The sequence below is a fragment of the Curcuma longa genome, chromosome 13, assembly GCF_044706935.1.
Source record: "Curcuma longa cultivar G26 ecotype Majalengka, Jawa Barat chromosome 13, ITB_CL_G26_1.1, whole genome shotgun sequence".
Classification (NCBI taxonomy): domain Eukaryota; kingdom Viridiplantae; phylum Streptophyta; class Magnoliopsida; order Zingiberales; family Zingiberaceae; genus Curcuma; species Curcuma longa.
In genome coordinates this window covers 6,106,760-6,235,671 of record NC_133873.1, presented here as the reverse complement: position 1 = coordinate 6,235,671, position 128,912 = coordinate 6,106,760, and the positions used below count along the sequence as shown (strand labels likewise).

The 128,912-nt window shown below is 34.9% G+C and overlaps 13 protein-coding genes across 18 annotated transcripts in view; 8 read left to right on the top strand and 5 right to left on the bottom strand.

Annotated features, from left to right (window-relative positions):
- The first annotated feature begins 10,636 nt into the window (after window positions 1-10,636).
- On the top strand, window positions 10,637-14,094 carry LOC141843951 (pentatricopeptide repeat-containing protein At4g39952, mitochondrial). The gene has a single exon (XM_074731961.1). It carries the CDS (start codon window positions 10,637-10,639, stop codon window positions 13,097-13,099), a length of 2,463 nt encoding a protein of 820 aa, XP_074588062.1. The 3' UTR covers window positions 13,100-14,094.
- A 1,171-nt stretch (window positions 14,095-15,265) lies between these two features.
- Window positions 15,266-33,324, bottom strand: LOC141844544 (uncharacterized). Its single transcript, XM_074732580.1, has 15 exons — window positions 33,112-33,324; window positions 32,017-32,105; window positions 28,384-28,450; window positions 28,172-28,287; window positions 26,131-26,197; window positions 25,999-26,047; window positions 24,199-24,284; window positions 23,805-24,064; window positions 23,664-23,719; window positions 20,265-20,350; window positions 19,811-19,903; window positions 18,659-19,100; window positions 18,030-18,583; window positions 15,781-16,015; window positions 15,266-15,694 (listed from the first exon to the last, which is right to left on the bottom strand). Exons 1-15 carry the CDS (start codon window positions 33,289-33,291, stop codon window positions 15,420-15,422), a joined length of 2,655 nt encoding a protein of 884 aa, XP_074588681.1. The 5' UTR covers window positions 33,292-33,324; the 3' UTR covers window positions 15,266-15,419.
- A 1,472-nt stretch (window positions 33,325-34,796) lies between these two features.
- On the bottom strand, window positions 34,797-35,211 carry LOC141843857 (uncharacterized). Its single transcript, XM_074731873.1, has one exon. The coding sequence runs from the start codon at window positions 35,209-35,211 to the stop codon at window positions 34,813-34,815; it is 399 nt and encodes a 132-aa protein (XP_074587974.1). The 3' UTR covers window positions 34,797-34,812.
- Window positions 35,212-40,080: 4,869 nt separating this feature from the next.
- On the top strand, window positions 40,081-46,833 carry LOC141843950 (uncharacterized). Its single transcript, XM_074731960.1, has 6 exons — window positions 40,081-40,142; window positions 40,937-41,069; window positions 43,755-43,841; window positions 46,104-46,238; window positions 46,320-46,409; window positions 46,789-46,833. The coding sequence occupies exons 2-6, from the start codon at window positions 40,983-40,985 to the stop codon at window positions 46,831-46,833; spliced, it is 444 nt and encodes a 147-aa protein (XP_074588061.1). The 5' UTR covers window positions 40,081-40,142; window positions 40,937-40,982.
- A 488-nt stretch (window positions 46,834-47,321) lies between these two features.
- On the top strand, window positions 47,322-60,247 carry LOC141844304 (G-patch domain-containing protein 1). Its single transcript, XM_074732341.1, has 11 exons — window positions 47,322-47,456; window positions 49,692-49,776; window positions 49,878-49,957; window positions 50,052-50,076; window positions 50,169-50,259; window positions 50,344-50,410; window positions 52,554-52,638; window positions 56,412-56,596; window positions 58,275-58,505; window positions 58,577-58,693; window positions 59,977-60,247. Exons 1-11 carry the CDS (start codon window positions 47,379-47,381, stop codon window positions 60,031-60,033), a joined length of 1,101 nt encoding a protein of 366 aa, XP_074588442.1. The 5' UTR covers window positions 47,322-47,378; the 3' UTR covers window positions 60,034-60,247.
- Window positions 60,248-62,252: 2,005 nt separating this feature from the next.
- Window positions 62,253-67,720, bottom strand: LOC141844341 (replication factor C subunit 4). 2 transcript variants are annotated; one of them, XM_074732381.1, is made up of 7 exons: window positions 67,481-67,720; window positions 67,270-67,376; window positions 67,088-67,189; window positions 66,816-67,011; window positions 63,149-63,277; window positions 62,872-63,066; window positions 62,253-62,791 (listed from the first exon to the last, which is right to left on the bottom strand). In XM_074732381.1, exons 1-7 carry the CDS (start codon window positions 67,658-67,660, stop codon window positions 62,681-62,683), a joined length of 1,020 nt encoding a protein of 339 aa, XP_074588482.1. In that variant the 5' UTR covers window positions 67,661-67,720; the 3' UTR covers window positions 62,253-62,680. The 2 variants fall into 2 exon arrangements, with proteins under 2 accessions (XP_074588482.1, XP_074588481.1); XM_074732380.1 differs by having other exon boundaries at window positions 62,253-62,751.
- Window positions 67,721-72,749: 5,029 nt separating this feature from the next.
- On the top strand, window positions 72,750-75,239 carry LOC141844261 (11-beta-hydroxysteroid dehydrogenase A-like). The gene is made up of 6 exons (XM_074732297.1): window positions 72,750-72,970; window positions 73,741-73,933; window positions 74,009-74,094; window positions 74,277-74,408; window positions 74,517-74,681; window positions 74,775-75,239. The coding sequence occupies exons 1-6, from the start codon at window positions 72,785-72,787 to the stop codon at window positions 75,066-75,068; spliced, it is 1,056 nt and encodes a 351-aa protein (XP_074588398.1). The 5' UTR covers window positions 72,750-72,784; the 3' UTR covers window positions 75,069-75,239.
- Window positions 75,240-77,704: 2,465 nt separating this feature from the next.
- On the bottom strand, window positions 77,705-79,561 carry LOC141844050 (amino acid permease 3-like). The gene is made up of 6 exons (XM_074732041.1): window positions 79,474-79,561; window positions 79,169-79,402; window positions 79,002-79,095; window positions 78,700-78,914; window positions 78,433-78,572; window positions 77,705-78,346 (listed from the first exon to the last, which is right to left on the bottom strand). The coding sequence occupies exons 1-6, from the start codon at window positions 79,559-79,561 to the stop codon at window positions 77,705-77,707; spliced, it is 1,413 nt and encodes a 470-aa protein (XP_074588142.1).
- Window positions 79,562-79,841: 280 nt separating this feature from the next.
- LOC141844049 (putative serine protease EDA2) lies at window positions 79,842-92,198 on the top strand. 4 transcript variants are annotated; one of them, XM_074732040.1, is made up of 15 exons: window positions 79,842-80,137; window positions 80,312-80,437; window positions 82,656-82,811; window positions 82,990-83,169; window positions 83,804-83,920; window positions 84,479-84,532; window positions 84,604-84,675; window positions 85,948-86,056; window positions 86,142-86,238; window positions 87,557-87,651; window positions 88,288-88,362; window positions 88,743-88,826; window positions 88,898-88,996; window positions 90,612-90,672; window positions 91,853-92,198. In XM_074732040.1, the coding sequence occupies exons 1-14, from the start codon at window positions 79,964-79,966 to the stop codon at window positions 90,632-90,634; spliced, it is 1,461 nt and encodes a 486-aa protein (XP_074588141.1). In that variant the 5' UTR covers window positions 79,842-79,963; the 3' UTR covers window positions 90,635-90,672; window positions 91,853-92,198. The 4 variants fall into 4 exon arrangements, with proteins under 4 accessions (XP_074588141.1, XP_074588140.1, XP_074588139.1 ...); XM_074732039.1 differs by having other exon boundaries at window positions 91,850-92,198; XM_074732038.1 differs by lacking the exon at window positions 90,612-90,672.
- A 1,088-nt stretch (window positions 92,199-93,286) lies between these two features.
- On the top strand, window positions 93,287-95,260 carry LOC141844302 (chlorophyll a-b binding protein CP26, chloroplastic-like). Its single transcript, XM_074732339.1, has 6 exons — window positions 93,287-93,523; window positions 93,636-93,720; window positions 93,809-93,859; window positions 94,203-94,323; window positions 94,557-94,691; window positions 94,771-95,260. The coding sequence occupies exons 1-6, from the start codon at window positions 93,307-93,309 to the stop codon at window positions 95,029-95,031; spliced, it is 870 nt and encodes a 289-aa protein (XP_074588440.1). The 5' UTR covers window positions 93,287-93,306; the 3' UTR covers window positions 95,032-95,260.
- Window positions 95,261-98,412: 3,152 nt separating this feature from the next.
- Window positions 98,413-109,092, bottom strand: LOC141844377 (diacylglycerol kinase 2). Of its 2 annotated transcripts, none has more exons than XM_074732434.1 (8): window positions 108,892-109,092; window positions 103,037-104,245; window positions 101,822-102,197; window positions 101,644-101,720; window positions 100,520-100,639; window positions 100,249-100,413; window positions 99,924-100,061; window positions 98,413-99,053 (listed from the first exon to the last, which is right to left on the bottom strand). In XM_074732434.1, exons 2-8 carry the CDS (start codon window positions 104,162-104,164, stop codon window positions 98,901-98,903), a joined length of 2,157 nt encoding a protein of 718 aa, XP_074588535.1. In that variant the 5' UTR covers window positions 104,165-104,245; window positions 108,892-109,092; the 3' UTR covers window positions 98,413-98,900. The 2 variants fall into 2 exon arrangements, with proteins under 2 accessions (XP_074588535.1, XP_074588534.1); XM_074732433.1 differs by having other exon boundaries at window positions 103,037-104,232.
- Window positions 109,093-111,073: 1,981 nt separating this feature from the next.
- Window positions 111,074-114,046, top strand: LOC141844228 (transcription termination factor MTERF5, chloroplastic). Its single transcript, XM_074732259.1, has 4 exons — window positions 111,074-111,318; window positions 112,325-112,374; window positions 112,521-112,736; window positions 112,832-114,046. The coding sequence occupies exons 1-4, from the start codon at window positions 111,185-111,187 to the stop codon at window positions 113,914-113,916; spliced, it is 1,485 nt and encodes a 494-aa protein (XP_074588360.1). The 5' UTR covers window positions 111,074-111,184; the 3' UTR covers window positions 113,917-114,046.
- Window positions 114,047-115,238: 1,192 nt separating this feature from the next.
- LOC141844531 (putative pre-mRNA-splicing factor ATP-dependent RNA helicase DEAH4) overlaps window positions 115,239-128,912 on the top strand; it is an 18,859-nt gene continuing 5,185 nt past the window's right edge. Inside the window, 11 exon segments of the mRNA XM_074732563.1 lie at window positions 115,239-115,513; window positions 115,716-115,808; window positions 115,911-116,015; window positions 118,878-119,095; window positions 121,626-121,678; window positions 121,895-122,011; window positions 122,855-122,946; window positions 124,976-125,062; window positions 125,955-126,169; window positions 126,339-126,431; window positions 128,504-128,627. Of these exon segments, the coding sequence (XP_074588664.1) occupies window positions 115,314-115,513; window positions 115,716-115,808; window positions 115,911-116,015; window positions 118,878-119,095; window positions 121,626-121,678; window positions 121,895-122,011; window positions 122,855-122,946; window positions 124,976-125,062; window positions 125,955-126,169; window positions 126,339-126,431; window positions 128,504-128,627 (1,397 nt within the window). The 5' untranslated portion in view covers window positions 115,239-115,313.

Below are 128,912 nucleotides of genomic sequence, written 5' to 3'. Positions count from 1 at the left end.
ATGATCATGAATTCAAATAATGAAAACAACCTCTTATAATGTAAGATAAGACAATGCACAATTGATCAAACGTGGTTGGATTTTTCTCTGAGATCTTACATTGATCAAAAGCCTGAATAAAAAAAAGATTAATTATATTAGATTGTCAGTCAATATCAAATAAATGCGAATGTTATGTATAATTCAATTGTACTTAATAGAACAAAGACTTAATAGTTGTTGATGTTTTACAAAGGATTAAGAAGTTTGAAGTGTGAACTTGCAAGCATGATCAATGGCAAGCACATGTGATCCTTCTGTTCTGTTTGATTGACTTTGAAGAGAGAGAGTCAATTGTAAAGTTTGACATTTTAAAATGGATGACCAAATAAAATTGACTTGGTTGACTTAATTAGAGATATTTTTCTTTGAGGAATACTGAAAAAAAGAGTCATTTTTTCCATTGGCTACGTTTGCACTAAAAGAAAAATGAACTTAGAAGAGGAAAAAAAGAACGTTTTCTTTGAAGAAAGTTGAGAAGAAAAAAAAAAAGAAAGTATGTCTTTCTTTTTTTCATCTATTATTTTATAATATATGAATGTAGAATTGTAAATAAATTAAATATTTATAAATAAATTTGATATTCAATTTAAATAAGAGTCCAAGTTTTTATAATATATATATATATATATTTATTTATTTATTTAATTTATTAATATTCATGAAAAATATTTATTAATCAATAAAACTCTTATCAATATATTAAATAAAAAATTTTAAATAAATAAATAAATTTATATTATTAAAGTTAATAACCAATCAAATAAGTTTAAAATATAAATATTTTAAATAAATTATAAAAAAGTAACGAAACTAAACTTAAACCATCATTTTAAAAGTTTGATTCATTTTAGACTCAGTTTAACTTGACTTAGTTAGGAATTCAGCAAGTTTTAACAAGTTAGAACTGTTTGTTCCTTTGAATTGAGTATTTTCAAATAAAAATCAAAAAACTGAATCGATAAAATATCAGTTAATTCAATTTTTATCAAATTAATCGAAATAATTGAATTTTTTAAATATTATAAAATTTTTTAATTAATTAAGGATTTATAAGTTTACTTACTTAAAAATTTATAAATTATTTTTTAATTTAATTAATTCAGTTTATTTGATTTAACTGAATAAAAAATTTTAAAATCAAAATCAAACCGAATTAACTTATAAATTAATCAAATTTTTAAAAAAATAACCGAAATTATGAAATAATTAAATCAAATTTTTAAATTCGATCAATTTATTCGATTTAATCAAATTTTCGCTCACTCCTAAACTTAGTTATCTTATCAAATAAATTTAAACATCATACAATTTTGATTATTATTAAATTATCAAAATTTATTTTGATAATTATGTTGTCACCATAACGAGACTTTAATTTATTATTTTGATAATTATGCTGTCACCATAACGAGCTTTAATTTATTCTTCAAGGATTAAATTATAAATGGAGTGATATTTTGATAATTTTTAAAGAGAGGTCTTCTTTTGACTTTTAATAAAAAATCTAAGGATGCAATGTACTTCTCCTTAGTACGGTGAGGGACAAGTCAAAGGTGAAGTAGTACTCAATTTGTTTTCCTAAGTGATAAGATTTTTGTTGCTCGTTTATTCTCACAAATGTGTGTAATTAAACTATAACGTCACAAGAGAAGAACTTTTGTTTTGTTTTTGTTTTTGTTTTTGTTTTTGTTGTTTTTTGTTTTGTATCCTAAATAATTGAGGGATGGATGATAAGAACAAAAGTTGGTGGAATACAAAGTCAATGATTGCAACAAGGTAGGACAATGAGGAGCCAACCTTGAAGTAGAGGTGGCTGGCCGCGATTCATATGACGCATGTGATTTGGTCGGATTTGGATGAAATTTCATATTAAGAGGTGAAAGATGTGTATTTATATTGAGAGGGACGGTCGTGTCGTTGTTTCTTATTCTCTTTTCGTTCCTATATTCCTATATCGGTTACACTAAAAAATTATGAGGGGAGGAGTCGTCCCCGCTGCCCTCCCTTAGCTCCGTCCTTGTATAAGGGGCTTATTCATGTCGAACTTAATTTGATCTGGTCTATTGGTTGGAGTGAATAGAAGTGGTTTAGCCTATTAGCCAGGTGCAAAAAAGACAAGATCTAGGGATGAGCTGACATATAAATTAAAAAATTATAAAAAATTTAAAAATTAATAAAAAATAAAAATATATAATAATTTTTAATATATATATATATATATATACATATATTTTTATTTTCTACATTTCTTTTATTTTTTCCCTATTTTATATTTTATATTATTTTAATTAAATAAGAATGTAATCTTGGGCCAAGCATGAGTCAACTAAGCTCGAGCCTGAGTTACAAGGCCTAATGTGATGTCATGAGTTGTATTCGATATGAGTATACATAATGGACATGCCCACAAGTCCGCTCCGAATCAAACCTAGTTAGACCCGTTGACCTGATTAAATAGACCATAATTGGAATTGACTCGTATGGGATCGAACCGTTGGTTCAATTTTTTTAAAAAATATTACCATCAAAAGACGGGAAGGTTCAATCCTCACGCAACCCTGCATCAGCGACACTACACCACCTCGCCCGACCCTATGTGACTACTCATGGATGGGAGCATTGTGCCGCCACTCGCGTAGGGTGGCACTATCAAGCCGTCTCGCTTGGCTAGGAGGCACTGTGCTGGCTGCTTGCATAGGACAGCCTTGCGCGGGTTGCACTACGCGGTCGCCCACCTTGCACGGCCACTGACCGACTTGACTATTTTTTTCGTCCATGTCTCTTCCTTTTTGCAAACATTTCATATTTTTAAATAATAATTTTGAACCATCTTGAATCATGAATAAAACGATAACTAACGATTTCGAACCGTAACCATCTTGGACAATTAAGGTAAATAATCGACATTCTTGGAACCATCAAACTGTTGATTCCGAACCGTTGGTTCCAAATCGTCGCTGGATCTAAATCATAATGGACACAAATGAGTTGATTGAACTTGAGTCAGTGCATACTTAAATCTATGAAATTAAAATAAATTTATGTACGTTAATTGCCTGATCAGGCAAATTTAGCGACCGAATTCAAATTCGATCACTAATTAGCGACACAATTTGAATTCAGTTGCTAAATTGAATTACGATAAATTTTTTTACGATTTTTTTTATCAATCGTTAATCAAATTTAACGATCGATTAGCGATCAAAAATTCAATCGCTAATCATTATTATTTTTGTAGGGTGAATAAGTGATCCAAATCACATTATTGATTCATTAAATTATCAAAGTTCGATAGCATGGACTCGCTTGGTTCAATGCTTCGACTTCAATGTTTGACAATGAAAATTATATTCTCCTTTAAGATATAATGATATGAACTAAATCTGAACCCGAGTCGAATCAAAATCGGATCTGATGCGAACTCATCGATCCGACGATCAACCGGCGGTCAACCATCAGTTTAATTGACGTCAACTGATGGTTAACTGTCGATTTATTTTTAATAAAATTATTTTTAAAATTTTATTTATAATTACATTTTTTATTTAATATATTTGTAATATTTTAGTAATATTAATGGTGTGGTTCATTATTAACTATTTTATTCTTTTCTATTTAAATTATTTTTTTAATCTATTTATCTTGAATTTTTTAATATGAGACTATTCTATCCTTCTACTTAATCTATTTATTTTAAATTTTTTTATGTGAAATTATTCTATATATCTTTTTATTAAAATTAATTTTAAAATTTATTTATCTTGAATTATTTAATACGAGATTATTTTATCTTTAATTTATTAAATTTATTAATCTTATTTAACTCTCTTAATTATATAATGTTTTATTTTATTCATTTAATATTAAATTTATAAAAATTATTAATAATTTATATGATAAAATTCGGTTAAAATCGAATTCGAACCGAACCGAATTAATCGAAAATTGAATAAACCAATTTTTTTGAACCAACCGAACCGACCAAATTTTTCAATAAAAATCGAATAAACTGAACCGATATTTTATCGGTTAATTCAGTTTTCGACCGAATTAACTGATTTTTTTAAATATTATGAATATTTTACTAATGAATTAAGGATTTATAAATTTATTTACTTAAAATTTATAAATTATTTTTCTTAATTCGATTTATTCGGTTTAACCGAATAAGGAATTTTAAAACTGAAACTCGAACCGAATTAACCGATTTTTTTAGAAACAATAACCGAAATTCTGAAATAACCGAACCGAATTAAAAATTCGGTTCGGTTTGATCGGTTTATTCGGTTTAACCAATTTTTTGCTCACCCCTAGGATATTTAGTCAAAGAAACATTAGTAGATGAAACAACAATCAAGAAGGCTATGACATATCGTGAGTCAGTATGAGTCTGTGCTGGGTTAACAGTCCAGAATGCCAAGATTACTAGTAATGGTTGAGGTATAACACCTCAGAAAAAAGTAGGGTCTTAAACAAGTTGAAATCCAGAGGATATTTAGCCAAAGAAACATTAATAGATGAAACAACAATCAAGAAGGCTAAAGGAGTTGTTCTAAAGAAGGGAAGAGGATGCCCATAGTATTCGGTTAAAACCGAACCGAACCGAACCGAATTAATCGAAAACCGAATAAACCAATTTTTTTTAACCAACCGAACCGACCGAATTTTTCAATAAAAATCGAATAAATCGAACCGATATTTTATCGGTTAATTCGGTTTTCGACCGAATTAACCAATTTTTTTAAATATTATGAATATTTTACTAATGAATTAAGGATTTATAAATTTATTTACTTAAAATTTATAAATTATTTTTCTAATTCAGTTAATTCGGTTTATTCCGAATAAGGAATTTTAAAAACGAAATCGAACCGAATTAATCGATTTTTTTAGAAAAAATAATCAAAATTCTGAAATAACCGAACCGAATTAAAAATTCGGTTCGGTTTGATCGGTTTATTCGGTTTAACCGATTTTTTGCTCACCCCTAGCTGGGGGGGGGGCGGTCGCTCCTACCTGCCCCCCTCGTGAAAAGTTATCATATATAACCTTGGTGATGTGTAATTACATAACCAAAGTTTTAAAATTTAATAACCAAAGTTATGGAGAATTATATATTTTTAATAAATATAATTTATGGGAATAAAACATAATTATTTTAATAAAATAATTAATTCAAATAAATTAAATTAATAAAATAATTCATTAAATTAATAATATATAATTCATTAATTTATTTATTTTTCAAAATTTAAAATAAATTTATATATATTTTAAAAAATAATTCATTAAAAATTTATTTTAATAAAATAATTTATTAAATTAATAAATATAATTTATTACTTTTATTTTAATAAAATAATTCATTAAAATAATTATTTTAATAAAATAATTTATTAAATTAATAAATATCATTTATTAATTTAATTTAATTTAACATAAATATTATATATATATATATAATTAATAAAATAATTTATTAAATAATTATTTTTTTAATAAAATAATTTATTAAATTAATAAATATAATTCATTAATTTTATTTTTTTAATTTAAAATAAAGTTATATATATTTAAAAAAATAATTCATTAAAATAATTATTTTAATAAAATAATTTATTAAAATAATATATATAATTCATTAATTTTATTTTTTTAAAAATTTATTAAAATAATTATTTTAATAAAACAATTTATTAAATTAATAAACATCACTTATTAATTTTATTTTTAAAAATTTAATATAAATTTATATATTTTAATAAAATAATACATTAAAATAATTAGTCTAATAAAATAATTAATTAAACTAATACATATAATTTATTAATTTTATTTTTAAAATTTAAAATAAATTATCTTTTTTAAAATCATAAATTTTTAAATTAATTAACTTGATTTCAATTAGATTTTACAATATATTTCAATTAATTAAATTTTAAAATAGAAGAGTAATTATGAAAAAAAATTTTAATCTCAAGAATGGTAGAAAATCTAATCATATTACCGGGTTATAACTCATTTGCTGATGTGGCGGTAATATTGTATTACTTAGGATCGATCAAACTTAACCAAATAATATTATGGTTAATAACTTTGGTTAACCAAGATTATTAATGATAACCCCAACCAAACACTCTCTAATTCTTTTTTCTAGAACATTCTGGAACATTCTAGTTCTTGCCCATATTTTAAGTGGTAATTAAACTAACATTTAGATTTTATTTTATGTGCCAAAATTAATCACAAGACTTTTTCTTTATTGCACTTTTTGTTGAATTGCATCGTACGATGGAGATCTAACACACGATGGTAGATTCTATCCAGTTGCCGGATATGTCACAACCCCCAAGAACTCTTTCGATATATATCTATAAATAGTAAAAAGGCTAACGGATAACCGTCTCATTATAACTGCCATTCCTCGCATTATGCTACGAACAATTAGAGCCGCCGTCAAGATGCAACAGCCTAGTGATCCTAACAAGATGACCCTCAAGGTTTTCTCCGCCGAGACGAGCACCATCAATTGCGAGATGCGCGAGGAGGCCTTCTGGCTATCGGAACTGTACTCGCGCCCGCCTTGCCATGAGAGGGTGAGGGAGCTCTTGCGCGGCCTGCTCCCACCCGACTCGCCGAGCATTGCCTTCTTTGCCAATCTCCTCGCGAGCATAGTCGTAGGCATAGCTTGCGCCGAGGCTCAGTGTTCAGGGTTCCGCATTGGGTCATTGGAGGCCCGGTTTGTTGTCGACAGTTACACGCCGCCGAGGGCAAAAACATGCATGCTTTGCCTGACGGAGTACGCACCGGAAGACGTGGTGGTGCACGACCGACGTTGCGAGCATCACTCCCACCGACGATGCTCGAAGTATTACGATAAGAACAATAATGGCAATTGTGTCGTGTGCTCCCACAACATCAAGGTCATCGAGAAGATCCGTGTGTCGGTCGACGGTGAAGAATTTCAAGCGGAGATCATTAAATTTTCATTCATGTAGGGGATTGTTCATACAATTAAGTTAGATACTTAGTCTTAGCTCTATTTATGCATCCATTTTTTAACGGATCATTTTTTGATATTCTTTTATCCGTCCAAATTGGACGGAAAGTAACTTCCTTTCTTCCCTTCTTGTAAGAGTATAGTATAATAAATCTCCTAACCTGCTTGTGATACAATTCACAACCACAAACTCAATCCATCATGTAGATGTGTATTGTGCTGATGTGCCCCCGGAGCTAGCATGATTGAATTGGTTATATGGAGCAGACTTACTAAAGTAGGTAAGGATTAAATCTCGAAGAAGCCAAGGTAATACCCTCCCTATAATGGCTGACTCCATCTTTTTGATATAATCTCCTCATTGATGGTTGTGTGAGGCCACTGGGATAGCAGATTCTACCTTTTGTTGAAGTAAAGTATTGTACTGATTTGGTTACAGGTTTTATTTGAGTTGAGTTCATTTTGGACCAAACTGTTGGAAATGTGAATGGAAATAAGGAAATGGAAGGATGGAGAAAACCCTCATGTGGAGGAGTTTAATCTCACATTGGTAGTTGAGGGGCAACTTGGTTGGTTTATAATATATCACAAGTATGGATATTGTGAACAAATGCATGGGGCCCAAACCAAACACCCTCTAATTCTTTTTTCTAGAACATTCTGGAACATTCTAGTTCTTGCCAAGATTTTAAGTGGTAATTAAACTAACATTTAGATTTTATTTAATGTGCCAAAATTAATCACAAGACTTTTTCTTTATTGCACTTTTTGTCGAATTGCATCGTATGATGGAGATCTAACACACGATGGTAGATTCTATCCAGTTGCCGGATATGTCACAACCCCCAAGAACTCTTTCGATATATATCTATAAATAGTAAAAAAAGGATAACCGATAACCGTCTCATTATAACTGCCATTCCTAGCATTATGATACGAACAATTAGAGCCGCCGTCAAGATGCAACAGCCTAGTGATCCTAACAAGATGACCCTCAAGGTTTTCTCCGCCGAGACGAGCACCAATGCTCTAGAATCTAGTACGATCAATTGCGAGATGCGCGAGGAGGCCTTCTGGTTATCGGAACTGTACTCGCGCCCGCCTTGCCATGAGAGGGTGAGGGAGCTCTTGCGCGGCCTGCTCCCGCCCGACTCGCCGAGCATTGCCTTCTTTGCCAATCTCCTCGCGAGCATAGTCGTAGGCATAGCTTGCGCCAAGGCTCAGTGTTCAGGGTTCCGCATTGGGTCATTGGAGGCCCGGTTTGTTGTCGACAGTTACACGCCACCGAGGGCAAAAACGTGCATGCTCTGCCTGACGGAGTATGCACAGGAAGACGTGGTGCTGCACGACCGACGTTGCGAGCATCACTCCCACCGACGATGCTCGAAGTATTACGATAAGAACAAGAATGGCAATTGTGTCGTGTGCTCCCACAACATCAAGGTCATCGAGAAGATCCGTGTGTCGGTTGACGATGAAGAATTTCAAGCGGAGATCATTAAATTTTCATCCATGTAGGGGATTGTTCATACAATCAAGTTAGATACTTTTTAAGCATCCATTTTTTAACGGATCATTTTTTAATATTTTTTTATCCGTCGAAATTGGACGGAAAGTAACTTCCTTTCTTCCCTTCTTGTAAGAGTATAGTCTAATAAATCTCCTAACCTGCTCGTGATACAATTCACAACCACAAACACACCTCGCTCAATCCATCATGTAGATGTGTATTGTGCTGATGTGCCCCCGGAGCGAGCATGAATGAATTGGTTATATGGAGCAGACAGAGACTTACTAAAGTAGGCAAGGATTAAATCTCGAAGAAGCCAAGGTAATACCCTCCCCGTAATGGCTGATTCCATCTTCTTGATATATCTCCTCATTGATGGTCGTGTGAGGCCACTGGATAGCGGATTCTACCTTTTGTTGAAGTAAAGTATTGTACTAATCCGGTTACGAGTTTTATTTGAGTTGAGTTCAGTTTGGACCAAACTGTTGGAAATGTGAATGGAAATAAGGAAATGGAAGGATGGAGAAGACTCTCATGTGGAGGAGTTTAGTCCTACATTGGTAGTTGAGGGGCAACTTGGTTGGTTTATAATGTATCACAAGCATGGATGTTATGAACAATTGCATGGGGAGAGGCTCTCTCTCACGCGTGAGTACGTAGGGGTGCAAATCTAGAGCCCGGATTGCACTAACTGCAAGACGACTCGTGTCCGAGTGCAACCTATGCGCGCGCGTCGAATGTACGACCGACCAAGGCATAATTTGCCCAAGCAGATCAACCAATATTTTGCCATTCCGTTCCATTTTTTGTAACGTATAAATTAATGGACTGTGCCTCTCCAGTGATAGATAGCCTTTGGGTGTAATCGGTTCGCGAGTAGCGATCTGTGCTTGATCGTTTAGGGTTAGAGTTTAGGGTTTAAGCAAGCCTCGACATGATCCTTTTTCGGCCACTCGGCTCTCTGCAGTCAGGCACTTGACTCGCGACAGCCAGCCACTCAGCACTCAATTCTCGGCACTTGGCTCTTCACAGTTGGCCACTCGGCTCTCGGCAGTCGACCATTTGGCACTCAGCTACTCGGCTCGGCAATTCGGCAGTCGGCGACTCGGCCACTCGGCTCTCTCGACAGTCAGCAACTCAGCCACTTAGCTCTCTCCGACAAAGATTGTCGAACACAGACCTAGTTCACGTATAATTGAGTCCCTCAAAATTTTAACTCTTAGATTCATCCCTATCGACAACGACCCAACGTTGATGTCGCCTCACACGGTCGCAGGACACGCCTCGCACACGAGGTCACCTCACAATGCCCTTGCATAGCCACAGGCGGTGACCTCATAAGCAAGGTCACCTCACACGACCTAGGCAACGGACCTTGCATAGCTGCAGGCGGTGGCCTTGTGCAACGTTGCTTCACCGACAACGAGCAACGGTTTTGCATACTACCTTGTCCGATCGGAGATGGATCCATCCTTTATAATTTTTTCCAGAGTTGAGTATTCGGTTAAAATCGAATTGAACTCAATTAATCAAAACAAACTGAACCGAATTTATTTAAACTAACCACGCCGATCGAATTTTCAAATAAAAACCAAACAAACCGAACGAATAAAATCAATTAATTCAGTTTTCAATTGAATTAACTGAAATAATTAAAAAAATTTTAATATTATAAAAAATTTACCAATTAGTTAGAGATTTATAAATTTATACTAATTTATAAATTATTTTTTATTTAAATTAATTTAATTTATTTGTTTTAATTGAATAAGAAATTTTAAAATCGAAACTGAACTAAATTAATCAATTTTTTTAAAAAATAATTAAAATTTTAAAATAATCAAATCAAATTTTTAATTAAATTTAATCAGATCAATTTATTCTATTTAATCCTATTTTTACTCCTCCTTATTCCCTCTCCTATTTTATGTCTGTCTTTTTTTAAATTTCTTAATATTTCAATAATTTTAAAATTTTAATATAAAATGACTTGATCCAATTAGCCTAATCCGTAACGGGCACGACCGGCCCACCCATGACCCGGAAGTAATACTTCCTGCTAAGCTCAATTTAGCACGTGACACATGAATAGACCGATCTGGCTCAACGTGACTCGGACCCGGTCGGGCCGCTATGACAACCCTATAAATAGGGCACCGTCGCATACTTGTGCCAAGCGGCACGGCAGCACAGCACAAATCATGCGGGAGTTGGAGTCTCGATTCGTGCGCCCGATGCCCTTCGTTTCCAGGGTGCCCTCGCCCTCCGCCGCCGCCCTCCGCCGCTTCTGCGGCGACCTCGATCTTCACCTCCTCCTCTCCGGCCACACCCCCGACCTCCTCTCCCTCCGCCGCCACCACGCCCTCCTCGTCGCCTCCGGCCACTCCTCCAACCCCTTCTTCGCCGCCAAGATTGTCGCCCTCTACGCTTCCTTCCGCCGCCCCGACCTCGCCGACCGCGTCTTTGCCGCAGCCGCGCCTTCCAACCCCCGCGACACCTTCCTTTGGAACTCCGCCATCAAGGCCCATTTCGCGGCCGGCGACTTCCGCCTCGCGCTCTCCCTGTTCTGCGGCATGCGCTCTTCCGGTGCTCCCCCCAACGAGTTCACCATCCCCATGGTAGTCTCCGCTGCCGCTGAGCTCGCATGGCTCCGACTCGGGTCTTGCATCCACGGGACCGCCACAAAGTTCGGACTTTTGCCGGAGAATTCAGTAGGCGTGGGATCCTCTTTGGTCTACATGTACACCAAGTGCGGAGAGGTTGCTCCAGCCTTCCGGGTGTTCGACGAAATGACCGTGACGGATGTGGTTGCTTGGACGTCACTAATTGTTGGTTGCTTAAGGAACGGGGAGGCTGAGATGGCTTTGTTGTGCCTAAAGGAAATGCACCGAGTCAGTAGACTGCCCAATTCTCGAACTATGGAAGCAGGTTTGCAAGCTTGCGGAAGCTTGGCGGCCCTGAAGGAAGGGAAGTGCCTCCATGGATTGCTTCTGAAATTTGGAATGGAGCATTTGCATTCTGTGAACTCATCACTTCTCTCATTGTACTCCAAATGTGAATGTTTGGATGGGACTGCTCGTGTTTTTCAAGCAATGCCAGACAGGGATGTAATCTCATGGACTGCAATGATAGCCGTTCATATGCGAAAAGGTCAAATTCTTCAGTGCATGCACATGCTTTGTGAGATGCGAGATTCGGGAGTAGATGCTGATGGGGTTTTAATTAGCTGTATATTCTTGGGATTTGGCGATGCAGGTAAAATTTGTCAAGGCAAGGGATTTCATGGCATGGTGTTGAGGAGAAATTATGAACTGAGCATGTTAGTTATGAATGCTTTACTATCAATGTACTGCAAGTTAGGACTGTTCTATCTTGCAAGAAAGGTTTTTGATGCAATGGACAGGAGAGATGCAGAATCATGGAATTTAATGGTTATTGGTTATGGTAAGGCAGGACTGGACATTGAGTGCTTAGATCTTTTCAGACAGATGCAGTTTCAAGGATTCATTTCTCATCTAAACAGCTTTGTCTCAGTAATCTCCTCCTGTTCTCATTTAATGGCATTGCGGTTAGGCCGGTCCATCCATTGCCACACCATGAAAGTATCACTTGATGAATGCAAATCTATTTGTAACACATTGGTGGGAATGTATGGACAATGTCGAGCATTTCATCTTGCTCAGAGGATCTTTGAGAAGGCCAGTAAAGATGCTGTCACCTGGAATGCTTTAATAGCTTCGTATGCACATCATGGTTATTCGCATAATGCTTTGTCGCTCTTCTATCAGATGCTTCTAAGTGATGTGAAACCCAGTTTGACTACCTTGATCATTGTGGTATCTGCTTGCTCGTGTGTGGGGGCTCTGAACCTCGGAAAGTGGATACACAATTATGCAAAAGAAATGGAATTAGAGCATGATGTTTCTCTTAATACAGCACTGGTCGATATGTATGCTAAATGTGGGCAGCTTGAAATCTCAAGACGTCTCTTTGATTCTATGCCTGAAAGAGACATTGTTGCTTGGAATGCCATGCTTTCAGGATATGGGATCCATGGGCATGCAAAGGAAGCGATAATGTTGTTCGGAGAAATGGAGAAGATAGGTATCAGGCCTAACGAAACCACATTTCTTGCAATTCTGTCTGCTTGCAGTCATGCAGGATTTGTCAATGCGGGAAAAGAATTCTTTGATAAAATGAACATTTATTCTATTTCGCCTACGCTGAAGCACTATGCTTGTATGGTGGATCTGCTAGGTAGATCAGGTTATCTGTATGATGCTGAAGATATGGTACTTAAGATGCCAATTAAGCCAGATGGTGCAATTTGGGGAACCCTGCTAGGTGCTTGCAAAATTCATAACAACATAGCATTGGGAGAGCGGGTTGCAAAGAAAGCTTTGGATGCAGAACCCGAAAATGATGGTTATTACATTCTCATGTCCAATATGTATAGCGGCGATGGTAAATGGAAGGAGGTTGAAAGCTTGAGAGGTATGATGAACGATAACAGGATGAAGAAAACTGTGGGCTGGAGTGCTGTATAGCATGGGAATAGGAGTCAACATGAGAAAAGGATTCCTATTTACAGGATGATGGGCATAGCATTCCTTCCACTATTGACATAGGATTCAAAAGGTTCTTCGTCAAGTTGATAGGTTTGGCTATGCTGAAGAATCATAGTAGAGCTCTGATATGATTCTGATGTAGTTTTGCAAAGTAGTAAATCTGACAAGTTTGTCATGCTAAAGACACAGTGAGTCTCTCATTTTGGCCTTTTTTTGTGCTGAAACAAAAAGGCAAAAGCACCAGGAGATTTGCACATACTGATTCTACCATGACCTACCCCATTAGTTGATAGTTTTGAAACTATATGCTCGTCCTTATCAAGCAAGTGGGTGAAACCTACTCATTAGTTGATAGTTTCTCTATTTCTGCACACTTTGTGGGTTTAGAAACTCAGATTCTTACAAACAAATTTCCATTTCTTACTCAGTTTCTGCATTTCTGCTCATTCTGATCTTTTCTCTGTTTAGCAGCAGTATGAAATCTATACAAGCAGTGTTTCTGAACCAGCTGTTATTGCTAGATCTGATCTGAACAAGAAGTGATTATTGGCGTGCCGCGAAAGGACTTGCTGGCTGTTCAGGAACACCATTAAAAGCACCTGAAAGTTTCAGATTCCTCATACACAGAATAATATGTTGAGGAGTGTTGAATATGGTTATCATACTCTCTCTTGGAAGTGATAGTTTCAGTCAAAGGGTAATTGCTATCAGTTTCTATGAATACAATGAGTTGGTTTCATTATTCGAGTTTTGTTTCAGTATTGACAACATGATAGGCTACTGCTGTCGAAATGGAATTCATCTCAAGAATCACTGAATTGAATCGCTGAACAACTGCCAAATAGTCAATTTTGGTTTGTATCACCTCTCCTTCCACCATAATATTGTTAACATATGAAGTTATTTTCCCTCCTTTCCATCCCTGAATGTTAGGGATGGTGAAAAGAAAGCAAATTTTCCCCTTGGTTCTCTTCTGCTGAAGGTTCACATTAGAAATTCTTTTCAATTCCTTTGTTGTCTAACTACATATTCATATCATAAATGAAATATTTATTAGTCATCTAAGTACATATTTATATTATTTTAAATGTATCATTTTTTTAAATATGAAAATTTTCAATATATATATATATATACTAGCTAACTAGTAGTAAACATTGAGAATCCAACAAAGTGTAGACCATCTATCTCAAGATCAGAAGCAAGAGTTCCTTTGCCATATTTTGAAGTATCCCCACCTATTAGGAGTTCTTTTGCTTACCGTTAATTTGAGTTAGGCTAGTAGATTGATCTGTCCTATCAAACAATTTAAACAAATAGAATTGAAATTTTATCATTTGGATTCAAATGGATCGATCCACCTAAGTCTACAATCTGCATGAATCAACTAGTGATGAATTTGGATTAATCTGCGGATTAAAAAAAATTAATTTAAAATTAAAATAAAAAATTTAATAGACTAGTGAATTTGATCCATCTAAATTACAATTTAAATTTAAAAAATTTAATTTGATCAATTTAAATTTAAAATTTTAAAATTTTTTAATTTTTTAATAGATTTTTAGATTGATTCATCTAATCCATAATCTGTCTTGAAGCAATGGTGCAACGGTAGAACATCCGAGTTGTAACTCAGGGAAATTCGATTCCCAACTACGGCGTATTTGTAGAAATTTTCCTTCAAATGGGGAACGCAATCAAAGGATGCTGGGCATCTGGATTGGCCGTCGTATGCGCTTCCCGATTTACCCTGATGATCGGTGGGAAACTTCCGTGGGACCGAGCCGACCACTCTCAGAGATGTGGCTACTGAGATTATCATTTTTTTTTTGGATTGAAAATTTTTCAACTCATCAAATTAATAAGTTGGTCCATCTCATTTCTCGTCATATAATGAATTTATGATAGATTAACCTACTCCTATCATAGATTAATTCCTTTGACAGCTCTAGTAGATCATCAAAATGTAACAAAAGCATTATATGTTCTTTCGCGGATGGCTGTCCCTTTGGCAAAAGCCATCATTGCAATAGTAATGTTTTGAAAGCGGGCGAAAAGTGTTAGTAACTCAATTTCCCTTTTCCAAACGAGGGAATGGGAAGTGGATAGTTGGATGCGTATAGAACAGTAGGACAACCGCAAATGGACAAGAATAAATTGATAATCATAATGAAGTTGCTAGAACACAGTTCCTCATCCAACAAACAATGAAGATATCAGCAGAGGCTAAGAACATCTTACCTTCAGAATTCTGTCAAAGAACATCCACTGATATCGGTACATATGTTTTTGTAAGCCCCTACATCTCCATCAAAGCTACTTCCTCGCCGGCCGCCTCAGAACCGTTCATACTACCTGTGCTCGAGTTCTCTAACTCGTCGATTTCATCTTTACCATCCTCCTTTGCTCGAGAAGAAATGCCACTCTGAATGCCGAAACGCAGGGCAACCCTTTCAAGCAGCTCCTGACCATCTGAAGGAGATAGCAAGATGCTAAGATTTGTCTTGCCTTTCCAGCAAATTATAGCAATCGTTGTGGAATCTACCACTACTTCGTCACCTCTAGCTTCGTCACCTGGTTGCGATGATCGGATAAAATCGTATGATGCATAGCCGATCAGGTCAAAAAAATGCAAAACTGCAAGTAGATGATTGGTTTACCTTCGTCGAGACACAAGACACAGCAACCTGGCATCATCAAACTTGAAGCCTTCTCAGAAAAACTAGCATCCACGAAATCTGTAAATTTTACTGTCCTATTCTTTAGAAGAAGCTGGAAGTCAGCTAAAGGCGCATATAAGATCTGTCTTTTTATATATGGAAGAAGCAGAGGTAGTCCTTCTGACGATAACCGGAAAGAACAAGGATACGATTTGTCACTCGACTTTTGTCGTTCCTGTATTCAGGACAAGTCGGAAACTGATAAATTAGGTGTGACTACTACACAAACAACAAAATGACACTAGCATTTCTGATTAGCCAAATAGATGTAGTAAGTCCACTCCAAAAAATAGATATAGAATACGATACCGATGTCCATAATTTACATGAAACAACTATTTTATCTTTACTGTTGGCCTCTTTTTCAGGCTTTGCCATTTAGTAACCAAAATTATATTAGTAACCAAAAATAAATAACATAAAATGATAAGTATTACCAATTGGAATAATTTGAGTCATCCAGGAAATTTCATTAGGACCATATAAATGCATAAAGGATGAAAAAGAAATAGAAATCCAAGGTGAAATTGGTATGTTATAGGACAAGGAGTAATAAACATAATTATAAAATTCTTGAACATGGTAAACTGTTTGATATTTATATTTGCTTGTGAATGTATAATTTAGTATTTATGTTAATTATAATTTGAAGTTCGGTATATGTCTTATTAATCTTATACTTTCATATGAGAAATATTTTTTTTCTGGTTTAGGACATATTACATACATAATATCCCTTTTTGTGCTATATTTACTATTATTTAGGTTTCTTCCTCACTTTATGAATATAGGATATTAACCATAGGAGCAAAAGATCAACAACCTAGAATTTGTATCATAATCTGGTAAATATGATTAAGAAAGTGAGTCAAAAAATATTTCCTTTTGCTGCCCAATTATAATTTGAACTATGGCACAATGTGAGAATCCAAGCAAGAAATACTTAAGATTATTTTTGAAATCTACAAAAATAGAAGAAAATAAAATACAGCCTGTGTTTTTTCAGTAGCAAAGTATGCATCTTGCCTATTTAACTGCCATAATCCAACCTATAGTTAAGGTACTAATCATCTATTCCACAAATAATAAACATAAGAAATTATAAAGTCCCTTACTAATGAATTTCTATTTCACCACATAGCTTCCCTTTTTTCGCTACAAGAAACCTTTTCTTTAATGCTTGGAAAGATATGAAGAGTTACAGCAGTTGCCCCTCTTAGAATCAGGATTTTCATAGAGATAACACAAGGCTTCTGAACATGCAAATGATCACACAAAGTGAGGACAAGAATTGCTAGGAGAATGTAGTCTTGACCTGAGTAATTATCTCAAACCCAAAAAAGATAGAAGTGCAACAAAAATGGCAAACTACTCCTGAATGACATCCACGTGTATTATATAAAGCCTAAGGCCCTATATGGTTGGACTCTTTTAACCCAGTTTTAATTTTTCATTTTGTTGAAAATAAAAAATAGAAGTTTCTGAAAACCTATTTGGTAAGTTGATTTCAAATGAAATTCTAAACTATGAGAAGATAAAACAGCGAACCTTAGAAAACAGGAAACAGTTAGAAGTAGTTTCCTAAAATCCTAAAATCCCATATATATTTTTTAAGAAGTCAAATTAAGAATACTACAAACTTATGCAAATAGAACTACTACTACTACTGTTACTATTATTAGACAATATAATAATATTCCCATATCACATAATATAATATATTTTGTTATACATTAATATGTTAAATATAATATCATTAATAATCAACCAAATAATTCTGTTTATTCCTATGTCAATGGATAATTTAGTTTTACTAAACCAAACAAGTTTTCACAGTTTCAAATTCTTGAAAAGTGAAAGTTATTTTCTCTTTTCACATTCTTCATTCCACAGAAATGAAAAATCGATGAACTTTTGAGAATCCATCAGGTCCTAAGCAAGAAGCAGCATTCAAACGGCATTTGGTATGAGTTTGGAATTCATGAGTATAAGTTCATAGATCCACAAGTAAAATGCATAATGCAAGCATGTCAATAAATCATTTGCAATATTCTAACATTTACCATCTTAAATCTAAACAAAATAGGAAAAAAAAAAACAAAGAAACAATTTAAACCATAGTTTCAGTGTAAACTTTAACATGACATGAATCTTACTGTATAAAAGCATATGAAAAGATGAGCACTTACAAAAACTTTAAGACCGAGAGAAGTTATCTTGAGCCTTTCTCCAGATTGGATATTTAGCTGTAGAATATTATTAACTGACTTCGATATATAGTAAATTCTCTTGATATGATTAGGATCAGTATTCCGAGTCACAAGGTGACCATCTAGTGGAAATGAATCTGAGATACCATAGTATGATCGTATACTACTTATAATTGCATGATTTTGGAAGAATACAACAGGATCAACTCCTCTCCATTTGCCTTCAGTTTTCAACTTGCCCTTTACTGCCTTAGTTTCAGGTGGAAGACTCTCCTCTTCATTAGTTACTCTTGCCTCATTTAAGTTTGTGCCCGTGGTATGAATTGATACTGCATCATTGTCCAATACTGCTGATGATTTCTCAACTTTTGTATCCACATCAATAGTTGCTAAAGAAGCACTAATAATTAGCCCATCTTGAGAACTACTAGATAAGTCTATTTTGTCATTACATTCATCCACAAGATTTTCACCATCATCTGGTGAGGCATCTCCACTTACAGCTAATTGTCTTGCAGGCTTCGTTGGAGCCACTGAAATAAGAAACATCACTTTAGTAGGCATTCTTGATCAGTCTAAGCAATAACAAAAGACAGATCCGTAGTTACCCATTAATGGAGAAAGCTTCTCAAAAACAGCAATGAAAAAAGCTCCAGTATTTTGGTCATGAGGAAGTATTCTCATACAGTTTTCAAGGGGAAATTCAGAAACTTCTCTAAAATAGCTATGATATTTTTCTATGGATACACTTTCACCAGAAACTTCCTCTAGTTTATTTTCAATAGTGCAAGATCCAGTCAGCGGTGCATTGTCTAACAAATTCTCACACAATGTTTGGTGCTGTACACATACATTTTCTGAATGATTTACTCCCTTGTTAACATTTTCTGCAAATGAGTTACTTCCAAGAATCTCAGCATTCTCTTGACCATCATATTTAAGGATCTCATCGTGACTTTTTCCAGAAGGAAACATACTTGGTACAATCACACCCCTCCTGTACTGGGGTACATCTTTATGAGAAGCCAACCAAAGGCCTCTATCTTTTAACTGTAAATATAGATGATCATGGAAAAATGTTAGAAAACCAGTGCCAAATAGAAAACAACAAGGCATTGATGGATCACTTTAGCTTAGCGGAAAGAAACATAATAGTTCAATGAAGACTAAAAGAGATGTTTGGATCATGAATTATGAATAAAATAAAAGAAAGTTGAAAGAAAAACAAAACAAAACAAAATGCAATGACTGGATTAGAAGAAATGGTCATTTGATACAGATAGAAAAACTAGACCACATAATTTGCTAGGGAAAAAAGATTTTAAATAACTTCTTAATAAGCAGGAAATCCAGTTTGTACATTCAAATGTAGTGGTTCTGAATTTAATGCTAACATGAAATCTCCCTACTCAATTTGGCAAACTCTCTAATAAATAAAAAAAATCTCTATAATTTAGTTTCTTACTTTTGGTGTGTTCTGGTCAAACTTCACCATTGTTCAACTGACTCGAATTAAATTGAATTATCCAAGAAACATCTTAATTGCTACAATGTGATACTAACATAAATTGTTTGCTCCAAACTTTCAACAATTTTAGCGCCTTCACTCTTCAGTGCCTCTAAGGTTTTACTAGAAACTCAGCAAGTTAAATTTTTCCGGATCTTTTAAATTATCCTTTGTATAAAATTCCCTTATTGCTGAGAACAGTAAATTTAAAAACTGTCAAAACCTGTGTTGGATAAGAAAGTTCAAGGCTAACCTTCCATGTTTTAAAGCCAGGACGGCGGACCAACTCAGATAGTTCACCAGAGACATCAAGAAGCTTAATTGAATCACCACTTCTTCGAAGAACCTACAAGAATATGAGAAACACAATTCCACAGTGAGCAATTTTACTCAACGAAAGTAAAGCAAAATCAACATCAATAACTCATTCTGAAAGGTTTACCGAAAGCAAACAAATGAAGTATGAAAGAGTGAGACTGAATTATAAATACCCTAGATTGGATGTAATTCTAAATATTGATACTGAATTTTTAATGTTTGGCAATGAGTGACTTCCATAGTAACTACTAGATTGAAGAAATAATCATCTCACTATTGTAGATAAATATACATCAACAAGCATACACATCAAAGGCTACATGTACAAGTGTGGAAGGGTTAGAAAAAATAAAAGACAAGCATATAACTTAAATCTTATAGCAAATAACCTCTGCTACAACAGCCTCATTTTCAACTGGATTCATTGAGCAGGTAGAATAAACCATCCTTCCACCCACTTTAAGCAATGCTACACCTGCAATTGTAAAATAATAGAAATATAACTCAAAAGATTAAGATGACTAATCAACGGAAATCTGTAAAATAACATCCAGAAAAGAAACCCTTTAATACAAACAGCATAGTGAACAGATAACAAATCTCTTCATTAGAAGTTGCTGTTGAGCGTACAAAGTACATTCTCAATGGAAACAAAGTGGTTTAGCTTAAGGTATTGTCAATGAAAGCAATATTTGAGATATGCTAACAAAGAAATTAAAGAATACAAAAGCATATACACATGATTGCCATTTAGAGTATAGCTTACTCAAGAAAATCTTTCACTCGTTGCCACACCTCCCTTGTCACATTGCAATAATGTCAGATGTTGTGTTTGGCCCCTTCATTTACAATAACCCTTTTATGGATGGCAGTGGCATTCTTTAAGGTTTAAGTTCTTCTGTGTTGGTTCTTTAGTGGTCCTAATAATTGATTATTGTTGTATGGGTAAATGAGACCTCAGAATGATCGTTAGAATGTCGAGGAATGATCTATAGCACAGTGAAATACCACTGAGGTAGATTTTTTTCCCACGTTTCTTTGTAGTGGGTCGCTTGATGATGATTGGGTATCATAAATCATGATATTCTATCCTTGTAGTAGCTGTAACGGAATTTTAGCAGTCACATTAGACAATTGATCTGACCTAGGGATAGGATTAGAATTTGAGTAATGCTATTGTGTGTTGATTGGATTAAGTTTGTTGTTCCTGGGTGAAGGCTAGGTTGATGAAGTTGAGAGGGACAATTGGTTGTGGTGACATTAAATTAAGTTTGATGATATTATGACATTATATTAGTTAACTATTTTATTAGGAAGAGGCTGTGGTGGAAGTCAAACAATATTGGGATGATTTGTTAGACAGAGATGAATTGTTGATTATGGGACGTTATCCAAGATTGTAGAATCATAATAGTGTGTTGAAAATAATTTTTGAGGATAATTGTATTGACCATTTACACAATGGATAATAACAAAGTTGAATTGTGAGGACATTCAGAGAACCATAGATTGGAGTTAACTACGATAGTTGGTTGACTGATTGGATGGTATTATATTGATTGAGGATAGATCCTTTGAATTCAAAATTCATATCAATGATTGACGTTGAAATTGTCTCAATTGAGTATAAATTACGTGGTAATTATGAAGTTTGAGGTGACCTATGGATGCAGACTTATGTGACAACAACAGAGAGTGATCACTAATAGTTGTACAAGAAAGTTATCTTGGGATTGATCTCATCAAACTGGATCTAATGTAGAGCCCAGATTTACATTGTTCTATTTGTACGACTTATTATGTTGTCTTTGTACTCATACCTTCTTGTTTATAATATTAGAATTTTCAACCATTTGCATATCTGTGGAATCTTATGATATATGTTCATGCACTCATATAGCAGTAACATGTTATGTGTTTATTATGCTAGATTATTATGTGTAGTTATTTATATGGGTTATCATGCAGTACATATATGAAGTTTTACATGATTTGTGCTATATGTTGATGTTTTGTTCCACTTGGATGCAGTAATGTAGGCTTAATTGTTTCAATGTATAGGATGTGTAGCATAATGTATTCTTTTATTGTTGTTCATAATGGTATACATCTATATGCATATAGTTATAACTCATTTATTGCAAGAACATGATAACCAAAGGACATGACCTAACACTATAACATTGAATGATTTACTTGTGGACGATGACTCTATTGCATATGAAACCCTTAGTGAGTGATCACTCTATCACAAATAAGGCCTTTGGACTATAGGCTATTAGATCACTATACTTTTTAGTGATTATATTAATCATATTACATTGTTTATACTTTGGCCATGTTAGCAAATGTGACGCGTCGGATATGGTAGCTCAGCCTACCTCTAGTAGCGGTCCACATGTAGGAGCATACACAAGCACCAGTCTCTATTCTAAAATTAGAGAGAGAAGGGAGAACACATAGAGGAGATCCGACCCTGGAGTGCATAGCATAGTATCCTTCTTGCTGGCGCAACTACCTCTAAATGGTCATGTCGTGGCAAGCTCATGGGCACATGTTAAATGTGAGTTTCTTGTCCCACAGTCATGCTCTACATTGACATTGGGCCTTGTTAGGAATAGCATAAGGTCAGAGTCACACATGGCATGTGAACCAAAAAAACCTACAAAGTATTTTGTAATTTTTTATACAAAAATACTCTTTCATTTCCTAAATAATTCTAAAACATTTCAAAATCCTACTAAATTTATTTTAAAATTCTTGAAAGAAATTTAAAATATTACTTTAAAATGTCAAATTTAATTGCTTTTCATTTTAAAAAAAACATTTATTATTAGATTCGGGCCCACTTACAAATTAATTTTTACAATGACTAAATAAAAAATGAAATCTATAAAGTCGAACAATTTTTAGAAATCAAAATATTAACTTTACCATCAATGAATATATACATACAAATAGAGAATTACTTTATTTTTTCTATTTTTTAATAATGACAATTAAATACTAAAGAAACTAGAGTATTATGTCCATTATTTATTAACATATAAATGTTTCTAGTTTATTTATTTTCATTTTGTTGATAACAACTCAATAGTTAATATTTTATATTAGATTTTATCTAATCCTCCTATATCATTATTAAATAAGCGCTAGAAGCTGCTTTGTGAAACTATCTTTTCTAATGGACTATTCACCCTGTTAAAATAGCTTTGGCATGACATTGCATTGGGAAGATACTTTTTGGGAATGCACATACCAAGCATCTAATTTGCATTGGAAATGCACACTTAAACCAATCCTTAGTTGCATAAAAACAGTCAATTTTGCACCAACTTAGCATCAACAGTAAGTAATTGCTACTAATAAGGCTTTGCTTTACAGCAGCAGTACAAAAACATGCAACTATGCTTAACCACTTGGACACCATGAATCTCCTCACAGAAAACCAGAAAGTTATACAAACAATTGGCAGACAACTGATAATAAAATTAATCTAAATATTTTCTTCTTCAGTCAAATAATCATCTATCCTGATAGAAGGTTAAATACCGGTTTGTGCAAAATGTATATACTGAAATTCGCATGTAAATTGACATCAAAACAGAATCAGGAAGTTCTAGGCAACATACCAACAGCATGCTAAGAATTAAACAAGTATTATATCGATATGAAAGCTAAGAATTGAAATCTATGACAAGTTATCCAATAACAGTGCATTACTTAGTAGTACAACAAAGATAACGTATTTGAGAATCCAGTATGAAACAAGGTCATAATATTATTACCACGCATCGCAATCTCAACTTGAAGACGATGAAGGCCATTACCCATGCCTGCATTCCTGTATGTTATCATGTCTATGTAATCATGTCTGATAGGTCAACTGGAGAAAATTGAACACACTGAAGAACAAAATAATATCTGACCATTTCCTCCAGATGTCAGGAGCTTTCCTGAGAGTGCCATCACCACTACAAGGAACATCACACAAAATCCGATCAAACTGCAAACTACTTTTCACAAGTTCTTTTTCACCTTTTAAAGTTTCCTTGTAATCCTTCACACAAGGAAAAGTAGGGAAGTATTGTGCTTCATGGTTAGTTACTACTAAGTTGGCAGTACTCATCCGTTTTGTCTGATGGATAAGAAGATTGCATCTTTGAACATCAACATCATTTGCTATTACCTATATCATCATGCAAGAAGAATCATTAGAGAAGACTGTATCCTTAGATGTTACTGCATGCTTCCTGAGAATTATAGAAAAGAATGACAAATAATATAAAAATATTAAGAAAGGGCAAACAGATTGGAAACAACCAGCCCATTTGGTAGTAGTCCAGGTTCAATTGAGTGGTGTATCATTTCAAGCAACTGGAAAGTTTTAGATCCTGGTGCTGCACACACTGCCAAAAAAAAAAAAAAGGTTACCAAGAAAGCAACATAAAGCCAAATGAGAACTGCCATGTATTTTCAACATAAACTATGGTGCCACCATCAGCCAAATGACCTTATTTGATTGTCTCAAAAAATGATGAACCCTAATGTCTCCAAGATGACTATCGCTTCAGATACTAACAACAAACTGAAGGAAAATAGTCAACATAGTATGATGAAAATGTGGACTTAGTTTGAGATAAAATTAAATGATCATCACTGATGCTATAACTGGAAACAACCAGAATGTGAGCTTCACATTGGTATTAAAGATAATAGAATGGACTAACAACCTAGGTTCGTGATACCGAGCCATGCTAGTCGGCACGAGCGGAATTTACTATTTCACCCGCCAACCGACACTGGATGGAGCACGAGACTGCTGCGAGGTTACAGAGGCCTCGCCTAGACGCTAGTTATTTTGGTTTATTTGATGTTATGTTATTTTTCTTTTCTTCTTTGCCCTTTATTTTCATCTTTTTAGGTTTAGAGTTTAGGACTATTTTCATCTTTTTTAGGTTTAGGGTTTCCTCTTTCATATTTTTTTATTTTTTTACAATTAATTCCTTTCCCTCCAGTAATTTCTTTCCCTCTTTCATTTATTTCTTTTCCTTCTTCCGTTTACAAAATAAACAACATAGACTAAGGATTGTTATAGAAATGAGGGGGGAAAACCTAAATGAAGATGAATTATTAGGAAAAGTATCAATAACAAATAAATATTAATAAAAATATTTTTAATTACTATAATTTATATTTTTAAAAAGTACCAAAACCGTATCGGCACAGCACGATATGGTATCAAAACTATATTGTTTTGGTCATAATCTGAAATTTTGATATGACTCGAAATTTTAAACCTTGCTAAGAGATATAGGCACTTTGGGCTAAGGAAAACCAAACATTTGGAAAAGAGGAAAGCACTGTGGTGTTACCATCATCCTAATGTGCAATTTTGGATTTCACAGAACTGAGAAAACCTTAGACCTGCTGAAGGAAAAAAAATTGACTCCTTCATAGTAAGATGTCTAGAGACTTACTATGAGAATAAAATGAATCATCAATAATGCTATAAATTGAAAACAACGAGAACATTGAGCCTCGCATGGTGCAAAAGATGATAAAACGCACTAATGGAATTAAACACTATGCTGCAGCAAATCAAGTATTTGGAGTTCTAAGTAAGCCTTAAAGGGAGGAAGCATTATAGTTCTATCATTAACCAAATAAACATATTTGATGTTCACAGAAAATAAGAAAACCTTACAACACCATGACTACCTCTTTAGATACCAACTGTAGAAAAAAAGAAATGACTTCATAGTATGACGAAAATGTGGACATAGTTTAACCATATAATTGTCCCAACAATTTGGAGTCATATATGTGGGCTTAGTTTGAGAGAAAATAAAATTAATCATCAATCATGTTGTAAACTGAAAACAATTGAGAGCATTGTGCTTCGAAATTGGTATGAAATGAAATAAAATGGAGCAATGCAGTTAAACACTTTGTGCTGAGACAAATCAACTATTTGGAGTTCTCAGTGAACCTTAAACATAGTAAAATACAATAAAGGTAATATTATAAAATCCTAGAACTGTTCATCTAAGAATGCTGCTGAATTTACAAAATAAACTTCATATGTTCACAAGTATATAAATAAAAGAGAAAGTAACATACTGTCAAGTACATAGTGATCTGGATGAACATCTAAGAATAATGGAGGCACCTGTATAGATATTGTACTTTAAATTGTAGAGAGTAAAACATAGAAAATTTACTATAAGTAAACAAAGAAAAACAATTAACCACCATGCTAACAGCTTCCTGCCTTGTTATATTTCCAACTTCATTCTCCTGCTTTAAAAACTCATGGAATCTGGAAGAAATGAACAGGGTATATAATAATCAAGCATAAAGACATTGTAAAGGTACACTGATTATCATGTTTACTTATATATCTTCTCTTACCTATTAAGCAATAAATATTTTTAAGAAAAATATACTAAGTGATATTGTTGAATTAAAAATATCAGAGCAGTGTCATGCAAGGAGCATCTAACAATCACTCAAGGTATGCCAGGAATTATGTATAAACAACCTTACAAATGTCACCCAGTAATTGCTAATAAAAAAATCCACTAGCTAAAAGGTAGCATTGGTATAATGTTTTCCTTCAATCTTCATTGAGAAAGGGAATCAGTCAATACCAGATTTCTTTTCTAATAGAGGGCCTACAACTTTATCAAGGGAAAAAAGTATAATATATAAGAAATTTGCATTTACCATTTCTGGTTTAATGATACCTATATGACCTTCAGTGCTAACTGTGTTACTTCTTGGACCTTCTATTGCTACCGACTAATAAGTGATGCAAACAAGGAATAGACATTGACTAGAATTCTTTTTGAATTTTAATTAACATTATTAATTATTCTATTTAAGGATTGGGTTTTTTTATTTGGTGGTAGGATGTTTTAATTTGGTATTAGTTTTTATGTGTATCCATTGATTTGGTAAAAGTTATTAGGATTATTCTATTTCCCAATTAATGTTATGTGTATCTTCTGCAGACGACTTTCATGACATTATTATGCAGGGGTAGCCCTACAACACATGTTTTTTCATTAGTTGTAAAGACCAACCAAAAAGGATGGACACAAAATCAAAGCGCAAAATGAGATAAATAAGGTGCATGAATTTCTTACTCATTGGTCAGAGCATCCAAAGAAGAAATATAAAAAACAAAACAAAGATGCATTGCTAAGCAGAGTTGATGAAACAATTGTTTGTTAAGCTTAGAAATGACAACCTGATGATGACAACTTTCCTGGAGTTGATTTTCCTAGCAAAGAGTGATGCAAACTAACAACAGAAAGAGAATAGAATTTTAACATTTTAATTAATTTTAGTAATTGTTTTATATTATTATTGGTATCTTTTGATTTAGTAGCCTAGTCTTTGAATTTGGTAATAGTTTAATAGGTGTCTTTTGATTCAGTAAGATTTTGAGGGGATTATTATGTTTCTATTTCTTTTCTAGTTTATTATTTAAGTTTATGAAAGTATCATGTCTTTTTTTGGTTTTCAATTAATAAAATTCTCCTTTGATTAATATATGTGTGGGTTCTTTTTCTCTAAGAGAGATAGTTATCCCTTTAGTTAATCAATCATCTCAATTATTTTATCAATTTTGTCTCAATCTTCTTTATAACTTGAAGGTTTGTTTCATCATTGCCTCTCTAAGCATATAGAAATTGTTTGGCAATCAAGAGTCAAGACACTGTTATAATCGGACCCATACAGTAACCTTAGTTCATCTGGAATTTGTATTAATGCTTTAAGGTTAGGATAACCATTCATATGGCTAGATTCGTGACCAAAGAAAGTTTAGTAATCCAACTGAAGAGCCCAGTAACTCACTTTCAAGGCCACACCATAGAAAAATAACTATGGGTTTGTAAGTTAAATATTAAAACAATTCACCATCACATATAAGTGAACAAGAATAATTATCAGAGCTTCAGGGCACATACTCATAAAATTGGCTTTTGTCTGCTGGCCTATAACAGCATGTCATTAGCATGTGTGGTTGTATTTACCAAAAGAAACTCTTCTCTAATCTATTTTGTGCATTATATCCAACAGTTCTCATTGAGGAAAAAAATTTGAAACTTAGTGTGCATGTCCAAGCAATAAACAAAATTATACATAAAACTATCTATCATTAAGATAAAGATAAAATGTGCAAATAAATTTATAATATTTTTTATTCTTTTTTTCCAAAAAAGAGAGGAAAAAACTTTTGTCAGTGTAATGAGTATCAATTCACAAAATAACTTTAGGCTAGTACCTCTCAAGAGTTTGGCTTTTCCTAAGTTGCATTCTTGAAAAATTCAGATGCCAAGCAAGGTTGTCTGGATACCAAGGCAAAGATCTAATAGCTTCAACTTCACATTCATCATTGACCTATCAATCAAAGTTCATTATTAGTCAAAATGAAATAACAAAAGTGAAAATGATATACAACTCAAGCATTGAACTTTTAGAAAACATGGTGGGTACCTCATGTTTCAGAGATTTTATGAAGTCATTTTCCAGTTGCAACAGAATGTCCTTACAAAACTGGCCACTGCATCAAAATTCTAGTTTGCATCGTCTCAGAAGGTCATAACCTTAAAGCAATGAAGCTTAAAAAGGAACAAGAGAGACCAAGAACAAAAAAGGCACAGTTGCAGATAAACTATGAGGACATGCAAATTTATTTTAAAAACTACAGCATTTCTTTGAAATTAAATGATCATAAACAGAATTTTCGATAATTCAAATCAGAAACAAAGAAAGTATGTGAAATATGAATTGAATGAGCATCCTCAGACAATGGGGTGCAACATAAAATTAGCCATGTGGACAAAATACTTACGAATGATAAAGATGTGTGAATAAATGAATGAAGAAGTCTGAATCTGAAACTGAAGGAACCTTGAGTAGTTCTCTGCTAGAACAGCAATAGTGGGACTAAAACTAAATGTGCAATGCGAGATGGACGACGGGAGAGGAAGATATGACAGAGCAGCCTTAACATGCCCAAAAGTACACAGAGCATTTAGGTCAACCTCATCCACCAAAGCAGCCGCTCGACGTCGCTATTGACCTCTTTGAGAATCCAACATCCTAAAAAATAAGATGAATCGTCCACAAAAATAAGCTGCCATGGATCACCAAATTAGGTCAGCTACGTAAGCTGAGAAAAGGGCTGACAGGTTTTAGGCTGGGCTGAGTTAAAGTTGCTGCTATAGACGAGATTTTGGGAATCCAGAAGCGAGGAGGAAGATCAGGAGGAAGCTGTTGATCTAAAAGAAGACGTTGGTGATATTGTCCATGAATACATTCAAAGGTGTCACTGACTAGCGGGGATTTGTTCACCCTAAGCTTCTGTAAGGAATTAGCACAGTGACTCAGTGAAGTACTGCTGGAATTCAAGGAGTCGGCTCACCGCTGTTGTCGGCTAAACTGCCACTGTTGATGGAACCAATGTTCAAAATCTTGAGTCATGTCAGAATCTTGGTGTTTAACTGGAATAATATTGTTTCGGTAACGTACAGATGTTTTGATGCATGGTATTGGTGATGGATTTGAGATTGGAGGAGATGAAGTAAAGAAAGAAGACATTTTCTATGACGAGTGCCATCAAGTTTCAATAATTTATTAGAATGACACATTTTGACTGTTTCGCTCAACACTGTGCTAGATTTCAAACCATGAAAGGAACCAAAAAGTTGATGGCTTTTTTATCAAGATAATAGTTTAAATATTTTTTAATCCAAAATGCCCTGATAAATTGCATATGTTGCATGGAAATACCTTCTAAAACCTTCAAGACTAGCTAAGCCAAAAAAATCTGGTTGAAAAGTGATTCACAAATTAACCCAGCACCCCATATACATGAAGTCCTGAACACAGATAAGAAATAGATGTATATTGGTTTCAAGTTGAGTTTCATTTCATAGAAATAACTATTAGCATGGTTGGCAAAATCATCCAATTTCGATATGGATCAACTGATCAGAATCTGCCAAATCCAATATGATTTTTGCTGAAAAATTAGACGCCCGTATGTTATTCAGAAGTTTGTCAAAACAATAGTAGCCACATGAAAACATTGATCCATAATTGACTACCAATACAAGAAATTCAGATGAATCCATTGATTGGTCTCAAAACTATACTTGAGCCTTAGCATGTGATGTTGGCAACACAAAAGAGCTTGAAGTTAGACTTGGAGGCTCAACAGCAGCAACCAAAGGAGATGGAGATGATCAACTTCGATTTTGATAGAGTTCACGTGCTGTAAAGATTGACTAGCAACAAAGACGAACACAATTGGAAAGACATTATAAAGAAATACTTTTATCAGATTTAGTATTATCTATTATAAATAATATTGACAACAGTCTACTCTAGTTATTACTATATGTTAATTGTCTAATCTTATTTTAATAATAAAATATTATTAATTATAATTAGTCATTAGATATTGTTTATTAGTAATTGTTAACAATATAATATCACTTGTATAATATAAATATTATTAAATAATTTTCTATTAGATATTTGTTAAGGGTATACTCATTAGATAGTAAAATAATTAATTATCATTATGATAAAAATATAATATTAACAATCATGTAGCAAATATTAACAATATAATATTAATAAATATTATTAATAATTTTCTATTAGATAATATTTATGGGTATACAAATTAGATAGCATAAATACTTAATTAGTGTTATGATATATCATAGTTACATATTGTTATGCAATAACTACATGCCAAAAATTATCAGATTTATTAAGTACTATTATTATTCATTAACTATATACCTACACTATGACATAATAATGACTGTAATGTTTAGACAGCTTATTTTGTTGTTTTCATTTTTTTCCTGATTTCAAACCCTTAGGATAATCTCATTGATTGGGATTTCAGGGGCAATGGTGGATCTAATATGGCAGATACCAAATTTTTGGAAAGTAATACTGATTCAACAATGCCTATATTGACAACCATGGTTATTGGGAAATAAAAAATGGAAGACATCCAAATAAGATAAATCTACGATCGAGAGTGCCATTCTTCACTTTTTCAATATGACTAGTGAGAATATGGCTAGTGAGACGCAAAAAATCAACATTTCCAAAGTAGAGGTGACAAGTTGGAAAGATTAAGATGGAAATAGTTAATTTGAAATCAGCCATATCTAACATCACAGAAAAATAAAAACTAAGATGACATGTGATTAAAATAAAAGTTGAAAGTTGATGAAGTGTACTAGTCCTTCCATGAAAAATAAGAAGGCAAAGGAAGTCTTGCTCGTAGTTATTAAAGGCGCTCGCTTGGCTGCGCCTAGGCATAAGGCACAGCTAGGCGAGCCCCTTTCACATGTGCTACTTAAGCGTGCGTCATGTGAGAGGAGGAAGAAATCGGTCTTAAGGAAACTAATGAAGATTCGTTATACAAATTTGAAATATCTAGCAATCATGATGATGATATGATTGAGGAAGATGATGAAGATTTTGATGATTTAGATATTTGAAGTTTTTTTTAATTTGAATTATGTGCATAATGTATTTATTTGCTAGTGAATTTTATATTTACATTATTATTTAATAGTTTATGGATTATAATTTTGTTAGTGAAATATTTTAGCAGAAATTCTCTATATATGTTTGAATTGTAAAAATTTATATTCAAAACACCTTACTTCGGTAAGGCATGTGCCTCACCTTGCGCCATGCGCCTAAGGTCTCATAGCACCTATGCGCTTTTGGGTGTCTCACGCCTTAAATAACTATGGCCTTGTTTGGTTGGTACATAGATACAAAACCGACAAGCCAAACATGATAAGAACAAATATAACATGAGATATGAAAGTAATAGATAATAATGATCTTGATTGACAATCATTTTAAAACAACTTCAAAATGCAAGGAGTTTTTTGTTTTATTTGAGGAAGTAATTGTAGTCTGATATAAATGAAAAAAAAAAATAACATATTGAAGAACAAGCAACTGGTAGAAAGGGTTGAGGATTCATTGGTTTACCAAGTTTAGGATACCAATTCTGATAATACAAGTTTCTTGGAAATGCCACATGTAAACATATTGAAAATAGTAACAACAAGTAATCACCTTGAATTTATTCTAAATGCAGCTGGAAGTGGCTTTCTGAGCATAGAAATGAATTCTTCCCACTCATCCTCAGGCACAATATGTTGCTCCTATCAAAGGTTGAAACCATGACAATTTAGGAAGCATGGGATATAGGTAACACCAAGTTCTACTTAAACTTTACCATCTTTGTTCTAAAGAATAAACACCCAACATAAAAATTTAAAAAAAAAGGATACAAAGTTTCATTGTTTCATATTCACCCAGTTCATGATAACACCCATGGAGATAGGATTATCTTATACCACTAGCACACAGCAAATATCAATGATGTACCAGGTACTTGTGACATGCAATGCCTTTTTTATCCTTTTGAATGTTAAGAACTATACAATTGTCCTGTCATCAACATGATGAAACTAAGTCAAGTATGCACAGTTGAGATTTGATGAACATGAGGTGAGGGAAATTGTGCATATTTACAGAATGAACTTTGTCCTCTACTGTGAGATTCTATACTTTGGCCGGGTAATATAGTTGGAGCAAGCAGAGAGCCAAGCAACAATAAGAAATACAAACTCTTTCATATTCACTCAGTTCATAATAGCACTCATGGAGACAGGATTATCGCATACCACTGGCACACAGCAAATATAAGTGATGTACCAGCTACTAAGTATAGCCACTTAAATTCTCACAGGATCACGACGTGCAAAACCCTTTTAATCCTTTCTGAATGGTAAGCGCTACACAATTACCTTGTCATCAAGATGATGAAACTAAGTCAAATATACACGAGATTTGATGAACATGAAGCTGAGAGAAATCGTGCGTTTACAGAATGAGTTTGTCCAATACTATGAAATAGTTGGAGCAAGCAGAGAGAAAGGAAAAGGTTCAAACACCATATTGGAAGTGACATAAAGCAGAGATACACATTTATGAAAAGTCTGTTTTTTTCAATTTGTCAAATACAAAACATTCTTTTCCGACAGTGCACGGATCCATTAGAAATCGCCCGTGGGTACAGCAAGCAGTAAAACTTCTTCATCAAGCAAGATGAAAACACACGAGATCGGAAGGATCTCGGCATACGAGTGTGTGTTGAGAGTAGACCTTGTAGTACTCGTCGAAGTTGGCGTTCTGGGTAGCGAAAGGCTGCCACGTGGGGTTGGGCTGGTCGGCGGCCGAGGGGTCATCGGGGCGGGCCTCCTTGTTGCCGTACTTCCAGACGTTCTCCCGGCCCTGCTTGAAGTGCCGCCGCTGCGTGCGGCCGCGCTTCCGCCCGCCGCCCATCTCCGCCGCGCCGCGACTCGCGAGGGTGGATTTTGCCGAGGCGAAAGCCACTCGGAGTCGGTTCGTGCTTCGCATTTGTCAGTTCGCCTTTTAAACCGCTTCGCATTTTATCGGCGGTTCGCTTTGAGACCGCGGTCCAATTTGACTTGAACCGGGCCGCTGGGGACTAGGGTTTACTACCGGTTCGCGAATTGGAGGCGTGCGCTGGACCCACTAAGTCCACAATAATTACTTTTCTAATATACCCCGCAAGATTTCATTAATAACAAATCCTTCCCCCGATATTTTTATTTTACCTTGATAAAAAGATATTTTAAGATCAAAAATCTTATTTAGGTCCAACTTTTCTATCCTTTACGTAGGGCCATTAATTTGGATTATTGAGTCCATTGGATTGGATTGATCCACCCCATTAAATAATTAAATGAGTTGGATTAAAATTTTATTAACTCATTTTAAAATAGATCTGTTTATGTTCGTGATCCACATGAGTCAATCCGTGGCGAACTTAGATTGGTTAACAGGTTCAAAAAAAACTTAATTTTTTATTTAATTTTTAAAATTAAAATAGAAAACTCAATAAACTAGTGGGCTTGACTCATCTAAACTGCAATCTAAACTTATAAATTTTAATTTGACCTATTTAAACTACCATCTAAACTTAAAATTTTAAATATTTTCTTTATTTTTTTATTTTTTTTACAGGTAAGTCGATTGACCCACCTAATATGCCTTAAATTAGGTTGGATTGGAAATTTCTCAACCTGTCAAGTTGGTGGGTCAATTCATCCCATCTCGTTATATGATAAGTTTTTAATGGATTAATCTACTTTGTCATAGGTTGACTTATTTGACAGCTCTACCTTTACATCCTTTACATTTCCATATACTTTCCTAATATAGTCCAATATTTCTTTCTTTTTTTAATCTAGGTATGTAGGACTTGGATCTCATTAATCTTGAAGATGGACGATCTTCTCTTGATTCATCCCCCAAATAAATCCGGAGTTTTGCTGCTCTTAACAAGATATATAGGCCTTGGGTCCAATTAGGTTTAGTCCTGGAGGTGGGTGCTCTTTCCTTTGATTTGCTTATCAAATAAATTTAGAAACACAAAGGCTCTTGACACTACAATCCAATTTTCTCAATAATTCAAGTATTATGGACGTAATATTACTCAGTATGAGAATTGAATCCAAGTGTATTTACTAAATCATTGTGCCTCCTACTATTACACTATTGAGAGGGGCAATAGTTTATTGCGTAAAAGTGGAATCTACCATTCCAACGGTTTTACATGATCGATCTCATGATTATCTATGAGGTGATAAATTAAAAAATTATAATTGACTATTACAGAAAAAAAACTTTGTCCAAATTAGATCTTACTTTGCAAACCAACTCAATTCTGCTCCAAGGCGGGGTCAACAGTCCAACCTTTGTGAAACATAGACAAATTAGGCAAATCTTTTGGAACGAAGATTGATCATTGAAATTGAAAATTGCTTAGATCCTTTTACGTCACGTGCAATAATGCGGAAAAACGAAAGCCGGCGTGGAGTTCGCCGGAGCAGGCTGGTACTGGTGTGGCATCGCCGGGTGCCTCCACGGCCTCCGGAGACTACCAGCGCCGCCTAGCTGCTCCCCCTCGCCATCCATTTCAACTGCTGGCGGCCGCCCCTCGGAGATCTCCCTGCCCTCCCTCGCCACCGGCCCAACAACCTCCTCTGCGCGGTCTCCGCCAGCTGCGCAATTCAGCGGCGACAGGAGCGGGATGACCACGTTCCACCCGACGGCGGCGGCGTCCGGTGGCGGAGGCGGCGCGACCTGAATGGCGGAGGGGGCGTGCATCTGAAGGCGGCGAAGCTTGCCGGACGAGTTCCTCCTTGTCCTTGGAGCTCCCTCTGCAGTCTTCTCCATTGACAGGAGCGGAAGGGTATTGCAGCTTCATGGTTGAAGCTGGGACCTTAATAATCATCATTACTTAATGGACCATCTAATTAAATTTATTTATTTATTATTATTATTATTATATAATATACATATCAATTTTTAAAATCGATCTTCAAAAAAAATTAATCATTAATGTATTATCTAATCAATCACACATGATTGATGAATGATTAATGTCGTTACTACACGACAACTTATTGAAGTGGATAAATATCGAATTTCTACGAAGTTAAGATAATACCTTCCCGTAATAGTTAACTATAATTTTTTGATTTACTCATGGGGGCATAGTTGAAGTTGGTTACTACGGGGTAGATTTACTGAAGTAGACAAGGGTCAAATCTCGATGAAATCGAGACAATGTCCATCTCCGTAGTGGCTAACTATAACTTTTCGATTTACCTCCTTATAAATAGTCATCGAGCCAACTATGTGAAATCAATGTTTTTCTCCGTAACGATCAACTATAATTTTTTTGATTTACTTCCTTATAAATAATTATGGAGCTGACCGTATGAAATTAATGTCCTTTCCTATATTGGTCAACTATAGTTTTTTGATTTATCTCCTTATAAATAGTCATGAAGTCAACCGTGTGAAATCGCTGAGATGACAAATTCTATTTTTTACTGAAATATATTATCTAATTAAGCACACATTGATGTCATTACAATTATAATAATGATATAAAAAGTATCTTTTATTACTGCAAATAAAAAAATTTTTAAATATTTTATCAAAGGACGACATAGACGTTAGAAATTATTAAAAGATATATTATATTTTAATATTTATCGAAGTACGTATTCCTTTTATAAAATAAATTTTTATTAAAGAACAAATTATCTATGCGTCCTTTGGTAAAATGACATTAAATATTAAAAGAAATCTATTTTTATTTTTTTCATTATAAATTTTTTTTTAATTTCACCAACTGTTTATAATAATTTTGATTAAAACTATTACAACCTACTTATAATTCTAAATCAAATTCTAAGTCATAAAATTGTCCTAATATTAATTAAAATTATTCTAACATTTATTAAAACTATCTTAAATTTGTTAAAATTACTTTAATACTACTGTATTAATTTTGATTCTAATTTTAATCAAAACTGATACAATACTTATCTATAATAATAAACACTAAACTCTAAAATTGATATAATGTTAGTTAAAATTACTCTAATATTAATTAAAAATTATTTTAAACATGTCAAAATTATTATAAATTATTTAAAATTGCTCTCGTTTAATTAAAATTATTATAGCATTTGTAATAAAATAATTGAAATAATTTTGATTAATTTAAAAATTTTAAATTTTAAATTTTAAATTTTAATATTTAATATTATGGATATGTTGTAATAATCTTAATCAAAATTATTATATATAATAAGAGTACTTTTTATAGTAAAAAAGTAGAGTTGTTTTTTTAAATAAAATTAAAAATAATAAAATAAGGAAGTCCTTTTTTATTTTCTTTTTAGGTTTCTTTTGGTGATCGACACTGTATTTCTACCAGACTAATGGTCCTATAATTAATGTATGCGCAGAAAATGATGAGCTGTGGGAGAATACGATTGGTTGGTCAGCTGTGGTTGGTGGATCTGTCAAAGGAGAAAGCTGTTTATTGTAAGCTGCACAGATCTAAATTATTTATATTTATATTTATAATTTAAATAATAATTTAATATAGATCTTCTAGCGAATAGTGAGGCTTGAAGACTCGAAGATATTAGATATGTCGGTGAAATTAGCTGCCACCACATTTCGAAATTATTAATTCGGAATAGATAGTTTAAAATATTATTTGATTTAATATAGATAATTTAATAATCTAATTTATTAATTTTTAAAATAGATTTAATTTAATCATAGATATTTTATAATTATTAGTTTAATATTTAAAATATTAATAATGATAATGGATTGATAATATATATATATAATAAATACATATAATTAATTTATAATTATATATATATATTAATAGAATAATTTAGTTAGGGTTTGAGACAGACAATTTAAATTAGGAGTTGATTTTACTGTGCTATCCTCTTCTTGCCCCTAGTAGTTCAAGCATCCCCTCCCTAGGGTTGCTAGTGCTGCCTCCTCGTGCACAATGACTTACGGAGATTTCATTGTCAACGTCGCCTCTTCTCATAACTCCTCTCCCATAACAACTTCAAGTTTAATAAGACGATTTAGCTCAAGGCCAAGTTGCAAATCTTCTCTGAGGGCGAACTCGATTACCTCGAGGGAGCTTCGACCCACATGGTTTAGCTGAGATCCTGAGCCTTCATGGAGCTAAAGGTGAAGCAGGTCAAGAATGGACGACTGTCATATTTTCTATGTTTGGCTTCTTCAACATCGACGCCCAAGGGGACGCATGAACGATGTCTGTTGTTCTTCGTTCGCGATAGCGAAGAAGGAAGCAATGGCGGCTTGTGGAGGGTAATTTTGAAAAAAAATATTAATCCAAAAATCATAGAACACCTTATGCATTGGAAGTATTCCGATTCTAAATTATACCCCTAATCGTTGATAGACAAGAATATTTCATTATTAGAGAATCACTCATTACCTAAACCAACAAAGGTTGAAGTAACTCATGATTATGACTATAATTAGACCTTTGTATTTTATTTTTTAAAAAATATTTTTAAGTAAAAATAGAAATTAAAAGGGTTTGAACTTATTTTAGGATATATGAAAATCAAATCTCATATAATTCACCATGTTTGCCCTTGGATCCAAGGTCGAGATATGAGGTTGTAGAGATCAAAGGCGGGGACATGATTAGGTTGTCGAGATTTGAAGTCGGGACATGAGATTGCTGAGATCCGAGGGTGAGACATGAGGTTATCGAAATTCAAGACTGAGACATGAGATTGTCGAGATCCGAGGGCGGGACATGAGGTTGCTGAGATCTGAGATATGTGGGGACATAGAGTTGCCGAGATCCTAAGACGGGACATGAGGTTGCTTAGATTTGAGGGTAGGAGATTCTATAAGATATTATAAATTTTAAGGATAAAATTAACCAATTAAAGGTTGAGTTTTTAATTGAGCCGAATTAAGTGGGTTGAAGTCTAAATTAGTCAAGCTCATTTAGATTAATGGGTCGAATCTATAATTAGGTTAAACATGTAAATCATTAAAGTCGAAACCCATTAGGCTACTGAATGTAAGATACAAGAAATTATTATTATTTTATAGTGGATTGATTTTGAATCAAAATGAACCACTTAGTTTGGTTGATGAGAAAAGAAGTTTTGATAAAATAAAAAGATGGAAAGATTCATTTTACGAAGATAAAATGAATAAAACTAATTTAAATTAAATCGGAGATCATTTGATTAGTGAAGAAAGCGAATCAGTTGTTACAATTTTTTTACCCTGTATTAAAATCACTGTTACTCCGCGTTATAACGTTAAAAAAAAAGCCCGCGATTGTTCCCTGTTCAACCGCGACGCCCGCCTCCTCTCCGCGCGACCTGCAACCGCGCCATCGCGTCACCCGCCTCCTCTCCGCGCGACCCGCGTCCGCCGGCGGAGAACTCGGGACGGGGGGCTTTAAAGGGGTCTCCGGCGGAGAGCGCGCGATTCGCCTCTTCCCATCTCGCGATCGGTTTCTTCCCCCGTGTGCTGCTCGATTCCGTGCCCTACCCTCTTCCCAGACCGTGCCGCCACTGTGGAAACCGACAAGGTGCCGACCTGCCGCCGCTACCCTACCGCTCCGTCGCCGTTCTTCCAGAAGCAGAGCAGCCTGCAGCGATTCGACGCCGTCGCCTGCCGCCATCAACTCCGCCACCGCCTGCTGCGTCCTACCGTGGAGAAGACGCCGACCGTCGCCACATCAGATTGCTGAAGAGGAAGGAAACCCGAAGCCGCCCTCCGCACTGCCGCCATCGTCCCCTACCAACCAACGCCGTCTCCTTCGCCGGTGAGCAAATAGGGATTTGTTTTCTTGATTTAGGGTTTTTCTGTTGAGACTTTTGGGATTTGTTAGGATCGGTGGCTTGCTCGGGAAGATTTGTGAACCCTAAACCTTCTCTCAAGCTTCTGGTATGGTAGAACAGGGTGGTGTTCCTGTTCGGTGGAACCAGGGCTGTGGGGGATTAATTGATTTTGTGAATTGTTGGAATTGGGTTCTGAATTCGTGTGGGACTTGGGATTGGTTGGTTCTGTTCTGTTGTGTTGTTCGTAGTCGTGTGGAAGAGGTTGTTTCGGTTGGGTGCTGTTCTATCAGAATTAGGGTTGGCGTGTGTTTTGTTGGAGGTGTTGTGCTGTTGGGAAATTAGTTGGATGGTTAATTTCTGTTGGAATTGGGTGGAACCATGAGTTTAATGTGTTTGATCAGGTCTTGTCTTGAGGTTGGATCATGGTGATTAAGGGAGAATTGAACTAAATTGGAGTGAGGTTAGCTTAAATTAAATTAACCGAGTTGTGTTAATTTGATTTAATTGGGTAAGTTAGTGCTAAACCTTTGGATCGGTTGGATTGGTTTGTGTTGATTCTAGTTGATCCAGTTTAGGCTAACTTGAGTTAATTGGAGTTTAATTGAATCAGATTAATTGGAAATGATGAGTTGATTTGGGTTAGAGTTAAATCTTGATCCAGTTAAGGTTAACTTGAGTTAACTGGACTGGTTGGGTTAATTCGACCGAGTTGTGCTAATTTGATTTAATTAGGTTAATCGGATTGAGTTGTGTTAATTGGACTTGGTTAGGTTAAATTCGATTGAGATATGAGATTCGGTTGGAGTTTACTTTAGCGTAAAATTTAATATAATATTGTATTAAGAGGGTGTTGCATTTTGTGTAAATTGCAGGACCTTGATTTGTAGATCCTATTATATGGAGAGGTTCTTATTTTGACGTGCGTCATACCAGGTGGGTACTCCTGTATTGGTCAACACAGGTCTTCTTTTCGCTAGTGCATAATTATCCTGTTGATATCCTCATTACATTCGTTGCTTGATTCGTGTTTGACACTTGCCGTTAACATTACACCCAGAGGTATAATAATGAAATGAGAATAATATATTAGAAGGGAATTATATGAAACATGTCTAAAGAAATAAGATAAAGTATATCAAGGCTCATAATTGTCAAGCAAAAAATGCAATAAAATGATGGAAAACTCCATAAGTCATGTAAAAAGTTGATTTGAATTGTAATGATGGGTTAGAGAGCAGCAAATATAATACGAACATAGCAACCTGACTTTGACACTTGTACCACCTGCCATATACTGTTTAGGAGGCAAGTATAAATAGAGGTGCTAGTAAGATTAGTATGAGAAACTCACAAAGTTGCAGCAAAAATATTAGGTAAAAGCATAGCAAGAAAGGCAAATGCAGATGCATTATAACACTGCGAGCTTATCTATCACCACAAACATGCAAGATCCAGTATAAGTATCATGCACATCTCTATATTCTTGCAGACAACTAGACACTAATTGCTCGTACTTTTGTGGCTATGGAAATTATTTAATCGATTAATTAAGGTTAACAAATTTAAATTTTTTTATATTTTTATGAAGTTTGGTGGTTACACATAGACAATGATGATCTAACAACTGCAAGTTGATGTCTACAAACTGGAATTGAAGAGTAACATGAATTGTTCCTGCAAGCAGATTTGTTTCTGATTTTTCACTAACATAAACATAGATGAGGCAGGAACCAGAGTACAATGCAGTGTGCAATGATTGAGGGAGAGTAAGGGATGAGTGAGCCAACAATGAGGCAGATGGAAGGCGAGACGAAGAGGAATGACTTGGACAGCTTAATCAAAGCCATTAAATCTTCAACTGTAAGGGATCTTATCTCTCTTTTTCATTTTATCTGATCCTGCTTTCTTTTGTTCATCTTATAAACTATTTCAAGAAAAAAAGTGGTGGAATTTTCAACCAAATTATCAAATGCACTTTGAATGAGGCAGTTTTACTTGTCTGCTTTGACTCGAGTCGATTAGTTGGTAGTCTCTTTTGAATGAGGCATAATTTTATCTGATTTTTAGGGTTTGAAATTGAAGGGGTTTCCTCTCTCTCTCTCTCTCTCTATAGAACTTCATTTCTCTTACTTTTGTTGCAAATCTATCACACGAGTATCAACTCGGCTATGGCCCATGGGGGCACTTCATTTGCCTTACTGGATAATATTCAGTTTGTTATTTTATTTTTTGATCTTTGAATAAATCTTAAACTAAAGGGTTGTAAACTGTAGTTTGAAAGACTGTCTTCTCCAATTGAGAGATTTAGAATAGTGACAGCTAAAGAAGAGTTGTATGCCCCTTAAATCTGAGCAATGTGCATCTAATTATGAAAGGATTTTGGAATTGGTTTGAATGAACATCTAATTATGAAAGGATTTTCAAATTAGTTTGTACCTATATGATTGCTTTGTTAAATTTTTTGAATCAATCACTAAGGTTTGCTACCCATTACGAGTTACCACTCTATGCTGGTATGATGGTTGTTCTCTTGGCACACACAGGAGATTCATACTCGTTTTAGTTATATAATGTTGTTGCATAACCAAGCTTTTATCCCACCATATGAGATTTGTTATATAGATCCTCCTATGCCATTGGACTCGATTCTCTATTATATCATCACATATATTTAAATGAATTTTACCATGTTTTATCGTTGCTAACTAAGTCTTTTTGATCTCCCTCTTCCTTTATTAATGTGCATATTTGTCATTGTCTCAATTTGCATAATTGGGACATTTATTGGATGTCTAAGTACGCATCCATACCATTATAAATGTGTCTCATGGAATTTTCTCTCAATAAGCGCAATTTTTATTTTCTCTCTAATGTTCTCATTTTTTATCCTATCCATCATCGTATGTTTGCACATCCATTTTAACATCCTTATCTCTGCGACTTTCATCTTGTGCTTGCGTATTTATTTCATATTCCAATATTCAACTCCATATAACATAACATGTCTAATTATAATTTTGTAAAATTTTTCTTTAAGCTTTAGATGTACTTACAATCATAAAAAACATCTGATGTCATCTTCCATTTCAATCATCCTATTTGTTTCCTATGTAAAACATCTTTATCAACTCTCCATCCTTCAATAAAAACAATTCTAAAAAGTTAAAACTCTCATTTATAGATAACTCGTCATCATTTATCTTAACATTTATCTTAAAGCATCTAATACTAAAGGGCAGCCCGGTACAAAGCTTGCGGGGTCCGGGGAAATTACATATATTTTCCAGTGTTTTTTGTAAAGCATCTAATACTATTAAACTTAAATTACATATATTTCGTTTTTCCTCTATTATGCTCAAAACCTTTTACTTTCAGTGTTTTTTGTCAAGATTTGAGCTTTGCATTTACTCCTTCACATGTCTCATCGGCCAAAACAATGCCATTTGTAAACAACATGCACCATGGTAACGTGTCCTCGATGTGTTCAATTAGTTCATCCATGACTAATGTAAAAAGAAATGAAATTAGAGCTGATTTTTGATGTGACCTTATCTCTATAAGAAATGTTTTAGTTAATCCACCTAGAGTTTTTACTTGTCATCATCCTACATCCTTAATTATTTCAATATATGTTACGTTAACATATTTCTTTTCTATAATTCTCTGCATACTTTCCCTTGGGACTCTATCATAAATGTTTTCTAGGTCCATGAATACTACATGTAGGCATTGCTTCTTTTCTTGATACTTTTCAATCACTTATCTAAGAAGATGTATAACTTCTATTATCAACCTTTCAAGCATGAATCCAAATTGATTTTGTGTCATCTTGGTCTCTTTCCTTATATGTTTTTGAGTCACTCTTTTCTAAGATTTCACGCTACGACTCATTAGTTTAATGCCTTTATAATACATATAATTTTGTATATCTCCTTTGTTTTTTATACTAGGAGACTAGAGTAATTACTTTTCATTGATTAGACATTTTTTTTTATTTTTAATATCAGGTTGAATAACTTCGTAAGTCATTTAGTACCCTATTTCCCTAGACACTTCCATCTTTGCACTTGGTCTAGTTATGATAGTTTGTTTCTTGACCTTACCATTTTGTTTCTTTATATGCTCAACTGCACCCCTTAGCGCCAACATGTCATTCTTTTGTTGTGCCTACATGCCATTTTTTTTATTGGTGCAAAGGTGGGTAATTTATTCTGTAACAGAGACATTTTGATTCTTAGGGTTCTGTTGAATTAGTTTTTAAGCAACAGGAGCCTGTTGATATATGTACCTATCATCCATATGCTCTATATGTTTCATATCAAGGTAAAAAGATCAAGCAATAATTAGAAAAGCACAACTGAGCTGGCATCGTATAATTTATTTCTTGCATAGTAATTAGAAATTCTAGGATGGAAGAACCATATATGCTGTCCTTGTTTTTTCTTTCCTTCTTAGTAGTATTCATTCTCCGAAGTTATAAAACTCCTAGTTGCAATCCTATATTGCAAATACCACAGATATATTTATTCGATAACTTTGTTACAGGCTTTGGAGTGCCAAATCTCGCTGCTCAACCAACTTGGAAATTTCGACCAACTTGCAGACCAGGCTCTTTTACTTCAATATCTTTCAGTATCCTATCACACTTATTTCTTGTATGTTTTCAATTTAATGTGATTTAACATGTTATTAGCCTCTATTTAAAAGATCTTTTAGTTGTTTTTATTTCTAAATTAAATTCCATAATACACGTGGAAAATTATATTGGTTAGGAGCTAGAAGCAATTGGTCCTCAATAATGACTTGTAAGCACCATAGTTGTTGATTTAAACATATCACACTCATCCATTCTCTTCTTCTATATGTGTAACATATCTTTTTTTCTTGCATGGCATTTTTTTTGGGGGAAAATATTCTGCCTTTGATAATGTTGAATGTTAATCAGTTTATATTAGCAACATATTTGAGTCAAGTTTTGAACATACAGCTTTAAATTTTCAATGCCATTGAAGTTTCTAATATAAGACCGAATATAACTGAATATTTGCTATTTATTTTATGGTGACATATTGATGGAAGAAAGCTTTTTTTATCCTTCCTTTTAGAAACTACCTCAAGATGCTAAATGCTACTTCATCCTTTTATGCCTATAACCTTAAACAATATAATAGGATGATATTATACTTGAAATATCCTACAAAATTTACATGTTTTTGACCTTTGAGCACCAGGTTTAATTCTAGTGGTTCAGACTCTAGCTTCTAGGATTGGGCAATTTAGTGGATTGAATACCCCTTCTTTAGTATCAAAAGTCAAATGTGCCTTGTGCAACATATAACCTAACAAGTCCCCTATACCCAGATGGATTTCCTTTTGAACTTTATGTAACATTTTAGGGGCCACTTAGATCTATGTAACTATGGAGCTTCAAATGGATCTTTGAGGGGATCATAGATATTTACACATTAAACAACTTCTTCTCTACCTTGATGCCTAGAAGTTGACTAGTGTAACATTAGATTTTGATGCTCAATTTACATCATTCCTAAATTGGTCTCGGAGGCCTTTGATTGAGGCTTGTGGAATAGTGCTCAAAGAGTCAACTTTCTTGTTGGCCCAATACATCAAGGACGTCATCATGTCTACCTACAAAATTCTCCACCACTATGCATCACATCCTCACCTATGGTTGCCTAAAAACAAAAGAGATGTACAAAATTGTGTGAATTATAGGGGCATTAAGTTAATGAGTCATACTATGAAACATTGGGAAAGTGTAATCCAAAAAAGATTAAGAAGGGAGACGAAGTACATGAAAGGTTGACTTTATAAGTTTATATATATTCTTAAATAGTTGATTGAAATTTATCGGGAAAAGAAGCACACGTCAGGGTTTGAAATCTCGTGCCGTATCGGACGATACGCACGAAATTTTTCGTTCCGACGAGGCACCGGCACCGGCACAGCGCCGGCACACGAAATCCGGCCGGGAACGCCGCCGGAGGCGTCGCCCGGCCTCGGCGACGCCTCCGGAGGCGTCGCGTGGCCTCGGCGACGCCGCCGGAGGAGCCTCCCGGGGCCGGCGACACCGCTGGGCCCGGTGACGCTCCGCGCCGGCCGCGATCGCGCGATTTTTTTTTATTTTTTCTGTTTAAAACTTTAGGTTTAATTAGGATTTTAATAATTAACTCCTAGCTATAGTTCAAAATTATAATTTAGGATAGTTTAAATAGGCTTTATTAAAACCTATAAAATTATCAAAAAATTTTATTTTTTATTTTTAAATATTTAGATTAAATTTTTTATTTTAATTAATATATTTTATATTTTAAAAATACCGAAACTATACCGGCACGGTACGATACAGTACCGAAACTGTATCGTTCCGGTCCAGGACCGAAACTCCGGCACGGCTCGATATTTTAAACCTTGGTACACATGATTAAAACTTGGTTGTTGTTGTTAATTGATATATTGACAAACTGTTGACTCGACTTTTCCTTGAAAAACATATAGTAGGATGAAAGTGCTAAGGGAATTTGACCATAATTAGTTTTTCTAGTGTGTATTCTTTTTCATAGCATAGTTGGTTAGAACACCCGTTTAGCAAGTGGAAAATCTTGAGTTCAAATCTCAAGAAGGGAAATTTTGGCGCAACGGTAAAGTTGCTGTCGTATGACTTTGTGGTTATGAGTTCAAGTTGCGAAAATAGCTTCTTGCAATGCAAGGTAAGATTGTATACAATAAACCCGAAACTCTGCATTGGTGGGAGCTTCTTGCACGAGGCTGTCCTTTTTAATGTGTATTCTTTTTCATCCACATTGCTGATAAATTCTGGAAGCACATTCATGAATTTTGATTCGTTCTTATGTGGTCAACTTAACAAATTTGTAGGAATTGTGGGATGACTCTACATGCTTGAGTCAGTCTCAGTGTATGTTAAACAAAACAATTTTGAGCATAGTTTCAAAGTACCTGGAAGCAGATACATCTGGTTGTGCCAGTCAATTTTTTGTTCTTGGTGCAAAGGTAATTTCTATATATTTAAGGCTAATATGCCACTAGTAATCAGTTGGTGACAACAGCAACTTATTGTGAACCACTTATTAGGCAAATAAGTGGTGTGAAAGGCATCTCAATTCAATACTTCATTCAAATGGTGCATCTCGAGATGAAAATCTCTCTGGCATGTTTTCTCAGGTATGGAACTTTACATGTCAGGCTTTCAGTGTTTTATTGAAAGGCACAATTTCTCACATATATAAAAATATAGCAATGCTCATCTATAGTTAATTAATAAGCATTTAGTAGAATTATTTCCTTAGGTTAACTCTAATAGCATGTTAGATGGGGAAAATTATCAGAATTGTTACCTTAGGTTCCCCAATTTACCTATTTATTTTATCTTATAGCATTTTTTACATTTACATCCATGTAATCTACAAATAAGCCATTATTTGTTTACGCTTAGGTTCCTAAATATTTACAACTTGAGGGAAAAGTCTTGATTTGGGCTAAAAGAATCTCCTAGAGTATGCTTTGTTAAATTTAGTTTTGCTTTTACTTGAACGCATTTAAGGTCTTGAACGCTTTCAAGTGGCAGTGGGGTGGGCCAGCCCCCTGATTGGCCCACCCCACATGTAAATTTTTTATTATATTTATTAAACAGTTAGTTTTAACGACTATTAACGATTAATTTTAATTTTTTATTAAAAATTTATACATTTTAAAATTAAAAATTAAATAAAACGTTATTTTTTTAATGACTATTTTTTAACGGTAAGACCCATAAATCATGAATGCTAATATTAAAAGGGATATGATGAAAAAGGTATGTTATTATAATGAGTATGTGGTAATGAACCCAATACTTTTTAATGAAGTGGAGGGTGTTATAACGAGGATGATTGTGAATGTCATAAGGAGAGAGACACATTTGTTAAAATGAAGAATTTTTTTATCATATTTTGCAGGTGACAAATAATATTTTAAAATAGGAAGGGGTACAATGAAATAATGGATAAAAGTATGGGGGTGGAAGCAAAATGGAATTTGTCTAATTATTAGGTTTTAGATGCTGAGCGGGGTTTGCAGTACGGAAGTTCGGCTGCGGCGGGGCTACGAGCGGTGGGGGCGGAGCGGCGTGGAACGGAGATTGTTGAAGTCGTCATGTCGGCGCCAGAAACTCCGGCCTGCTACTCCGGCGTCGCTCGGGACTCCGCCGCCTTCCGTCTCATGAAACAAATGGTTCGTTCGTAGTACTTCTCTTTCTGTCAAGCTCCATCAATTTGGCCCACTAATTTTTTTTTGGTTTCCTCTCTCATGATTCTGTTCATCTGATGAAACGCTTCGATTTTCGACCCACCATCTTGTTGGTATTCCTGTATTGCCTGCTTATTGACTTCCGTTTTTGCCTGTGTAATGAATTGAAATGCTTCGTTATATCATGGATCGGCAATCCTTCTGAAAAAAGGGTTGGTCGTGTATGTTCAATGTTGCATTTTTTACGAATAAAATGAATCGATATCATGTATTATGGCGCCGTCTGTGAGGAAGGTCAGGCTATTTCATAAACTATTCATTTTAATGGTATAACATAGTTTTTGAAGAATGCGTAGTAACAAATACTGAAATACAGGATTTGAGAATTTGAATTGCAGCAGTGTAATTAGGGTTATTTGGGTTTGATTTGATACATGATCTTGGGAGATAGTCCTAAAGCGTCTCCCTGCTGAAATTTGCTTTTATGTGGTTCTTATCTTTTCTTCTTGTGTGATTTCTGTTTTGAGCTATTTGTTCAAGTTGAGATGGAAGATAAATTGCATCGTGTTTTAGTAAGGGTAAGTAGCTGTAAAGAAGGCACTTTTGCTGAATGATATTTCAGTCGAAGATCAACTAACCATGTGCTGCTGCTAACAGATTTGTTATAAAGCCCTTTCTGTCATGTTTCAAGCGAGCAGTCTTCCCATGACTAAGAATACTTACTCCCATAATGCAATAATTCAATTGACATGTCTATCGTGCCGGTTAAAGGATTGTGCCATTAAGATCCTAGACTATGCTTGTAATATATCCACATTCTAAGCTCATATGACAGAAGCATCACACCCAGAGGTATAATAATGAAATGAGAATAATATATTAGAAGGGAATTATATGAAACATGTCTAAAGAAATAAGATAAAGTATATCAAGGCTTATAATTGTCAATAAAAAAATGCAATAAAATGATGGAAAACTCCATAAGTCATGTAAAAATTCAATTTGAATTGTAATGATGTGTCAGAGAGCAACAAATATAATCCTGAACATAACAACCTGACTTTGACACTTGTACCACCTGTCATATAACATTTAGGAGGCAAGTATAAATAGAGGTGCTAGTAAGATTAGTATGAGAAACTCACACAAAGTTGCAGCAAAAATATTAGGTAAAAGCATAGCAAGAAAGGCAAATGCAGATGCATTATAACACTGCGAGCTTATCTATCACCACAAACATGCAAGATCCAGTATAAGTATCATGCACATCTATATATTCATGCAGACAACTCATGATCATCACCAAAAAGATGATGATTCCTTCTTAAGGCTCTGAAATACTTGAGTAAATAATGGTTGGTTTGAAGTCTATAGTCCACACAACATCTTTTACTTTGACTTTGATTACTGACTGCATTGCTTGAATTTTTGAAATCATTTTGATTATTTTTCAACTGGTGCCTAGAAAGTTGATAATTTCATTTGAATTGTTTATTCCTATATAGATTAATTGAAATTGTTTATTTTTCAAATTTACAACCAATTGATGTTTGTTATGAACGGAACTATTGAAAATGTCTAAGCTGCTATGCTTCGACATGTTATGCACTTACAAAATTTAATTTAGTAATGAAGAGAATGGTAAGATGGATGTGCAAATTGTGAAGTTACTTGAAATGATAAAATAAAAAATATATAAATATTCAGGATCAATTATGTCTAGTTCCAATACTTGATGTGAGAAAATAGCTTGAGATGGTATGAACAGTTCAAAAGAGGCCCAATAAATTTTTAATGTTAAGGGGTGGAGGAAAGCCAGAGAAAATATTAATCAATATTATAAATAAATATAATTTAATTAATTTGAATATTGTTAGTCATATACTTTTGCCATAAATTTCATAGTCTATGCCAAGTAGTTGAGGCAAACATAGATTGATTATGGTGATGATGAACTACATATGTTTCTACTTGTTATCAATGTGTGGTTTGTCAGTTAATTATGTCAGGAGATTGATATTGTAAATTGCTTTATATTGTGTTAATCATGGTATCATTCATTCTCAATTTATTTCTATTAATTCTCTTATTTTAGAATCATAAATATGCAAGTTGAATAGTTGAACCACATAATTGTGCATGTTCCTCACCATACGCGTTACTTCTGCTAAAGGCATCTTCCTGTGTAGTTTATTTATGCTTTCTTCTAACTTCTTGTAGGGCTGGGAAGAAGGTGAAGGCCTGGGCAAAGAAAAGCAAGGAATTAAGGGTCATATTAGAGTGAAAAACAAACAGGACACAACAGGTTATCAATGATTTTCTAATTAGAATAGCGATTGTTTGAATAAATTTGTAAAAATATTCCTTTGCAGTTTAGAGCTTATTTAATTAATAATTCATGTGTAGGAATTGGTTTGGATAAGGCTTCTAATAACTGGGCGTTTGATACTTCCCAATTCGACAATATTCTTAAAAGACTAAAAGTGGTAATTGCTCAGATGATGTAGATTTGGAGCCTTTTTGTTACCTTATTTTTTGAATTTTAACTAATTCTTTGCCTTTTTTCTTTTGTTTATGCAGCAAGTAGCTGCACCTGATGAGAAAGGTATAGTGTGCAGAATTTGATATTTAGCTAATTTGATTGTTAGCTTTTACAATGCTTCAACCATTTTAATTTATATCCTTTATGGCATGTAGAAGCAAGATTGAGAGATGATGAGGAAATTGAATATACAAATGATACATCAAGTGAGGATCCAGTCATGAAGGTCACTCGGCCTCAAGGAAGGTTGATTGCTCTCATTCTAATAGTTGGACTACTAAAAGCTTACTTCTCTATTCACTAGTGTTAATTTTCTATAGTTTTAAATAGGTACAAGAAAAGAGAGAGGGGCAAGAGTGTGAATGCATACTCGGCCAAGGATCTTCAAGGAATACTTGTAAGTGATTGGCAATTTGCATATAATTTCTTTATCAATTCATGTGTTTTGTGTATTTTACTAACATATAACAAAATATTGGTGCGTGCTGATTTGAATTTATATTTTACTATTGAAGTTACCATGGTTTGTAATCTTGTATTATGCCAAGCGGCATAGTCAAAACGTATCGTTCTAATAAATTACCTTAACTCGATACTACTTGACACAAGCAATGTCTCCCATACTGCTATGATAATCATGTGGATGAGTATTGAGGTATGCACACTCTTGATATACAATAACGTACATTAAGATGAATTGAGATTATATTATTTTTCTTCCCTATCTCCTTCCTCCTACCATCTCAAATTCGCTATTGATACTGTATATCGAAACGTCAGCATAATACCAAAACGTTATCATTCAAGTCAAGGTTTAACATCTCGAATCGTGCTAGAGTTTTGGACTTTGGCTGGAACAAGAGATTAAAAAATTGTATGACATGCTAATGTCAATGGAGAATTGAAGGTGGAGAAAAGAGATGCAAAAGAATAAGAAAAGAACACATATATATCTAGCTTTGGATTTTATATCTCATCTCGAATGATACAATTTTGACATTGTATTGTATGAACACAAAGTAAAAAAATAACAAATATTTTTTTAATTCATTTTGATCCGTTTTGTAGCATAACAAGGGGTGCCATGTTAGTATGACGTGGTACTCATCAATATGATTGATATAATGACACGTGATAATTTGTGTTGTGCTGAGTAATATCAAGTTTTGTTAATTTATAGGAATGATACGTTTCGATTGTACTTTCAGGCACGGTATGAGATTTTAAACTATGGTTCCAATCGAAGACTAAAACTCTAGCATGACTCAAGATTTTGGACCTTGAAAGTTGCTAATTTAGTGATTTGCATTTATGATTAGATGGTCTCTCAATTTTCTTTTCCCTTATCTATTCCAATTGATCAAACTAATGTGATCTCAGTGAGATTTCTGCATGTTCGTTCCAGTATTTATTGCTTAGAAATTAGACAATAAATTAATATCTGAACTTTGACAAGGTTGCCAAATATATTGTAAAGATTGATCTTTCTAGTACGCTCTTTGATTTTAACGACCATTGTAATGTATAATTGTTAAATCTTGTAATCTAGGTCATAAATGTATGATGATGTTTCAGATTCTATATGGCTTGAATTTCTATTATGAAATTACCTTGCAGCATGTTGCTATGGACAAGTTTACATTGTGTGGAAAAAAAGATAGAATCCATCGTTGTATTGATTGAATGCAAATTTTTTGTTATGGGTTTTTGGGTGTGATTTTGAAGAGAAGGTTTAGTATGATGTTTTATTGCCTTACAAAAATCTTATGATGGAGTTATAAGTAATTATTGTGGTTGAATTTTAAAAGAATGGAATTATCTATATCTGATAAAGTCTATAATACACTTTGACAAACAATTAATTGTGTTTATAATGGTGCTATATTGTTATAATTGTTAAGTGTTCAAAAAAGATTAAATTTAAAGTTTAATTGTTAACTAATGGTTTGAGTTGAGTAATATAATTGTTTAGTGATAAGAAAAAAAAATCCTACAAGTGAGCAGGTGATTGAAATTAGCAGCAATTTTATAGTCTTGTGTGATTGTTGTATGCCCCGTAGATTAAAATAAAAATTTTATAGTATTTTGGACTGACCTATGATACTTTATGGATAATAGTATTGGACTTTAAGATCAAATACTAAGATGAACTTATCATGAAACATAAAATTCAAAAAAAAAATTAAAGTGCAATTAGGTGTAGTTGTAATAAATGCTAAAATAAGATAAGTTATTAGTTGAGATGATATTAACATGTTCAAGTATCACATATTTTGATTAATTGAATTAACTAGAGATAAATGTGTAAGGGGGAGAAAGGTGACCAAATAAAACTCTTGATGTCATAAAATTTTAGTTTATTTGAATATCACTAGTGAGATGCCAAATAGTTGGGGCTTACATGACTTTGGCTTGATCATGAGGCATCTAATCTTCAAGGCCAGTATCCAAGAATTGATTTCTGATGGATTCATAATTATACTGATATGATGTAAGCATGACCTATTACAATTGCTAATATATTTACATGTCATTTTCAGGTTAGTAAAGCTGAGGACAGTAGCCAGATTAATCTTGATATAGAAAATGGAGCTTTGTTCACGTTAGCTGATTCTAATCAGGAAGGTTTGCAGCGAGCACTGTCTTGCTTTTCTTTCTTTTATTTTTCTATTATGATTTTTTACCTTACATTTATTTTTGAGTTGGTCAAAGTACGTAGCAAGTATTGAGAAAGCATGCTTGATAGAAAATCTATTTTGTACTTGGTAATTCTAGATGCAAGGGAAAGTGAACATATAGTAGAAAGAGATATTTATATAATAATTAAAGTTAGAGAAAGAAAAATAAGAGATCATATTTGAATAAAATATATTAAAGATGAATCTAATAGAGTATTAGTGAACGATGAGAAAATAAAAAATAATTAAAAAAGTACAAGGATTAGGTGACCAATTTAATTTATGAAATTTAAGTTTATATAAAAGATAGAAGGATTAAGACATGTGCATCAGGAGTAGAAATCTTTATTAGAGAATTCAAATTTTAAAGGTAGAACAATTCAAATTTTAAAACAAGAGTTAAAATGTGATGTAAAATGGAAAAACGGTTGGACAAGATGAAAATAGAAGTATAGAAGTGCCTAAGAAAATATGGTATTGAATGGTTTATGAAGTTATTTAATTTGATATTGAAAATGAAGAAAATGTTTGATCAATAGAGGGTAAGTATTTTAATCCCCTGCATAAAACAAAGGAGACATAAAATTGTGTGAATTATTAGAGTATTAAGCTAATGAGTCATACATGAAGTTTTAAGAAAGAGTGATGGTAAAAAAATTAAGGAGATCAAGGTGACTGAAAATTGCTTTGGATTTAAACTAGAAAAGTCGACAATAAAAATTATGCATCTTCTCATACAATTGATTGAAAAATATGAGAAAAGAACTTACACATGACATTCATGATCTAAAACAAACTTATGGCAAAATTTTCGAGGAAAATTATATAAATAATTCAAGAAAAGAAAGATGTTAATGTAGTATACATTGAAATAATTAAAAATATATATAAGGATGTAATGACAATAGTAAAGATTTTAGACGGGTTAATTGAATTATTTCTTATAAAGATAGGGTTACATTAAAGATCAACGTAAAGTCTATACATTTTTACACTAGTCGTAAATAAACTAATTAGACACATATAAGATTCATTACCATGATATATATTATTTTCATTTGACATTATTTTGATCGATGAGACACATGTAGAAGTAAATATTAAACTCGAAGCTTGGTGGGAAACGCTTGAAGTAAAAGGTTTTTGGCTTAATAGAATAAACACAATATATAAAATTTAAATTTAGTAGTATTAGACATAGTGAGACAATTACTAAGATAGGAAATGATGATTATCTATAATTGAGAACTTTAAGTATCTAGGATCCTTTTTGCAAAAGAATAAAGGTTGATAGAGATGTTTTACTCAGGATACAAATAGGATGGTTGAAATGGAGGAGGGTCAAATGTTCTTTATGATTATAAGATACATATAATGCTTAAAGAGAAGTTTTACAAAATGGTAGTTAAATTTGTTATGTTATATGATGTTGAATGTTGGACTATGAATCGAGCACACTAACAGAAGATGAGTGCCGCAAAGATGAGGATATTAAAATGGATATGAAACTGCAATGAATATGCACATTAATCAAGAAAGAGAGATCAAAGAAGACTTGATCAACAATGATAAAAAAAGATAAAATTTATTTAAATATAGATAAAGATATAGTTTTGGTTAGTGAGATAAAATTTTGATTGTTATTGATAGATCATGATAATTTTGAATGTTTCTATGTAGTATCTTTATTTTGCCACTCTTAAGACATAAGTTCAAATGGCATAATTCTTAGATATTCTGAATTGAGATGATCTTTTGGATTAATTTGTTATCAACTTGAACCTAGATCTTGTCTGTTATATTAAAAGAGTTCTGTAGTTAAGATGGCTTATTGTTCTGATTAATATTTTAATGGGCGCTTTTAGGAAAAGTTTGAGTCACACTTAAAACCTGTTATACAGTTAACTTTTTAAATGAATTTTATATAGTACCATGATAATTTTCTTTTAATGCCTTTGTGATGTTCCTGACTCGAAATCTGATCAAATATAGATTTATAAGGTTATATATAAATGCATGTGTAAAAGTAATCCTACATATAATAAATGTGTACTTTTCTAATTAATTGTTTCAAAATCATGAATCTTATAGTTAATATATACTGATTATTTTCTGTTCTAATATTTTGACTTTTTCAATATCACACTGCATAGAAAAACGTTTGTCATAAATAGATATGTTTACATGATCAAAGAACTTATTATCTTCCTTAATTTTCTTAGTTAAGGTACATAAATTCATCCTGTGGTAAGCAATCCTACCTCTTTAAATAAAATTATCTAGGCTTAGTTATGTCAAATATCATTACATTTTTCATTGTTTTAAAGAGCTTAATCACTATAAATTTTCCTAGTAATTTACATCAAAAATCAAAATATAATCAATAAGAAAGATGCAGTTAAGAAAAAAACATATATAACATGCCCATAATTTAAAATTTCATATTGTGTTGGGTGAAACGGGCGAAATTTATTGTTTCGTACGACACCGTGGGTCGTCGTGGGATCTTGGCTGCCCTTGCAGAGGTCATGATCTCGATTTTTTTTATTTTTTAAAAAATATTTTATTTTAATTTAAGTTAAAAATTTTAATTTTAATTAATATATTTTATATTTTAAAAATATCGAAATTATATTGGCATAGTACGATACAATGTCAAAATTGTATTGTTCCAGAACTCTTTAGGTGTCGAGATTTTAAACCGTGATCATGCCGCAAATGCCCTTCGCTATCCAAGTGTATCGTTAAACTCCTTATGATGATCACACTAGCTGCTCTCTATTGTGCTTCGATCACTGTTCTAGATAGTAGTACATTTTGTTTATTTTGTGGCATTTATTTTTGATTAATTCTGTTAATTATCTTTTTTTTATCATCACTAGGTCACTAAAATTCAACTTTTATGTAATATAAGTATATAGCTATTATTATGTCAAATATAACATTGTTGATTTTAGATATTTCATGATATTGATTTTTTATTAGCTCTATCAAACATTTTTTTTTAGCATAATGTTCTAACTACAATTTAAATTTCGTCTAATCAAATCATAATTGTATATTTAAGTAAGCTACTCGAACCATATAATTAATCTATCTAAATTAATCAAATCAGATTTAATTATTATATTATGATATCGCATAAATGCATGTACAATAAAAACTCATAGTTTTATTTAAAAAGGAAGAAATCAAATCATTTATATATGTTTCTTCTTTAAATGATAATCATGAATGGCATGATGATTTATCTGGATGGTATTATAATTTTAAATCATAGAATTTTTATTATCTAATCTAACTGGGGTAGTATTTTTTAATCATAATGTGTAGTTATAATTTAAATTTTATTCATTAAACAATACACAGACACACACACTATCAAATCTAGGATTTGAATTAAATGCATGTGCCAACATCTTACTTTTCTTAAATTCGTTTATCTGCTGCGTTCCTAATGCTTGATCTATTTGCCACTTTATACAAATAATAAAAGTGATTTAATATCCGGACCTTTTTTTTTGCCATTCTTCTTTTGCTTTCTATCTATTCACTGGCATTCTCACTTATCTGAGATTTTGTGCTACTTTTGCTGCTTACAAATTCCTTATACATGTTTCATTTTTTTTTTTGATAATTCAGATATCCAACTTTTACGTTTCATTCTCTCTTGTTCTATGGGGAATTGATGATGTTTCTTTTGTATTTTGCATGTGGTAGCAAGCTGCAAATATGAAAATGAACAGTGGTGGGGTCACAAACTTGGATTCACTTCTGGAGGTTTACTTGGAGCAAAATTTCATGCTACTAGATCCTCCTTACCAAAAGATTCTGTACCTCCAGATTCAAATAAGCGCAAAACATTCGCCGAAGAAGATCAAGAAAATTTGTATAAGCTTGTTCAAGTAAGTGATTTCTTTTATTGAATGTTTTCCTTCTTAGGCTAGTAGCCTTAACGTTAGTACCACATTGGAGTCAACATAATAGCAACAGTTTGTAATACACCTAAATTAGCATTCGATACTTCATAAACAACTAATACGAATAGCATATTTGGAGACCATCTAGTATGATGCACATGTCTACGAGGCTAATGTGAGCAATTGCAAGTTAAAGAGCCAATAAAGTAGTATAAGATTTTGTAGCAAAGTTTGGTATTATCAAGCCACAGTTACCCTTTGTTATGGGTCTTTTGATTTAACAAAAAAGGGAGAAAGAATCAACTTCCTACACCGCCATTATCCAAAATAGACAAATAAAATTCTAATTGAACAGTCTGAACTAGGGTTTAGACTAGTTCAAGTTGGATTCATCTCTAAGTTAACCAAATTGGTTCTATTTGAGCCTAGTTTGAGCCCATTCTACCATCAAATCAATCTCCATGTCCAGTCTAACACCAACTTACCGCCAAATTCGAACCAGATTACCATAGGATCAGCTTTTAAACATCACAGTTCAACTTTAAAACTTAGCTTATTTGAACCAATTTTGATTGAATGAGATTGACATAAAACTCAAGGCATCCCATTTTGTAGCTTATAACTTTTAATGTTTTAACATGCAATATCAATATAAATATCTTAAAAAAATTATAGTGACTGCATATATCCCGTTTGCATATTGTCATATAATTATGCACTTTTTAAAACTTTGATAGAGATATAAAAGGAGGCTTCATTGTTATTAAAAAAAGCTGAAGCATCATTCCAACAATTTTCATCTCAATCTTTCTCTCCCGTTTTTTGTCAAGTTGATCTAGATTTTCTATCTCACCATTTTTTGTTTGTCTTTCATTATTGTTACTATATGATTTATGTTGAAATTAATGTCTTTCTCTTCTAACATCTCTCTTCTCTTTGTGCTTCTCTTGATGTCTGCAACACACGGGATTTTTTTTTTTTTTGTATCTGATTATAAATTTAGACTGCTATGTATTCGCTTGAATATTTTCTTTTATGAATACAATTTATATTTTGAGTTAATTAGGCGCGAGTAAATTCACCAAAGTAGCTACTCATTCAGTTCTCAATCCTAATAAATTCCTCACTTTCTTCATCAAAATCAGTGGTTTATTGGATTATTTACTATGGATTGAGTGAATCTAGAGATCCAGAGTTTCTAAGTGTGTTATATCACGCCTTATCCAAGATTTTGTCTTGTTTTAGACCATAACTATTCATATACAGTCCTCTTGCCTTTCAAATCGTAGAAAATCTTTGGTTCTTATTTCTTGATTCCTCATGTTTGCTTTGAATTGAACAATAAGTAGATCATTCTTCTCCCTGTCCAAATGTTGTTTTGATTTAGTGAGATAATTAAATAGTGGCCACATAGATCATCAAACAGTGAGTCATCTTTGAAGTCCCGGGGCATAATTGAATTGATTATGACTTGCTAAAGTGGACAAGAGTCGAATCTCGACGAAGTCGAGGCATTGTCCTCCTTCATCGTGACCAACTGCAGTTTCTCGATTTACCTCCTCACAGATAGTCGTGGGACCGACCGTATGGAACCACTGGTGTGTTAAAGTGAGTCATCTTCGAAAAGCTTTCACATGAATGCTTGGTGTTTCATATTTTACAGGACAAAGCTACAACAGGAAAACAAGGGCTCGGGGTCAAGGATCAGCCAAAGAAGATCGCCGGTTGCCATTGGAAGGGGAAAAAGACATCTTTCGACGACAGTGACGTTGAGCACTCTGATGATTCTTCTAATGGCCCGGCAAAGAGGAAGAAGATCGAGAATGCAGAGGCCAAAGATGTCACGCAGCCAAAGATAAAGCTAAAGAAATTGTGCAGAGTACTTCTTAATCAGGTTCCAATTTTAGCAATACTACTACAACTTATCCTGTGCCTTCACTTTGTTAACAAGAATAATCATTTCAGGAACCTTCACAGTCAATGAAGTTGAAGAAGCTTAAACTACACATTGAGGCGCACTCTGGTTCTCTCCTTTCCGACTTTTCCTCGAAGCATGACGCTTTGTCGTACCTGAAGAGGAAGGTAAATTTCTCTTTGAAGTACTTTGTTGATATTTATCTTTAGCTGTTCATTTAGGGGGTAATCGAATCAAACCGAACTGAACATTAAGAGGCTCGAGCGCAAGCTCGGTTCGTTTTTCCCTAAGTTCGAGTTTTAATTCTTAAGTTCAAGTTCGGCTCATAATAAAATTAAATAGTTCATGAACGGTTAAAACAATTTGGTTCGAAAATGACTTGTTTAAAAGTTAAACAAGTTTAGTTTAACAAACACGTTTGTAAGTTTACAAATCAAATATTGTTAAGCTTGAGCTTGGCTCATAATATTTTCGAGTTCAAAATCAAGTTCGAATTCAGTTTGTTAACTTAATCGAATGAATTTTTTTTTTGAACTGAGATTTGAATAGCTCACTAGCAATTTGGCTTATTTACACCTCTATGTTCATTGCAATCTCACTAGCTTTGTCTGACATTGTTGAAAACTTGGTAGGTATAGATTATATGAATTTCTTTCTAGATTCAATTCAATTGATCTGCAAGTAAATACATATTATATCTATGTACAAAATATAATATGTTAGACAATAAACTACATCAAACCAATGCAATTCATCCAACCTAATTTTCTAAGGATTAGTCGAGCAGTCCATAGAAGCATAGAGAAAAACTGATCGTAGTTCTCCTTCCCTTTAGACATAATGTCTTTTTGAGTTTTAAAAATAGTTACAAGTAGTTCTTAGGATTTGGAAATAATTTTTTAAAATCTCTTATTTTTTATGAACACTTTGATGCCAAATTATATTTTCTTCACCCCTTTTCTATTCCTATCAACATCATTTTTTTCCCTACAAAAACAGGAGTTTAGAAATGTGGCCTGAATTTCCCTGGTTATATTCCCATGCTGAACTAATTTACCCATATAATTAGGATTGTAAACAAATTAAATTTAGTCAAATTATATGATGTTCAAATTTGTTTGATAAAATAATCTAGTTGAGTTAAAATGAATTAAGTTATTGAAATGGTGGTTTAAGTTTAGTTTGATTTGATTTATATAAATTTGAATTTGATTCGTTTAGATTTTCAATTCAAAAATTTATTTGATTGTTTTAAAAATTTATAATTTTAAATTTATTTGATTGATTATTAAATTTGATAATAAAATTTTTATTTATGATGAGAATTTTATTGGAAAATATGATTTATTTTTTATGAATATTAATACGGTGAATATATATATTATTTTAATAAATTATTTAATTTTATTTAAAGATAAATAAATTAATGCTGTGCTTGTTTTGTGTGCAGTTAGAAGGCAGCAAGACATTCATAGTGGAAGGCAAGACCGTCTCACTGGCCGCGTGAAAGATCATCATTTTGTGTTAGTGTAGTCTACACAAACAGTGCTGTATTTTTATTTATTATTCAATTTGCCATTCCCATTGTACGGTTTTGTGTAATAGTCTCTTTCAAGAGAAATTTTGGCTGGCGAGGGTCAATTTGTTGCTTCATACTCATTATCAAATTCAAAGTTTATTGATTATTCTTGTTTATAATAAATTTAACAACTTTGAAACAATTATGTTATTTTATTTAATAATTTATATATTTAATTTTTAATTTGATTAATTTTTAAAATTTTTAAAATTTTCAAATGTATATCTATTGAAATAATTATTCAGACTACTATATAATGTGAATCACTTACGGAATAATTGTTATCTCATAAGTGTGATACAGTAATAAAATATTTAAGAGAACACATGTATAAATTATATTTATATTTTAAATCCAAACGAAGTTAATCATGTGAAATTTGAATATTTAAATTATCAACAACAACAAAAAACTTATGAAATAACTATTTTATTCCCTGAGTTGTTCTGTTTGGCTGTAAAAGAAATCATAAATAATTTATTTTCATATAACACGCACAATTTTAGACAACATATTAGTTGAGAAATTTTCTTTTTCAGATTGAGAATATGAGAGTATTTGTGATGAATGAGAAGGTCGGGACGAAAAACAACCATTATTAAATGATGAAATGCATTTTATGCAAAATAACTCATCCTAATTCGCCCACCCATTTGGGCTATATCTAGCAGACAGGCTATGGCCGGTTCGAGACGTCCTCGGCACTAGCCCATAGGCCACATCACCCCTGTCTCCGACATAAACCCACAAGATGTGTCAAGCCAGGCAAAGCCCAACCTTAACAGGCCAGGTCAGAAATCACACCGCTTTCTATATTTATTTAATAAACGGACCGTCCATCTCAAAATTAATCAATATAAATTAAATAAAAATAAAAATTCAATAAACCAATCAAATTTAATAATTTTAATTTGATTATTTTAAAATTTTAAATTTTTTAAAAAATAATTAATTTAATTAATTCAATTACAATTTCGATTTTAAAATTTTTTATTCAATTAAACTGAATAAATCAAATTAATTAAAATAAAAAATTAATAAATCTTAAATATTTAAACTTATAAATCTCTAATTAATTATTTAATTTCTCATAATATTGAAAATATTTAATTATTTTAATTAATTTAATTTTCGTTAAAATAATCAATATTTTATCGATTCAATTTATTAAATTTTTATTTAAAAATTCAATCAATTTAATTAATTCAAAAAAAATTTAATTCGATTGAATTTCAATTAATTCAATTTGATTCTATTTGATTTTAACTAAATACTGAGCCTTATAAATATCTAATATATATTAAAAAATATTGCATTGACACCAAACAATTTGCCAAAGCTAGATCTATATAATCCTATTGAATTTTAAGCAAGCTACATCACTCAATAAAAGTATCTACATGTCATAAATTATTATTATTATTATTTCTTAATAATTAAATGTTCAAGTTTCACCGACTAATTAGAGATAGAGATAGACAACCTTTTCCCTTAGTTTGCCTATTCAATAAATCTGAAACCGACCTCTAAGATAAATTATTAATAATTATATTAACAAGAGCTTGCTATAATCCCTTTTACCTGTTACATCTCCAAATCTAATCCATTCAATTTACATAGACTAATTTCTGGAATATATATTAGTATTGTTCTTCTTCTGTTCTACTAAAGCATTCAATTCAATATTTTCATCTATATCATACTATTTACATGTGCATTTTGTTACCATCATCTACCCAAGATTCTAATTCCTAATGTATGGTAGATCCTCCTATAAACTAAGTCTAAGATGGCAAATGAATTACACAATACACAAAAGTTTTTCGAATCTCTTATTTGAATCACTTATTTCATATATTTGATTTTAATTCTACAGAACTTAAAAGCCATTTACTTCTAATGTTTTTCATTCACTATTCATTATTTCAAGTTTAACATATTTGTATATATTTTTTATCAACTAATACTATTAATTATAAATAATATAATCTAAAGAAACTTATCTTGAATTCACACTATTAAGATTGTTGTTCCCATACAAACAAGAAAAAAAATTAATGATGTAAAAGAGGATCTTGCACAGAGACAGAGTAAAGATTCATTTCAGGTATAAGAGGGCACCTTAAATTTTTTGGGAAGCTGTAATGGGAAGAAAAATCACACAATTTGATATCTGGTAGTCATACAATTGTGTGATTCTTGAAGATATCTGATAGACAAATCAGAACTTCCGATTCACTAATCGTGTTACGAAAGGCGACGAGAGAGTCACTAATCGTTAGAAGCCAATGTTCAAACATCGACTTACAGATATGATGACTGGTCAAGTAGGTCTTAAAAGGATGAAATCCAACATTAACAGATTCCTACAAGCTAACTAAATGACAGAGGGAACATAAGAAACAAATTAACAGAGCCTAAATGTAGCCACTATGATAATATAACCAAAAGTTGGAACTAATTTCATATGCATACCGGCGTATTAGTTTGCATAACTTCCATCTATCTCATCATCGAACTAGCTCCTTCGTGGATATAGATTTTCAGTTCAAAGACAGACGACGAGAATCCACATTTATGGAGCTTTTGCAGTTTCCCTAGCCAGCGCAAACTTTGCCAGAAGACCTGAGAGCTGAAGGTATGAACCTACTCCATCACAGATTCTCATATGAGCAAATCCTGTCTCCTGAACTCAGCGGAAATAAGAGAATAGTTAAGCAGAGAGTTTGAGAACAATAGAAAATCAGTGTCGGCTTGACGAACTACCTTGAGAAATTCCAGCTTTAAATATTCAGCCATATCATAATTCTTGACAACACGGAAGAGGGTGGTTATGATGTCAGTGGGAGAGTAACCCAGATCATAGAGTTGTTTCAAGCCAGAACATGCATCATCGAAATTCCCTTCAAGCACATTGCGAACCATATTCTTTACATGCAATGGATGGGGCTGATCACAAACCTGCAGACCAAGTATACCAATAAATTGCATTGTTCACATCAATGTTGTTCTCGAGACTGATGGATATTGAGGCTTTCTGTACCTTGAACACATTCTCTTGATTAACAAAACGGAACCCACTGAAAGTGGCTTGTAAATTGTTCAAAGCTTGCCGCATATCACCATCAGCAGTAAATATAATGGCTTCAAGGCCTTCGGGTACGTAAGGAACCTATTAGATTTGACAGAGAATCAATAAATCTAACACATGGAAGCTATGTGCAAGTCCTCTTTTGAACACAAGGGAGCTTCATTCTGAAGAGGAAAGCCTATTATATCTGTTGTTTCCTTTTGTGATTATCACACAGTTTTTCATATTTGATCAAATTTGACTAATTTAAGCTTAAATGTGCAAAAATGTGCACGTAAGATCATTTTAAAACATATCATGCTCATAATGATATGATAAGGCTTGGTATGGACTCAAAAGTAAGCAAAACCATGCAGAGTTATTGTTTGAGGTGTGAGGATATCAAGCCTGAAGACCTACCAATGATTTGAAGGCCATGTTGTATTGCTTTATTATACTCTATAATGGGTAGAGCATCTATTGATGTATGTAGAGAGTGTGGTTATGTAGAACTATTTTATACTTCAAAGCCTGTAACTTAGCGATGTCATTCATATTGTTAAGAATCATATGGTATTCTCCAAGCAAAGCTTAACTTCATAAAAAGCATGAACACATGAACATTGATATTTTTATGCCAATTATGCTAGATGTGGAAAAGCAAGACACAGAATGTTGCAGCATGTTTAGTGCTAAGAATACAAGGCAATGACATCTACATCTTTTGAGAATGAGTGGACAACGTTTTTTCTTTAGGATCTTGACCTTAATAGTACTTAACCTAAGAATAGGTATATGATAATTAAGTATCAATATATAATCTATATTGCAAATATCCAGTGTTTCATGAACACACCAACCACATTGAGGTGGATTGTCACTCATCCATTGTGATACGATTATGACTAAGATTCAAGGTTGTGCATTAGTGTTGGTGGAAACTTAATTCAGAGAAAAATCAAAATATTAGTGTCAATAATGACATTGTGGATAAACGTGAAACAGATAGTAAAGTAGAGTAGTAGAGATCACATATTCCCTGAGTGCACAGATATTTCTGCCATCAAATAGGCATATGATGTACCTAAACCAGAATTTCTTCCAAATAAATCTCTCACTTCACTTTAACTCTTCTCTAATATCCTCCATAGTCATTACTACTATTGTAAAGATTATCAAATTTACACTTTCCTAAACTCTAGTTCATATGATGTTGAAACCACTTCCTCCAATTCTAGTAATGCTTCCATGGTAGCCATGATTCTCAATATAAATATCAACCCAAAAATTTAGGAATCTGGCCATATCATTTCAACTGAATTGTGGTTGAATCATAGTCAATAAAAAAATGAAAAATAAATAAATAAACTTTTTAATATGTGAGGTAACAAAATGTGTTATAAATAATAATAATAATAATAATAATAATAATAATAATAATAATGCATCTTATATTTTTTTAAATATGATTATATTAGTATGTATATTAGTATAATAAAAATAATCATTATATTAATATGCATATTAATTAATATGTATCATATAATACTTGTATGATTCACATTGGAGACTATGATATATATCAGTATTTGCTTTTATTTCTGTTCCTTTTATAAACCATTGTTGGTAAGATTAAGATTGATAGTAACAATGATAATATACAATTTTAACTAATTTGATATTATTATCACATTAAGGATTTTATATATTATATCAATATTTTTATTTAATTATTAACAATGATAATGTACATTTCAATTAATCTGATGTTACTATTAGATTAACTATTTTATATATTTTTGTTATTATGTTATCCTTTATTGATCTTTTATTTCAAAGACAATCTCCTCCTCCTCCTCCTTAGATGTCACAGATCATCGGTTTAAGTGATAAGCAAAGCATGGTTAGATGGTTATGCAATGGAGTTTAAGGATGCTAGTTAATCTATACGCTATTATGCTTTGGTGTTCTATTCATAACATTATACTAAATTACATTTCATTACACCCTTTTTTCAAACTAGTATTCTTTACGACCAGAAAACCCAGCCAACAACCAAAAACTAAACTTTTTATTTTGGATACAAAACACCTCCGTGATTATTACTCCTTTCCATTATTGATTAGCCTTTGAAATTAGTTCTCAATAAAAAATGTTTTCAGTTAACCAAATTCCTTTTTTAGCTTCCAGCGACAAACTGAGGGAAGAAGAAAAGCAGATTTATTAAAGGGTGCACCTAAGTTTTGGATTTTCCTAAATCTGTACCCTTCTCTTATAAAATAGCTTGGCATAGTTGTTTTATTTTTTGAGGTTGAAACTTAATTATCTTGGAGAATCAACGATACCATTAGAGCCGTGAGAGTGGCATTTACAGATTATAATTCTTTTGAGTTAAAATGGGTTTTTGAAGGAAGTCAATGTTTTTTCATAAACACTTAGGTGTTTTTCAGTTAAAAAAAACTGAAATATTCTAATTGAGACTCACAGGGAAGCTCTAGTATGATTTTTTAGCTAAAATTGATTAAGGTGTAATGCAAAAGCATCTTCATGGCCTTGCACTTGTTAAAAATAATGCGACCATATTTCTACCCAAAAATATAGTTAATTTTATGTTCTTGATAAGTGCAAGGTAATCAAGGTATTTTTGATGAACCTACACTCTTCAAAAATACAAATTACAACCATCCTTGGCCTCCAAGGAATCTAAATCTGCTTTCATTTCCCACCATAAAATAATATATTTTTGCTCCTTGATAGCCTTGCACTTTAATAGCCTGAGCATTTGGCAAAAGCACCTTGGCAATCTCTTTTAACTAATTTTAACTCAAAAAAACTTTATTTTTGTAAAATGATAATTCTATTTGTTCAAAATGATTAAATTTTAAACCTCAGAAATTAGAAGACGGGATTTAATCCCGCAAGGCAAGCTATTTTGGCAATGTGAAAAGAGGAGGCATGTGATTTGGACAAAAGCAAATTAGGGTGTGTGATTTTGTAAATCTCAAAACCTGGGTGCATCCTTTGGAAATTTGCCAAAAATCTAGATGAAAGGTAGGAGATTAAGCAATTGAAAGAACCAAGGCAAATTTCCATACACCAAACTATTTGTACATGGGATAAGTTGAATAAAAAAATTTAAGACTATGCAACTCGACAAGTTGAGGGAAAGTGAAAAAAAGAACAAAAGACCTCAAATAGAACAGTCACACTATTGTGACAAATCTAGATATCCCAGTTAGCTCAGATTCACATTTAATATGGAATGAAATGCTGATTTCTTCAAGAAACACCATCGAATTTAGCACAAAACTAATTGGTACATTACTAACAATCCTACAAAAAACAGTATACAAACATTATAGTGAAACCAATAACCATGGGAGTATCTGTGAAAAATTAAAACAAGATTTTAGCACTAGTTATTTTAAAAGAACTACATAAGATGGAACAAATTTTGCATCAGTTATGTGTGAAAATTTGAAACAAGGTTTCGGCACTAGTTATTTTTACGGAGATACATAATATGAAGCAAAATTTGCAAAAGTTAAATAGGAGCATATAGGCATAATGTGACATTGCTAATAGAAAATTACCAATATGAAGGCATTTGTTAAACTAAATACAACATAAGAGACTTTACCTTTTCTGCCTCCACAACCACCATAAGACGGCCAAGAATCTCTTGATCTGACAATCTTGTGAAGCGAACAAGAGCGCATCTGCTCTGGATTGGCTCAATTATCTTAGACGAAGTGTTGCAGGCGAGAGCAAACCTAGTGGTATTTGAATAAATCTCCATCGTCCTTCTCAGTGCTTGTTGAGCCCCAGAAGTCATACTGCACGTATATTCCAACATCAGGCCATATTTTCAATTCGATATTACATTAAAATACAGAAAAGACTTCAAATTACCTATCAGCCTCATCCAAAATCACAATCTTGTGGCGACCTGGTGTCAGTGTCACTTTCTTCTGAGCAAACATCTTGATCTTGTTCCTGACAACATCGATGCCCCTGCAGATGCCGTAGCAATAAGATGAATGCTCACAAAAGAAGACCAACAAGCCCGAGCCGACAAAATGTCGAGAGGGCACCTGTCATCGGACGCGTTCAGCTCGAGGACGGCCTCGCGGTAATTAGGCCCCAGCAACTCGTGCGCAAGAGCAAGGATGCTCGTGGTCTTCCCGGTACCGGGAGGCCCCTGAAATCGGCGGAGTCGATGAGGTTAACCACGGCTTACAAACCCCGCGAGATCTGGCGGGGCTTTCGCGTAGGGTTTGGGAACTGGTAGAAAAAGGGGCTTACCGAGAGGATGAGATTGGGCATGTTACCGTCGCGTGCGATGACCTCCAGGCGCGAGATGGCGTCGTTGTTGCCCACAATGTCAGAGACCTTCGCAGGACGGTACTTCTCGACCCAAGGGACGTCGTAGGGGATGGAGGAGGAGGAGGAGGACGGAGGAGGAGGGGAAGTGGAGGAAGCCATGGAGTCTCGTTCGAGCCTCCGGCTGCTCTTTCTCTCTCTATTTCACGGGCGGGAGAGCAAAACCCTTGAGCAGAGAGAGAAAGTGATAAATCACGAACCCTATTTTTGTTTTAGGTAAAATTTTATTATTTTCAAATTACTAGAGTCTCATTTATCCGATAAACGAATTAGAAAAAAATTAAAATTAATAATAAAAATAATAAAATTTGAATTTTAAATAGGATAAAAATTTTAGCATTGATTTTTGAATGTACATGTGTTATGTTCTAAATTTATTTAACAGATAGATGAACCAAAAAAATTGTCTAAATTAATCGGATGAAATATTTACGTCTAAATTTTCAAATATTATATATATATATATATATAGGAATTTTCTATGCTGTGCTCCTTACCTCGCACTCCTCGTTCGCGACAACTCGACCCCTCGTCGCTGTCGCCGCTGCCGCTTCACCGTCCGGCTACCACCGGCCGCCGCGTCACACCTGATGAACACGCAACTCGTCGGCGCACATCTCCGCACCGGATTCCGACCGGATAGTGGTCGGAATCCGGCGAATTCGGCCGTGATTTGGTCGGAAATAGCCTGCCAGTGCCGAGCAGTCGATTCTGACCAAATCACGTCGAAATCTGGTCAAATTCCGATCAGAGACCCGCCGAGGAAGGACCGCCGGCCGCCAGCGGTCCTTCCTCGGTCGGTCTCCGACCGGAATTTGGCCAGATTCCGGCGTGATTTGGTCGGAATCGGCCGCTCGGCACTGGCAGCCAATTCCGGCCAAATCGCGACTGATTTTCGGCCAAATTTCGACCGGAGACCAACCGAGGAAGAACCGCCGGTCGGCGGTGGTCCTTCCTCGGCCGGTCTCCGATCGGAATTTGGCCGGAATCGGCTGCCAGTGCCAAGCGCCCGATTCCGACCAAATCGCGCCGGAATCCGATCAAATTCCGGTCGAAATTCGGCGCCGGGCTGTGCGCCAGCAAGCTGCACGTCCATCGAGCATGATGCGGCGGCCGACGGTGGTCGGACGGCAATGCTGCAGCGGCAGGAGCAAGGCTGGATCGGATGGGAGCGCACAGAAACGTACGAGAATGGACCGCAGGATACCAAAATTCTATATATATTATTATTATTATTAGAAATTTCTCTTAATCATAGAGGGTCGGTGGGGGTATAATGATTTTTAAATGGACTCCTCGTTCATGAGATAGAGAAGGTCATCAAAATTTTATAATCCCTTATCGAAACTATTCTAATACCTCTAACTAAGATCGTGGGGATTATTGAAATACTTTGTATCAACGAATCAGTTATCTATATTGATCAAATCCAAAAGCTTAGTCATGAGGCCGCAATATTTCTTCGTATGCCAAGATGGCTCACATTTGAATCTTTCTCAATTTTTAACTATTCGGTCAATTATAGCCTACCCTTTTAAGTATCAGGTATGACAACATAAATCTAGTTAGTCTCATTTATATTCTTAACATGCCCTTTTAATTATTAATATACCGTTTCAAGTAATAGATGTATCCTTTTGATATCATCGATTGTTGAGTTATTTCTTCGGATATCAACACACATCTTCAAATAAGAGTTTTTAACGTAGAATTGAAGGTTAAACAATAAACTTTCATTAAATGTAAAATTGATTGACAATTGAGATGCAATGATATTCAAAATAGGAACATTTTAAATTTTAAACTCTGGTGAATTTTAAAGTATGGAAGTTTACTTCAGCAAAAAGTAGAATTCGTTACCCCAATAGCTCCACAACTATTTATGAGGAAGTAAATCAAGAAGTTGTAGTTGGTTACTATGAGAGAGGGCATTATCTCGGTTTCATCGAGATTCGATCCTTATCTACTTCAATAAGTCTATCCTGTACTTACCAATTACTCAATCATGCTCCGGGAGCAAAGTTTGAAAGCTCACGCTTAATGTTGAATGTGCTAAAGAAGAGGGGATTTATTTATAGAGTTGAAGGTTAATTAACCAAAGGATGAAGAACCATTGATTAGTTTAATTAATTTTCTTTTACTTCCCAACTAGATTAGTACATTAATTAATCAATGCAGGAAGCATCAATATGGCTTATTTCATTAATTGATTAATTAATTTTGGCCCTGTCATTACTTCATCAATTAATTAATCTTTTAATTAAAGAGCAAGTTTTCCATTTCTATAATTTCAATTCATATTATATTATTATTTTGCTTGTATTTTTTTATGTGCTTCTTATATTTGATGTAACCTCTAGAAGGTATTAAATGTGAGCTGAAAATATAATGGTACGATTAAGAGTGATTTATTGATAGATCATAAGCGGTGGAATAAAAATCAGAAATTCTAAACTATATAAAATTTTAAATGATATTTGTGGTTACTTTTTTTTTAATGCCAAGATTTGATGAGGTAATCTGAATGGTCAAACGAGTCAATTCATAGATGGATCAATCTACCAAAAACATATCATATGATCAAGTGGGACGGATCAGCTTACCAATTTGATGGGTTAAAAATATTAGATCCGATGAAATTCATATATATCTCCGGATATGATATTGTACACTTTGGACCCACACTTTCATGGTTTTATTTATGAGTTTTACCCAAAAGATCTCGTACTAATGAGATATCTTCCCCAAGATCTTTTTCATATATATTTTCAATGTGGGACTTTGATTGTATTTCAATAATCTACCCTCCAAAACAAAGGACCACTAGGAGCCCCCTTTAACGGTCCCAACGGACTCTTTATTGGTACGGGTCTCAACGGATCCACCCCCTTAACAGTCCTAATGAAGCCCTTAATAGGAGCTCTCATCACATGGACCCGCTCTGATACCACCGTTAGATCTAATAAAATCTATATATATCTCCACAATGGTACGATATTGCCCACTTTAGGTCCACGCTCTCATGATTTTATTGTTGGACTTTACCCAAAAGGTCTCTTACCAATGAGATATCTTCCATGTTATAACCACAGGAACTTTTTCATGTATTTTTAATATGGAACTTTGATTGTATTCCAATAAGAAAATCTCCCATCTAATCCAACTCAGTGTGAGTTGCGGGTTAAACGGATCAACCTACCGATCTCAAAAAAATAAAAAAATAAAAAAAATAAAAAAAATAAAAAAAATATTAAAAAATTTAAGTTTGGATTACAGTTTAAACGGATTAAGTTAAAATTTTAAAATTTAGATTATGGTTTAAATGGGCAAATTAAGTCCATTAATCCATTGACCTTTCTACTTTAATTTTAAATTTTAAAAAAAAGTTTTCTTAACCCATGAATCAATCAAGTCTGTCACAGGCCGACCCACGCGAGTCACATACGTTGACGGGTCAGCCCACCGAAATCTATTTTAAAATACATTGATAAAATTTTAATTAAACTCGTCTAAATTATTTGATAGGTTGGATCCTTTGTATACCCTTCAAGCGACAGATGTACCAATATTCTTAATATCGCCGACTAATTTAATTTTATGATGGTCGAGTTATCTATTCTGATATCGACACATTTGAGTTTATCCTTTTGAATAAAAGTTTTAAATGATATTTTATGACTTTCAAGTACAATGATCATTCAAAACAACAGAAACATAATTTCAAATTTTAAATCATCAGAGAATATAATTCCAAAGGGCATTAATTGATTTAATTAATCAATTAATTTTCTTAATTATAATTCTTGATTGAATTTTCTTTTCCTTAATTTCCAACCACCACCAATCACGTAATTAATTGAGCTATTATTCTTCATTGCTACCCATACATTAATTAATGCATGAAGATTAATCATTAATTAATTGATCAATTAATTTAGCCGTGCCATTAATTCATCAATTGATCAATTAATTAATCTTTTAATAATTAAATTTTATTTGCAATCAAATTTTAAAAATTAATTCTAATTTCTTAATCAAAATTTCACCCCTTATTATTCTTATATTCGCATCCATCCAGTTGAAGTGCTTTATCCCAAGTGGTAAGCATGGAGACATGTGTTATTTAAAGTTTCGAGTTCGAATTCTCTTAACAATATGTATTTATTGACTGAGGTGCTGTGCGATTCAAGTCTTAGCAATATGTATTTGTTGGCTGAGGTGCTGTTTTGGCAGTATGTTTTTATCAACATAGTGGTACCGTGCCTCTAAAAAATCCTTTAGGGGGTTTTCTGATATCTCTAAAAAATCCTTTTGGAGGTTTTCTGATATAGGATCATTTCGGCGGTGGGACCGATCACTATAAAAAGTTTACCCACTACAATTTTTGTTGAAGTACTTTATCCCAAATAGTAAGCATGAGATATATATTGCTTGAGGTTTCGAGTTCGAATCTTCTTAGCAACATGTATTTGTTGAAAAAAGTCTTAACAACGTGTATTTGTTGGCTGAGGGTTGTTTCGGCAGTATGCTTTTATCAACATAGTGGTCGTTCTCCAAAAAATCCCTTAGGGGGTTTTTGGATATGAGGTCGCGGTGGGGCCGATCACTATAAAAAATTTATCCACTATAATTTTCCTCCAAATGGGGAGCGCAATCAAAGGAGCGTGCACTTTCCAATTTACCTTAGTAGCCGGTGGGAAACTTCCGTGGGGCCGAACTGATCACCCCCAGATATAGTCAATGTAGCTAACTAGGATTTATCATTTTTTATATTCGCATCCACAAATTCAACTCTTGCTTGGGCTATAATATTTTCATCCGATCATATCAGACCAAACCCTTTATTAATTTTTCATTCACTCGAGAAATTAATTAATTCACTATGATCTACCCTATTCGATTTTTTATTTATAACAATCAAAATTTCAAATCATGTTCACCAACCCTACAAGAAACCACAATGAACCTTTTAGAAAGAAAGAAAAAACACAAGTAGTTGAATTGTGCTCACCAAATAAACCACCTTGAATATATTTCGAACACGAAAGTAATAGTGATTATAGGGAAGGATCCCATGAATTCATTAATTGATTAGACGAAGTAGTTGGAGGAGTAGAAACCCATTCGATAATGACACATTTCTTGCAACTCTATATAAACGAGCACAATCCCCTTCTCCTTCTTCGAACCTCTCCTCTATACCTCGATCTCAAACCACAAATATATATGGATTGTGTTGATTCTCTTATCGCCTTTGTCATGCATGCCTTTGTGGCCCTCCTCCTCCTCGTCTACTTGCCCCTCTCTCTCGTGCTCAAGTTATTGCGGTGGGCTTTCTTGAGGCCCTTCTCCGCCGAAGACATGAGAGGGAAGGTGGTCCTCATCACCGGAGCCTCTTCCGGCATCGGCGAGGTAGCTACTACTCGTAAATTCTCTATGAAACTCTTAGCTTTAGTAGTCCATGGCATCTTGAAATTAATCAAACAGTTGTTTGAAAGAGAAATACAGTAATAAGGTCCCTTTCAGATATTACTTTCTATCCATTATTAGATTCACCTACTCATAGTTGAAAACTATATTTAGGGTTAGGATTAGGGTTTGGGCTATCCTTTTATTTGATGATACTTTTGACTAAAACTCCTTGTTTCGAAAGATTTAGAAATGTTTAAGAATCTAAAGATTTATTATTATTTTTCTACAATATAATAATTAAAAAATGTTTTTAAAAATGGTGGTAATAGAAAGTTTGACAATTTTATCATTATGTTTTAATTTGTCCTTATCATTAAATAATTTAATATTACAACAAAAATACTAAGAAAAATTTTTAAAAATCTAATGGTGTAAAATTTTTAAAAATCTAGTGGTGTAAAATTTTTTAGATAAAATTTAAAATATAAAAAATAGAGGAGTAAATTATTTTTTTCTAAAAAAATTTAGAGGAAATAGAAAGTGACATGTCATTAAAATATAAGGATTAAAAATATTAGAAACCACAAAATTATATTATATCTTAAAACTATTAAATGGTATTACACATTTTATGAAAATAATAATATTTTTTTATTTATACATAGATTTTTATGCCATTTATAATAACTAAACTGCTTATTTATCAATTAAATATTATTTTTTAAAAAATAAAAATAATATATTTTTATTCTTTGTTTTGGTTGTAACAGCAATTGGCATATCAGTATGCAAAGAGAGGAGCTTCCATGGCTCTTGTGGCAAGGAGAACCAATGCCCTTCAAGCCGTCGCCGACAATGCCCGCAAGAATGGCGCACCCGACGTCCTAGTCATCACCGCGGATGTCTCAAGCTCTGACGAGTCAAAGAGAGTGGTCGAGCAAACCATTGCTCGCTTTGGCCAATGTACACCTCCTCTACTCTCTCAATTGTAAAACTTGAATGTTGTTGTTGTTGTTCAAATAGAAACATATCTTGCAGTGGACCACCTTGTGGCCAACGCCGGAGTTTGGAGCACTTGCTTGCTCGAGGAGGTCACCAACATTACCGCGTTCAACCAATTGATGGTAAAGTTAACTCGAACTAAGTTTTGTGTTGTTTAAACTTATTTGAAATAGTTGTTCAAACTTGATTTTCTTTTTTGAGCTTAAATTTAGTTTGAGGTTGGTCGAGCTTCATTTTAAGTTTATATTTATTATTATAAGAGTTTTATTGATGAACATGAATATATATATTTCTTATGAAATAGGATGTGAACTTTTGGGGATCCGTCTATCCAACCTACTATGCCATTCCCTACCTTAAGAAAAGCCGCGGAAAGATCATCGTAAATGCCTCCGTTGCCGGCCGGATTCCGACCGCAAGGATGACCTTCTACAATGTAAATTAAAAGAAACTTAATTACTCATCTCTAAGATTAGTCGGGCGAAGTCTGAACACCTAAACACATTGAGTGATGAATGATGATCAATTGTCGTGCACTTGGCAGGCAAGCAAGGCGGCGGTGATCATGTTCTTCGAGACGCTACGGTCGGAGCTCGGACGCGAGGTCGGAATCACGATCGCGACGCCGGGCTACGTCGCGTCGGAGATCACCAAAGGCAAAGCCCTGCAAAGCAACGGAGAAGTAGCAGTCAATCCAGAAAATAGAGATGTAAACGAACTAACGTCGAACACCTTCCATGCATACTTAGAGGATCATGCTTTCAAACCTATTGATATGGGAATGTTAATGGTCGATTTGCAGATCCAGGTCGGGCCTCTGCCGATCGGGAGCACGGAGGACTGCGCGAAGATCATCGTCGACGGCGCCTGCAAAGGCGACAGGACCATCACTTGGCCTTCTTGGTACAAGCCCTTTGAGATGGTGGCGTGTCTGGCGCCGGAGCTGGTGGATGCGTTCTCGCAGGCTTTCTACACGAGCAATGCGAGAGGGGATTCGAGCGAGACATTGGGGAAGAAGATCTTGAACATGAAGGGCATCAAGAAGCTTGTGTATCCGAATTCTGTCCGCTCGATCGGAACCAAGATGGAAGAGTGAGTGAGGTTTGGGTGAATCGAAATGGTAGTATATTTAGTATTTATTTTGCCAAATAAAGTATTTATTAAAAGCATTTGAAATCTTCAATAGAATAATGTAATATATTATGAGAAATCATAGGGTGTAGTCGAGTTTGGTAGAGTTGTATCAATGAGTAAGGATTCGAATCGTGGTTGCAGCAAATAACTTTCCTATTTAGGAAGCTGCTTGGTACATAATTTACTTTTTTCATCTAACCGTGGGATTGATGATAAGGGACGTTTGGCGTGGACGTTATCATATTTTGCATCAATTTAAAGTAAAATGTGAAATCTGTCATTCCAACGGTCCCACACGGTCGGCTCCACAACCATCTGTGAGGAGGTAAATCGAGAAAGCTGCAGTTGACTATGACGGAGGAGGGCATTGCCTTGACTTCACCAAGATTCGACTCTTACCCACTTCAGCAACTCTTATAATATGAGAAATCATAGGGTGTAGTCGAATACTAGAATGATAGAGTTGCGTCAATGTAACTATTCAAGTCGCGGTTACAGCAAATAACCCTCCTATTTAGGGAGTCGCTTGGTACCTAATTTACTTTTCTTCATCTAACCGTGGGGTCGACAATGAGGGGCGTTGGCGTGGACGTTATCATGTTTTGCATCAATGAATCAAAGGAGGGTGGTGTAGAAAGTCTTATGCAACCCAAAAAGTTATAAGATTGTTAGTGCGATGATGCTCAAAGTGATTTTAATGTATTTGAGAAAGGGTTTAGATTTATTTTGTATTTGTCGATATATTTATCAAACGTGCAAGTGTAAAATACTTGACAAGTTACTATGAATACAATGAGTGAAGAAGTCCAAATAAGTCAAAGTTGACTAAACAAATCCATCAAATGCTAACCGATAAGAAAGTTTAATAGGAGTGAAAAAATATTTACTCATAAATTCAATTTACTAAGAAGTGTAGTTGATTAGGTATACAACTCAAAATATTTTGTTCATAAATAGAAAGATTATGTTTTAAGTTGGATTATATTTTAAGTTGGGTCACTTGTAAAGAGAATTCAGTCGATTGATCCATTATTTGAAATTCAAAAATAATAGTTCTAGTGGATCTTATACACTTGTGTCAATTTGATATGCTTAGAGTTTGATTGGATTAGATTTGAATTAACAATTAAAATCCTGACCACTTAGATAACAAGCCTATGATCTCGTCTAGTTGAGTTAACTATCGGTGTTGAGTCGATTAGAATAGATTTGAGTTGAGTGGAAAAATATAGTTGACTGATATAACAATCAAAAACAACGCTTGTAGGATCAACATTTCAATAGATTGATAATAGTTTGACTTGATTTGAATTGAACAGAACAAAACAAACCTCCTAAAAAACTCTATTAATCCAACCAAACATGATTAGGTTGGATCATCTCAAATATAAAATTGGTTCAACCCTAAATTAAATTGATTAAAATAAACCCAAATTGAATATAATTTAAACTCATGTTTACTCAATCAGCTTTATCTAAACCTAAACAAACCCCCCATAACCCAATATACTAATTTAGTCTACTTAATTAGTCATTAAAAAAACAATTTAAAATATAAATATTTAAATAATATACAATTGGATTATATAACATTACAAAAACTTTATAAGTTTTCAAAAATCTAATTTCTTCCTAAAATTTTAAATGTTATAAATATTTAGAGATAGGGTATAGATAATTTTAGAGAAGTTTCTTTTACCGAGATATTTGAATTCCAGGAATATATATGTAACGACCCGGCCCCTCGGCCCCTCGGCCCCTTGGGCGGCCCAACTGGCGACCCCTTATGTCGTCAACCGACGACCCTCGGCCGTGTCGTTACTCACTAGGTCTTTCCACCCCTGGTCAGTGGATTTTTGCCTTCCCCAGGATTCGAACTCTAGACCTCCAGGTTAAGTACTAGAGTTTATGAATTCTGGTAGCCAAGTGAGCGCTTCTCACTTGGTTACCAGGATTCATAAACTGAAATCTTGGGGAAGGCAAAAATCAAGAATAGTGACTCTCGTCGGTTGAATAATTGGGCCGCCAGTATCCTCTAATAATCTATCCTCTAGAGCATACGAAGATTAAATTACCATCTAAGGTCTTAATTTTTCTACTAAAATATCATCTATTTTTATCTAAAATCCCAACGTCACAACTCCATTTCTATCTAAATTATGGAGTGAGTAAGTCTCTAGATGTGGTATTTTATTAATGATTCGTTCAAGTCCTTGGCTTATCATATGAGTTTGAATTTAATATATTTTTCAGATGTGAAAAGAAGCATAAATATTGTCATATATCAAACATGTCGCTAATTAATCTTGTGACTAGTTTTGAGTATGTATAAATTACAATGTTTCGGGACATAGTTGAATTGATTATGAACAGAAATAGGCAAAGTGAATCTCGACAATATCTTCTTCTGTCGTGACCAATTATAATTTCTTGATTTACCTTCTTACATATGATCGCGTGGAGCGACCGTGTGAGGCTGTATAGGATTAATCTGAACACCTGAATTATATATAAAAAAAGCTCTCTAAATAAAATTTCAATGGCTTGTGTAATTTTCCAACTATTTCTTCTTCTCTCTACGTGCCTCCTTAATTAGTTTCAGTAGTTAGGCCTGAAGGGCCGGTAGACCTTGAGATCGGTGAAAATTCCGGCGATGGACCCAATTGCTGCGGCGACGGAGACGACGCAACAGGCCAAGCTCAGCAGCTGCAGGCACAGCCACCTGGTGCTCCAACTGGGGATCTTCTTCTGCACGATGTACATCTCCACCGGGAAGTAGACGGTGAGCGGCCAGAATCCGACGGCGCCGAGGAGGCCGACGACGTCGTTGAAGAAGGGGAGGAGCATCGAGATGATGGTCGTCGCCACCACGAAGACGGAGCGCCACACGAGGCGGAAGAGGCTGAGCTTGTAGGAGCCCAGCGCGATCTCCTTGGAGACGAAGGCAGCCTCCGGCCACGCCGTGGCCGTCCACTTCTCGACGAAGGAGAACAGAGGCTGGCAAAACACCTGGTAGGCGCCGACGAGGTGGACGACGATGGCGGCGTTGGCGATGTCGAGGAGCCAGAAGGGGTCGTAGAAGCCGAAACCGGTGAGCAGGTTGCCCGGCGCCTCGTCGCCGAACGCGCCGTAGCCCATGATCCCGCACAGCATGTAGAACAAGGTGGTCACGCAGATGCTCAGCAGCGAGGCCTTCTTCATCACCGCCGCCTCCGACGGCGGCGGACCTTTGATGGTGTCCTGAATCAATCGCACATAGCTAGCTAGTACATGAACACCGATCGAACGAGCAAATTAACATCCGATCAGTTCCCGATCGAACTTACTTGGATCTCTACGAGGATGATGGAGAAGGAGTAAGCGAAGGCTATGTCGCCGAAGGCCTGGAGGATGCGCCACGCCTTCTGCATCTCCGTCACGTCGCCGACGCGGATTCCGGTGAGGCTTCCTTTGAATCCCTTATTCTCTGTTCGTAATCAGATCAGAACAGAGAGCAGCGATAATTTTGCGATGAATTTTAAAATTTTCGTTGCCAAGAGCAGGCTTTTGAGGTATATATGTCGTCGGTCATCATCGTGCATTATATTACTTACCTACGACCTGGACGATGCCGAGGGCGAGGCCGATGCCGGAGTAGGAGAAGGACATGACGGCGGCGACGATGGAGAGCCACCATATCTCATCGAATCCAGGAATCTGAGACAGGAAGATCTGTACGACGCCGAACATGATCATGTAGGGATTGCTGTCGGTGCGGCAAGGAGCGCTGTGGCCGTTCTTGTGGAAACAGTTGGATCGATCGATTGCCCTGCTCCATTAACAGAGACGAAGTCAGAGATTGAAATCTTCTTGTTCGGAGAAATTAAACGGCGGCGAGATTTTGAGCTCCGCTCACATCATGCTAATGGAGGAAGCGATGGTGTAGCCGATGGCGACGCCGAAGAGGTTGGCGTACTGGATGAAGCCGCAGAGCTTGACCTTGCCGCCACCTGTCGATCGCCGTCAACGCAGTCCGTGAGATCTCAGCTTGCGTTGAATGGAGAGGGAGGCGAATTAACTGACCGAGGAAAGCGCGGACGGCGTCGGTGTAGCTTCTGTTGCGGTTGCCGAAGAGGGGGTCGCCGGAGCGGTAGCAGTCGGCGAGGAGGGCGGCGGTGTAGTAGGTGACGAGGGAGAAGAGCAGCATGACGATCGGGCCGACGATCCAGCCGAGCTGCGCGATGGCCCAGGACAACGAGAGCACGCCGGAGCCGATCACCGCCGTCACGATGTGCGCCGTCGCCGTCCACAGCGTCCCTGAAACAGGCAACGCACGCGGCCACGAGTCACGACGAGCCAACGCGTTCGTGGGTTGATTCGTAACGCACCGGTTCTTTTGATGCCGTCATCGTCGTCGTAGCGGTCGGAGCTCCCCGGCTGCGAGTGACCCTGGCCGTTCTCCGGCGAAACGTCCATAGCACTGGATTCTGCTTTCAACCTGCGCTACCTGGCGGCTGACGAAGAGGAGGTCTACGCCTTGGGTCAACGGGCAGTCTTCCTGAGAAAAGGACGGAAGTCAACTCAAGGAAACAGATGAATTCACGGGCAGCCACGGGCTAATTTGAGAAGTCAACGATTTGGATACGCTGGCAATCTTTCTCACGCATCCAATAAGATACTGTGTCGGACCAGACCGGTCTGATTTGGTACAACTTGAACCGGCCCGGTCGGATTGTCATCTCTATTCTCTACCGTTCTCTCGCTCCGCCGGAGGGAGGACCTCCGGGTGCCGCCTTCAGCTGTGGACGCTCTCCTAACCGTCGCGCCATCGGATCGGTAGCTGCACAGCTCGCGTCGATTCGCCGCTTCCCTATCAGCATGGCGAAGCTCTCCGGCTTCCTCCTCCTCCTCCTCCTGCTCCCCCTGGGCTTGAATTCCCTGTTAGCGGTTGAATCTCGTGATATCCTCTCGCGCCATCTGCGTGGTAGCAACGCCTACCTCACCAGAGAGGAACACTGGTTCGATCAGACGCTGGATCACTTCTCCCCCACGGTTTGAGGCTCACTTCTTTTTGTTTCGTCGAATCCATATTGCAATTGTATTTTTGAATCTCGTCTGTTTCTAACCATGAATTCACGTTGTATATGGTTTCTCGCTTTGTTCTCTACACCTTCTAGCGCTTTTTTGCCCCATGATTTTTACAAGGTTTCTTTGGTGCCTGTGCAGGATCATCGCAAATTTGGGCAGCGATTTTATGAATATGTTGATTATTACCAAGTTGCGAAAGGGCCAATCTTTCTTAAGATTTGCGGTGAATCTGCTTGCAACGGGATCGCTAATGATTATTTATCTGTGAGTATGATGCTTCTTGCTATTTCCGATTCCTGATTATCCTTTTTTTTTTCTTTTTCGTTTTCTCCTTTCTTCTTCAACGAAATGGATCTCCAGCTCACCAGACCATGTGTACACACATGTTAGTGGGAGAGTATCAAAGGGTTTCATTGATGGAAGCGCATCAGTTGGAATTACTGGACGGTTCATTGTTATGCCATAGTCTCCAGAGATGAGAAGATGTTTAAATTGCTTCAGTCGGGTTGAACTATTGAAGACATAACACATTTTGCTTGTACTATGCTGCCCATGTTAATTCAGGTTTTTAGCTTCAGGATTTTGATTTTGATGTCGTCCTCATTGCCTTAAAGACTCATTGTAGAGAGCTAGGGCTGTAAATGAATGCATGTTTGAGATCAAGCTTGGTGTTCACTTTGATAAAACTCATTTATGCTCTTTCAATAATAAAAGAAAATAGAAAACAAATAAGCTTGAATAGTGGTGAACTCAGTTTGTTAATGTTCATGAACAATTTATAAATAAACTTATGTATAACTTATATAAAATTTAATTATAAATTTTTTTCTTAATTTTTTAATTCAAACTCATAAAAGTATAGTAGAGAGTCTCTTCCATTGAGCAAGGAAGGTTTTTGGTTTGCATACATGAAAGTTGTCCACTTGTGTTGCAAAGCCGGAGTCAAATAGGAGATGGATTTCAGCTGTCATACAAGGTATCTTATAGTGCATATAAGATACATTGGCATTCCTTATTACTTGACGAAGGAGATCTAATATGCAGTTATAGGCATTTTGGTGTGAACGTTTGGAGTGTTTGAAGTTGAATGAATGTGGTGGTCTATTATCATCCATGTCGGTGGCACTTGCCCAACATGGTTATGTTTTAGTAGAATGGGGAGACAGAGAAATGTTTCAAAGAAACATGAATGATTGGTTTGGTGTTGTTTACTTGTTTGTCATACTTTTTCTGTGGATACCAAGCTGTTGGTATGTCAGTTTTGGTCTATGCTGCTGATTTTCCACAGCTTGAGTCACCACCAGCATGTTGCACATGAAAGTTTTTCTCTTGTTATTTTAAACTTCAAATCAGTCTCATTTTAGACCTACATGTGTCAAAGTATTTTCTAGTGGCAATGTCCATAGTGTCCACCATTTTCTTTCTTCTTGAGAAATCTTGAAAATGGATTTATAACTATTATGAACAAATTATAATAGATGTATAAAATGTAAACTTATTGACACATGACTGGCACAGGACTATTGCAGGGTCATGTCAGATGAACAATAGAGTTTGACAGAGTTGCACTCTAGTTTGATGAAATCTGAGGTATTCTTGCCTTAATTCACTCCAGACGTGCGGAGTTCAGCCAAATTGATTGTTAACCCAAAGGGTTCAGTTGAAGTGCTACTGAACTCTTGTAGTTTCGAGGTTGAACTTCACAAGTTTGAAGTTGTGTTCGTAAGCCAAAAGTTCAGTCAGGGGCCATCTTGGGTCCTATTATAGTTGTAAGCTATCAGATGGACACACTCTCTCTAAGGTGGTGACACGTAGCATAAAGGCTGACCACAAACAGTTCTTGTTAGCGTTCATCCATTAGCAAGACATGTGGCAAACTTCAACTAGCCTTGTTGGTATCTCTTGGTCAGCCTGGTTTCCCTTTCATTATTGCCTGTCCATTGATCACTCATAATATATGTGTAGTTTTAACCACACCAGTAACTATAGGATCACAGCTCAGGATTCATGCTGGATTTTTGATGTTTTAGTTGAACAACATATATTTATGCATTAACTCATCTATTTTCATTCTAGCAGTGGGGGAAAAAATTAAATAATCTAAAAACTTCATCTTTGATTTTCTAAATAGTAATTAAGCTTCTGAAATAATATTGTCATGCTATTCCTTACTCTATTGTGGGAAATACATATATATGAGACCTTTTGTTGCTATTTAGACCTTTAATGTTTTGTTGCTATTTATTCCAAGTAGATATTTTCTTCATCTTGCCATAGTTTAGGCTAAGATGCAGAACCCATTTCTCCATGGTTCATGAGTAGATTACTGGAACTGAAATCCTATTATTTTAGCATGTGTGCATTATTCCTTACTTTATCCTGGCCATCATAAAGAATTGCCACCTGTTAGCTATGTGGATTATATGTGCATTAGATCTCGGCTTTCCTCTTTCCCTGGAATATTAACTTTTGCTACTCCTAGGTGCTTGCAAAGAAGTTTGGTGCTGCTATAGTTTCACTGGAGCATAGATACTATGGAAAGAGCTCCCCTTTCAAGGAACTAACAACAGAAAATCTTAGATTTCTGTCCTCGAAACAGGCTTTATTTGACTTGGCAGTTTTTCGCCAATATTACCAGGTAGGCTATACATTGTATTGTGCACTTGTCTCCTCTTTTACTTCATTGTTAAAATATGGTTCTTCAAATTCCTTTGAAGAATTATTCATATTTCACTATTCAGAGAAAGTCCTTGTTTATTCATATGTGCACTTGTCTCCTCCATTTAATTTTTTTTATTTTTCTTTTTATTCTACAGGAATATTTGAATGCAAACTATAATCTATCTAGAGAAAGTCCTTGGTTTGTTTTTGGAGTTTCCTATTCTGGAGCACTCAGTGCTTGGTTCCGTTTGAAATTTCCTCATCTAACTTGTGGAAGTCTTGCAAGTTCGGCAGTTGTCCTTGCAGTTTACAACTTCACAGAGTTTGACCAGCAGGTGCATCAACTATGCCCCTCTTTTTCTGTCCATTCTCATGTTCAAAATTTGCAAAATATTGTTTGTTCGTCAGAAAATTACTGGCAAATTTTCAGGGATTTCAATCACCTTCCAGTTTGCTCTCTTAGGCTGATTATGTCTCAGTGAGATTTTTGACATTAGCAATAAAGAAAAAAGCTATTAGAAATGGATGGTGAAATTAATCTGGCAGGAAGTTGTTTAGACTAAGAACCTACGGTCCCATGAGTCTTGTTGTATTGTGGCAGGAAGTTGGATTTTGCAGGTGAAAGTGTTGGGCGATCAGAAACTTTTTAGATTAAGAAGTGAAGCAAGAGTAGGAAGAGAGGTCACTAACTACATTTGAAACAGGGTGTTTGATAGTTTTTAGTTAATGGTTCAATTCAGTTTGAGGACAATTTAGCTACTTAAGTCACGCTAGGAGTTGAGCATTGGCTGGCACTTTGTAGCTTAAGAACTATTATTGTCTTTTAACACGAAAAGTAATTTACGAGCGAAGCATAATTCTTTATATATTTTGTTTGGAGTCACATGTTACCACTGGATAATGGAATATTTTGTAAAATAAGTATCTAAGAATTCAGGCTAACCAAACATTTACTTTGACTCTTCACAGGTTGGTGAGTCAGCTGGTGCAGAATGTAAATCTGCACTTCAACAAATAACTTATCTTGTAGATGAAGAACTTAAAACTGATAGCAAATCAGTGAAAAAATTATTTGCAGCAGCTGAGGTATATTCTCATTGCCAACTATGATTTAACTTCAGAGAACTTAGGTATGTCTTGTGTGAGATAATATCTGTTGTCATGGCTGATATCTCTGCGGAAGTTTGTTTTTAGTTTTTAGAGTGTTTATATAATTTAAGTTTTGAAACACTGAAGAACAGTTTGTTGCATTTCTATGATGAGGAAAGAGATTGTTTTCTGATGTACAAAGGGAAAAGTTTGATTTTTATATCTGCAATTTGAAAGCCCTGTTGTTGTCTTCTAGCTCAATTTGGCACCCTATTCTCTACTAGGCATCCTGATTAATTGCGGCAATATTACAAATTACTCCAGATTTTTTTGTAATTGACATTTTTATCCTTTGGCAGCCTTACCTTACCTGGGATTGATTTTGACAACATTACAAATTTGATCTTTAAAATTTTCATCATTCGCATTATTACCCTTTACAAAAATACAATTTGCCCTTTTACTATAGGGTAACAAATATACTATAGTTTAAGTTCTATGCTAACATGTCTGATGTGCTGTTTTAGTTATTTGTCATGTTGTCTATTTGTGCAGCTTAAGAATGATGTTGATTTCTTGTACTTATTGGCTGATGCTGGAGCAATAGCGGTAAGCAGATTACATAATAGGACTGAAATATGGTGCTTTTGACACTTACCAAATGTTTTTGACGTGTTTAGTTTCAGTATGGGAATCCTGATGTACTATGCTCTCCTATTGTCGATGCCATGAAGAATGGGAAGAATTTACTGGTAAGCTTTTTTCTAGCTCCTTGCTTTCATTTTTATGATATTTGCAATTTTTTATGTTATAAATATTTTCTGAGCACCTTTACCTACACCCGGTTAACCTATGGCCTGGGAGGGCTCGCCACCAATTCCTTCTTCCCTTTGTTAACTAGTGGGAATAGTTGCTCTCACTTGACAGATACCTAAGACATGGCAAGGAATTGGTCCTTGTTGCCAGTTCAGGTAGTAGAGAATTCCTTTTCTTGGTGCCAGGCTTATGAGGCAGTCGACATAGCCCAAGTAAGGTGCAACTTCGGTTGAAGCCTATGCTTTCAGTGCACTTTCCGTTTGTTGATTCTCTAGTTGATTGCCTAGCCTGTGCCACACCTTAAAAAGCTTTGGAATGACAATTTCACTTCTCATGGACATAGGACTTGCCTCAAACTTGTCTTTGAATTTTAGCATAAGACTATAGTGGATAGAACGGGTAGCTATTTGCTAATCTAGGGCTTTACTTTTGTGCTTTGGTTCAAGATTAGCTAAGTATCCAATCAGAATTGAATTCTTGCTTCTCCTTGCTTAAACGAGAATTCACTCTTCAAGTTTTTATTCCTAGAAGATTAGAGATTAACCCTTTGTCCAAGGAACATAGTTGTCCACAACGCAAACATCGAACTTTCAAACATTGACAACCTAAAAGGTGACATCTAGCTAGTGACTTCCTAGTCTGACTTCTCTTCCTCACTCCTTTCTTCTTAGTTCTTTCTAAAGTTAAAAGACACTGTCCTACATTCCTCGATTGGTGATGAATCTTTTGGCAAACTCCATTGCCGTAGTGAAGGAAAAGATTAACTACTAATGATACATGGGGTTTGCACTTTGCACACTGCCACTTCCATTTGATCTACCGTTTTAAGTATGTAATGAAATCTCAAAGACTACTCATTGATCGGTACAATTTTATTTTCAAGGTTTGTTTTGAATGACTAGTGAATTTATTCAATATTAATGTAAAAGGATAGAGACTTAATGTTGATCTGTGAAATATTCTCCTAGCCTAAGAATTTTGAGGAAATTCCTCTATTTTGTACTTACTAGGCTGAACATGTCTTTCCAGTTGTAAGAAAGTCTAAGAAGTTTGCTTGGAAAGCAACATTAAGAATCCTGCAATTATTAGTGAATTTCTAAGGAAAGATTTACTTTATAAGAAGCACAAACATATAAATATTTATGCATTATCTGATCCTGAATTATGTCGGATTTTTCAACAAGACTAACATGATTTGCTGCTTTCAGGAAGCATATGCTGAATATGTGAAAGATTATTATATTGGAAAATTTGGCGCGTCGATTAAAACTTATGATCAACAGTATTTGAAGAATACAACTCCTGGTGAAAATAGTGGTATGCCGAACCCTTTACCTTCATGACAATGTCCAAATCTCTTGCTTACTCATTCATCCATTAATGATAATGTTTTGTTTCATAGCTGACAGATTATGGTGGTTTCAAGTCTGTACTGAGGTTGCATATTTTCAAGTGGCACCAAAAAATGATACTGTTCGTTCACCAAATATAGATACAAGGTATTTTTCCATTGACTGATCTTAGAAGTGCTTGTAGTCCTATGTAACGACAACGAATTTAGTCCTATGCTCTTAGTTAACAGTGGTGTGTCTTTTGCCATAAGCAATTAAGGGTTGGATCAACTTCATGTTGTGAAGTCAGACTAATAGGAGAAGGGTAATAATCATTTAAATGAGTTATTCATAATTTCATAAAGACAGGACTGACAATTCATGTAATGCCGGTTAACTTAGTGCTTGTAAGCTTATCCTCAGTGATCACTTGTCGTAGTGAAACATCTATTTATGTACTGCTAGTCAAAGTTCACATCTGTAGCTTACATTTCCCAGCATAATTTGAAATCCTTCGAATTTTAAAGAGTAGAATATGAGCTGAATAGGAGACAAATATGAGTGAACAGCGAGAATCTTATTGAAGCTCAAAACTTCCAACATCCAAAAAGGACTAAAGGAGATGCTTTTGCTATTGGAAATATGTCCAACACCAGATTGATTCCTAGCTATTTTCTTGGTATTGTGCATGATACCATCCTGTATCATCCAATACACATGATACAAAGGTTGTAAGAATTGGTATAGAAATAATGAATAAGCTGAATGAATTTCACAAGAGGAAATTCAAGAGATTTACCATGGTAATCATCCATAGAAACTCTAGGTTTCACTAAAGCATCACCAAACCTAAGTAAACTCTGACTTTACAACTAAAATGGAATCTGCAGAAGTGAAAATAAAAATTAGAAGCATTAGATTTGGTGATCAAACTATTGATTTATTATTTAACAATACTCCAGCTCCTTTTCAATTAAACAGACCAAATAGCTCTGTGTGTAAGACTATATCAGAGGATTAAAAGAGTTACAGTATCATGGTAAATAAAATGTGTTTGTCATATGGGATGAACCTTATTGGTGGGGCTGATGCACAATAGTCTGACACCAGAGTGGTTAGTGCAGCTAAAGAAGCGAGGAAACTAGAGTGACTGTCATTCATATTCTACTCAATTCAAACTTGCATCCAACTTATTCTTAGTTTTTCTGGGGATGACAATGAGGACCAGCTCCATGCATCAGACAATCCAGTTGATCGGGATGATGGGATCATTTGATACAGGTCTTATATAGTAACAGCCTGAGCATGGACTGTTATAAGTTCTGGATAGAGTTTTCTTAGCTTATCTTTGCCATCAAGTGCGTTTCATTTATTTTATTTTGTTTCCTTCAAAATGCACTAGTTTTCGATGATCATTTTTTGCTGTTGTTTTGCTATCATTTTTGTTATTGATCTATATTGATAGGCTTCTGTTGAGAAAATATAGGTACCATTTGGACCTTTGCAAAAATGTTTTTGGAGAAGGGGTCTACCCTGATGTGGAAATGACCAATATATATTATGGAGGCACAAGAATTGCCGGTATGCTTATATATTGATACTTTTCCAACAGTATGGTCGTATAATGGTTAGGAATATCGTAAGCGGTTAGTCTTGTTTCAAAATTACAAACTATACTTTTGTTCTTAAGACAAAATATAGCTAATTTCATATTTTAGTTTATCATGTTTCTTATGATAGTTCATGTTCTTTTTAAGGAGACTAGCCTAGCTTTTCATACTCTTTTATAGTATATCACTTGTCAATCACCAAATTATCAATAAGTATTAAAGGACACAAGTAAAGTAGATAAACGATTACGAGTGTCGAAGGGCAACTGATACTTCTCTTTTTCTAACAACTTCATAATTATATCATCTACTTTTATAAATTTAATCATACACAAGATAAATTGAAAGCCTTGTCAATAGACTTTTACAAAAACTAATCTAATTAAGACTGTTTACATGGATTTATTTATTTTATTACTCTTCAACCTGTGTTTAGTGTTGCAATAATTTTCATATATCACTTGTTTGAGCTCACAGTGATCCATATTGTTGCATAGTTGCAATAAGATGGCTATGAAACATGTCGAGGTTGTAATTCAGTCATTAACAATCAGAAAAATTACATCGATCAGTGCATCGGAAAACTGAGGATTCTATTTGAAATTAGGTTCGAAGATAGTTTTCACAAACGGCTCACAGGATCCCTGGCGTCATGCATCTAAACAAAAGTCATCAGAAGATTGTAAGACATTGCATTTTCTTCCAAGCAAACTGTTTATTACAGTGCTATTTTCTCTTACTAAATGCTTTCCTGTTCTAAATTTGTTTCCATCTATAATTTCTTAAGATCAGTCTTTTATAAAATTTCATTGAAAACAAATAAATAATATACCTCTCGAGTGTGTATAAAATACGAAGCGAAAGTGAATGCTCATCTTAATCATTGCTCATTATCTTGTACTCACTAGTGCAGAATCAGTTTGTTTCTGGATCACTTCTTAGTTTACCTAATCGCACGGGCATTCCAAAAGACTAAAATTATCAGCAAGCTGAGCAATTGCTTCAAAAGTTCATTCTATTTAGCACGAGTGCTCGGTAATATTAGTTTCATCTTTGTTACAGTGCCTTCCTACTTAATCAAATGCCATAACTGTGGGCATGGCAGTGATTTCAGAGGTTGCCCTCAGTCACCTTTGAATATTGAAGGTATAGCTGGTTTCTTGTAAATTACTTTCCGACTCAAGCCAATTATTAACCGAACCACCCTGTTTCCGTAGGCAATGCCGACAAGTGCACGTCACCTGAAGCAGTGCAAAAAGTGAGACAACAAATCATACAAAATATCGACTTGTGGCTCTCTGAATGTCAAATTGCAGGTATGAGTTACTTAGAATAGTTGCTACGGTTCTTTTGAATGCTAATTTGCATCATTAAACTGGTTTTAATGGGGGTAAACTAATAGAAATAATGCCCTAGCATTATCGGCATGTAGAGCCCAACTAACCTAGGATCCTGAGATATCTTATTTAGTGTGTTTACGGCAGTTTTTTTATGGCGATGGCTGGAATTTCATTGCAGTCATGAATTTCTACAGAGGGTCGTAGAGTTTAGAAGATGTCTTACAAAACATTGGAAGATTGCCTATAGAGGAACTTTTTTCTGTGGGAACTTTTGGTGTTCAGGTAAGGTTTCACTTTTTATTCGGTATCCAGCTGGGAGTATAGTGTAGATTCTAGGGATATTGAGCAAGGTGTGGACATCAATTCATTTGATTCCCATGCAGTTCTCGCTCGTATAGAGTTTCATGAACATTGATAATTTTATGGAGACTCTAGTCGGATAAAGAGGATGTAAGGATCTTAGTAGTACAGATTTAGATTCAGATAAAATTTCTAAAGGATGTTTAATTCTATAAGAGCAAGGCATAGTCGCATCTAGGGAGCTGCCATGCGAAGAAGACAATGACTCGGAGCAAGCCCAGAGAGTGAGGAAGAAGACATTACTCTTGTTTTTGTAGAGCAAAAATTCTTGTGTGCTATATGTTTGCTCTATAAGATCTTGTGTTTGGGAGATGATTAGGCGGTAGAGTCTTAGAGAGTCGGTATAGAGAGGCTCCAAATATCACTATAGAGCCGCTAGGAAAGTTCGGCGGGTGGCTCATGGTAAATAGATCCATATGACATCTTAGGATGATACATAAGATGTGCAACATGGGTAGAATGCTCTAGTCACATAGTGCATTTCAAGACACAAGAGAGATGAAAGAGAAGGTTTGTTAGTTATCTACGAGCAATCTTGAGGACCTCTTTGTGGTCGCGTAGTGATGATAGAAGATTAAGATCATTTTGGAGGATGACTTTGGAGTATCAAATGTAGCGTAGAGTAGCATCTCATTTTGAGCAACAACTAAATTTACAATGATGTTTACGCGGCGGTGGCTGAAATTTCATGACGACGACTATGAATTTCTCACCGACGGAGCATCCTAATGGAGAATGGTTGGTGGTTGTGAAATATCATATTGATCGTAGAGAATATGATTTTCATCTCATAGAGAGCTTTAGTGTCTAGTAAGTGCTAGAGATGAGGGAGGGTTTCTATCTTTTCTCCATCATGATCGAAAGAGAAGTGCAAAGTAGATTGAGAGGGTAAAGTGTGGATATTAACTCGTCCAATGTTTTATTGTATTTTTTCTCATATTATATAGACTTCAATTCTCGCTATAGACGTGTAGACATATGTCGAACTATATTAAATTATCTTCGAAACTCCGGATACTATCTACATGTATGGTTTAAGAGAGTAGACTTAAGTGGTACTAGAGTAGACCTCTTTAATTCTTCCTTTTATGTATCTTTCTTCGTATTCCTCGCATCCTACTTAACCGTAAGTGATCGTAAATTTTCAAATACTTTGGATTTTGTACATGCATGTTTCCTTATTTATTATTGATGTGAAGCTGAAATCTTGCTCGATCGCTATATTTTGAAGGTTCAAATGACCAAGAAAATTAAATTTATACAATTAGGATCAAACATGGTGGTGCTATTCGGTAAGTAGTCGAAGAAATATTAGTAATTTTAATTCCTAATTCTTATTTATTTGCTATATACCTTCGTATAGGATGTTCTAATTTCGATTACTTCTTTTTAACTCAATCTTGCCTATGATCATAATCTTGAAGTTTATGCTTTTAACTCAATCTTGCCAAGACAAGAAATAATAATAAAATTATTCCTTTTTTTCTATACTTATAATAATTAAAATTTTGAATTCATTGTTTTAGTATAATAATGATTGAATGTGTCCATTAGAAAAGTAAATGTTTAGTATATTCTCGAGGTGCATATCTTCTAGACTTTCTCAATGAGATCGTCAATTAAGATATCGACCTCATGTCGTGCAAATGGTATTAGAGCGAGCACCCATACTCCTACATGATGGCAGAGAAGATATAAAACTCCTCGAGAGAGTGCCTTTATCATTAGATTCATTAGTCGATGTGCTAGAATTCTTATTCCCGCATAAGAGGTCGTAGGCCTTTACGTGTGCATCCACACCTATCCATCGTATCTACCACGCCTAGTTTGCCTAGTGTTGCTCAGCCTTGCCGCAACCATATGCTCCCATAACCGGTTTGCCTCACTAGTTTTGTTTCTTCCATGAAGATTTAGTACGACCAATTTAATATGCAACTAGAAACTGAAGGCGACATAAGAAAATCGAGAACAAATCTACAAAATAGACAAAAAAAGGGCAGCATGGATAATGGATATAGGCATAGAATAAGGCTCGATAAAAGCAAGCATTCGTAAATAATGAAATTAGATTAGAAATGCCATATCTCGATCGACACAATTTGCTACGGAAATGCATTGTAGAAACCAACAATGTCACGATTCGCTCTAGGAGCCCTGCAACTATGAGCATAAAGTGGTCTTCTGGTAGAGTGGTGCCCCTAAAAGTTCTTACCGCAAGTATAAAGTAAACTTACGATAAACTTCCCGTGTGTTTTGTAGTTGATTTTGTGTTGCTTAATATGTTCGCGATGATGATAGAACAAGATTCATTCGCGCGCGATAAGATTTCCCCATCTTTAATGGTACTTTTTGCGCTAGAGCTTTCGAAAACAAATTGCTTCGATTTTGATCTTCATACAACATTTAGTCAAGAACACATACACATTTTCTGGATGTCTCTCATTCATGTAACTGATCTTGTTCTTTCAGGAGCTGATTCTGATGAGCTAGACTCAATTCTCTTGCCGACGAGGATGGCCACGAGTTACCGATCGCTTTAAGTGATACATAACTCCCTACATCGTAAACTAGAGACGACGAAGACGAAAGGTTTCGAAAGGGTATAACTGTTCGCGGCACAGATGCTTCAAGTTCTTGCATTCGATGATGCTTCGAGTTCTTGCATTCACATGGAATTAGCTCATGACACTTGCAAGCTGTAATTTTATCGTCGGATGATGGCACTTTGGCAGACCTAATCTGTTTGTCGCAGTCGATATTTTATCTATTTTCGTCGCAAATCTCTAATAAAAACAAATATATGCATATCTCTAAAGAATTTATCCTTGTAACAGCTATAGTTTATAATTGTCATAATATGTTAACCACTTCAGCTAGTGTTGTAGTAGCTATTAATCGTAGATATTATGACATTATAGTAGTTACGATTCGTAGTTATTATAATTCAAGTCAATATTAGTCAACACCTTATTTTTCTTAAAAGGTTGCACTATTTTGAAAAGATATCAAATGAACATCACCTTTAGTATAAAAGTGTTATAAGGTTTTAGCTAAAATTGCAACAATATACAACAATTTTGATCAAAATTGTTTTAACTTTAATTAAAATTATTTTAACATTGATTATAGTTATTTTAATTTGATCAAAATAATTTGGACAAAAATTAAGGTGGTGTCTTTTTTTTTTTATTGTCATAGGGTGTTTCATATTTATTTTTAATCAAAAGGGTGTTTTATTTCACGATTTTATCATATACATTTATTCAAATGTCCTTTAATATTATTTTATAATGTTCAATATTGTTATTTTTATCTAAATCTTGAGCTAATTGAATATGTTATAATAATTACGGTTTCGTAGCTGTTAAAATATAAATAGAAATTTAAAAATTCATGTTAGAGTTTTATATTATCAGTATTATTATTTTTTGTTTAAATCTTCAACCGATTGAATACGTTGTAGTAGTTATCGTTTTGTAGCTACTACAATATTAATTTTTATTCATATTGTAGTGGCTATGAAATCGTAATTATTATAACGTGTCTGATTAATTTAAGATTTAGATAAAAAATAATAATATTGAAAGATATTTAGATAATATGGACATTCATTTGACAATGGCAAATTATTTTATGTTCATCAAAATTATTCTAAATTTAATTAAAATTATTAAAATTAGTTGAAATCCCATCTGTCCACTAGATAAATCGGTGGCCATGATTGGCCCTTGGTAAGATCATCATCTGCCACGTCACCACAACCCGGCCAATCAACTTCGTGCAAAAAATCACAATACCAGAGCCGCAGCCAATCACACCGCTCGAACCTGATCGGCTCGGCCCCACCACATCCACGTTCCCGCCATTTAGCGCCGCTCTCTGCCTTCCTCCTCCTCCGCAGCAAACCAGCGCCGCAACCGACAGCCATGGCATCCGTCGCCGCAGCCACCGCTCCGGCCTCCCTCCGGGCCTCCGACATCCTCGGGACTCGCCTCAACGTCGCCGTCGCGCCTCGAGCAGCCCCCGCGACGCTGCAGGCCGGGTCCTCCAAGGTCGTGGCGCTTTTTTCCAAGAAGAGCGCCGCCGCCAAGGCGAAGGCGGCTGCAGCTTCTCCGGCGAGCGAGGAGCTCGCCAAGTGGTACGGTGAGTCGGCTTCCTACTCGCCCCCGCCGCCACTAATGCTTGCGAGTCGTTCGATAGAATTACGCAGTGAAAAGGGTATTCAAGTACTTCTCTTTGGCCGGTGGTGTTTCAGGTCCCGACCGGAGGATTTTCTTGCCGGAGGGGCTCCTGGACCGGTCGGATGTCCCCGAGTATCTCACCGGCGAAGTCCCCGGAGAGTAAGTTCGATCCTCCAATTTGCAATCAAGGAGAGATCTTGTTGACTAAATCTGACATCTTGTAATTTCTCATCTGGTCTCTTTGCAGCTATGGCTATGATCCTTTTGGGCTGAGCAAGAAGCCAGAAGACTTCGCCAAGTATGCCACCCATTTGCTTGCTTATCGTCAAAAGGACATCTCTTTTTTCAAAATTTATTAAAAGGATCTTCCAACTTGTATTTCATATCCAAAATACCTCTTTATTCTCGATCGGTACGACTCGATAACCCTTCGAGCTGTTTTGTACAAAGCAACTCTAAGGCGGAGCACAAAGGAGGGGGTATTTACGATATCAAATTATAGGTGGAATGTTATTTTGATAAATTTTGAAAGGAGGATGCTCTTTTGATGATCTGAATTCTCGATTGTTGTCGGTCGGAAACAAGGTCTATCGAGAAGATTCTCGATTTCATTTGCCCTAAAAGTTTCAAATGGTGTGCAGATATCAAGCTTATGAGCTCATCCATGCAAGGTGGGCTATGCTTGGTGCAGCAGGGTTCATCATCCCTGAGGCTTTCAACAAATATGGTGCCAATTGTGGCCCTGAGGCGGTCTGGTTCAAGGTAATTTTCGATAACTCATGGTCTATTTACTCTCCGATCGAATAACCAGCTTACCGAGTTTATATACACTGCGACCGTATGCCAAGAACATAGGCAATTGAGTCATTGTGCATGGTCTACATCACGACTCGGCTACATTTCGAATCCAACCGTTGGCCCAAACTCTTGAATTCATCTAAGCTTATAAATGTTTCTTATGGTAAATGTTCGGTAATTTGTCGATGTGTTTGCAGACAGGTGCTCTTCTTTTGGATGGGAATACATTGAACTACTTTGGCAAAAACATTCCGATCAATCTTGCTTTGGCTGTCATTGCTGAGGTTGTGCTTGTTGGGGGTGCTGAATACTACAGAATTAACAATGGACTCGTAAGTAAAGCGAAAAATTCGATATCCTCCTTCGAGTTTCAGGTTTATGGATGAATATCATCCGTCTATTCGGTTGTAGGATTTGGAGGATAAGCTGCATCCAGGAGGTCCATTCGATCCCCTTGGACTCGCTAATGATCCAGACCAAGCTGCGATTCTCAAAGTGAAGGAGATCAAGAACGGCCGGCTAGCCATGTTTGCGATGCTCGGCTTCTTCGTGCAGGCCTATGTCACAGGGGAAGGACCAGTGGAGAACCTCGCCAAGCATCTTAGTGACCCATTTGGAAACAATTTGCTTACTGTGATCTCCGGAGCAGCCGAGAGAACTCCGACCCTGTAAAGCTCGCATTCGTATCATGTAAGACAACGACAACAACCAGTGCTTAACAAAACATTGGCAATTGACTCGAAACTTAAATCGATGTTTGTATCATGTAATTCACTCGACTAGGCTTGAATTGAATGTGCCACAGACCTATGGAGGGAAAACCTAATGTTTCAAAATAGTAGGATTCTTCAAAATTGTAACTCTACATCATGAGATTTAGGAGTATTTACTTCTTTTATAAGCACTCATAGTATCATCATGTATGTCGTTGAACCGGCTATCGATTTAGTTCGAGTCATGCCTCATAGTATCATCATGTGAACGATTAGAAGGTTGGATTCGTTAATACGGGGAGTTAGAACTTTTCTTAAGAAAAGTGAACTTCTATTTGCCTTTGGTTTTCTTCTTTAGTCTTCTTCTTCCTTCATTCAGTATATAATTTGTATGATTTATCAAATTTCCATCAAATATCTACTAGATATCATCAATATATCAATATGCATTAGTCTATGCTTAGGATATGCATTAGTGCTGGAGGTAATTATTATTAAAATTATTTAAAAATAATAATAACACTTTAAAAATAGAATAGAATATATATTACTTAAAAATGTTATACTTCAAAATGTCTATGGGCCCACTTCTTAGCACAAACTTGTATCTAGTGTCGGGCTTGACACAAGTCTACCGAAGTCTCAAGATCGAGCTGAGACCGCGACTATAACCCAAGGCATGTTGTCACTTAGTCGAAGAATTCAACTAAACTACTAGGTTGTCTACCACTACCTAGAAGCGCATAAAGGGAAAGAGAGGCTAAGCAAGGAGAAGAGTGGAGACCGTTGGAACAATGAGAAACGACTAAAGGGGATGAATAGTCGATCGCTTGCATAAGTACTTGTGTCTATAATCCATTAGTACATGGGTGAAAATATAAAGAAAAACAAATACAAAATGCAAAAGGCAATATGATATGCATGGTTTGATAACCTCTAGTTCCTATTTTACGATCTATGATTCGTCTGTGGATTACTCCTAAAATGCACTCTATCTTTTCTCCTTCTTAGATACCCTCCAACAATGAAAAACCTCTATACAACCTTGAACTAATACAACAAAATACAAAAGATAAGTAAAAACCAAATATAATATAAAGAAGAGATTACAACAATGAAACTTTGCATTGGTTTGTTTTCTTTCATTTTTTTAAATAATTGGGTATACAATTCTTACGAGTTGACTGATTTCTAGATGGATAGTTTGGTCCTACATTCCATCCACCAAGTAAATTCAAAAAGTATAGTGACTCTTAATGTGACGATCTAGTATCACTAGTAGTTCAATCATTCGTAAGTATACTTTGCATAGGAATTAAACCATGATTGCTTGGAAATGGACTTGCCTCTTACCACCATATCGAACTTTAAGAGCATTTGATTTCTTTAACTTTGAATTTGGTCAGGATGGCTCAAGAAAAAACACGTAATGCAACAGCAATCCTCAAGAATTGATTGCAAAAATCTCCAAGTAAAACCCTCTTTACAGAGCTCTTGTTGGCTGTTGGAATCCACAGTCAGATATCCAGTTTGATTCCCAATTAAGACGTATTTGTAGAAATTTTCTTTCAAATGGAGAGCGCAATTAAAAGATGATAGGTGTCTGGGCTGACCACTGCGTGCACTTTTCGATTTATCCTAGTAGTCGATGGAAAACTTCCGTAGAATTAAATCGATCACTTGTCAATGAAACTAACTAAGATTTATTATTTTTCAAAAACTGCTTGAGTCGATTGACTCTTCATCCAGTTGATTGGTTTTTGGATTCCTACGGTAATATCAGTTTATTAATAACTTATCCTAGTTGTGCGCCACGCTCACGTGCACCGCCACCAGCCCCAGGCCGGCGATCAAGCTGTTCGAGGGCCCGTACACCATGTACTGAGCCCCCTCCTCCTGGAATCGCCGGCAGGCGGGAAGAGCTCGTCGGTGCCGAGTTGGCGTTGTATCCTAGAGGGAGGGAGCTTGTGCGGCCCCACCGCCAGCTTCAGCTCCCCGACCAGCTCGTCCGCCCACCCGTCGAGATCCTCCCACGCGTCGCCTTGCCGCCGGCCGAGCTCGCCGAGGACCACCTCGAGGAGGCCGCTGGCGGCGGAGAGCCGCTTCTGGTGCTGCGCGAGCTCCGCGCGGCTGTCGTAGAGCTCGCCATGACCTCGCGAATCAAGTCCCGCTGCCGGTCGATGTCCAGCCCGATGATCGGGTACCGACCCTTACCGCCTAAGCCGGCGAAGACAAATATGGAGAACAGGTTGATTGACAGCACCAGGATCAAGATCTTGAGCTTGGATCGGTCGGAAAGGGATCGATTGTAGAATTATTTGTATATCTTTTATTCTTACTATGATATTCTTACCCAAGAAGGAAGTGTGTAAACCTAATTCTAACATGATCAATATTTATGGATAGGGAGGATGCTGAATTTGTAAGAATTATTTAAAATATTCTACCAAATTTTTTATTCCTATTTTAATGAAGAAAAAAAATTACTCTAAGTTGATATTCCTCTAGTTATTAATTTTATAAATATTCCTCTAAGTTGATATTTGTAATTTGCCCATAATCATAATTCAAAAACAATTACGTTTTTTCTCTTCCATAAGCTTTCACACTCCAAAATCAATCATGTTCTTTAAATGAGGGTTATTAACTACTAATTATCCTTGTCTGATATAAAAAGTCTTAGTCCAAACACAAAACTCCCATCAATATAAAATCACAAGAAAAAATCTAATATATATAATTTTATTCTACATTGCAAATGACTATTCCTATGATTCAAACTAAAACTTAGTATTCAATTAAAACCGAATCAAACCGAATTAATCAAAAATCAAATAAATCAATATAATTTTTTTCGAACCAACTGAATCGACCGAATTTTCTAATAAAAATCAAACAAATCAAATCGATATTTTATCGGTTAATTCAGTTTTCAACCGAATTAACCAAATTTTTTAAATATTATAAAAAATTTACTAATTAATTAGAAATTTATAAATTTATTTATTTAAAATTTATAAATTATTTTCCTAATTCGATTTATTCGATTTAACCCAATAAAAAATTTTAAAATCAAAATCGAACCGAATTAACCAATTTTTTTTTAAAAATAACTGAAATTTCGAAATAATCGAATTGAATTTTTTAAAATTCGATCGATTTATTCAGTTTAACTGAATTTTTGCTCACCCCTAATTTAAACTCATGACCACCGAACAATCATTCTCTCTATTAATAAAATACTTAGCAATAGAAAACTTCTTGTTCTTTCAACTATAATCACTAAGCAACAATAATGGTAATTAAAAAAAAGTTCATTCATTCAACACCGTGTGTTTTGCTTTTCCTCAGACTTCTTATAACTTCAACATAGAAATTACACATTTTTTCACAACCATAAATCTATAGAGAGTGATATAGATATAAATACAGCAAACAACCACAAATCACAAGATATACATGGATACAAAAATCGAAGTTTGGGTTTTTTTTTTTTTTTTTGTATCTCTGCATCCGAGTACTTTTGTCCATGTTACAAAATTTGACACGATAGTAAGGCTCTCACTTAAATCAAGCCAGCCCAGATGAACACTAGAAGGCAAAGACTACATCACCCTTTTCACCCACTTAATATTTTATCTACACTAATTGAACAGATAACAGAAGAGCCCCTAGAGAAGTAACACTAGGTTCTCTGATTGTAAGGGGATAGAGTGACTATATATAATTCAAGCAATAGCACTATCTTAATGTCAGAAGATTACCTTCTTTCAGTCTGCTGTATGATAAAGTTCAAGCAGATATGAGGATGGATTGGTTGGCGATGGCTTAGGATGATAGACGCAGCGCCATTTGTTGGAGAAGCAATCGCTTCTGTGCAGCATTGATAAGGCCACTGCATTCTGCATTTACAAGGACTTCTGTCATGATGGCAGCGGCATGCCCAGTAGGCTCCTCAGATGCCCTCCTCAACATGAAAACCTGTAACAACAATTCAATTTTGGGTCCTTGAGAGAGAGAGAGAGAGAGAGAAACTAGGCTATCCTACAGGTCAACTACAAATGTTGACAAGTTTATGGGAAACACTAAGGCTAAGTTTACTTGAGGGGAAAGACAGGAGAGGAAGGGCAAAAAGAGAGAAACAGTTGTGTAACATTCAGTATGATGCCCACTCCTTCCAGCACACTCCATTACCCTCCTTGGAGAGGGTCAATTTGTTCGCAAGAATGTAGGGGGTCACTGCCACTTTGGCAGTCTCGGATGAGCCAGTTGATTAAGTGGTTTTCGGCATCAGAGGACATGGGCTCCTGTAGTCAAGCACCCATCTAGGCTTCTAATCTTTCTTCGATCACATTTTTTGGCCTGTTATTCACCAGGAAAAATGTTTGCTTCCCCTTAAATATACTACTCTCCATTGCTTTTGAGTCCCTTTCCCATGTTAGTTATGGTCTCACAAGCTAGAGCTATACTTAGCCTTGCAACAATTATAAAGGAGAAAATAAAAAATGAGACAAACTCTCTCCGTTCCATGCGAGTAAGCCCCTTGAGAGGTAGCTGGACGAAGTGACAGAGATGAAATAAGTTATATAAAAGAGGACTATTGTTTTCTTCCAATTAGACGGATGAATGGATAGATGATTTCATAATAGGCAAAGGATAAATTAAACAATATTCGCTTGGCTATTCAATCATCCATCCATATTCATCTGCTCGGTCATTCATCCATCCAACTAAAGAGACGCTTAAGTTTGTGCAAAATAAAAACTATCATGTTCATCAAATATCAGCATGGCACAAATAAGACATAATTTAATTGTAGATATTAAAGACATGATAAGAGAAAAAAAATACCTGCCCATGATGCACTATTTCAAGACAACCAGGTTTTTGAATCCAGGGTTCTCCATCGATCTGAACAGGAAATGGACTGTCAATGTGTAATTTTATTACCTTTCCTTGGGCCAGCCTATGGGCTTGTGAAAGCCCTACCTATTCACCAGAGAGCATGTGTCAAAATGGTATCCTAGTCCATGGCAAAAATGTACCAAACAAAGATACTGAAGATTTATTATCAGATATTTGTGTAAAAGAAACAAGAACTAGAAATTTTTTTGCTATATCACGTCTTCATTCAGTTTTATCAAGTTTGCTAAGAGAAAGGATTATAAGTTGAAACCTGGAGTTTCCCAAGGTGCCATGTTCCGGATATGCATACTACTTCAAGTGTTTTATCATGCATTGACTGCATGTCATAATCATCCTCGTGTTCATAGTCATTTTGCCAAAGGTCTACCCCTCCCATATAGCTACTAATATTTAAGACAAGCACACCTTCTGCATTCTGATCAACGTGAAAAATATGTATAAAAATAAGATAGATACCAAAACAAAATTATATGGATGAAAACAAAATTATATGGATGACAAGCAACAGAGGGTAATCTCACCTCAGGTATTTCAATCGCATGACCGTCAACTTCCAGTCTGATGCTCCATGGTAAATCAGCACATGCTCTATCCATGATATCCTTGGCACCCTCTTTAGCATATCGCAATTTATTAACGAACTGTAAGTTGCCAATCAGAGGAAATAGTAAGTAATTAATGTGCATGGTTAAAATAGTTTGTACCAAAAAAAAAGACATTTTCAATTATGCTTGCCAAAAACTTGCAGGTCATATGTAGATATGCTATTCAGAAATAGATAGGTCAAATTAACTTAAACTGCTGTTGAGGGTAAACGAAGACCACAAAAATTCTACAAACATGAAAAATAAGATCGAAATAATCATGATACTTAGAATTATGTGGAGCTCATAGGGGCATAAGATCCTTGTAGGGTTTGTTTTTCTGTTGCTGTTCTAGTTGTATTTGAATATCCTCTTTAACATCCTAGAAGTTTCTAAAAAATGTTCATGAGTATATATTACAAGGTGGATGAAGAAGATCATGGTTTTCATGACCTACTGCACCCTGGATTCCTTGTAGAAGACCTTTCATCTTTCATAGTGACACATCCCGTACAAAGTTCATCCAGTATAAGTGGCGTAAGGTCTGTGTTTTGAGATGAAAAAGAAAACAATTCCAGCAAATAAAATAACAATAATAATAATGATAATAAAAACCAAGACATCCAACTTATACGTGCAATATCATCCATTATGATGTTAGCAAACAAAGTAATATTGATTTGTAATTTTTGGCATGTCTATATTTCGCCAAAAGGTTACTGTTACTGAAAGTAGCATCCACTGTACATAAAAATGTTAACATGTTCCAGGTCAAAATAAACAAAGGATTAGTTAGTGCGAGAATTATTAAATTAATGAGAAAGAGGACACCATGTTGTGACTTAAGGCATACTATGCAGTTGCAGTAGTACTAGATTGCTACGATTTTGAAGCTGTCTTCTGTCAAACCATAAAATTTTGATTTTTCAGATATGACACAGAGGCAAATTCACTAAAGCCTGGTAAAAGAACTAATACGCAAAAGTACCGCATATCTTGTATATCAACTAACAGCAGAAAGATAGCAGCTAAAGTGGAAAAAAAACAAAAGAAGCCATTACCTGACTGTAAAACTTGTCGGGTCTTTCCTCCCGATTCATATGAAAGTCATAAGCTACTTTTGCATCACATCCAATGCCTATTAGAAAAGAATGGTAAGGGGGAAATTTTTTAACTAAAATTGTATCTATAGTATATTCAAGTATAGACAAAGGTGGCAAACTGTATAAGCAAGCATACCTAGATAGTTTGTCATAAATTTCATTTGCTTTAAATTTTCACCTTGCTCCATATCATGTTCTTTAATCGTCACATGCCAGCGGTCTAGCATTGTAACTACTGCACTGTCGATGTCTTGAAGAAGGGATCCTAGACCACCTTGCCCTTCAACAGAAGATAAACCTCCTCCCCAGTGTAATACTCGGGACAAGTCATTCCCTGTGCCAAGGGGAAGTATTGCAACAGGAGGAGGAGAGTCAAAGTTTTCTTTTTCAATGGCATCAAGAACCCAGGCTACAGTACCATCTCCACCACAGACAAGAACTCTAAAATATTGGACGTTATGAAACAACTTCAATCCAACTTCTGGTCCCTGTGTAGAACTTAATTCAAATACCTGAAATGATTAAACATAACAATCAGCAGAATTAATAGGACTAATAATTTGTGAACATAACATCAAGTAGCAGATCATACAACCATGTCAAAGATCTTCACATATATTTTTTGAACACTCTTGTTAAATTGTAACCTTAATAGTCCACTTCACTAATCCACTGTATGAATTAGTCTCTCTCTCCCTGCACTCAAAGGGCATGCAAACACATTCTTGCATTGCTCACCATCTCTCTATCTCTCTTTCTCTAATGTGCTTTCTCATGCAGACTCCTCAAATGAAGGTCAAGATAAATTTCTATACTTTGATATTATATTGCCAAAGCAATGTACCAATCTCTCTTCTTATGAACTGTCCTGACCTTGCACTTTAAGAACCACTTAAACCCGTTGTGCTTTTGCATACAGATTCACCAAGTGAAGATCAAGATATGTTATGATACATTGATATAATATTGCCATAGCAAATTACCAGCCTTTCTGATTAAGAACTAACCTAACTTACAATTAGGGATCACTTACATATCATTATGCTTTCTCAGTGAGACTCCTCAAGTGAAGATCAAGATTTATTTAGATACTGTGATATTATATTGCCAAAGAAAACTATGAAACTTTCTGGTTACATTTTGTTTTGGACCATTTAAATATCATCGACCCTCACAATAATTTGTGTGCCTAGGTGAAATCTACCTGAACAAAATATGAATAGAAGACTTATTCAGAGAATGCAAGTTGATAAAAAAAAAACATTGTCAAAATGTGCACTAATATGTTAGAAACAGAGATCATAATACTTGTGAAAGATGTTATCCAAAGAGGAGCATAAAGAACATTTACCTGTACAGGGTTCAGTAACATGTTCAATCTCCTCCTTACAGAGGTGCCATTCTGACCTCCACTCTTGGCATTGATAAAAACAAGTAGAGGTCTGGAATCTTGCGGCATATCCGCCAGCTTGTACTTTTCTTTACCATCGCAGGCAATAGCATCCTTGTTTTTTGTGTTGAGGTCCTTTTTGGCAATTCTAAGACTTGACAATGAATTTTCCAGATTATTTTTTTCGTGATATTTTCTCCATCCAGCAAGCCAGCAACACAATGATTCAAATATAGAATTTTCCTCAGCCACACTCAGCAGTCTAGTATTAGGGTTTCCAATAAGAGAAGACTGGTTATTCCCATTTTTACTTCGGTTTCTTCGCCTTCTCATGCGTCCTCTCATTGATGAAGAAATGAACTCCTCCTTAATAGAACTGAACATATCACTTTTTGATTGTCTTACACCTACTTCTTTGACAGAAAGAGGAGAAAGAATAAGCCTTCTAAGAGGACCCAAATCACAATCATTACCAGTCTCCTTTATTAGTTTGGGATGACAATCTACATGTATAAGACGCCGACACCACAAGCAGCGCCATATAGGAGATGCACCAAGAAAAGGTATACCACATAGTTCATCACAGTAATAACAGAAAGAAGACATCTCGGTATTTTGATCTAGATCCACCCATCTCTCTGACCAATGATGGAGCAAGTGAGATGCACCAGCCTGTGCCACACATTTGCAGTCTTTTGCAGCATATTGGGAGCATCGAAAATGAGCTGCAACACCACAAACAGAGCAACGATGAATGGGACCATTGTGCATCCCGTTGGAACCAACTGCCTGCGGAGACACAAGTGAAAGTAAACAGACACAGCATGTGGAAGGTTGATCACTATGTGAAAAGTCCTCTGCCCATATGTGGGAAGAAGTTGGACATTTTAGTGTTTCCCATGCCTTCTTTTTTTCCCTAGCCGCAGCTTTAACCCAATTAAGGGATACTTGCCTCTGCAATTTCAGGAAAGCATAAACAGCAGCTAAAAGCCCAAAGGATCCAGCAGTAAGCCAAGCAAAAACCCCAAATCCAGGAACCTTAAAGTCAGTAGTAGCCAGTCTTAAAAGTAAAGAGCTAAAATCCATCATTAGTAGCCTCAGGCTTCCTTTGATTAATGTAGCTTGTTATAGCAGAACAAATGATTCCCAAAGCAAACCTGAAAAAAAAATCTAAATCACCATTTAGTAATTTCATTTAAGGATGCAAAATGAGGTTATTGTCCACATCATTAAACTAACTAAAGGACTAGAGGCATGTAATATATGAAAATCCATTTATCATTAGTATATCTAGAAATCAAAACAAACATTAGGCACAAATGAGACTGATAACAACTTCAAATTATAAGTGCTTCTCAAAGCACAGAAATTATAAAGCTAGAAATGGAATTTCAATTTGTTTGCTAGATTAACTCAACCTAGATCCTCCGTGTTAGTGTTAGTGATAGTATCCTAGAAAGAAACAGGATTGTAAAAGATAATCACACTCTGCAATGTAATTGCATCTCATTATTAATCAATTTTGCTAAGTTTGAGCAATTAGTAGATTGTAATAAAAGAACCCAACCACATCTTTGCTTTAGTGATAGATCAAGTGAGATGTGAAACAATAATAGAGTACCGATTTTGTTCTTGGTCATAGTGATCTTGAGAACATAGATATCATCTTCATGGTACAAACGATGCATGCTATATCACACCTATAAATATCATCATGTCTAAACAAGTATATGGATGGGTATATTTATAACAAGCCATTAGACGTGATTTGCCGTAAGTATCCATTTGATATGTTACCTAGTGTCTATGGGATGCAGTAGTTGAATGCAATTGGTGCTTAGACTTTAGATTACTATTCATCCTGTAAGAAGACCAATATATTTTGATGTTTGTTGTTTGGCCCCTTGAAAGGGTTACATGCATGCTTGTTGTTAGGGATGTTATAAATCTTACAGAGATGAGGGCGTGACCAATATAGGACTTATCATTCCTACTCAATGCTGGTAACCATGTGGATCAATCCTATGTACAATGGAATTCAATTGAGAACACTTCTTGAGTTAATATTCCTTCAGGTAGGACATAATGTATAAAATAAATATTTGGATGTGTCCTACGATGTAAATACTAGGAAAAGTTGCAAGGGCATGTTGTGAAATAAGATGATAAAAGGACTATATTGCTTAGTAACATTGTTGGAAAAACGGTCACTTACTTTTAGACTAGTGTGTAGGCGTGATGTCTTGCTAGAGGTTAACTAGTCTTGTATGCCTAAAGTAATGAAAACAGTTTTAGTGGGGTCAAAGTGTTTGATCACTTATGTACATTCATTGTCACAATGCATATAGTTTGAGGACGAGTAGTAGATAACTAAATGTAAATTATCTCATCAATTAATGAAATTAATTATTAACTAAGTTGATTAATTGGGATAAATTATGACTTAATTTATCTGATTAAATAAAGAGAGATTAATTACAAAATTAATGGTTAATTTGCACAATGTAAATTTGAGAGATCAAATTATAAATTAATTGAGTTAATTAATTTTAATATGAATTTTATTTCAGTTCAGATTAGGTTTATAAATATTGTAAAAATTAATTTAGAATAAAATATATTTTTTAATAATTTTACAAAGGATATAAAATATTGAAATGGTTTCAAAAAACCTTCTTGCAATTTTTTAAAATTAAATTGAAAGAGAATTAATTAGATAAGATCCTAATTAATATCTCTTAATTAGAAGGTCTGATTAATGAATTAGTTGAGAAGTTTTCTTAATTAATTAGATCTAATGACTAGTATTAAATCCTAAGGGATATAAATAAGATGCCTGTGATGAGATCTATGTACAACATTATATACAACTTAAGTAGTTTTATTGTAATAACGAAAACAAAATCTAACCACCCTGGATTGGCTATTTCACTCTCTCCCTTGGCTATTGGGATTATCACTGCCACCATCAAAACCATCTAGGAGCCATTGCCACTTTGAGCTCTGGCGCCAACCATTTGCTCATTCCTAGCTGCGACTGATGCTGACACTTCCACCCTACACTTGGAAGATTGTGTTGCATGGGTAAAATTAAGAATGTGTTGCTCCACAGGTCTCCACAAAATAAGACAAAATTGTTTCATCACTTCTTTCCTTTCATTGTTTGGGTTTGATCTATATTTACAATACCAAGCATTAGAAATAAAAATTAGCAAAATTAGTTGCTTCAGTGCATTGCCTTCTGCTATAATGATTCCAACAATGATATTAGAGTATGATTTGGAGATCAAAAAGCACACACCCATTGAAACCATTGAAGGAAAAATTGATTTGGACCTTGAATAACTGTCAAATTAATTGAAAAACATGCACAAAGAGGAAGAACACGCGACAAGAGGGAGGGGCTAGTTACCTGGGGCAGTCAACACGTGTTCGATTAGTGTTTGGTGCTTACTAACCTCATGGTCGTTGGCTGAAGGTATGGTCATCGATAGACACTAAAAGGCACAGAGCACCGCCACAGGCCAAGGGCACCACTACACCCCTTAGCGTGAAGCGATGACTGTGGCTCACATGTCAATCATAGTTGAGGGCACCACTACACCCCTTAGCATGAAGCGACGATTGTGGCTCACATGTCAATCATAGTGGACATGACCGCTACACATGTAGTCACTCATTTGTCTCAATGAGAACAATTGCTATAGATGCAGTTGCACGTCTATCACAACGTGCATGGCCATCGTAGATACAATCCGGATGGCCGCCACCACACTACGGTCACGTTTCAAATGGCTGCCATAGCACGTCATAACCAATAACCATTGTAAGTGTGGTCAGACACTGTCTACACAATAGTTGTCGCAAGCGCAGCTGCATTGCACCTTGTGCAAGTGAGCAAGGGTTGATTGTACCTCTGGTATGCCCTAAGTTGATTCCAATTAAGATTAGTAGCCCTGTCAACATCCCTTGCTAATGTCAAGAGCTCATCTATTAACACCAACAACCCTGGGACTATGTTTTCTAAGTTATTTTAAATGCAAAGTATGCAAGTGACTTTTATTGTTATCTGCTATGAGATTTATCATACACATCTTTTTAAACCCCACTTTGCACTTATTTGCTCACTCCTCACTTTTCTTAACTTCCAGATTCATAAACTTAAGATGATCTTAAGGTTTGAATAATATTTCAGGATAACCATACTCAAAGACACCCGATGACCATATTGGAAACGGTTCTATTAGTGTCCATTTATTTTTTTCCCAATTGGATGGATTGTTCCTTTTATGCATTTTACTTTTTGAGTATTTTTTATTTGTTAACATAAGTCCACTTATGTCAATCAACATGGATCTAGTTATGTTAGTCATCATGAATCAAACATTGTGTCAATATATTTTTATATTATTTAATAAAACTTTCAACATTTGTTATTGTTAAAGCCTTGTGCATCTTCTTAGTGGAACAATTTTGTGGTTATGATGCATAGACAGATGTTGTCATGAGCAAAGAGGCTATCTCCTTTCAAGTTGTGACATATAGCATAATTCTCCTCACTCAAGCCTAATAAGAGATTGGTGTGGTAACATTCACTGTTTTATCTGTGTAGATAGTTCAAATAAATTATATGCAAAATATGTGGTAAACAAATCCAGTTATTGCAAAACCTTTACCTGTATACTGCATACTAAATAATTCAGCTTATAATTTTTCTAAACCTGTTTTATACCAAACAATTAAACTATATTTGATCTTATACCTGTAAGAATATGTTACAGAGTACTAGTAGTTCAAAAAACTGTGGGAGTAGAGTTTAATTGATAACTTAACATTCTTGTGCATAATGGGTTGAGCTCCCCAATGAGCTCATTGGGGTGAAAGGGTAGAGCACTTCCATCATGGTCGCAGGGTTGTTGCTCTCAACTAAAATCAATCTCTACCAGATCCTTAAGTAGATCTATGACATCCCAAATCCATCTCAACATGCCTTCATAGACCAACCAAACCATGGGTTATGCTAAGAATATACAAGGACTCTTTGCAAACTAGCCTGCCAACGGATCTAGTCCTCTCCAATACTGCCTTAGTTATTCATGTGATCAAATATTTACATTGTCCAACATGCAAGAGATCCAAGTGGGTATAAATATCCCAAACTTCTTACACTATAAAAGGTTCATAAACCATCTCTCATGTTAAAGTAATGTGATGTATGTCTGTGGCAACACATCTCTTTGTGTGCAGTATAGTCAATTTTTTTATACCGTGTAAATTTGGGTGTTCCTTGACTAACTTTTTTCTTTCTAGCTTTCAGTTTTTTCTTCTAGACATTTTTGTCTTTCTGCATCTCAATGTCCATTTTGCTGGGATACTAAGCTAAGTAATTGAAAATTTTGTAGATGATTGGTAGAATAGAATCCTTATACCCTTCCTCGTGATTTAGAAAAACAGATCTAAGCTATCCGAGCTCCTGGCAGGAGCTTAGGATCATGTTAAGCACTTCCTTCCGTCCCAAAAAGCTATCTGCTAAAAATGTCCCACAAGATACAAGCCAAATCACTGAATCTACCCAGAGAAGCATTAATCAACAACGAATCTAGAGCAAAACTAATTGAATTCAAAAATATACATCGAACCCCCCTTGAGCCATTCAACAACCAGAGATTTAGCCGACAGAATGGAGAGATCGGGCGAGACCTAAATTTTCAAACTCAAATCGAGCAACAAAGGGGAGATAAATACGAAGGGATCTATAAATTGCGCGTGGTTAGGGCCAGAAACTTGAAACCGAGAGGAAAAAATCGCATGCCTACCTCTGAAATCGAAAACGAAATCCCTGATCTGTCCTCCCCTTGGATCGAATCGTCCTTGGAGGCGAAGAAAGAGGAGGAAGGGGAAGGAAAAGGAGAGGTGCCGAGGGATTCCGCAACGTGAGGAAAGCGTAGCAGGAGGGATTCGAAGCCGTCGACCACTTTACATCGATGTCTCCGATCTACGAAACGTGTATATATACATCGCGTCTCCGTGACCGGACTTCTATACGCAAGTCTAATCGAATCGAAGGAAGGGGACCATCTTTTTGAAATTTTTGTCCGCATAATTGATATTATGCAGATTTTTTTTCCTAAAAAAACAAATAAACAACATTGATTTTAACAAGTTGAATCAAACGTAGAAAAGGCGTCAATGATTTTTTTTAATTAAAATGGAACTTTTATTTTATTTTTAATTTTTTTACTGATTAATTTTTGAAATGTCTCAAATTTTGATTTGATTTAATTTGATTTGATTTTTAACATCATCCATTCGTATGATATATTTATGGCCTATTTACTTTGAGGCGCAGATAAAAAAAAAAGAATGGATTCTATGAAAGTCACATATTCTAAATTTGTCAACGGATTGATTTTGTCCTATTTATTTAAATTTAAGATTTGACTGCGAGAATGATAAACTTAGGTAGTTGTAATTGTGAATTTTGATTTCTTCTTAGTAAAAAATGAAATCTACCACCTTATCGATCCCACATGAGTTGCAATTGATCACGATGGAAAAGGATATTGTCTCGATTTCATCAAGATTCGATCCTTGCCTACTTTAACAATTATACTTCCGTCGTAACCAATTTAACTATGTCCCATCGTAAATTTTGATTCCTATATCACTATAAAATTGTCTATCATGAACTCGTGGCGTCTAAGGATGGTAATTTCTTTTAAATTATATAGAAAAATTTGATATCGAATTCAAATGAATGAGGATAGAGAGGATTTTTTTAATCCGATTAAATAATTAAGTAATAGGAATAGGAAGAGTTTTAAATTCCAATATGAAAGTAAATATAATAAAACTCTAAATTATATATATAATCAAATTAAGAGTTTTAAATCAAAATTGAATTGAATTATTTGAAAAATTTTTTTTAATTTATTTTTATATAATCAAATTAAATTTTAAACTTTTAAATTGAATTGAATTATTCAAAAATGAATCAATTTTTTAATAAGTAAATTAAAATGAATTAAAATTAAATGAAAATTTTACTCAATCATAATAGAAAAGTTGCCAACTCACGATAACATGGAGAGTCTAACTCACAACAACTATGAAGAGACCGCAAGCTATTCTGGTGTCCTACAAGTTGTTGTGCTTGATTGGGTAGTCAAGAAAATAAATATAATAAATGGCAACAATAAAATGGAAGGATGAAGAAGACCCTCATATGGAGGAGTTTAGTTCCACATTGGTAGTTGAGGGGCAACTTGGTTGGTTTATATTGTATCACAAGCATTGATGTTGTGAACAAAGACGGAGAGAAACTCTCTTTCGCGCGTGGATGAGTTGCAAATATAGAGAATAAAGTAATAGTGAACCTGCGCATGAATGTTCCGGTCAAATTAGACTCATGGTCATCCCATTTTGCATCTTGTTCCATTTTTGTAACGGATGAGTTAATGACTTGGTGAAGTTGCCAACTCACGATAACTCGGCTCGGCAGTTTGGCGGTTCGAACTCACAACAACGTTCTGCCATTCGAAGACTCTGCTCCCACAAGCTAGAGTTCTGCGGTGTCTGCTACAAGTTGGCTCAGTTCGCTTAATTGGCAGTTACCACTCACAACTCTCTCCGGCAAAGCATATAGTGGAACATTTATTCCTTCCTTTCCTTCCATGAGGATTTGTTTTCACCGTTGATTGCTTTTGTTATTCCTCCAAGCAAATGAATTCATCCAAGTATATGAATTTAACTATAATTATTTAAATTATTTTTAAAAATATTAATAATTGTAGTAGTAGAGTTTTTATTTGAAAAAATATTTTAAAATAATCAAACTATTGAAATATTTTATTTGTTTTTTAAACTCAATCCATCTATCCGTCCTCCGTAGTAAACACAACGAGATGAAGCCGAATCCAGCGCGGCAAATCGCATTCCATCTAATCCACAACGGATCTGGAATTCCGCTCCATGATCATCCAACCTGGCCCGCCGAGACGAAGCCCCCGTTCCAGCGTTAGCCGAATCGGAGCGTGGCCACCGCGGCGGCGGCACAGCAGGGCAAGGGCAAGCCGGATCCACCGTCTTCCTTCGTCATCGCCCTCTCTAATGGCGGTTTCTCGACCTCTCCTGGTTCCAGGCTCTGCGTCCATCGCTCGCGCAGCTCAAAGATCCGTTCGTGGAGCCTCACGGGAGTTCCGCAACAGACCACCGTTTTCTTTCCCTCTCACGTCCGCTTCCAGGTACTTGCGTTCTCTTCTGATAGAAATGGAGGATATACGACATTATGCTTGCTGATCTGCCGCAGACGCCTCTTTGCTGTGAGTTATTATTGCCTATTAGGGCTTTGAAAAGGAATGGAGGAGTGGAGTTGATGGGAGGTGAATTCTGAAGCAGACCAAAGAGCCCGGCCGGTGCCAGGGCCAGGGTCAGGACCGGGAGGCTGAGTGGAGGAGTCCCTTAGTCCGACAAAGACTAAGGACACTCCAAGTAGTGAAACCCTAAACAAGATTATTGGAGAATAACCCACTAAACAAGATTCTCCATGAAAATCCATTTGGTATGCTCATGTAGATAGGCAAAATTGTTCTTTAAACTTGAAATTACTTCATAAGAGAAGAATAAATATGCTATAATGCTTGTGGGTTAGACTCTTAAAAGTGGTGTGAATACTAAATACACTTATGGTTGGTGTGTTGCTAGTTTTATGAAAGATGAGCAAGCAACCAACAAATGACCTATCACTCGGCAAGTAGGAATATATATCACACGGTTGATTCGATCAATGACCACTCAGATTAAATCTATCTACAATGGAAGCTTGCCAAGAAATGAGAAAGGTGCTCAAGTTGATGTTCCTTCAAGTGGATCAAGTTAATACTAGTATAAGTTCTATGAATGAGTCATGTTAATAGGTGAAGATACACTTATGGTTGGTTTGTAGTTGAAATATCAAAAAATATTGGCTCGCTTACCATGTACATGCTGAGGGTTAGACAACAGTTAATCAAGTAGAAGTTAGAGTTTGTGTTTGCTAGTGATAAAAAAAAAAAAAAAAGGACAGTTAATCAAGTAGAAGTTAGAGTTTTGCCTGTTTGCTAGTGATATCACATATAGTGATATTATAGGAAATAGGTCTCGGTAAATTGGACTCGGTTACATACACATTTGAGCTCATGTACGCCCATTAGATAATTATTGTCTCAAACAAACTCTGTTTTCTCAGAAGGTTTGCTTTTTCTGAAACAGGGTTCAGCAGAAAGTTTCCCAACAGTTCTTTCTCTGCAAAGCAAGAACCAGTAAGTTATTTATACTAAATTTTCAATGGTTTTTGTAATAAGATTATCAGCAACTCTAAACATGATGGTTCAACTATTAAGGCAACAGAAACATGAAAATTCTTTTCGCCTTCCCTTGAACTCTAGTAACTTCTGTTTTGTTGCAGATGAATCTGAAATAACTCTTCACCATGACTTATCCACAATTCCCTCAAGTTTATTAACTGCCGAAAGAGAGGAGGCAAAAGCTGTACTAACATTGTTTCTGAGAAAACAAGGGTTGAGCAACACGGTATCAGCAAGAATTATCAACAAATCAGATCGTTTTATTGACCACCTTATCTTGAAGCTTCAATCAATCCATAAATCTCGGTACCTAGTAGGTTCGATCAAACGAGATAGTTATTCTCTTCATTCTAAAATATTCTTGGAGTATCTGCAACTGAATCCTGACTGATCTATCATGTTTATCTTGCAGGGAGAGAACTTACAACTCTTGAAATCAGAGATGCACTTGTTCCATACCTTGAATGGCTCCACAAAGAATATGGAGACTTGTTGATAGATTTTGTCGGGAACTTCCCAGATCCTCCAGGTGCAGAACCAGCTGCTTCAACTGTTTCCAGAAACTGTGCTAATTCTGATTCTAAGATAGAAAGAGCCATAGCCCGCGTAAGTCAACTGAACTCGGATGGACATCTTCCTGAGAATGTTCTGTACCTTGTGAACCTTGGAGTGAAACTTGAACAGATTAAGGATATAACCCGTAAATTCCCAGCCTTTGCTTATTATAGTTTGGACCGGAAAATCAAACCTGTAGTAGAGTTTCTTCTGGAGCTTGGAGTTCCTCAATCCGATATCCCCACTATTCTCATCAAAAGGCCTCAGTTGTGCGGTATAAGCATGTCAGAGAATCTGAAGCCTATGATGACTTATTTAGAGAACTTCGGCGTAGACAAGGACAAGTGGGGCAAGGTTATATATAGATTCCCAGCGTTGCTCACCTACAGCAGGCAGAAGGTGAAGACAACTGTGGATTACCTTTCCGAATTGGGTGTTTCAGAGCAGAATATAGGGAAAATTTTGACACGCTGCCCCCATATCATAAGTTATAGTGTGGAAGATAAGCTCAAGCCTACGGCCGATTATCTCAAATCAATTGGTATTAATGTTGCCTCTGTGGTACACAAATGTCCCCAGACATTTGGTCTAAGCGTCGAGGCTAATCTGAAGCCGGTCACAGTGTTTTTTCTTCAGAGGGGTTACAGCAAAGGAGAAGTTAGTACCATGGTCAATAGATATGGAGCTCTTTATACTTTCAGTCTATCTGGTAACTTGATACCCAAATGGAACTACTTCTTAACAATGGATTATCCAAAATCAGAGCTTGTCAAATTTCCTCACTACTTCGGCTATAGTTTGGAGGAGAGGATTAAACCGAGATACCGTCGGGTAAGGGATTACGGGGTCAAGCTTGTACTCAACCAGGTGTTGTCTGTCTCAGATAGCCAGTTTGAAAAGGTGCTGGCAAAGAAATTAGATAAACTTGGAGTGATGTTATAAGCTCCTTGAGCTAAACATGAATTTTGGGCAGAGCTTCGACACTCCACAAGTATATTTCGTCTTCTCAAACCAGGTGGGTGCAACATCTTGTAATCTAGTTCTGTATATGATGAAAACTTTATATTTAGTCAATCACTTTAGAAGATTAGCAAAGTATATAAATGTGAAATAATTCGCAACGGTTCTTGTATTCTAGCATAACGACATGACCGGTAAGATCTCTTATATATTGCGAAAAGCATCAGCAATAGTTGATACAGTTGAAAGATGTGCTTCAATGATCGAACTATTCAAAACTTCTCCTAGAGGACTTATAAGAGGACTGCAAGGATGTAGCTGCAGGAAGGGTTAGTATGCAAGCCGAAATGGAAACCCTAGTGGTTTGATTGTTAGCTCCCGGGATATAGTTGAGTTGGTTACGATGGAGTAGACTTGTTGAAGTGGATAAGGATCGAATCTCGATGAAGTTGAGACAATGCCTTCTTCCGTCGTGATTAATTGTAGCTTTTCGATTTATTTCTTCACATATGATTGTGGGACCGATCGTGTGAGATCGTTGGGGTGGTAGATTCCACCTAGTGATTGATTGTCGAGTAGTTATACGAGACAATTGAGGAATTGGTAGACGAGAAGCACTAAGATGATTCTTGAAATAGCTCAGCTTGATGATTTACCTCTTCATAGATTTGGTGTAATCCGACGTGGTCAATTGAGACAATTCGGATTTCATCTTTTGCTGAAGAAGAGGTGCGTAGAGATGGAAGAAGAATGATATAAGACAATCAAATTCATTTATATATGTTTTAAAAAATATTATATAAATTTAACAATTATAACAATATAAAAATATATAAAATATTTTAAAAAAATAAAAATATAATAAGTTTGATCAAAATTAATATATGATAATTTTAAATTGGAAAAATATAGATGTATTTTAGGAGGTTATTGGAGTTCATTTATATTTTTAAAATTGAATATAATTGTATTATTTTTTATTTAAATTTGAAATAGAAAATAAGCATATAACAATTTTAGCTAAGTTTTCAACTTCATAAACACGAATAAACTCTAATATTTTTTAAAGCACATTCTATATATTCAAATTTATAACATTAATTTTTAATAGTTTTTAAATTTATATATTTTTAAAATTTATGATTAAACTTATATTATTTTACTCTTTATTAATATATATATATATATATATTTAAATTATGTATTTTTCTTTTTTTTTTAAATATTATTTTAAAATTTAAATTTATATAATAATTTTTGACTGGCTTACAGCAGAGTGACTTCAATAAAAGAAACAGCCTGCCCCGGAAGCCCTCTTTCTCCTTCGAACGCTCACGAGCAGAGACCGGAGGAGAGCCGGCGCTCCATCCTCCGCGTCCATGGCCGTCCTCCCCATCAACAAGTTCGAGGAGAAGATCGTAGAGACCGTGGAAGAGAACTCGGTGGTCGTAATCATCGGCGAGACCGGATCCGGAAAGAGCACCCAGCTCTCACAGATCTTGCATCGCCGTGGCTACACTCGTTCCGGCGCAATCGCTGTCACCCAGCCTCGTCGTGTCGCAGCAGTCTCCGTTTCCAGGTAAATCCCGCTGTTCGCTCTATGTATCTCTCTGGCAATTGACAAAGCCCGCCCGCTACCTAATAACCTAATGCGTGTTCCCATGCTCGTTTCTTAGAAAGATTTTAGAGATGGAAGCTATGAGTTCTCCTTTGGTGGATCATTACTGTTTCTCCTTTGGATTTTATATATTGTGATTATCTTATCCGTTTTATTTGCACAGGCGGGTTGCATTTGAGCTTGGTGTTCGACTTGGTGAAGAAGTTGGTTATGCAATTCGTTTTGAAGATCGAACCTCCGAAAAAACTTGCATTAAGTACGGAACAAATTGTACATGTCCGGTGATTGATTTTGTGTTTATCTATATATATATATATTTTTATTTATTTTGAATCATTCTGGTTCTTCTATTACTCAGGTACCTAACTGATGGTTGTCTTCTTCGAGAAAGTCTATCTAATCCAGAGCTCAATCAATACTCAGTTATTATTTTGGATGAAGCTCATGAACGTAGTTTGAACACGTACTGACATTTTTCTTAGTTTATAAGCTTTTCCTATATTAGTAATATATTAAATCTTAAGATGAGTATATGATTTTAGCATGCCTTTTAGTTTTCTTTTTCTGACAAATGATACCTTATACCCACCAATTTAAGGAAACAATTTTATATTTTTGCATCATATTCCAACTAATAAAAATTGAATAGTTAAGATTATTAAAAAGTAAATACATCATAACTTTCAGAATGGCAAAAGAACAAAATATTGGCAATATGCACACTACAGTTTAGTTAAAAAAAACTGTTGATGACCAGTTAATTTCTAACCTAGATGTTCTATAAAGCTGACAATTGTGAAAAACATAGTTTTTCACAGTAATGTGCCACATCAGGATGCAACATGGACATCTCAGATAATTCTTTTGTGGATGCCACACCTATAACATATTCTCATGTTAATCTTAAGAAAAAACCTTTCATTTGATCGACAATTTGTTCTCTCTGAATATATTTAGTCATAAAGGGGTTTTATTAGGAGCAAGATTAAGCTATGTAATGAATTATTGCAAGAGTTGCTTAAAGATCTTTAATTTAAACATCAATTCGAATTAAAGGGGCTTTATTAGGAACAAGACCAACTTGTGTGCCAATCGATAGGTGAACAAGATGTTTCACCTGTATCTATTGACGTGGAGCAAAATTTTAATTTTTTGGTTTTAGTAACAGAAAAGGAATTGATAAAATAAAAAGATGGATGATCATGAAATTTATGTAATAATTTTTGGATATCTTGAATGAGATTGATGAAGAGATATTTAATAGGATAAAAATCAGTGGTCAAAATGGAGAGGCAATTCTAGAGTCTTGTGTAATTCACATGTCCCTTGTGTGCTAAAAAGGAAATTTTATTAGGTAATGACATGTATAAAGGGTTAATGTAGCAGACATTAGAGTAGTAAATTGGACGTGTGGAGTTACTAGAAATAGAATGAATTGTAATATTCAAGAGCAACCAGTGGTGCTTTTGTAGTTGATAAAATGTAAGAAATGAAGTTGAGAGGTCATGCACATGATTAAAGACGACCAATAAATTTGATAGTTAGAATAGTTTGAAGTATGAACCCATTAGAATGGAAGGGTAAAGAGTAAAGAGAGACCAAAGAAATCATTAGTCCATGTGATAAAAAATGCTTTAATTGCCATGAATATTACTAATGATAATGCTTTGGATAGAGCTCCAATAGAGGACTAAGATTCATGGAGCCACCCAAAATAATTGGCCAAATACAGTTTGACAACTGATGAAAAATCTCTGTACTTCTTTCAAATATTGGACAGTTAACTAAAATGTCCATTACAATGTTAACAGTTTAGCAATCATAATAAACATCAAAATCTTGCCAATTCTTCTTTAAAGCTTGCTGGAGTCCCTTCCATACATCTCACAACAAGCTATTAAAGGATGGACTAACTTGAATAGGACAGAATCCTGCAGTTTTTTTTCGGCCTGTCTTTAGTTGAAGAATTCCAGCGCCTGCATCATGTCACTTCCTCAGTGTAAAGTTACGTAGAAGTTGTTAGAATTATCAGATACGTTACTTGGAGGTGTCAACACCCAACTAGGAGTGTCCATGTTGTGGTGTCGGGTGGCCGACACAGGTGTTTGAGTGCGATGGGTTATCTTGTGGATGAAATTGTTCAACATGTCTGCTAGTTTTAATACTTGCGAACTTATGAAATTCCCCAGGAAGCAGTGGTTCTGCACTAAGTAGCTTTGAGGGTAATTGAACAGTTTCAATAAACTTGACCAGTTCAGTTTTGTACAGACACCAAAGAAGTCAGCCAAGAGAGCTAGTATCTGGAATCTTCCTTAGTTTTGTAAGGATTGCCCTTTCCCACAACCATCCACCTTGATTCCATGGATCATAAAAATTGGAAATTGAGTGACAAAGCTGAATGCCAATTACAAAACTACTAGTGAAAAATAAATGATCTCAAGGAAACTCCTAAATATGGCTTGATGACATTGATATTCTGGAATCTGAGCAAAGACCACAAATGTGAAATGAGGAAGGCTAGCAATGAAAGTTAGGAGCTGGTGGAAAGCCTGCCCTTCAGTACTTTACAAATGAAGATCTTATCTTTAGTTAGAAAGGGACCAGACAATATCCATGTTTATCATGATTCATGAATAATCATGCTAGGAGAACAAGAACGATTTCTAATGATATTATCAGTGTTGGCTTGTTGTTTGATCCCAGAAAATACAATAAAATTCTTATGTATAGACAATTTTACATTATTGGGAATTGGAGCTATTTCTAGTATCACATGTTTCTTTTGTAGTTCAAGTAATAACTTGATTTTTGACATTATTTATGTTCTAGACCTCTCATAGGCTCCTTAGCATACAACATGAATCTGAAAAGAAATATTGGTATTTATAACACTGACTTCTGATGTTTCTGATTTCTTCCAAACTCCAGTTAGTCTGAAAGATGAGATTACATATACTGCACCCTTGTAGTGTTAATAGCTATATGTGTGCATTAATAAATAGTGGGACATACTTTATTTTTTTATGCTCTAATTTTGATTCCAGTCAGGTTTTGAACAAACTTACATGTGCACTAGGTTGTTTATTCTGACTAGCATTTGTTAGATTGGTGCAGTTATCCATGGCATGGCTATAGTTACATTATATGATGTGCTACTGTGCAATTGCTATTTAGTGCATTATTTAGCAATTAGAACTAAAATGTGCCTTTTTTAATTGTTAGTTTTCCAATTTAGTATTTAAGACGCAGAATCTCTTCTATTGTTGATATATGTATACTCTTTCACTTGAAGAGCTTGTTCTCTGATAATTACACTTATGTGCAGTGACATTTTACTGGGCTTAATGAAGCGCTTAACCAAGAGACGTACCTCAAAATTTAAAGTTCTTATCACTTCAGCAACCCTAGATGGCGTCAAAGTATCTAGATTTTTCTCTGGATGTCCTGTATTGAATGTCCCTGGGGCATTATTTCCTGTGGAAAAATTTTACAGCACTGAGCGTCCTACAAATTATGTTGAATCTTGCCTAAAAACTGCTCTTGGTATGATTAAATTGCGTATTCCTTAGATTGATTAAACTGCTCTTTGTATGATTACACTAGATTAAGATGACTAAGAGGATGATGACATCTCAAATGGGAGAGAATATAGGGTAACTGTGATACAATACAAATATATCTCCTTGACAGATTCTTTTATATATTGGAGTTGCACAGAAGATTGATGAAATGTTTAGGGATATCTTAGAGATATTAATCTAATAATATGACCTTTACACTCTTCTCTTTAGTTATATAATGTATTTTATTATTTGTCTTTATTGTTATATTAATTATACTAGGTAATAGTATTGAGTAAGATATTCTTACAAATTTTTACAGTGTAGTTTTTTTGCTTATCCTTTTAACATGAACTTTATGATTCATGATTTGCAAAATTACTAAAATGATTCACGATTTGAACTTCGATTCAACAACCTTAGCTACAATTAAATTCCTAAAATTGACTTTTTCTCATTCTAACTTTAGAGGAATAAATTTCTATTATAATAGTTATATTGATTTAATTAGAACCATTGTACTGATATATATAAATTCTAATAATACATCTGATGACTAAATTCTCAATATAACCTAGTAAATACATCTGAAGGGAATTTAATGGCTGGGATTGATGTTGAATGGCATGACAATGCCTAATTAAGGCATTATATATATTATTATTATTATTATGTTTTAAGTTTTAAAAATAGGGGAAAAAAGCCATGGCCTTAATTTCCGATATTCAATGCAATGGATTTGAATCATATTGACAATAAAAATGCTGTCATGTCAAGAAGTAGGCACATACAAAGCAGAATGCAATAACTATGCTATGATTTGTTTATAAATTATGATTAAAATGGTAAGTAATTATATAGTCTTGAATATTGAAATTAGCATGAGTATTTGTACACGGGCCTTTTTTTTTTTTTTTGAGAAAGTTGAAGTTTCATCAGCGAGCACAAGTAGTTTAGCTCCTTTCCTAGCTTCCTGTGTAACAAAGCTATGAAATGTGTGATTCCAGGAATGCATCTTCTAATTGGTAGAATATCTATTTTCAGTGAAGGACTAATACTTTAAAGTTTAACTTCAATAAATAGAAGAAATAGTAAAGGGTGGAATTCTAAATATCTATGTTTTATCTAATATGCCACTTTTTTTGTAATGGTAAGGTAATCAACAGTAATGGTTTAAAATGGAATAGCTCTCAAAATTGGCCGATATTGATATGGATGCTCCAAGTTGGATTTGCGTATGCCAAGAGCTTTCCCAAGAAACTGAGCTTCATAAGAAGATCAATACAGTAGTTGAAAGAAGATGGTTTCAAAGAAATTAGCTAGACATGAATAAAATTTCACTAGAAAATAGATGGAGCCAATTGAAATTTAGATGAATTGGGCTAATTTTTGCAACCACAACCAACATAGCTGCCAATTCATTCTTGAATTTTATTGAGAAGCCAAATAAATTTCACATTCAAGCTCTTGATCAAACCACAATGGGATTTGTTTTCACAAATGATTGTTTGTTCAATCTCAACTGTAGTTTGAAAGAGAACAAGATATCTTCTCTAACGGGCGTTAGCTCAAAATCGCCCCTTTGTTGGATCTATATTAATTCAATCAATTTGATTTGTTATTTGGTGGTCTAATAGGTATAACACATAAAGTTATAATATGATTATATCAAATAAGCAATGTGGTATTATTAATATCATAATATAAAACTGATATTCTCGATATTTATGTGTTATTAATCTTATTTTTTTTCAATTGTGTTATCTTTTCTATCTAATATACTATTAATAATTATTTTTTAATTATATATAAAGTATATTCTTCTTAAGACTTTAAGCATCATTTGCAATGACTCATTTATTTATTTTATCATTTTTTCCTATTAATTTCAAGTTTATTGATCTTAATGATTTGATACAACCAACAATTTGATATTTTGAGTTTCTAATCCCAATAATTTTATTGACCTTAACGATTTGATACAACCAACAATTAGATATTTTGACTTTCTAATCCCAATACCTTTATTGATTTTGACAACCACACAATGATGTATGGAATAAATATAATTAAGATCCTGAACTATTTTGATTGCTAAAGTTTTACACTGGTTAGAACCAAACACAAACCCCATAATTCTCATATGGCTTGGATCAGCATTGATGGTCCTATAAGATTCTTTTATTGAATTTGTGAATCCAAGTCGATGATTGGTTTTGTCGGACGGTCAAAGTAGCCTATCATGTTATTACAAATATTTCATGTTGGCAAGAAAAACAGCTAACTTCTTTCTTCTGGCCTAAATGTATCTACAAATTTTGTTTAAAAATTGATATTGTGGTACACATTAATAATAAGTTTTCTGAGAAAATGTTAAAATTTTCTTCACATTGCAATACTTTGCCGACAAATACAATTAAACAGATCTCACTTTGGTTTACTTTATTCTGTAAGATTTTTTACTATCTTGTAGGTTTTGCTGTGATATCAACCATCCATATTACTGTTAACAGATATCCATCTGCACGAACCACTTGGGGATGTCTTGATTTTTATGACAGGACAGGTGTGTTATTTTTGAACTAAAATTACCCCTTGTTTTGATTTGATAAAGATGCTTAACATTGACTTGTTATCCTTATCAGATATCCGGGATAACATGCAGTATCATATATTTGGTTCATCTGTTGACGGGATTTATGCTTTAAGTTTAGGGCTTTCATCGTTCCCATTTTATTATCATAATAACCTTGCAAATTTCTGATGATGTATATGCTTTTAGGATGATATTGATAAAATGGTATCCAGACTAGAAGATAGTATCCAAAAGCTTGAAGAAGGTTCCTGTGTGGATGCTATTGTCCTCCCACTTCATGGCTCTTTACCACCGGAAATGCAGGCAAAGTGTAGTTTTCGTTTAGTTTGTACATAACAGTTTCCATAGTGTGAAATTTCATGGTAGTTTTGCATCCATTATATATATAATCATATCTTATTTAAGGTCCATGGAGTTTCACAAATGCTGCTTTAGTCTTCACTGAACTTATATTCATTATTCAATACTTAAATCTACTGTGTACATGATGTTGAATCAAACAACGAGCTTATCTAACGTCTAAAGGAATCATTAATTGATTACCACCACCACAACTATTTGATATATTTTAGAACCAATCAATTTGTAAACTACTTTTTGGTGCTGGTATCATACTAATTAGATGCATGCAAGTGTTAAATTAACCATTAAAGTTAAATTAACCATTAAAATTCAATTTGCAATTTTGTATTTGGGATTGAATATTTCCCAAATTTGTCTTGTGTTTTGCAATCCTCTTCAATCCATATTAACTGTCATTTTCTTTTTATTTTTTTTATGATTATATGCTGGGGGCTTCCATTTTTTACTTAGAAGTGTCAGGTCTAGTGCTGTGGATCTGCCTGCCATTTAGTTTTCAATCAATGAAGACAGAGGTTGTATGTCATATCCATAGAATTTTTTATATACACATGATAACAATGAATAGCAAGGTATTTACATCATGCTTTTCTACCTTTTTTTTCCTGACTGTTGGAGACAATACTGCCATCTTTATGTTGTATCTTTTAAATCTTACCTATTAAAGTGACTTTCCTCATTCTTGTTTGCTTGTCCCCAATGTATTGATTTTGATCTAACTGAAGTGTATTAAACTTCAAAAATTGTATCATGACTATAACTCGCGTTTAATTTTTTTTGAAATAGGTTCGTGTATTCAGTCCAGCACCACCAAATTGTAGACGATTTATTGTTTCGACAAATATAGCTGAAACTTCCCTCACTGTTGATGGTGTTGTGTAAGGATGATGTATTTCATTTCTTTTGTGGTTGGCACACTTGATATTTCTTTGCTTTTGTTATTATTTCTTATGTATTGGTTGAGTATGTGCCTAACACTGACAATTATACTTATTTGAGAACAGACACTGCAGGTAGAAATATTAATGTAGTTCCATAAAATAACTTCATTTCCACAAAATGTTACTATTTTGGAACTTGCTTGCTTGCTGGCCTAACGAGCAATTGGAGAATTTTTTTATTTGCTTTTTACCAACGTAGTGGGATAAGGCTGGTTGTTGTTGTTTTTCCCAACCTTATCATTCTGGATTTGCATATTTGTACTCTAAAAAAATGAATAACTCTGTAGATCCCCTAATTACATTAATGCCTCTTCAAAACTTTCTTCTGCTCAGCTAGAGGCTGAAGTGATTAACAATTCTAGTATCAATGTTACAGATTTTGTCACATAGTGACAAGAGGTAGATTTTTAGGTATAATCTCGGTTTGCAGTGTTTATTCTATTACACAGTTAGAGGTTCTACTGTTTGGTTGACAACTTTTACAGAAATAAAACATCTATGTTTGTTGACAGTTTTAGTTTTCTCATATTTTCTTCCAAAAATTAGTTGGGAAATGGTTTTTAACCAAGGGGTTTAGCTACACATTGAAGTTAACTTAAGATGGATCCTAGTAGCATAATTTTGATGGTCTCAAGTTTTGTTTGCATATGGGAAACCCCATTGAAGTCTCTTATGCATTCATTTAAAATCATATAATGGCTATATTGTATTAATTAGTAAACAGGTGAAACATATATTGTTCCTGAACTTAAAAGTTTGTGTAAATTTCTGTAGCTATTTGGTTATTTCACAACAGCTTGTTGAGCTGGGAAATATAGTTGGTACAATTAATCTTGAATTGTTTTGGCGTAGTATCTTGTGCTTCACCATCTTTGTGGGTGAAGTTACTATTTCAACTTTATCTCTGAAATGTTTACCTGGGAGGGGTGGAGGAGGATGAAGAAGATGATGATTATGATGAAGAAGAAGAAGAGGAAGGAGGGGGGGGGGGGGGGGGGGGGTTGGCGGTGGCGGCGAGGAAGAATAGAAGAAGTTTCAATTAAAGAACTTGTAACAATGCTATGTCTCGTGTGTCTTGGGAGGTAGATGACCAGAAATCACTCTTGCTGCCATTTCAGCGCCTACCCCATGTTTCCCTTCATTATTGTAACATCTCTGTGTCTTGTTTAAACCCAATGAGGAATTCACTGAAGAGGAATGGGACTGTGAGGAAATGGATCAATCCCCACATCTCTGTCATTACCGATTTCATTTCTTTTGTGAGAGATGAGAGAATCTCATTGTTGTGAATGGTATTCTGAAACCTGACACACAGGTGATTACCCTTCTTGATCCATTTCGTACTCCAGTTAGCTGATTAAACTAGATGTTTTATTCATGCTGAACGACGCGGAATAGTTTTTTAAATTGTGGCTTGCACTGCTTGTAGTAGAAGAGAAGAGGTTATAATGCAGAGTTGGAGATGCATCTTGCTTGATGAAGACCTATCAGACTAGAGTTACCAGTTGTGAAGAAGCGATAAAGGCTGAAGGCTTGATGGCAGGTTGTGACAATTGTCACAATGATGAATTACCTCTCACTAGTTCTTTTCCTCTCCTCCACTAACCCCTCTCTTTCTCTTGTAGCCTCTTTGTTGTCACTTATCCTTCATAAGTTTATGTAAAATACCATGTGTAGCTAGCATCAGCATGTAGGTACTTCTGTCCATCCTTGATTTTTTTTGAAGTGAACAAATTCTTCTGGCAACCACATCTGTAGATCGCTGAGCATAGTGGTATCTTTTCCCCTGTGAAAGCTACGGTTCAAATCCATGATGCCTGTCAATAGAAAACTAGATATGTTTAACAGTTGTTGAGGCTTGCTAATAAATGTCCCATATCTTTCTTTGTTGCTGATATTTTGTGTATCTATTCCTAAGTGATGAATGCCTAACTTGAGAGATTACATGTCTATTTTCTCCTGCTAGGTATGTCATTGATTCTGGATTTGTGAAGCAGCGGCAGTACAACCCATCAACTGGAATGTATTCTCTTGATATCGTTCAGATAAGTAGGTTGGTCATACCAAATATGCATAAGTACCTATATAGTATTCTGCACTAGTTAAACCTACACAATTCTTTGTGTAGTCACGTTATGTTTCAGTTGTCTTTTTTGTCGTGCTCCTGTGTTGCAATTAAGGAGAACCAGCCAGATAGTGTTGGTTTAGTGATGGACTACAAGGATAAGAAGGATAGAACAATACAAAAGGGATATGATTCTTTGAATTAAACAAAATATAGAAATTTCATAATTGATGTCAATTAAAGAAAATTAACATTTTCAAGGTTTCTGAGATGGCTGATGCCTCAGCTCCAATTGTTTTGTTAAACATGTGAGTTACATGTAGCATAAACAGTTCAGAGTCTACCACTAGTTTGCCACATTGGGGAAAGCTATATCATAGCTACAGGAAATGACCTGTTATAACTTGAAGGCAAGGGTTTGCATATTTTTTTAGTTTCTACTACCTTGAGAAATCTATCAGTTGTTGGCACCACAAGGGATGAAATTGGTTGGTTATTCATTTTGCAATCAAGTTCAAATTAGATAAACAAAGCAAGTTGGTGTTTGGCCTCACTGTATGGGCTGAGTGGCAGATGACTTGAGAAGAATTCATATCACTACAACGTAAAAGGGTTTGATTTGCCAAGATGCAACATCTACTTTCAAAATTTTTTGTAGGAACTACAACGTAAAAGGAGAAGCTTGTTACAGGAGGCTTTGCTTTACACACAAACACAGACATGCACACATACTAGATTTGCTTTGATATGCATCAGAAGGGATGTTTCTGATTTTCATATTCATGTTTGGAAATAATTTTTTCACATGACTCTAAGATTTGAGCATTCTAGATTAAATTAATATCTAATTGTTTGAAATTGTTGGCATAAACTTTTGTAGGGTTCAAGCTGATCAGCGAGCCGGCCGAGCTGGAAGAACTCGTCCTGGCAAGTGTTACAGATTATACCCTAAAACTGTTTACAATGAAGAGTTTCTTGATGCAACAATACCAGAAATTCAACGATCATCTCTTGCTGGAACTGTTCTGTACCTGAAGTCATTAAGCCTTTCTGACATTGACATCTTGAAGTTTGATTTTCTTGATCCTCCATCACGTAAGAGAAACTTCACCATATGTTATTCTGCTTCTATGGATTTGTTTGTCCATTTCAGTCCTTACTTAAAACATACATAAAAACAGGTGTTTGCCACCAGTAACATGGATAATATTCCATTCCTACTGGAAATATATTTGTGAAATTATGTCACACTATGTTTCTACAGGTGAATCATTAGAAGATGCTTTGAGGCAGTTATACCTGATTGACGCAATCGATGAAAATGGACATATAACTGATATTGGAAAATCTATGGCTGGTAAGAGTACCATGTTTAATTGATGCTTGAGGGCTAATTTAATCTATGCTGTCAGCCTTCATTTGTGCATGCAATAGAATTTGATTTACCGTTTTTGTCCTTGTTTCAAATAAAATAAGGGAGAGGTTGGTAATTTTTGTTAACAGGCGAGGAATGTTTGTGATATTTTTGTGGTCATATTCCCTTCAAACTCATTGAAATTATTACAAGGCAGTTAGTAAGCCTTCTATTCTTCATGGAGCACTGTATATAAATGTTTTGCAAATAACATGTATAAAAAGTGAGTCTACCTAGATTCATGTCTTGTAATGGTTTTGTGCGTCAATAAAGACATGATACTAGGAAAGATCTTAATATTGAACTGTGAGGTGCAGACTGAGTAGTGGTTGTAGTGAAGAGCAATGTTTAAAGTATTGTTTCTTGTTAGAGTTTAGGTCATTGGCTTGAATGATACTGTTTTAGTATGTACTATGTTGACACTTGGCATGCTTCATCAAACCTTGAAGCTTGTCAAGATGTATTCAAATGAGTTTATTCTATATTTCTCTTCTTACTTGTTGACTTTCAAAAATATGCCTATATCAATCAGAAAGTTAATTATAAAGAAATAAGTTACAAAAATAAAATATGATCATCCCTTATTAGTACTAAAATGATTGTCATGCATTAATGCAAGCTTTAATTCTCTTAGCATCTGAGTGAGAGCATCCTCATGGTTTAGAGTTTAAATTAAATCCCTTCCTTGTGTGATGTAGAGCTGAATTTTCCTTCGTGATATAATGCCATCCTTCCTGCTTTTCCTTTTTGTTTCACGTACATTTTTCCTTTTTAGCTACCAAAGTTTTTTGTATCTTGCTTATATAGATGGCCACATTTGCATTCAGCTATGACTCAAACACAGAACATGCCAGCACAATCAAAATTGCCTATGCAGATAAAGGGGAGGGGAAGAGGAGGAAGAAGATACATAAATAGACTTGAAATTTATAGGAGAATGTCTACCGAACATCAATTGATGAAAAATATACGGAGGTGGAGGTGACCGCTGCAGAAGGAGGTGCTTGGTGCATCTATGTAGTAGTAATTGAAGGTCATTGGTGGCAGACAGTGAGGCACATTTCCTGAGGAAGTTTCTTTAGATTTTGGACCTCATTGAACCCATAATTAGATGAGTGTGAGTCGTGGTGAAGTCAGGATTGAGGTCACTGGGATGGGAGAAGTCTTTATTTTGTGCCCTTATCCTAAGGCCATCTTTTAATTAATATACTACAACGAATTAATTGATATACTATATATAATTGATGCATATATAATACTTCATATATTTTGTTAATGCAATTAATTGATAAATATATAATTAATTAGTATTAGTTTATTCTATATAAACTTGATATATATGTAATGCTTATTTAGTAATTGATATCATATTATTATATTTTTTTTCTGAAATAGTATTATTCATATTGTATTATTTACAATTTACTTCAAATAGTATTATAATTAATTATGATTAAGTAATTAATCTTAATTACAAGTACATAATTATCATGAAATGATTAATCAAAATCACAATCATTATAAGTAAATAATCAATTAAAATTAAGATAAGTTACAAAATTTAACTTATTAATTTTTACAAAAGATGTTTGTCATAATTTGTAAGTTGTTGCTCTTAAGTGTTAATGCAATTTTTTTAAAAAAATTGCTATCGATTTATATGTAAAAGAAATTAAGTCTCAAAGTTATACTGGCAAGATCCAATACAACATGGCATCAAAACTTTATCATTCTAGATAATGACCAAAACTTTGGCCCAGTTCAAGGTTTGAAACCTTGGATATAACCATGATAAATCAAACACTATATTCAGTTATTTAGGATGGCTAGAAATCAGTACTCATTTCATTCTTTTGTTGTGTTAAGCATTTCATGGTTGAGTTGTGGAGGTCTATTTTCTAGACCATGTATTTGGCATTTCATGTTGTGTTTTAAAGGATTCACTTGTATTTTGAATTTCCTTTCAAACAAGCATGTCTTCACTGTTATTTGGTGTTTCATCACTGTTTTTTTAGAGCTTCCATTGGAGCCCTCACTAGCAAGAACGTTGATTGAGGCAAATGAACTCGGATGTTTGTCTGAGGCTTTGACTGTCGCTGCTATGTTATCGGCAGAAGTTACAATTCGTCCTGCTCGAAGGTGATCCTCGTTGTTGCTTATGCTTATCATCAGCTAATGTTGTCCGTCCCTTTCTTTCCTTATTTGCCTCATCAGAAATGTAAACTCAAGATTCCATGCTAGTATTATCATCAGTAGATCTTCCATGATCAGGGATACTTGCAAATGCAAATTCATATGCCATACAAGTGTTGAAACATTTTTTTAAAAAAATTCTTAGTGTTTTAATTCTCTATTCATCCAAGTATTCTAATAGTTAAGTTCATATTTACCATGCCACTCTTGGCGGTGGATTGTGGTTTTTCA

Bases quoted from the DNA above. Each gene is read 5' to 3' on its own strand.
- LOC141843951 (XM_074731961.1), top strand. From the start codon at position 10,637: ATGAATAGACCGATCTGGCTCAACGTGACTCGGACCCGGTCGGGCCGC.
- LOC141844544 (XM_074732580.1), bottom strand. From the start codon at position 33,291: ATGGGCGGCGGGCGGAAGCGCGGCCGCACGCAGCGGCGGCACTTCAAG. The intron at 26,198-28,171 runs GTACTAGCCTAA...CATTTCTTCCAG, and splicing joins AAAAGCCAAACTCTTGAGAG to ATTCCATGAGTTTTTAAAGC. The intron at 19,101-19,810 runs GTTAGCCTTGAA...CTATATTTACAG, and splicing joins CTGGCTTTAAAACATGGAAG to TTAAAAGATAGAGGCCTTTG.
- LOC141843857 (XM_074731873.1), bottom strand. From the start codon at position 35,211: ATGGAGAAGACTGCAGAGGGAGCTCCAAGGACAAGGAGGAACTCGTCC.
- LOC141843950 (XM_074731960.1), top strand. From the start codon at position 40,983: ATGAGTGAGCCAACAATGAGGCAGATGGAAGGCGAGACGAAGAGGAAT. The intron at 43,842-46,103 runs GTATCCTATCAC...ACAAATTTGTAG, and splicing joins TTTTACTTCAATATCTTTCA to GAATTGTGGGATGACTCTAC. The intron at 46,410-46,788 runs GTATGGAACTTT...AACGCATTTAAG, and splicing joins TCTCTGGCATGTTTTCTCAG to GTCTTGAACGCTTTCAAGTG.
- LOC141844304 (XM_074732341.1), top strand. From the start codon at position 47,379: ATGTCGGCGCCAGAAACTCCGGCCTGCTACTCCGGCGTCGCTCGGGAC. The intron at 49,777-49,877 runs GTTATCAATGAT...ATTCATGTGTAG, and splicing joins AAACAAACAGGACACAACAG to GAATTGGTTTGGATAAGGCT. The intron at 50,411-52,553 runs GTAAGTGATTGG...TGTCATTTTCAG, and splicing joins AGGATCTTCAAGGAATACTT to GTTAGTAAAGCTGAGGACAG.
- LOC141844341 (XM_074732380.1), bottom strand. From the start codon at position 67,660: ATGGCTTCCTCCACTTCCCCTCCTCCTCCGTCCTCCTCCTCCTCCTCC. The intron at 67,377-67,480 runs GTAAGCCCCTTT...CGCCGATTTCAG, and splicing joins TGCCCAATCTCATCCTCTCG to GGGCCTCCCGGTACCGGGAA. The intron at 63,278-66,815 runs GTAAAGTCTCTT...CAAATCTAATAG, and splicing joins TGGTTGTGGAGGCAGAAAAG to GTTCCTTACGTACCCGAAGG.
- LOC141844261 (XM_074732297.1), top strand. From the start codon at position 72,785: ATGGATTGTGTTGATTCTCTTATCGCCTTTGTCATGCATGCCTTTGTG. The intron at 72,971-73,740 runs GTAGCTACTACT...TGGTTGTAACAG, and splicing joins CCTCTTCCGGCATCGGCGAG to CAATTGGCATATCAGTATGC. The intron at 74,409-74,516 runs GTAAATTAAAAG...TGCACTTGGCAG, and splicing joins CAAGGATGACCTTCTACAAT to GCAAGCAAGGCGGCGGTGAT.
- LOC141844050 (XM_074732041.1), bottom strand. From the start codon at position 79,561: ATGGACGTTTCGCCGGAGAACGGCCAGGGTCACTCGCAGCCGGGGAGC. The intron at 79,403-79,473 runs GTGCGTTACGAA...TGCCTGTTTCAG, and splicing joins TGACGGCATCAAAAGAACCG to GGACGCTGTGGACGGCGACG. The intron at 78,573-78,699 runs GTAAGTAATATA...GATTACGAACAG, and splicing joins CGGCATCGTCCAGGTCGTAG to AGAATAAGGGATTCAAAGGA.
- LOC141844049 (XM_074732037.1), top strand. From the start codon at position 79,964: ATGGCGAAGCTCTCCGGCTTCCTCCTCCTCCTCCTCCTGCTCCCCCTG. The intron at 84,533-84,603 runs GTAAGCAGATTA...TGACGTGTTTAG, and splicing joins CTGATGCTGGAGCAATAGCG to TTTCAGTATGGGAATCCTGA. The intron at 88,827-88,897 runs GTATAGCTGGTT...CTGTTTCCGTAG, and splicing joins GTCACCTTTGAATATTGAAG to GCAATGCCGACAAGTGCACG.
- LOC141844302 (XM_074732339.1), top strand. From the start codon at position 93,307: ATGGCATCCGTCGCCGCAGCCACCGCTCCGGCCTCCCTCCGGGCCTCC. The intron at 93,524-93,635 runs GTGAGTCGGCTT...GTGGTGTTTCAG, and splicing joins GGAGCTCGCCAAGTGGTACG to GTCCCGACCGGAGGATTTTC. The intron at 94,692-94,770 runs GTAAGTAAAGCG...ATTCGGTTGTAG, and splicing joins ACAGAATTAACAATGGACTC to GATTTGGAGGATAAGCTGCA.
- LOC141844377 (XM_074732434.1), bottom strand. From the start codon at position 104,164: ATGATGGATTTTAGCTCTTTACTTTTAAGACTGGCTACTACTGACTTT. The intron at 102,198-103,036 runs GTAAATGTTCTT...TAATCATTTCAG, and splicing joins TGTTACTGAACCCTGTACAG to GTATTTGAATTAAGTTCTAC. The intron at 100,414-100,519 runs GTGAGATTACCC...CACGTTGATCAG, and splicing joins ATGCGATTGAAATACCTGAG to AATGCAGAAGGTGTGCTTGT.
- LOC141844228 (XM_074732259.1), top strand. From the start codon at position 111,185: ATGGCGGTTTCTCGACCTCTCCTGGTTCCAGGCTCTGCGTCCATCGCT. The intron at 111,319-112,324 runs GTACTTGCGTTC...TTTCTGAAACAG, and splicing joins CCTCTCACGTCCGCTTCCAG to GGTTCAGCAGAAAGTTTCCC. The intron at 112,737-112,831 runs GTTCGATCAAAC...TTTATCTTGCAG, and splicing joins TAAATCTCGGTACCTAGTAG to GGAGAGAACTTACAACTCTT.